General features: G+C 41.7%; 1 protein-coding gene across 1 annotated transcript; it reads left to right on the top strand.

The window, feature by feature from the left end:
- Positions 1 to 4,784: 4,784 nt before the first annotated feature.
- On the top strand, positions 4,785 to 93,499 carry MRPL3 (mitochondrial ribosomal protein L3). Its single transcript, XM_030206464.1, has 10 exons — positions 4,785 to 4,994; positions 5,282 to 5,463; positions 10,036 to 10,127; positions 23,764 to 23,862; positions 40,873 to 40,972; positions 42,199 to 42,259; positions 52,624 to 52,732; positions 64,594 to 64,671; positions 71,972 to 72,049; positions 92,607 to 93,499. Exons 1-10 carry the CDS (start codon positions 4,903 to 4,905, stop codon positions 92,754 to 92,756), a joined length of 1,041 nt encoding a protein of 346 aa, XP_030062324.1. The 5' UTR covers positions 4,785 to 4,902; the 3' UTR covers positions 92,757 to 93,499.
- The last annotated feature ends 32,918 nt before the right edge of the window (positions 93,500 to 126,417 follow it).

The following is a 126,417-nucleotide window of genomic DNA, read 5'->3' as shown; positions in this document are numbered from 1 at the left end:
ATTATATAGCAGGGGATAGGTGTGGATAGGGAAGATGCAGATGTGGGCAACAGGTTCAGGGAGAGACAAACACAATTGACAGGACTCAATATGTGGGGTTCAAATGGTTCACACTGGGGCAGAGACAGCAAGCAAACCATACTCCTTCTCTCCACTCTTCCTTACTCAGCAAAAATACAGGTGAGTCACAAAAAATAGGTCACAGCTCACTTGTTCATTTTTGTATCAGATCTAGGGATGGATGTTCTCATTTTCAGCCCTGGACGTCGGCGCACTATATGTTATCGCATTCAGATGTCCAGATATACGCTCCCAGAGTGCCCATTATAGGAATGCCTATTTTGGGATGCCTAGCTCACTTGTTCTGTGTTGGTATTGAAAAATCAGTATTTGGACATTCCAAGCACATGGACATCCATTTTGGCATTTTGAGACGTCCACATACTTTGAAAATAAGTGGCATGATGCTATCAAATAACAGCAATAAACCTAACTGTAAAACCTGCATGATTACAATACAGGCACACAGTTTCATTAACGATGGTGATGTCAAGCCCTATATATTAAGACGGCACACGTGTCAGACCATGAACGTTGTGTACTTAGTCAGATGTCCCTGAAACAAGATCTACATTGGGAAAACAAGCAGGTCCCTGCACAACAGAATGCTTGAACACTGCTCATGCATTTCTACCTGATGTTTCGGGGCCCCATTGGTACAGCACTGTGTACTACATGTACATGAATTTAAGGATTTACATTGCATGGTCATTGATCATATTCAACCTGTCCGTCGTGGAAGTGATATTGATAAAAAATTGCTGCAATGGGAAGCCTTCTGGATACACCGTTTGAACTCTTTAGAACCCAGGGGTCTGAATACCCAGTTGCAGTGGGGCTGTTACATGTGAGGTCCATTAATGTTGCCGCCTTTTTTTCGTCAGTTCCTGCAGCCCACCTTAATTTCTTCTATAAGAACTGCTAGAAGATGCTGCCGCCATTATTGTTGATGGCAGGGCTACCAGTGAAGTCACGTAGAATAAGTGAGGAGGCGCTATGAGTTTTGGATCGAGGGGTTCTTGCACTTTGAAGTTTGGATTAATTGGTGTTTTTGTTTTACAGGCTAGCTGCAACCTTGATCCCTTGACAAAGCAATTGGCGAAACAGGAACCTTTCGGGGTCCAGACAATTTGCAGACTACTCAGATAAGTGACTGGTCTTGCCTGCTTTAACAAAATGTCTATATGAAATGATATAACAGAAAATTATAATGAAAAATTTCAACAAAAAATAACATTAGGTGGATGGGGGTTCTGTCTATGATTATACCTGTCATATAAAGGACATACATAGATATTGAGTCCAGGGGGCTTTATCAGACTTTCTCCTTACACCATATGGCTGTGTGATTGAACCACTTGTTAAACTTTGGGTTTAAAGTGCACCGTTGGTGTTTCAGAAATTATAGTCACATTAGGTTGTATCAAACAACAGCACAGCACAGAATTGCTAAAATACCGGAATGCCACCAAAACAAACCAGGAGCCGGGCAGACAGGAGAATCGGAAGGTCGCCTGCCTGTGCTCCTGTTGTCCTAACCCCGTTCTAAAAAAAATAAAATCGCACCAAAGGTGCAAAACGACCGCTAGGCCCGCCGAAGATCCGCCATAACCTCTCCGGTGGTCCAGGGGAAGAGCCCGGGGGTCTAAAGAAGCAGGTAAGGCACTGGGAGCGTGTAAAAGAGCCGCACAAGGCAGTAACATTGCTTACCAGATATGCAATGGAAGCAGACCCCAACCACCACACTGTCAAGGCAGGAAAAGAATATCACAAAAAATGGGGGAAAAAATAGATAAGCCAGAGTCAAATATTTACTCTTCCACTAACACAAGACTCCAACATATTTCTATATATCAAAATGCTTTTATTGCATCGTCTGTGCCTTTAAACAGCACTCGACATCATTAAACTAATCAACCAATCACTCGTCCACATTCATTCACCAATCACCCTCTGTACCTTATAATTGAAATACAACTTAAATCATATAATACAGTAAAAAACACACTTGGCAATATCATTTACATACAGAAAAAATCAGTGTGAATTATATGTGTCCAGTTAACCAACATTAAGCCATTTCATATGAACTACTATTGAATTCACAACCGTGGTTTTGAGATGGACTTGATGTGAAACACAGCTCACCCAGTTATCCTGTGGCGTTCATAATAACCAACTTATAGGTACTGGGTGAGTACCTATAAGTTGGTTATTATGAACGCCACAGGATAACGTGGTGGCGCATTTATGGAGCAGCGTTGTGGTTGAATATTAATTATACACCATCAAGCTAATGGTTCAGTGGCTCCGAGCAGCGTTGTGGTTGAATATTAATTATACACCATCAAGCTAATGGTTCAGTGGCTCCATTAGCAGTTTGAACAAGACGGGACAAGCACCAAGACGCTGCTTCAAACGGTTTGCACAACATTTGGTTGGGAATTCAATAGTGGTCCATATGATATGGCTTAATGTTGGTTAACTGGACACATATAATTCACACGGATTTTTTCTGTATGTAAATGATATTGCCAAGTGTGTTTTTTGCTGTATTATATGATTTAAGTTGTATTTCAATTATAAGGTACAGAGGGTGATTGGTGAATGAATGTGGAAGAGTGATTGGTTGATTGGCTTCTGATCAGGTACCGCATACAGTTCAAGCTTCTCCTACTAACCTACAAATGCACTCGATCTGCAGCCCCTCCTTATCTCTCTACCCTCATCTCCCCTTACGTTCCTACCCGTAACCTCCACTCTCAAGACAAATCCCTCCTCTCTGTACCCTTCTCCACCACCGCCAACTCCAGGCTCCGCCCTTTCTGCCTCGCCTCACCCATGCTTGGAATAAACTCCCTGAGCCCATACACCAGGCCCCCTCCCTGCCCATCTTCAAATCCTTGCTCAAAGTCCACCTCTTCAATGTCGCCTTCGGCACCTAACCACTACACCTCCATTCAGGAAATCTTGACTGCCCCAACTTGACATTTCGTCCTTTAGATTGTAAGCTCCTTCGAGCAGGGACTGTCCTTCTTTGTTAACTGTACAGCGCTACGTAACCCTAGTAGCGTTCTAGAAATGTTTAGTAGTAAGAGTGATTGGTTGATTAGTTTAATGATGTCGAGTGCTGTTTAAAGGCACAGACGATGCAATAAAAGCATTTTGATATATAGAAATATGTTGGAGTCTTGTGTTAGTAGAAAAGGCAGGAAAAATCGCTAGTGCCTGCATTCAAAGTTTCCAGGCACTCGGCCATTTAGTTCTCTCTATCTCCACCTGCTGGTAGAGGGACATAACCCACTCGTCTACTGATTGATCTGTGAGAGCTATGGATGGAATGAGGACTACATTTATGGATTTTTGTAACATTCAAACTTCTCCCAGAACAAGCCCCCTCACGACCTATGCAACCAGCGGCATCAACACATGCAAATAGTGGCATTGTAAAATGGCAGTTTACATATATAAATGCCACTATTTGCATGTATAGATGCTGGTAACCATTCTAATACCTGTAATTTCTACAATATTGATTTTTCCTATTATGCTAATTTGTGGTTTGGCCTATTTTGAATTTTCCATTGTTCTCCATTATTATTTTTGGTTGTTGTAAACAAATAAAACTTTCCTAGACTTCTTGTGGTAATAATATTATAATTTTGTACACCGCTATGATGGTATGCCTTTAGCAGTATATCAAGCATATAGTACCTTGACTTTGAGTTTAGGAAAAGCATCCTGTCTTGTGGAATGTCAATTTTTTTGAATTGAGAATGAGAAAATTGTGAATAAGCTGGCAGAAATGCGAGTGCTGTTGCCTCATTTTGGAAGATGGTGGCACGGCAGGCAGGGGCATGTGGGCATCACTTTAACCTTCTAATGTTTAGATGTGGGGGAGGGTTCACTTAGACCATTAGAGGGTATTTTTGTGGGGTTGGAGGGGGGATACCGAAAAGACCTTGACTCCCTATATACCAAGCAAGCCAGAAGCTTTGTACTTTAGATCAATAGATTCTGTCATACACCCTGTTCCAGTGCGTTTTTTCTAGCAAAAAAGGTGCCCGTACTCAAATGCCAGGCCACCCTTCAGGGGTGGAGTGATCACTGAGGGACCCACCCCACAATGGCCAGACCCCCTGCAACCAGTCACAGAATCTATGACAAGGCAGAATTAGTGTGTAGAGCCTGAGCTCTTTCAATAAAACTTGGGGACCATGGGTCAATTTTAGTAGACTATGAATGGAAAAGGTGCCGGTAGAGTACCCCCTCAAAAAAAGCCCTGCCCTGTTCTAACATTAACACACTGCCTGCTGCACGCTGCTTGTGTTACCCTGGGATGCTTTTCGGCCAGCAACTACTTTCACAACCTTTATACGCAGCACCCTAGCACAGGAAAACAAACAACGAGAAACACCCCTAAATATGCTTTTACGTCACTTTTTAGCGATCGAGCACCGCCAAGGAGTTTCCTAGTGACAGCGTTCTTTGGTTACCAAGGCTACAGTTACGATTACGGAGGAGGGGGGGGCAGTCCTATAGCTCTACTCCTAGTGATGAACGCATAGACGCCAGCAAAAGCCCCCCAGACCCGTAGGCTCCAATAGAAGGGGAAACCTCAAGAGAGAAGGGTGACGTCACGTGACTAGCCTAGACAAACGCGTGCTAACTGCTAAGAGCTCAGAGTGACCGGAAATTGAACGGGGAAGAGGTTTGTACGGGACCGGAAGTGGAGCGGGAGCTCGGGGAGTTGAATTTGTGAGGGACCGAAAATTGAACTGGTCTGGAGGTGCTTTTTCTCCATTGTAGAGGCACCTCTTAGTTGGGTGTTGGGAGAAGAAAATGATGGTACTGGAGTATGGGAAGTTGTTCTCGACAGTCGCGCTGGGGCTCCGGGTCCTAGGGAGAAAGCCTGCTGTTGGTGCTGCGAGCAGGTGGGTGCGGAAGCTGTAACTAGCGCACGCGGGATGGTCTTAGTGAGTCTCTGCTCCGGCATTGTTGCAAATGGATAAATAAATGAATGAATGCTGTTCTCGGAGCGTTTTGATTTGTGTAGCCTTTTCGCCTTTATTGTTCCTGCTTGTGTGTATTGTTGGCCGACGTTGGTGTGACATTTCTAGTATTAGTGGGTGGGTGACTCAGTACAATGTTGTGGTTTTCACATTGTATTACTTCTGGACAGTGTGAGTTACTGTTATTTTTTTCTTCTGTTTTTATTTAGTAGGGTATCCTGCCTCTGCATAGTCAGAAGTATGCAGAGCCATACTTGGTGGGATGAGCATCTATCTGAAGAAAACAAACAGTTTTTAAAACAGTTGACAGCAGATGAATACAGAGCACAGATAGCAAGTAAATTGTGTCCGCTGAAAGATGAGCCCTGGCCTCGATATCCATGGGAGCCAGGTAAACTGCAAAAGTATTTTTCTTTCCTTTCATCCCTTGAATCCTGAATAATTCAGATGTAAAAGATATGGAGTTGTGTAGGTTACATTACAAGATTCTAGCTAAAATGGGAAAAGGAATTGTCCTTGACAGAACCTGAAAATCTAAGCATTGAACTGTCTTGTTTCTTATGCATGAATGTAATAGGTTTCCTAGAGAATATTACTATTATTCCCCTTGAATTATAAGATTAGCCATAGACCAATGGTTAATATAGCCCAGTATCCTGCTTCCAACAGTGGCCAATCCAGGTCACAAGTACCTGGGAGAAACCCAAATAGTAGCAACATTCCATGCTACTAATCCCAGGGGCAAGCAGTGGCTTCCCTCATGTCTTTCTCAATAGCAGACTGAAATTTTCCTCCAGGAACTTGTCCAAACCTTTTTTTAAACCCAGATATGCAAACCACACATCCTCCGGCAATGAGTTCCAGAGCTTAACTATTCTTTGAGTGAAAAAATATTTTCTTCTATTTATTTTAAAAGTATTTTCATGCAATTTTATTGATTGTGCTCTGGTCTTTGTACTTTTTGAAAGCATGAAAATGTTACCTGTTCTACACCACTCAGGATTTTGTAGACCCCAATCATATCCCCCCTCTCCTTGAGACGACTGAGTCAGTGGCCTTGGCTTGCATTCTTAATGGGCAGCTGGTCTTTGAAATCCTTAAGGCTCATTCCAATAGAGGGATGTCAATATCCTGGGCAGAGGTGCACATGGTTTCAGCATTGGAGATCTCTAGGGTTGATACTTGGGCTTCTTTTCATTCTTTCACAAAGTGTTACTGGTTGGATATTTAGGCCAGAGAGGATGTTGCCTTTGAAAGAGTTCTCAGGGGTTCGGCTTTGAAGTTTAATTTTTTTTCTTTTTCTTCATGCTGGCCCAACCAGCAGCAGTGAGGAGGGGTGGATTGATGTTCCCATAGTAGTAGAGGGAAGGATGGAGAAATGTATACCTACATATCCTCAACCTGGCTTCTGGATCCCAGTTCTGCAACTGCATTTCTAGTTCCCACCTTCGATGGATGGAAAAACAAAAAAAATAAGAACCTTTTTGTTCATAATGCTTAAAAATAAATAATAAAAGCTGCTCCCAAAGGGTTCCTTTTACTAAAGCGCACTAAATGATAGACACCCATAGGAATATGATGGGTGTCTTATGTAGTGAAGGACAAATCTGAGAAACAACTGGCACAAAAAAAGCAAACATGCCTAAAAAAAAAAAAAAAGCTAACAGAGAAGTGGTAAAAAAAAAAAACTCAGAACACATTATCCCTAAAATATTCCCAAAAATAAAAAAATTTGGAGGGAACAATAAAATTATCTGTTTGTTTTAGACCATTTGCCATACCATTCTTCTAAAACAAATATCAAAGCAGTGCACATAATAGTAATAGATAACTGAAACATTAAACACCAGATAGCAACACAGTGACATAAAAAGATAAGCCACAAAATGGAGGGAGGTGTAGTAGAGTGATAGTATCAAATCAGAGAACTAATTGAATAGTAGGACACAACAGGAGTGTGTTCTCATAAAACAAAACTGTTAATACCCATTACAAACTTTATAACATAAACTTTAGAATGTAAACATAGCCATACTTGGTCAGACCAATGGTCCATCTAGCCCGGTATCCTTTTTCCAATATTGTCCAATCCAGATCACAACATAAGAACATAAGAGTAGCCATACTGGGTCAGACCAGTGGTCCATCTATCCCAGTATCCTGTTTTCCAAATAGTGGCCAAGCCAGGTCATAAGTACCTGGCAGAAACCCAAATTTCAACAAGAATCCATGCTATCAATCCCAAGGCAAGCATAAGCTTACCCATGTTCATCTCACAGCAGATTATGGACTTTTCCTCCTGGAACTTGTCCAAACCTATTTTTAAACCCAGATACACTAACAGCTGATACCACATCCTCTGGCAAGAGTTCCAGAGCTTAACTATTTGTTGAGTAAAAAAATATTTCCTCTCATATGTTTTAAAAGTATTTTCACGTAACTTTATTGAGCGTCCCCTAGTCTTTGTACTTTCTGAAAGAGTAAAAAATCGATTTACTTCTACTCATTCTAAACCACTCAGGATTTTGTATATCTCAATCATATCTCCCCCCAGCCGTCTCTTTTCCAAGCTGAAGAGCCCTAACCTCTCAATTGAGTACTCAAGGTGAGATCACACCGTGGAGCGATACAGAGGCATTATAGTATTCATGATCTTATTTACCATCTCTTTCCTAATAATTCCTAGCATCCTGTTTGCTTTTTTTGGCTGCTGCTGCACACTGGGCATAACATTTCAGCATATTGTCTACGAAGAAACCTAGATCTTTTTCTTGGGTGCTGATCCCCAAGGTGGACCCTAGCATCGTGTACTTATGATTTGGATTATTCTTCCCAATGTGCATCGCTTTGCATTTGTTCACATTAAATTTCATCTGCCAATTGGATGCCCAGTCTTCCAATTTCCTAAGGTCTTCCTGCAATTTACCTGACTGTTCTTCCCCCTTTCTCTCTCTAAGTTCCCCCCAATTGTACCTACCATACATGTACCTCATTCTACCACAATATCACTTTGTATTCATTCATACCATGTATTTGTTCAGACCGGAATCGGTTAACGCCGTTAACGGTTATATGTAAGCCACATTGAGCCTCAAAAAGGTGGGAAAATGTGGGATACAAATGTAACAAATAATAATAATAATAATTTTTCACAGTCTGCATGTGTTGTAACAACCTTGAATAGTTTTGTGTCATCTGCAAATTTAATCGCCTCACTTGTCATTCCAATTTCCATATCATTTATAAATATATTAAATAGCACCGTTCCCAGTACTGATCCCTGAGGCACTCCACTATTCGCCCTCCTCCATTGATAAAAATAGCTGTTTAACTCTACCCTCTGTTTTCTGTCAAATAACCAATTCCTAATTCACTACATAACGTTGCCTCTTGTCCTATGACTAATTTTCTCAGGAGTCTCTCATGAGGAACTTTGTCTAAAGCTTTCTGAAATTCTAGATACACTACATCAACTAGCTCACCTTTATCCACATTTATGCACTCATAAACATAGTAACATAGTAGATGACGGCAGAAAAAGACCTGCACGGTCCATCCAGTCTGCCCAACAAGACAACTCATATGTGCTACTTTGTGAAGCAGATTGGTGAGGCAAGATGTCCTTTGGCTGAATCCATGCTGACTCTGTTCCATTAAACCATGTTTCCATTATTTTACCTGGCACTTATGTCAGGCTTACCTGTCTGTAATTTCCTGGATCACCCCTGGAATCCTTTTTAAAAATCAGCATTACATTGGCTACCCTCTGACAGGTTACAGATCACTAACAGCAGATCAACAGTTTCATGTTTGAGTCAAGGTGATTTACTACTCTTTAGTTTGTCGATTTGGCTCAGTACATCTTCCAGGTTCAGCAAGATTTCTTTCAGTTCCTCTGCCTACCCCCCCCCCCCCCCCCCCCCCCCCCACCCTTGACAACCATTTCTGGAACAGGTAGATCTCTTACATATTCTTTCATAAAGACTGAAGCAAAGAATTCATTCACTGTGGCCTTGTCCTCCCTGAGTTTCCCTTTTGCTCCTTCGTGATCTAATGGTCCCAGGCATTCCTTTGCAGGCTCTCTGCTTCTTATGTACCTGAACAAGTTGTTGCTGTGAGTTTTTGCCTCTGCTGCAAGTTTCTTTTAGCCTTCTTTATCAATGCTTTGCATCTTACTCGCCAGTGCTTATTTTCTTCATTTGGGTCTTTTTTTTCCATTCTTTGAAGTATGTTCTTTTGGCTCTAATAACCTATTTCACTTTACCTTTTAACCATGCTGGCTTTCATTGTCTCTTTTTTCCACCTTTATAAATACGTGGAATGCATCTGGTCTGGGTTTCCAAGATGGTATTTTTAAGCAACATCCATGCTAAAGTCCTAACCTTTGCAGCTGATCCTTTTAGCTTCTTTTTAATAATTTTCCTCATTTTATCATAATTGCCCTTAAAACAAATTTGAGACTCAAGCATCTCAATTTATAAGATTAAAAGCTAAACGCAATTTGCCCCACCCCATATGCCACTAGTTTTAAAAGAAAAAAAACAGTGGAAAAACTCTTTTTTAACCATGAGGAAGAGAAAAAGGCAGTCCTACCACCACCGCTACACCTAAGAGGAAAAGGAATTCATTTTATAAACAAAGTTTCAGGAGTAACTGTAGCAGTTAAAAAAGCTGTTCAGAGTTAACCACCTCCTCTTGAGTGTAGACAGATATGACCAAGAAGACTTGTTCCTGACCTTTCTGTTCAAGATGAAGGAAGCACTGCTCTCAAAATTTAGTCACAAAAGTATTAAGGTAGTCCGATAAAATGGTATCACTTATGGCATGTTTAACTTTTATTCTAAGTATCTAAGTAAACTAACATAATTTCCATCTTACTTTTTTATTGTAAGGAATAAGGAGTTTGTGAAGGTTGCAGCTATGTTTTTAATATCCTGTTCTTTTTTCTTGGTTTTACTTGCAGGCTCTCGTAGAGTTGGCCTTATTGCAGTAAAATTGGGGATGATGCCATTATGGACCAAGACTGGTGATAAACATCCTGTCACTTTACTTAAAGTAAGAGAGACATTCCATGTAAACACTATGGGCCTATATGTGGCAGGGCAGTTGCAAATAGATAACCAAATGATTATTCATTCATCTTTGTGTCCCATATTCAGCCAGTTATGTGAATATTTATTTTGGCCCTGCTGTATATCACAGGTGAAAATGTCCGGGTAAATTTAACAGGCTGTCTTAGTCCTAGAATATCTCAAGCCAAGGTATCCATATAAAGTTATCCAAATAGTATTGACTATTGGAATGCTCTGGGACTACCCTTCATTTTTAAGTTGATAACGTTTGATGGGGCTTAGAGTTGTTACATGTTTGTGGCCCCAAATTACAAAAAAAAAAAGTGCAAGCTCCCATGGCAAGGGAGATAAGAGGTGGATAACTAGTCAAGCTTTGGAGAAGCCTAATGGTTAGTTCAGTGACCTGTGAACCAGGAGAACTGGGTTTGATTCCTTCTGCATCTCTTTGTGACCCCGGGCAAGTCGCAACCCTCCATTGCCCCAGATACACAAAACTTAGCCCACTAGGACAGAGAAAGTACCTGTATATACAGTGATGTAAAAAATTATTTAGCCCCTCCTGATTTCCCCTATTATTGCATACTAGTAAAAAAGGCCCGTTTCTGTTAGAAATGAAACGGGCGCTAGCAAGGTTTTCCTTGGAGTGTATGTTTCAGAAAGAGCGTGTGTGAGAGATGGAGCGTGTGTGTCAGAGAGAGAATGTGAGAGAGAGAGACAGAGTGTATGTGTTTGTTTGAGAGAGAGAGAGAGAGTGTGAGAGACAGTGTTTGTGTTTCTGTGTGACACTATGTGAGAGGGACAAAGACAGTGAGTGTGTGAGTGAGAGTGTATGTGGCAGACAGAGAATGAGTGACTGCGTGTGTGGTGTGAGGAACCCCCTCACCCCCTCCCTCTCGCCTGCCCCCTTGCAGCCAGGCATGTGCAGCGACCTTCCTCTCCCCGTGTTCCCCCTGCAGCCACCCATGTCCAGCATCCCCCTGCAGCCACCCATGCCCATCAACCCTCCTCTCCCCCTGCTGCGTCCTTCCTGTCTCCCCTGCAGCCACCCATGTGGTCTCAGGCCCCCCCCTCAGCATCCCTCCTGTCCCCCTGCAGGCACGCATGTGCAGCGTCCCTCCTCTCTCCCCTGTCCCCCCTGCAGCCAGCCATGTCCAGTGACCCTTCTGTCCCCCTGCCCCCCCTGCAGCTACCCATGTCCAGCGACCCTCCTCTCCTGTGCAGCCACCCATGTCTGAGGACGCTCCTCTCCTTTTTCCCTGTTCCTCCCCTGTGGCCAGCCATGTCCATTGACCCACCTGTCCCCCCTGATGACCACCAACCCTTCTGTCCCCCTGCCCACCCTGCAGTGTCCGTCCTGTATCCCCTGTCCCCCTTGCAAGCACCCATATGGTGTGTGGAGCCCCATCCCTATCTCCCTGTTCCCTGCCCCCCCTGCAGCCACCCATGTGCAGCGACCCTCCCCTCCCCTCCCCCTGCTTCCTTCCAGCCACCCATGTCCAGCGAGACCCCCCTTCCCCCCCCCCCAGCCGGCGCAGCACCCAAAGAAAGCCCCTTGTCGTCCCCCCCTTCGCGCATCACCCGACCCCCCCACCATGGCACATCACCAAGCCCCTCCCCCCTCATCAACCCCCTTGCCACCCGCAACCGCTAATACAAACTGTGTCCGGCGGCTGCTGCTGCTGCTATTCAGCAGCAGCAGCCCGTACATAAAGAAAACAAAAAAAAAATTCCTCCTAAAACGCACCTCCGTTGAGAAGCATCTCACATTGGCTGAAGTCTCAGCATGCGCTCCTCCTCTCCCCTCTGATGTCTCGGCGTTTCTCCGGGGTCTTCTGGCAGGGGCACTGACATTGAGGGGAGAGGAGGAGCGGCTGCAGAGACGTCAGCCAATGTGAGATGGTTCTCCACGGAGGTGCGTTTTAGGAGGTTGTTTTTTTGTTTGTTTGTTTTCTTTATGTACAGGCTGCTGAATAGAAGCAGCAGCAGCCGCCGGACAGAGTTTGTATTAGCGGTCGCGGGTGGCGAGACGGTCGATGGGGGGAGGGGCTTGGTGAAGCGGCGGGGGATGGGTTGGGTGATGCGGCGAGGAGGGAAGGGGGGTAGGGGCTTTCTGATGCTCTGTTGCACGGGTTGTTGTGGCGATGCGGCGGGGGGGGCACTTAGAGGTGCACCGTCAAGGCTGTTTGTGTGTGTGTGTTTTTTTGTGTGTGTGTGTGTTTCTGTGTGTGTGTTTGTGCGTGTTTGTGTGTGTGCGTTTGCGTTTCTGTGTTTGCGTTTCTGTGTGTGTGTTTGCGTTTGTGTTTGCGTTTGTGTGTGTTTGTTTGTGTTTCTGTGTTTGTATGTGTGTGTTTGTGTTTCTGTGTGTGTGAGTGTGTTTGTGTGTGTTTATGTGTGTGTGTGTGTGTTTGTGTTTCTGTGTGTGTGAGTGTGTTTGTGTGTGTTTATGTGTGTGTGTGTGTGTGCGTTTGTGTATGTGTTTATGTGTGTGTGTGCGTTTGTGTATGTGTTTGTGTGTGTGTTTGCATGTGTGTGTGTGTGCGTTTGTGTATGTGTTTGTGTGTGTGTTTGCATGTGTGTGTGTGTGTTTGTGTGTGCATTTGTTTGTGTGTTTGTGTGTGTGTTTATGTGTGTTTGCGTTTGTGTGTGTTTGCGTTTGTGTGTGTGTGTGTTTATGTGTGTGTGTTTGCGTTTGTGTGTGTGTTTGTGTGGGGGGGGTTGCGGGTGGCTTTTGTGGTCGTGTGGTTGGGGAGTTTGCCAGCAGTCTGTAGCGATTCCTAGGCAGGGGGAGGAGTACGGAAACACTCCCCCTGCCTGGGTCGTTGTTTGTTGGAGGGGGTTGCCAGTTGGTAGGGGTGCCTTTATGGATCCCTTTACTCTGTGTTCCGCCCTCGAGGGCGGGGCAGAGAGACATGGTGAGTTGGATGGCTTCACCACCATGAACTTACGAACTGTTTAGGGATTTTTCAGATGGCTTCAGCAGGTTGTCTTCAGAATGTTGAGGTAGCGTTTTATGTACAGATGGGGCGTGGCTGAGGGCGGGTCTATGAGTGAGGGTGACTGGTCCTAGCCTATGAAGACTACAGGATTTTTGTGCTTCTCTGCCTTGGAGTGAGCTTCAGAACGTTCAAGGTGGGATTTATTAATATAGATATGACACACTAAAAGTTTCTGATACGTAAGCAAAATGTAAAAAAAAAAAAAAAAATTGGACAAAGGAAGTCTGAGTAAAGCACATAAAACAGTTTTTAAATTATTAATTTATTTTCAGGAATAAAGGGGCCCTTTCACCAAGATGTGCTAAAGCGCTTTGTTAGTTTTGCCATTAGTGCATGCTAAGAATGCTTTATTTTTTTTTTGGGGGGGGGGGGGGGAGGGGACATGGATGTACTAATCAGCTAGCACGCTGACATTACTGCCATGCTAACTGGTTAACATGTCCATTCCATGGGAGCCTTAGTGCCTCCTAAATAAGAGGTGGTAATTACTTCTGTGGTAATTTTTTTTTTTAATGGGTGTACACTAATTCTAACATTAGTGCACGGCTAGAAAAAGACAAACAGTACAGTCTTGATTATCCAACCTTCATTAATCCGACCATCAGGCATATCTGACAGACTCCCTGGTGACATCATCGCATTGCTTTTAAGAAGCAACAGCTTCTCTTCCTATTTTACAGCTTCACACACTGCAAGGAAGCCATCTTTGAGCCTAGACTGTGCTTCTCTGCAAGGGAACCATGCTCTGCAGCTGATACTCTTTCATACACCCCTCATCTGAGTTAAGAAGCACATGGCTTCTCTTCCTGTGATTTGAGCCCATGCTTGTATTCATTAATTTTTGGATCTGGGAACCATTTTTTGATTCGAGACCCCAGAACTAACTAAAGACGTGCTGAAAAACTCTTAAATATAAGAGCAAGTCCGCCTCCTTTTTTTACCCTGTCTTGGATAATGAAGAATACCTAACCAAATGGGTAGATGTGGTGCAGTATTGGACTGTCAACCTCTGTGAGACATGTTTCTGAGATAAACAGAAAGCCCAGATCTGAAGATTCTAGCAGATCCCTGAGTAAGAGAGCCTTGTTCCCCACAGATCTGGCATTGATATAAACGGCGGGGACAGGAGTAAGTTGAGACTTGAGTTCCAAAGGGGAGAATTGTTTGGATAATTGCAAAAGGTAGCGATGTTTTTTAGGCCGTCGAGTGTTAACCATTTGGTTCTGGTCTGTAACCATAGCAGTGTTCTGACGGTATGTAATGGCATTGTCTAGCAAATATTTGACATTACAATTAGGGTGTTTCTTAGTACAGAGTTTTCTAGATGGTTTGTAGATTACAGGGATAGGATTAGGCAAGTTATCTGGTAGGTTGCTGCCCAATCTGCTCAAAAAGGCTAAGCAAATCCATGTGAGCCACTTCATGGTGATAGCTTTTGGAGCTAATATGTCAATTGGGTTTAGTGCTCTTTATCAGTCCTAATTGTGCGCTGTTAAAGGCTTCAGAACGGAATCCTTCTTGAAGGTAGATGCCACCGATAGTGAGGAAAGGTCATGGGTCTCAGGTACTCATAAGGTGGGGAGGTATGGTTGTGCCGATGTGGCAGGCTTCAAAATGATGCTATTACTCGCTATAATTAGATAGGGTTCCTCATTTAAGTTGCCGTTTTTCCATAGTCAGTCATGCAGCAGTCGGGCGAGAGGCCACATTGTAGCGCTGCTGTTATATAGAATTGTTAATTTCCTTTGTTTGCTGTTTGAAATATGGTTATAAGTACAGAGCTGAGCAGGACAGGTATTTGTAAGACAATGGAGAGAATTGACCTTAGGATCTCCTTGGGTTCCTCTAACAGGCTTCCATTGTCGGTTGTGCAGCTTTGAATGGACAGGCCACAGTTTAGTTCTCATGGTTACAAATCCAGATAATTCTTATTAAGGTTGCAGGATTGGAATTACTGCAGGCAGTGGAGAGGAGGAGGTGATGATCCCAGCAGTTCAGGTATTTGTAAGACAAAGTGGTGTCATTGACCTTAAGCGCACCTTGGAATGTAGCCAGGGGAAATGCTAATACAGTGCTATTTTCTTCAAAAAACTTGGGTCTTGATAATTACCCTTGTTGGTACAAAATGTTGAATCAATTTACTGTTTAACTCTTTTTCTAAATTTACTTAAACAGTCTCATTTAAGACAGAAATATTGTTTTTCTTGGTTGGGAATTCACTGCATGTAGACTTGTAGCGTTTCAGAGTATAACTAAAGATGGTTTGTCTTTCACATCACTGTTGAGGAACCTTAGTCCATTCTTTTTTTGCAGGGCTGCTTTAATTGACTCATTCTTAGGTTTTCATTCAGGTCTTTCCACAACATCTCTTAGGTTCAAGTTAGGCGATTGACAAACCAGTCCAAAACTTTAACTTTGTTTCTCCTCAGCCATTCAGATGTAGACTTGCTTTTGTGTTTTGGATCATTGTCATGCTGCATAACCCAGTTAAGCTTTAGCTTCAGCTCATGGGCAGACAACCAGACATTCTTAAATATTTTTTGGTACAGTGCAGAATTCATGTTTCTTTCAATAATGGCAAATTTTCCAGGTCCTGATCAGCAAAGCATCCCCACACCATAACACTACCAACACCACGTTTGACTGTCCGTATGATAGTCTTACTGTTTAATGCTGTGTTTGCTTTACACCAGACATGATGGAACCTGGGCTTTCCAAAGAGTTCCACTTTTGACTAATCTGTCCATTAAACATTATCCTAAAAAGCTTGGGGACATCAGGTGTGTGGCTACGGAGGCCTGCATGAACTGTGAACTAGAGAGATATTTGCAAATAGAAAGTGAACTGTGAACATTATTTCTTGAGAAAACCCTGGAGGGGAGAACGGGACCCTGTTAGACACTGGAAGGGGACGACACCTGTCTGCCTCAGGACTTTAGAGGACAAAAGACAATTTTATTCATGGGGAGTGAGAACTCACAGTAACTGTACAGGGGGAACTAAATAAAGACCTCTCAGCACTAAGCCTAAGGAAGTTGGAGAGTGATTTCTCCCTTTCCTTTGGTAAGGAGAGACAATTCCTTTCTGGAGACTGAGGTTAGATGCAAGAGGCAACCCTCGAGGAGAACGAAGAAGCAGAATTGAGGAGGATCGTGGACTGATTTCTGGTCAAAAAAAGTGGGAGCTAAATCAAGGAGGGTCATGGACTGATTCCTGATTGGAGAAGCAAGACTGGAGAACAGTCAGCAGTGACTTCCAGATGATTTTTCGCTGCGCCTGTTGACAGGCTGGGAAGATTCACCTCTCTTCAGGTCTTCTCCATTTGGTGATAATGGCTCTCACTGTAATTTGGTGGAGTGTCACATATCAGTCTGGAAAGAGTTACAGTCTCTGGGAAAAGAGGATTGGTCACCAGAACAAAAAAATGAGATTTTAATGATTTCTGTTACAGCAAACAGTTTGTAATACAACAGTCTAAACCACATCATTTTATGTGAAAAAAATAAAAAAGCTACAGAAGTTCAAACGTAACTTTTGGAGACTGCTTATGGACCCATGACATGAAAAATCATCTATTCTCAACATTTTGGATCCACTACTGTAGTCACCTTTTGCCAGACACAGTTACATATATTTCAACAATATATATATTTTTTTCATCTCTTCTGGAATTTCGTTTGATCATGGCATAGCGTTCTTGTCAAAACTTTATGCTTACTACTTCACACTCATGGTAAGGTTCAATACATAGTGAGGTTTAGAATCAACAAGGCTGACTGCAGTCAGTCCTGGGTGTGTTGAATCAGCTGAATCTAATTATGTATATAATAATTGGTAACTCTGCTTCCCTGGATGGCTGGGTTCGTAATGGCATGCTGACGTCAGCTCGCCTCCAGCATTCCCTTCCCTCTGTGTCCCGCCCTCGTGGAAAGACGAAATGATGTCAGAGGAGGGCGGGACACTGAGAGGGAAGGCAAGGGAAGGCTGGAGGCGACGCAAGCCCAGCCTGCCGCCGCTGTGACCTGAGGTAAGATGAATGGCTTAAATGCAGGGTGGCAGGAAAGACAGAGTCACTGGCCATGGAGGGGAGGGGAGGATCGCTGGGCATGGGAGGAGAAGGGAGGGCAGGGCAGAGGAGAATCGCTGGACATGGAGGGGAGGCCAGAATCGTGGGACACGGACGGGAGGGCAGGGCAGAGGAGAATCGCTGGACATGGAGGGGATGGAAGGGAAGAGAGGAGAAATCGCTTAGATGAGAGCCTTCTTAGGTCCCAGTTCATTTTTCACAAAACAAGCTTTGTTGCTTGTCAATTATATTTGGTCAGTTGATTAACTTACTAGGAACTCTCACAAATCAGCTCGTTCGTACTTAAATCTTCATTACCCAGTTTTTTGTGGCCTCAAGTACAAGACCACCTATGCATCCACCTTCTCCTATCTTAGCACTCAATTGTGGAATGGGCTGCCTCAATTGGTCAAACTTACTCCTGATCACCTGTCATTCAAGAAGCGCCTCAAGACCTTCCTTTTTGGTAGAGCATACGCTCCAAACCCGCCTGGAGGCATATTTTCAAAGCACTTAGACTTACAAAGTTACATAGGAACCTATGGAACTTTGTAAGTCCAAGTGCTTTGAAAATGAGCCCCCTGGTGTTTCTTCCTTCTGAATTACAACTGTCGTAGCGACATACTGATCACCGCTACTCTTTCCCCTTTTCTCACCTTGCTCTTTCCCTTTCTGTCTTACGATATTGATTGTTTGCAGAATTGTTGTATGTTTTTGTAGACTGTTGTACGCCACCTTGAGCCTGCCCATGGGTGGGAATATTGTGGGATATAAATGCTATAAATAAATAAAACTAATGCGACAGTTACTTTTTCACATGGGTGATACAGGTGTTGGAAACTTTGCCCTAAATAAATTACGGCATAATTTTGAAACTGTGTTATGTGTTTACTCAGGGTTCTCTTTGTCTAGTATTACATTTTGTTTAAAGGTTTAGAAACCAATCAATGGGACATATATACAATGATAGGGGAAGGGAGGGAGATACTTTATCATATCACTATAATAAGTACAGTACAAGTCCAAAAATCTGGACTGCTCGGGGATTAGGTCAGTCTGGACTTTTGGATTTTCTGGATTCTCAGGCAATATTGTGTCTCTCCTCTCCTTCCAGCGTCTCTTCCATCATAGGAGAGGGCCCAGGCGCCTGAGTCCAAAGGAGGGACCCAAGGCCCCCTGTGGCTATGCTTCCCCCTCCCTCCACACATACTCTGGCGCCCCCAGCTTGCGATCACTGTGATTCTTACCTGTTCAGAAGCCTTCTGTGCTGCAGCGCCCCTACTGATGCAACTTCCTGTTTTCAGAAGGACAGGTCAGGGGGGAAAGGCCCATTGCATTCCGGAGGCAGCCTGTAAGTAAAGCTACTGTTCGTACAGCAGCACAGATGACTTCTGAACAGGTGAGAGTGACAGTGAGAGCAAGTAGGTAGGACCGGGAACAGAGGGAGTGATGCAGGACTGTGAATGGTGTTGGTGGGATTGAGAATGTGTAGTCTGGCTTCTTGGGCGGTCCAGATACCACAAGTTTTTTGGGGTCCAGATTCTCTGATAGTGTGGATTTCTGACTTCTGGATTTTTGGACTTCTATTGTAAACTGCTTAGGTTGTATCACCTGAAGGCAATATATAAAATGTATGACATTTACCCATATCTGTTAACAGATCCACCTTAACTAGTAGTCTTACCCACTAAAACCTACAATACCCAACTGTACACCACTACAATAGCCCTTAGGGCTGCAGGTGTCACCTATAGGTGGGCACAGTAGGTTTTTGGTGAGTTTTATAGGACTCACATTTTCCACCAAAAGTATAACAGTGGGATATGGATCTGGGTCCCCTTCTGGTATAGTTCATGGCACCGACCACTAGGCTACTCCAGTGACCTGCTTGCTTCTCTGATAGGACTGGCCATAACATCTGAAGCTGTCATAGAGGCTGGTATGTACTGTTTCTTTCACATCTTTGGGGGGAGGGGGGATGTCAGTGACCACTGGGGGAGTAAGGAGGGTGTCATTCCTTTATTCCTTCAGTAGTCATCTGGTCATTTAAGGCACGTTTTTGTGGCATAGCCGTTATTAAAATAGGTCTAGTTCAAAACATCTTAGTTTTAGTCCTGAACATTTTTGTTTTGTTCCATTGTGGCAGAAAAATGCCCAAGTGCTAGGAATGCCCTAATGCCGCCCCCAACAAGACCCCCCTTGTGATTTGGACGCACTGCAGACGAACTGCTTAGATAAAAGTCTTCAAAATAGGTTTCAAAAATAGCAGTGTGAACGTTTTGGCAAGCAAAATGTCCAAATGCTGCTTTATGCCACTTTTTAAATGTTTTTCTCTTTCAAAAATGAGCCCCATTGTCACCCACTAAGCCAAGAGGTTTTAAATGTGTGTGTGGGGGGGGGGGGGGGGGGGGCTTAGTATTGGTATCTTGCTCTTAACAAGTTTTTTTCAAATTGAAATTAGGGGTTGTACTCAAGTTGAATGTTTATTAGTAGTCTAAAATTCTGTCTGGTTTACTCATTCTTGTTGTTTATTGTTCCCTAAAACTAGATGAAAAAATGTGTTTATTGATCACATTTATTTTTGATCTTTCACTGAGTTACAATAAGCTTTTAATTATGAGTGATTAAGATAAATAATGTGTAGGTTTTATTTTTGGAATCTTTAGAGGAGTTTGGTTTTAGTCAAATGGTTAATTCATCTCTCGTCAGGTAATATTTTAGATTTAATTTTTGAATCTCCTGCAATATGTTTGGGATGGGTCTCTCATCTGATATTTTGGTCTGTTCATTTTTTTTATTCATTTTTCTTTTAAGGTGGAGGCACCTTCAAAGAAATGTGAAAAGAGTGCTTTCACAAAAAATAAAGCTGCATAAACTTTTAGCTGCCACTCATCTACCCACTATTTTGGAGTTTGACTTGAAGGAAGGAGTCATTCAGTGGTTTGATTCTCAGGGCACAGTTACAGATGAGCTCTTTGAAACTACAGAAATCAAATGCCACTCAGTAATAAGAAGCAAGTGGTATCATTCAGGGACGCAAAGAGGGGCATAATCGAAAGGGGCGCCCAAGTTTTCCTGAGGACGTCCTGGCGAAGAGGCGGGGAAACCCATATTATCAAAACGAAAGATGGGTGTCCATGTTTCGTTTCGATAATATGGTCAGGGACGCCCAAATTTCAACTTTTAGGTCGACCTTAGAGATGGTCGTCCCCAGTTTTCAGTGATAATGGAAACCGAGGACGCCCATCTCAGAAACAACCAAATGCAAACCCTTTGGTCGTGGAAGGAGCCAGCATTCGTAGTGCACTGGTCTCCCTGACATGCCAGGACACCAACCAGGCACCCTAGGGGGCACTGCAGTGGACTTCACAAATTGCTCCCAGGTGCATAGCTCCCTTACCTTGGGTGCTGAGCCCCCCAAAACCCACTCCCCACAACTGTACAACATTTCCATAGCCCTAAGGGGTGAAGGGGGGCACCTACATGTGGGTACAGTGGGTTTTGAAGGGCTCACATTTACCACCACAAGTGTAACAGGTGGGGGGGGGGGGAGATGGGCCTGGGTCCGCCTGCCTGAAGTGCACTGCACCCTCTAAAACTGCTCCAGGGACCTGCATACTGCTGTCCAGGAGTTGGGTATGACATTTGAGGCTGGCAAAATATATATATATATATATATATATATATATATATATATATATATATATATATATATATATATATATATATATATATATATTTTTTTTTTTTTTTTAGGGTGGGAGGGGGTTAGTAACTACTGTGGGAGTAAGGGGAGGTAATACCCGATTCCCTCTGATGGTCATCTGGTCAGTTTGGGCACCTTTTTGAGGCTTGGTTGCAAGAAAAAATGGGCCAAGCCGCTCAAGTGCTCGTCAGGGACGCCCTTCTTTTTTCCATTATCGGCCGCGGACGCCCATGTGTTAAGCACGCCCCAGTCCCGCATTCGCTATGCTTCCGACATGCCCCTGGGAGCTTTTGTCGTCCCCGAAATGGACAGCAGTTGGGGACGCCCAAAATTGGCTTTCGGTTATGCCAATTTGGGCGACCCTGGGAGAAGGACACCCATTTCCCGATTTGTGTCGAAAGATGGGCACCTTTCTCTTTTGAAAATAAGCCTGCAAGTGTGCCAATTGGAACAAAAATGGCAAAAACATCTCTCAAGAAATTAAACAGATGCAAATTGAAGAGTAAATTTATTACTCAGGTGTTAAACTGTAAAAAAGCTTACATCAAAAAAAAAATTAAGAGGTTGATAATAATCCACATCATCTTTTTAAAATTAGGAACAATGTAATATCTTCTCCTTGTTCATTAGTTCAAATGTAGATTTGATTCCTTATGAGTTTTCAGAGTTCTTCTACAATAAAGTGGTCAATTTAGTAGTACATAATTCTTCAACTAATAACATGTGTTTTGATGTTAGATTGAACTGGAATTCTAATTTAGAAACATCAAGTGAGGCCTGATCACAGTTTGTTAGTCACAGATAGTTCTAGCTAAATATTTTCAGAGCTTGCGTTCTTCTGCAGTGGTTTTGGATTCTGTTCCCATCTCTGTTTTGTCACCATGCAAAGAATTGTTTTTTTTTGGCATTGATGGCATATTTGATCATTCTTTCTCTAAAAACTGGTGTTGTTCCAGACAAGGTACAAGAGGCTGTTATTCCTATTCTAAAAAAAGGAAAAAGTCAAAAACGGGTATTCAAGTTTTCATCCTATGTCAAACTTACCAGTGCTGACCAAGTGTTAGAAAAAGCAGAGCAGCTGAATGATTTTGAGGAGAAAAGGAAGATTCTAAACAAGAACCAATAAGGTTATGTATGACATAACAGCATTGAATCCCCTTTGTTGTCTGTAGTGGATGATATTTTAGTCATGGGGGATCAGGGTTATGACACTTTGGATTCAAGTGCAACATGTTGACACTGTTTCTCATTCTAAATGAGTCAATTTGCTGTACAAAACGGGAATTCATTTTACAGTTTTACAATGATTTCAGTCTTATTTTCTTAATCAGGCACAGATTGTACGATGGAATGATGGGTTGCCTTCTTCAAGGGAACTGGTTGAGAGGAGTACCGCAGTGTTTACTCCTCTCCCCCATTTTTTTCAAGCTATATCTCTCTCCACTTTCCAAGCTTCTTGAAAGTCGGGCGATGACTGATTTGAATTGCAATTTAGATTTGTTGTGTAAATGGTTGATTGATCATGATTTGGTTCTAAATGCTGAGAAATCTTCAGCAATGTGGCTATCTTGTAAGTCAAATAGACGCCATATTGAAAATGCCCTTCCTTGTGAGTCTGTGTGCTTTGAAAATGAGCACTTTGGGATTCAAGTATGATGGCTCCTTGAAATTTGGCAAACAAATTGGCTCTGTTGTCAAATCATGTTATTTTCATCTTAGATTGATATAACAAACTTTTTTTGAATAGATCTAATTTGATTAAGATAACCTTTGCGTTTGTAGCAAGTAGACTCTATTATTGTAATTCAAGTACTTACCAAAACCAGTCAGGAACAACTTAAACTAGTTCAAAATACTGCAGCACGTTTGAGTAATATGGAAAATATGGAGTAAAATGGAAAAAGATTGGATCCTATTACTCTCATTTTGAGAGATTTGCACTAGCTACCCATTTCAGCCAGGATCACATTTGAATTGCTTCAAGCCTTTCTCGCTGGGGGTACCTAAATATCTTTCAGATAAGCTGATTGAAATATACATGGTTAGAAGGTCACTGGTTCAGCACATACATTTATTTTACATTCCGTTAATTTTCTGTTTTTAGGTGGTTTCTGTGTGTTTTCTAATCATGCAATATGGTTAAATTAAGTACAACTATAAGCATACAAGACAACATAAAAGGACAACATAAAAAACACACAAATGGAGGGGAATGGGTTGCAAAATGTTGCCAGCCTGTGGCCCATGTGAAAGAAGATCAAAGGGATCGGTGGGGGGGGGGGGGGGGGAACCAACTAGCTCCAAACAATGAGAGAATTTAGTGACTAGAAATACAACATTCAAAGAGCCAAAGTCTTGACCCCTGTCTTAAATATTTAAAGGAGACATGCAATCCACTGTAAATTAAAATATGGAAATTGCCGTTAACATATTTTATGTAAGATCAATGCATGTAAATATTTCAGGATCATTCATAGTGATCCTGAAAACTGAACCAGCTTATGGACCTTTTGATATCAGTTGGTCAGCCATCATGTCCTCCCCATATCTGCCAGTCTGTTTTGACGTCTTTTTCTCTTCTGCTATAACTTCGACCCACAATCTGCAGCACAGTCCATCCAAAATGAGATTTCAAATAGAATTTGTTACAGGTCAGGGCCAGCTTTATGATTGCCAAAAAAAAACCCCCACAAGATTTTTGAGAATTGATAAGCACTTTATTCTTTCCATAACGACACACTTCCTAAGGTACATCTAGATTGTAATTACAATTTAAATAGATAAAATAAGGCTTTGTACACTCAAGGACTATTTTAAGTGATTTGACTTTTTTTCTTTTTTTTTTTGTAAGGTACAAAGCTGTCATGTCATCAAGTATAAACCAAAGGAGGATTATAATGGAAAAACAGCCGCTCTTGTTGTGGGAGGAAGAAATGTGTCACCTTTCCATGTAAGTGCCTATTTTTATGCTAGTTATGTATTCTAAACAAATGACATACAAGATAACTCACTGAAAGGCATTTTATGTGAGATATTTGCAGGGTTGAACTGGATAAGAAATGGTCAGGGTTACTGTTTTCAGTTAACTGTTCAGTTCTGCAACTGCATATTTATGGGCAGAATGGATGACTGCTGCAACTTTCTAGAAGTAAATGGTAAAAGAAATGTATCCTGTGGCAAAGTTCCTTAAATCCAAAACTTTAAATACGGTGCACATGGTGTACACTTAGATGATGATGTTCAGCAATTGTTTGATATAAGAGCCACCATTGTTTTTGTATCCCTTTCTGTTAGAAGTCTATGACTGTGGGTATGAGGTATGCCATGACACTAGACCTGGTTAATTTATATCTGTTGTAAAGTTCTGTAATATTCTAAAATATGTTCAACCATGTAGGAGGACAGTTTTTGAAGTTTAATAATATAATAGCGTGTTCATTGTCATTTTCCTCCTGAGGAGGATGCAGTGCAAAATGGTTACAAGTATGGTCATATCTTGAGTCATTAAAAGGCACTGGCGAGATGAGTAATTGCTTGGTGCGTATGTGCATCTTGTTAGGAAGCAGCCTGTCAGTGCCTGCGTCATTGGCCAGTAGCGTGCAACTATTATCACAGTGTGCCCTGCTATAACCAGCCATAACTTGTGACGGGACTGGTCACAGCATTGCCTAGCTACACTATCATATGATGTGAAGGAGAACAACTAGAGTCAGAATTTCAGGGCGGGCACTTTCTACCACCAACTTCTTCCATGTAATCAGAACATTCTTAAAGTGTCTGTAAGGGTTATCAAGATCCTGCTTATATTTCAGATTTATGCTCTCCTGACGGCAAATAATTTTCTATGGGGATTCCTTTTGAATCTTCTGTCCTTCTACAAGAAGTGCCTCCTCTTTATGAAGATATATCTTACCTGATGCTTGTTTAATGCATGTCACTTGAAGTTCCAACAAAAAGTGACATGCCTTCTAAAAGTCATAGATGCTCCAAAGGCCACAGCTTCATATGGAGCAAACTCTAGTGACTGCTCAGCTTGCTTCTTAAAAGTTGGATTTAAAATTTAAGGTCCAACCGACTCTTGGATTAACAAAGTACAGCTTTCATATAATTCTGTGGCAGGTGAAGTGGCTATAAAAGAAGAAAGCCAAAGAAATGCAGAGATTTTTCCAGTACACCACCTGGAAATGATCCCAGATTGTTTGACCATGTGTGAAAGTTAGTTTTCCATAGAGCCGTGTTAATATGTTATGTTATGTTATTTTACAGCATGTCTTATAGCCCGCCTCCACCTATTCAGTTCAGGGCGGATCACAACAAAAAAGAGACCAGACCCAATATGTCTGGGAAATACAGAAACCAAGAATTTCCAAAATAACCATTAAACATCTTCTCCAAAAACACATAATCTTATATCTAAAGAGACTGCAATCCTTTCTGCAAGAAGAAAAACATTTTCAAATTTTTTCTAAACAGATAAAATTGACAATATCGCAAAGAGAAAGGTAGGGAATGTCAAATATCTATTTGGTATTGAAGTGATAAAGAGAAGTGTTTAACTGATTTTAATTTTGTAACTGTCGGAAATTGCAAAAGGAATTGATTTCGAGAACTAGCTCTGTGTAGCAATACCACTAAATCTTATTATATATATAGGAGCATCAGCATATATAATTTTAAACACCGTTACACTCATCTTAAACTGAATACGGGCTATAATCAGTGGCCAATATAGTTTTAAATAATAATTTCTCACTGAATCATATCTAGACAGACCAGATATCGATGTAACTGCCATATTTCGAATTACTTGTAGGTGGTCTAGTAAAGTTTTAGAACATCCAATCAAATAATAATCAAATCTAGATATAATACAAGTGATTGGACAAACAGAGAGATGTGTACAGAAAAATATTGTTTGATAGCTCTTAGTTTTTTAAGAGTAAAATAGATTTTCTTCAACATAGAAGACACATAATGTTGCACTGTTAATTGGTTATCCAATTCCATACCAAATTTTTTTGACTGCAGATCTAAGGAAAACATGTTCCCATCTATTGAAAAATGTGATCAATGTCTCGTATCATACTTGGATCCTATCCAAAAAAAAAAAAATGTTTTTTTCCGTATTTAATTTCAAGCGATGGCTAGCAATCCATGTAGCTATTAATCTCATACATTATTATTATTACATTTGTACCTCACATTATCCCACCTTTTTGCAGGCTCAATGTGGCTTACAGAGTAAGGTTATGATAAAGTCAGTACATGATTTAAATTCAGTTGATCATAAGTTGAGGTAAAAGAGGGTTTAGATGGGCAGATGTTGGGTGGGTTGTGTGAGAAGTGTTTTAGGTGTGCTTGGGTGGTTTGGGGGATGATTTGTATCGTTGAATACGTGATAAAGTTTCAATCCAAGACACACAATATGGTAAGAATATGGTTATATCATCAGCATTAATGAAGTGAATAAATTTAGATGGCTTATCAGTTGTACAGGATACAGTACCTGCATACTGTTCACCAGTTATTTTCCTACTGACAGTTTTTTCCTATTTTTTTTATTTTTTATAGTTTTTTGTTTTTTGGCATTATTTCCTTTCATGTAATAGTCACATGGATTATGAATATTTTGATAAAAATAAAATGAAATAAAAAAATCATACATACTGAGAGGTGACACACTATTTGGCTAGAAGGTTAAAGAGACTCTGGATATTTTTAAGGATCATTGTACCACTTAACAGCATCTCTTTATTGTAACATCAGAATTTGCACACAAACAAGCACAACCCAGTATAGAAGAGGCTTCTCATTTAGGGGGAAAAAGTGTTCTATCCTCGTTCCAGAAAACTGCTACAGGATCAGTGGCAGCCTTACACGAGGCCTTGCCAAAGATAGAGAAGGCAACCAAAACATCTTGCTGTGTTGAACTCAAGCAGCCTTCAAGTTTCAAGTCTATTTGGGTCTTGATATACTGCTCAAGAGCAAACGTTTAGAGCAGTTTACAATTGATAAATACTAATATTACAATGTAGAAAGGAATTACAAACATTTGACAGGAAAGAAATAGCCAAGTATAGGTGGCATTGAGTTATAAGATTATTAGGAAACAAAAAATAAATATTAATTTGTTTGCTATATTAGAACTCAGGTTCACAAGCTTATTTCAAATGTTTGAAGCAGAGGATGAAGCAAACGTTCAAGGAAATGATGCCAGAAGACATTGTGGTTGCCTTCAGGAGTAAGATGAAAAGAGGGCCAAGGATACAAAGTACAAGTCAAAAGGCTGAACTGCTCAGGGACTGGGTTGGTCCAGATTTTAAAATTCAGATTTAAGAAAGAATAAGAGATGAATAGGAAAATTGTGTTGATTTATTCATTAACAAATGCAGAATGCTTCATTTATTAAAATAGTTATATTTACAGGAAAAACACACAAAAAAACTTAAATATTATGTTTCATTGAATTGGACACATAGTAACATAGTAAATGACAGCAGAAAAAGACCTGCATGGTCCATCCAGTCTGCCCAACAAGATAAACTCATATTTGCTACTTTTTGTGTATACTTTACCTTGATTTGTACCTGTCCTTTTCAGGGCACAGACCGTGTAAGTCTGCCCAGCACTGTCCCCGCTTCCCACCACCGGCTCTGGCACCCAATCTCGGCTAAGCTCCTTAGGATCCATTCCTTCTGAACAGGATTCCTTTATGTTTATCCCACGCGTGTTTGAATTCTGTTACCGTTTTCATTTCCACCACCTCCTGCGGGAGGGCATTCCAAGCATCCACTACTCTCTCCGTGAAAAAATACTTCCTGACATTTTTCTTGAGTCTGCTGATGGAAAATTACAGGAAAGACCACATTCACTTATTTTCTTTTTTTCTTCTTTTATATTTAAAAATAAGGAGGAAAAGACCTCATAAAGACCACTATCAATGATACTGAGGCTCAAGTTAGAATATAGCCACTTAGCATTGTGCTCAGTCAAAATTTAATCATAGGACAAAAACCTCCAAATAGTTTGATATTGTCAAAAAAACATTCAAATCTTTAATTCCCATCAAACTGAACTGTCAAACTAGCGAACATGTAATCCATCCAAAAATAGAAGAAAAAAAACTTAGGATGCTGATTTGTGTCTTGTAAAGAGTTGACAGTCTTCAAACTGTAATATCAATCATGTACATCATAACTAGTAATACAGCATTGTAAATCCTTCGTGGAGGTTGGCTGAGATCTCTTTTTTTTGTTGTTGTTGTTATAGTGACTTAATCATTGAATTGGACCACATTAGGAGAGGGGGACTAAGAACAAAAACCAAAGGAAGATGTACTGTAAAAGAAAAAAAGGAAACAAAGGAAATTGTGTCTGTTCCCCATTCAGTGTCTCTTTCTCTCCCCCCCCCCCCCCCCCCAATTCACATCTCTCTCTCTTCCCCATTCACCGTCTATCTCTCTCTCTTCTCCATTCAGCGTCTCTCTCGCCCCATTCAGTGTCTCCTCTCTCTCTCCCCCATCCACTGTCTCTTCCCCATTCAGCATCTCTCTCTCTCTCTCCCATTCAGTGTCCTCAGCCTGCGGTGCGGCCTCCGACACCGATGCCACATGTGGTACTGGTTTCGACTGCCATTTATGGATTTATGCGCATTGTGGTCCCTAAAGTGTAACATTTTAAGAGGCCCTCCTTGATTAAGTAGATAGTGAATTTTAGGTTTAATAATTTTCCATACTTTTGAATGTTTATACATAAAATGCAACATTACATACAAACATTTTTATTATTATTAAACTAATAATAATAATAAGGCCCCTTGTAATATAGGGCCCTAAGATGAAGCCTGGCTAGCTTAATATGTAAATCCAGCCCTGGCTCTCAGCTCTGGGAGAGTTGTTCTGTCCTTGGTACCAGGCACTGATGTGACCCATTTTGTGTGCCCGATTTTTATACTATTGTCTACAAAGAACACTTGCTACAGTAAGCAGTTTTGTACCGTGGAATGAAAATTTGGCTTTTAGTATCAATATTGCATATTAAACCTTTTTCTCTTCTTGGGTATTTGTTTTCCAGTGTGAGTATATAGTTCAGTCATTTTTTCTTTAATTAAAAAAGAGAGGTAATTAATAGTAAACATTTAAGTTTTAAATAATAAAGAAAAAAAACATTATTTTGTACCTTTAAAATGCAGTCATTAGAGGACAATATTGTTGGAAGATCACTTTTTCACCTGGATGGTTACTTTTTTTTCCCATTATATCTTTACAAATCTCTTATCTGTTTCGTATGCATACTCCTTATAATGTGATTCATTTCAGAATTCAAAGGGAAAATGGCCTTACAGATTGTCCAGAACAGTTCATCCTTAAGTGCAGAGAAACGTTCAGGTTGAAGGTAATTGTAGAGAATTTTAAGAAAGTGACCTCCTAATAGATGGGATTATTCAAGTGTGACACTGCTGTCAGTCCTTTAAATTGCTTTTTGGGTGTATTCGTTTGGGGAAAGAAAAAAAAGATGCCGGTTATACTGCCTTTGTTTTCAGCTGAACACGTATGCTTCAATCTGGTTGAGTCTCTTTCACTGCTTCATTGATTCACTTCTCTTTGTTTTAAATTGGTACCATACCATGCTGCCCTAGCCAAAATGTTCTGTATGGTTCAGCCTATGATATAATTGTAAATGTTTGCAGTGGATTGTGTACGTTATACGTATTTCAGTTCTGGAAGGACTGTGAGGATGGAAGTGGTTCAGGAAAGAACTGTATTTAGAGCAAGACAGTGATAGGAGCCTGAACCAGTGTGAGTACTTTTGTTTCGCCTTAAGGTGTTTCAGAGCTCTTTCAGGACTTGATTTACCAAAACAGATTTTGGAGTGTAAGAGGGCATTGGGTAGTAGATGGGAAGGTACAGGTAGTCATTCCTGGGAGCTTTTCAGGGTGGTTTGCATCTTTCCCAGAAGCTTAGGGCAAAATTAAGGAGGAAGATATGTCTCAGTTGGTGAGTTGGGAGTTTGTGGAATTTTTTCAGCAAACAATGTGATGGCATAGCAAAATGTTTTCAAGATAAGAAGGAACATGGAGGGGTAGGGTAGTTGGGAGCAGGATTGAATAATTGTTCAAGGTATTTAAACGTGTTAATGCAGTATGGATCAAATAGCTGCGATCAATTACTTGTGTGTAGGACCTGATGCCACCTGGTTTAATGAAGAAAGGAAATCCCTGGGTTCAGAAGTAGGTAGGCAGCCATTGTGAATGGATCGCTGGGTGTGAGTGTGATTCCACTTACTTTAAAAGGGACTGCACTATAATAATTTTCAAAGGGTGATGCCAAGGATGTTTCTGAAGTTCATAATTTTTTGCTATATTATTGGCAAGCAGGATATTATTCTCAATGATGGGTGATGTGATATGGGCAGAGTCCACATTCGGCAAGCTGTCCCCAGTGTTCTTTCCACAAGTATTTGGAAGTGTTCTACTATGTATGTGCACATCTTCTCACCCGCCATCACCACACAAGACCAGCTTGGTCCTGTTTTTGTTGCAGAGCAGTATGAATGTGTTTCACATTTCATCTCCACAGCTTGCATCTTAGCGTGTTCCTTATTGCAGTTTGCGGTGCTTATTTGTTGCATGTGTGTGTGTGTCTCATGTGGGCCAGTGTTCCCTCCCCCTTTTTCTTTTGTTTAGTCAGGTTTTTCGGCACTTCCACATTTTTTTTTGTTTTCCACAGCCCACTAGGCCCCCTTAGGCACCCTGTCCTTTTCCACCATCAAGCTGTTTGATTTTGTTTCAGCTATTTTTCCTACCATGTCCCAGAAAACTCTCAGTGGTTTTAAGAAGTGCACCCGGTGCAGCACAACTGTGTCCCTAACAGACACCCATAATTGGTGCCTGCAGTTACTTGGGGCCCATTCATAATCCCTCTTGTAAACTCTGTTCACATATGTTAAGAAGAGGTATTAGGAGTGTAGAAAAGCAGCCTGAACACATTTTTGGCACCAAGCAGCTTTAGAGGCATCAGTCTGTATGGCTTCAGGCGTTGCATCGGACACAGGACCCATGGACATCAAGAGGGCCTCCATTTCCTCTACATTGAGCGTCAGTAGTAGCCGCCGGGATCGCATCCTCAAATTCTCTTCCCAAGGATGAGGAAGGATTTGTCATCGTCCTCATTGACACCAAGGGGCTTGTAGTGCTAACACAATCACCTCACCTCAGGTAGAGGGCAGGTAATGAGAGAACGTACACTAAGAATAAAATATGAAAAAGGTAGCTACTCCAAGTCCTTACAGCCCAAAATACACATTGAAAAAATAAAACACAAGGTTCAGATATTATTTTAAAATTGTAAAAGCTAAATTATTATTCTTGCCAGCAGAAGAAATAGTATAAACGAGAAATAATGCACTTAAGCTGCATTACCCAAACTGATGGTGAAGCAATGAGTACTTATGTACCTGTCAAGACAAGGTAAAGATAACGCACGTTTTATACCCTCTGTCCTTATTAGGACCCCTAACTCCCCAGCACTATAAGAAGGGACAGTTACAACCTGACTGATGGTGCAGGGCTCTCCACTCCCATTCCCAGTTCCAACTTTTCTTGCTGGTTTTCCACACAGAAGCGTTTTATCTAGGTGATTAAAAGACAAAATATGTACAAATGTAAAATGAATCCACATTTAAAAATGCTGTGCATATAGCTATTAAAAATTGTATAGCGGCAATAATTTGAAAATGTAAACCTACAAAACTCCTTCCCTCCTCTACCCTCTCATAAATAAATTTAACAAGCTTGTTAAAAAGGTATTTAATTTAAATTTGTAATTTAATTTATTAAGGGCCCTGTTTACTGAGACACACTAGAGTGGCCCATATATGGGAGTCTTTAGAATTTAGCGTACGCTAAAGATGCTAGTGTACCCTTAGCTCTGCTTAGTAAACAGGGCCCTAAGTTTCTGTTCCATTGTACCCACAGAGATCTAGACAGATTACAAATTGATAGGTACATAATCACAATATGGTATTGCTTGTAAACATACCAGATTCTGTGATCTAACTTGTTAAGAATACTTTATAATTTAAAAAAGTAGTTTTAAGAGCTGTACTTTTTAACTTTTACTTGAGTAGTTTTTTGGATAAGACTTTCTACTTTTACTTCACAATGCATGGATCAGGAGAGGGACCTCAGATAGTATTTGAGAATTCAAGGCTGCGAAACAATGTGGCAAGGCGATGCCTATAGCCAAAAGGATGCTGAGCTGTGTAGAGAGAGGAATCAGCAGCACAAAAAGGGAGGTGTTAATGCCCTTGTACAAGTCATTGGTGAAACTCCTCTTGATATTGTGTTCAGTTCTGGAGGCTGCGTACATTCTAGTAGTGCTATAGAAATAAGTAGTAGTATCTTGCACCAAGAGACATGAGAAGAGACTTGAAGACCTGAATATGTTCACCCTAGAGGGAAGAAAGGATAGAAGAGATATACATTGTAAACCACCAGGGCTGCTCGTGTGCGCTGAGGCTCTCTAGAGGCTCCTATCCAGGCTCTCTGCCCGGCTTCCAGGCACTTTGCTTCTGAGCAGTTGGTAAGGACGTGTGCTCTTTCTGCCTCCCACCTGGCCTCACTGACCCAGGCTCCTAAGCAGGACTCCAGCAAGCCACTTGCAAGCACCAACCTCAAGATCCTGGGCTCCCTTCTCACTCAGGGTGACTGCTCGGCCATGCCTTCCTCCTACTGGAAATCCTTTCCAGTTATGTCCTGTGTGCCTCGGTCCCTCCTCTGTTTCACAGCCGGTGACCCACGGCACCTCTCCTGGGACTCTCACTCGGATTCTCCAGACTTCACAAATATGCAAATTAGGCAGTCAACACATGCAAATTCAATTTATTAGTACCTGGATTCAGTCTTGTGGGGAATATCATCTTTCCCGTTAGCATTCGCTCGCCAATACACTGAGCCTTTTTACTTTGGAAGACCGGGGTCTCGGTGTAAAACAGCCACCACCCCTGGATAGGACCGTCTTCACTCTCATTAACCTTACGGTCCTATACTCCACCCCACGGCTGTTAGTTCATTCTAAATAAGTTACAAGTCCATTAACAACATGGCCTGGTTCACAAGTCCATCCACCACATGGCCTGGTAAGTACCTTCACTTTTAGGGTCTCCTCGCTCTCTCTTCCCTCTTCCAGGTACTCCTCCTCCAGCAGGCTTCCCAAGCACCAGGTTCCCCTCTCTTCTCTTAGCTCCTCAGGAGGTACTGTTTATATAGGGCTGCGACTAGCTAACCACACCCCTTCTGGGCCCCTCCTCCCACTTCTGGAAGAGTCCAGAGCCTTCTGGGTGCCCTTCTCTTAACAGGGAACCTCTGCTGTAGATACTCCCTGGTCCCCATGCTCAGGCCTTAGCTGGAGCTCCCTCTGCTGGCCCCTTCAGGTCATTACCCGGATGTCCCAATTGGAGCTCCCCCTAGGGACCATATCATGGCATTTTCCCTATTTCTTGTAGGAGAGCGCCCCCTAGCGGCCTCCTCAGAGTAGGTCAGTCACTGTGTTTATCACAACATACATTTAAATATTTAAATGATATCAGTGTACAAATAAATCTTTTTCAGCAATAGAGAAACAGTACAATTAGAGGACATAAATTGAGGTTGCAGGGTGGTAGGAGTAAAGTGAGGAAATACTTTTTCATGGAGAGGGAGGTGGCTGTCTGGAATGCCCTCCCAGTGGAGGTGGTGGAGACAGAAACAGTGATGGAATTCAAAAATGTGTGGTATAGACGCACAGAATCCTTAAATAGACGGAGGGTAGTATCAGAACAAAACTTAACACATCAATAGCTATAAGTTCATTTATGATGGGTAGGAGCAGTGCTTAGATGTTAGCTGCGGCAGTGGGGAAGTGAGGCCAATGCCAGATAGACTTCTGTGGTCTGTGTCTCATATATGGCAAAGACAGATCAGGATGGGCTGGAGTTGATTTTGACAGCAACTCCGGTAGTTAAGAAGTAGGGCCAGTACAGGACAAACCTTTTACAATCTGAGCCCTGAAAATGGAAAGGACAGATGAGGATCAAATATGTATATCTTATACCACATGCATATCATATGTTATGGGTGCTGTATGTCTCAGTGGGGGAGGAGAAACTTAGCAAAATAGAATTTAGCGAATGAAATGTTGTAATAATACTATTGGATTGTTTGTTCAGTATTTATTTATTATCTCATTTGTACCCCACAGTTTCCCAACAGTGTCAGTGAATTTGTCTGTTGGGCAGACTGTATGGACCATATAGGACTTTTCTGCCACCATTTGCTATGTTACTATGTAGCATGCCAGTCAGCCCACCACCTCCGCAACATAGTCAGCCTCCTTCCCCACAGCAGCAGCTCCTTAGAGCAACTGATTGTAATCTTCTTATCTGTGGCTGCTCTGGGTGCAGGAACTGTCTTCACTTACCCTCCTGTTTACTAAGCCATGTGGCAATGCCAACACATAATGAATGGGCTGTGTCGGCATTAGCGCATGGCAGCCATAAGCGCGGCTTAGTAAACAGGGGGGTAAATGGCTGAAAGCTGCAGAGAAGTGGAGTTCTCAAGTTGGCACTTGGATCTCATGTTGCACGATATTGTCATGAGAGTTTCCTCACTGTATGACTCAACCTCGAATAGAGCAGTGCCTTGCAAAGAGAGAGATTCTACTCATGTGGCAGTAATTACTGTTATTTAAAAAAAACTGTTAAAAAAGAAAGAAAGAAAGGAGCATGAAAATATCAGGTGCTAGATGAAAATTATTAGTAGCCATGGTGACATGGCACCTGGGATTTTCTGAGCTCTGGCTTACACAGTGATAATATCTGCATGGGAATGCTTTAGAAGGAAGCCCTTCAGTTTCATTATAAAAGTCATCTAAAGTATGAAAAAAATCCTCCCCCCACTCCCCCCCCCCAAAAAAAAAAACAAAAAACGCTTGAGTCATCCAAAAGCCTTTGGAGCAAAGTGCTCTGGAATGATTAAATGAAAATTGAACTGTTTGGCCATAGCCACACTAGAGAATGAAAGGTGAAGTATTTGAATTAAAAAAAAAAAAAATTCCAAAAAGCCGGGGATAAACTATTCACAACCAGAGCACTCAATGCATTACTCTCTTATATACTGTGCTCCAGACATATATTTATATATCAGAATCACTTTATTATAACAAATCCCTATCAGCATACATATCCATCACTAATTACTGAGTCAGTTCAATCCCCCATGAATATTATATATCACAGATTGTTAATGTCCCACAGTTGTGAGGAAATTAAAATTTAGAAATGGTTAGACATTTCAGGAAGTTAACAATCTGAAACATACCTCAAAATACTTACAACAAAATATGGTGCTCCATCCTAGCCAAACAAGTTTCTGGTAAAAGCATACTACTGACACTAGTTGCTCTCACAAGTAAAGTGGATGAATGGTTAGATAAGAGTAAGGTGGCACGCAGTCTCTGTAGGTCTTTCAGTGACATTTGGCTAAGTTGATCGTAAATCACTTCTTACTGGTCTGATTAGATTTGGGAATGAGAAGTACAGTAGTTTTTTTGTTTTATATCTTTTATTAATTGCGGCTTTATTCAGAGGTCGTTTATTTATGGTTTATATTCTCTATGCTGCATGTTATAGAGTACCCCAGGGCTCAGTCCTGCCCCCCATCTTATTTAGGTTCTTATTTTCAAAGCACATAGACTTATAAAGTTGCATAGATAACTGTGTGCTTTGAAGCCATTTTGAGATTGGAGCCAGCATGGGCAGAAGCAACTGGGGATTTCTCTTGCTGACTATACCACTAGACCACCACCGATTGTAAGGTAGGCCTGGGGGGCCTACATGGGGTGACCAGGCTATAGCAAAGCGCTGATTCGGGGAAGTAATGGCCAGTTTTGGTTTCAGCTGAAACTGAGCTGCAACGGTCACAGATTTGGTTTTGGACAAAACTGAAAAAATGTTTTTAGTTGCCCTCTTCCCCGCAGTATTTGAGGAATGAATCCTCTTTTTCTAAATTTAAGATGGGTCTTAAGATATACTATTTTTACTTGGCCTTTTCAGACTGAGTGCAAGGGATTCCTGGGTGACTGGCCTTTGAGAGCTGGGCCATGTTCGAGACTTTTAGCTTTTTTTCTGTTATCGTTTTTTTAATAGTTGATTTTATTTGACAAGTACTTTAATCTTTCAGTTAAGGGTGGTACAGAAAGATGTAAATAAACATAAACAAATGTGAAGGTTTTGCAATAGCCTTTACAGTCCCCAGACTTAAAATAACATGAAAAGTTTGTTATGAGAACTCAGACATGCAGTAAAGGGACCTAAGAATATTTGATCAATAAGAGTTTTGCAAGGAAAAGTAGGGAAAAATTCCAAGACCAAGGATAGAGAGACTTGTAGTTGACTACAGAAAATGTTTGGAATCTCTTATTTCTGCTAGAATAGCTGTTACAAAATGCTGACTAAAAGGATATCCAAACTTTTGCATCTGCCACATTCACTATTTTCTTATTTTGAGTATAAAAAAGGGAAAAATAAAAAAGGCAAATAGTATTTATGCATTAAAATTTTCAGAAATGTGCTATGTTTAACTTTGTATCTTGTAAAAGTTGTGTCAGCTTCTGTTCATTTATGGATTCATTGGTACATACAGTTTGACCAGGAGTGACTAACATTTTCACCCAATTGTAGCTGTTTTTCTACTCACTCATATTTTTTCTCTAAAATCTTGTCCAACTTACTTTTAAATTGATTTTAATGTTGTAGCCATAACTTCTTTTGTAGGTCCATGAGAACTTCTAGCAACAGGAAGGCTGGTGTCAGAGTATCTAGTTTGAAAAATGTCAATGAAAAAATGAGAGATCTAGTTTAAGAAGCCAGTGTTCACAGTCTAGTTATAGGTGAAAGTTGGAGTGAATGGCTGCAACCTGATTTGAAAGCATAGTATGTCAGAGAAGCTGTAAATTTTGCCTCAGGATCTGTCAAGACATCTTTATCTCACTATATAAATTATTTACTCAGTAATAGTGTGTGAGACTTTCCAAATCTTAGAGCCTGGGGGTGTTCATTTTGCTCTTGGCAGCTGAAATTAGTCGAGTGCTTGATGACCAGCACAGTAGCTGTTAAATCAAAATGAAGTTAGAGAGAGCAGTGACAAAGGGAAAAAATAGAGTTTGACAAAATTTTCAGTTATTGGAATGCAGAGTGTGTGCTGTATTTTAGTCCATATGCTGTGTAATCCTATTGTATCAAGAAGAGGATGCAGCGCAGAAAATTTTGACCAATCTATTTCCATTATTCCAGATATATTCATAGATCTGTGAGAAATTGGTTATTTATATCTCATTTTTAAGAATGGTAGATGAAAATAAGTGGAAGCATGCTTTGGCAAGATTATTTTTCTTAAAAATCCATCTGCTTAAATGCTTAATGTTAGGCCACAGAATATGCCACTGATCAGAACTAGAAAGTCACCTAAAACAAATTGCTTAATGCCAGCTTCCAGCTGGAAAATCCACGATCACTGGGTTCCTGAGGTAAAAAGCCACGGCAAGCATTGACAGCCAGCTTTAGAAGCAATATCTGTTTTTGGCCTTAGCCTCACCACATCCCCGCCTGGGCATGGATGTGGAGGGTCAAGACTCCCCCTTTTTACAGTCCTTGATTTCTCCTTGACTTCTTTCTGATTATATTTCTGTTTATTTCATTTGATATACTGCCTTTCTTAGCATGTTATTAAAGTGGTTGGACTTGCTTCCTACTTGAAATATTGGAAAGAGCTTCTGTTGCATTTTCTCCAGTATGATTCAAACTAACCGGGCTAAATTTCTGCTGCACTCTTCTTCTTGGCTGTAGACTTTTCCACAAATTATCTAGGCACACAGGATACCCCGGATACTGGAAGAGAGGAGAAGTGAGGATAGTGCTTTGGAGGAGGCAAAGGAGCAGGAAAGAGCAAAAAAGAAGCAATAAGACCTAAACTTGAAAATAGACCAAAAATAAAGGATAAAATTAAAATCCAGTGAGTCAAAATTTAAGAAGAGAAAGAAGAAAAAATATCTTGTTCCTGAAACTTCTTGCTATCTCCTTTCTAAATATTTTTCTACCCCTGCCAGTGATGCCCTCCTTATAATCGTAGGAATATATATTTATGTGCACGTTGGATAAGCGCATGCTCTGTTTAACTGCATGCCGTACTTCGGTCCTGTTTTTGCCACCATCAATTTCTATGGGGACTAATTTTGGTTTAGCGCACCACTGATAAGTGCAGGATTCGCTTATATGCATGGTTCAAGACCGCTTCTCTGCAGGAAAGACTCCGCGTAAGCGCGCACATGGAATATGGAAGCCGATTGGCGTGTGACAATCAACGAGATTTCAAATTTACTGCCTCTTTAACTGCCACAGGCAGAATAAGCAAAAGAATGTTGTTAGGGTGTACACCGGGGTCGTCGTCGCGGCAGAACTGTAAGACTTTAACACTGGCGGAACAAATAGAAGTTCTTAAAAAATTAGAAAACAAACGAAGTCAAGCATCTATTACAAAAGAATATGGTGTCAATCCCAGTCAAATTTCACGTGTCTTGAAGCAGAAAGATCAGCTTCTGGAAGACTGACAAAACAATACAAATCCACAACGGAAACGAAAACGGGCGGGAAAAGCTGAGGAGGTAGAAGATGCTCTTCTTCGGTGGTTTTTTTGGGTCAGGAGCAGACAGTTTCCTGTCAGTGGCCCACTGCTTATGGAGAAAGCTAACCAGCTAGCTGAAAGTCTTGGACTAACTGAATTCAAAGCCACTGTGGGATGGTTGGAAATATGGAAGGAGAGGAACAGCATAAAATTCAAGAAACAGCATGGTGAGAAACAAGATGCTGATGACTTTGGTGCTGAAAATTGGGTTTTAGTTCTTCCTACCATCTTGAACAAGTTTGCACCTCGTGACATTTTCAGTGCTGATGAAAACGGTCTCTACTGGCGAGCGATTCCTGATGGAACACTTGCATTCAAACATGCCGAAACTACTGGAGGTAAAACATCGAAGGACCGACTGACAATCCTCCTTTGCTGCAATATGGATGGGAGTGAGAAGTTGGAACCCCTCATCATTGGAAAGAGCAAACAGCCCCGTTGCTTCAAGAAAGTTAAGTGACTTCCTGTGTCATACCAGGCTAACGCAAATTCATGGCTGACTGGGGAAATTTGGAAGCATTGGCTAAAGAAGTTAGACACTAGAATGCGGGCACAAAAGCGTCAGATTTTGTTGCTTTGTGATAATTGTGCTGCACAAAGGGATCATAGTAACATAGTAGATGACGACAGAAAAAGACCTGCATGGTCCATCCAGTCTGCCCAACAAGACAACTCATATGTGCTACTTTTTATGTATACCCTACTTTGATTTGTACCTGTGCTCTTCAGGGCACAGACCGTATAAGTCTGGCCAGCACCAGCCCCGCCTCCCAACCACCGGCTCTGGCACAGACCGTATAAGTCTGCCCAGCACTATCCCTGCCTCCCACCACCGGCTCTGGCACAGACCGTATAAGTCTGCCCAGCACTATCAGGCTATCTAACTTCAAGGTGGTCTTCCTGCCACCAAACACTACCTCTCTGATCCAACCTATGGATCAGGGCATAATAGCCAATTTCAAACAACATTATCAGGCTCTTGTGCTAGGTCGTCTGATGAGCGTTATGGATGACCAGACTGGCAAGGATAAATATGCTGTTGAACTGGCTCGTAATCTATCACTGTTGGATTCCCTACATATGCAGAAAGAAGCCTGGAATCATGTTACACAGGCAACCATTGTGAACTGCTACAAGCGGGCAAGCTTTAAGGATGTGGAGGGGACGAAACAGATGCAGCTGTTGAAAACGTGTCAGATGACGAGGTTATTGACATCCCAGCCGGTGTTACTGAAGAGGAGTTCCATCGCTACGTAGCTGTTGATTACGGTCTACAAACAGCTGAAGACAGCATTGATGTCGAGATGTGCACCTACACGCAGGCAACAACGGCTGATGATGGAACAGATAAAGAAATGAGCAGCGAGGCACATGCTGACGACATTCAACAGCCTCCTCCTGTCACCTTTGCAAGAGCGCTGGAGAGTCTCAACACCGTGTGGGCCTATCTGGAGGCCACTGGATGTCAGTGCTATGACAGTTTTTACCTTCTGGCAGACGTAGTCTGTGGAACTCACAGACCCAAGAGTGTACAGTGGACTATAACTGATTACTTCAAGTAAGCCTAATGTCAGTTAACTGAGACTGTATACTGTATGTATAATAATAAACAGTGCTGTACATATGTTTATCAGATGTCAAGCTTCTTTGGGTCACAACGGTTAAGTGCACGCTCTGGGTAACTGCATGCATTTCTTTGGTCCCAGATCCTTGCACTTAAGCGGATTGCACTATATTTGTATATGTTTATTTTCTCCTGAGAAGCAATCCTTTGTTCAAAAGTTATTTGCATCTTAGTACAAACTCTTGTGGACTTGTAATTTGTAAACACTGTAATGGGTAAGGCTTAGAAATTGGTGGTTTTTAAAATCTATTTTCTCCTTGTTTTCCCGTCCTCATCCCATTCTGCTCATGGAATATGCACATCATAAAAAGCATCAATTAAAAAACATGTTGTTTGACCTCCATTTTGTGTATCTGTTTGTACATGTATAAGTAGTAAAATCATAAACTTGTATTTGTCTTGTAAGCCAAATAGCCTATATGTATCATTGGATCCAAATTCATCACTTCCTTACATAGGAACATCTCAACCAGACTTTGTATGCAAACATGCAGTATATCCTTTAGTAGAAGTAACGTGTGGATTTGTTTAACTGGCATTATTGATAGTAAGTGTTGGTAAAGCAGTTAACACCAATCCTCTATCTGGGATCCTTTTTTAAAATGCTTTTCTCTCTTCCAGAGGCCAGAGGCTAGGATGGAATTTTACCAAGAAGCTGGAGTGCCTCCAAAGCAGAAAATTTCTGTATTTACTGTGTCAGATAATGCCATTCTTAAACCAGGTAATCAGCTCAAATGAGGGATCTTTTATGCAAATAATTCATCTTAACCTTTTCATACCATGTAAGAAGATATGTGCATTGCAGTTCAGGTTCAAAAATACTCTTAATACCTCTCCTATTTCCTTTAGTTTATCATTTTGCCTTAAAAAATACTATATATACTTGCATACAGGTCCTAATTTAGGCTATAGCATCAGCAGCATATGTTATCCTTCAAGGACAGGAGTAGTTAATCAGCGGTGGAAATCTTACTTTCCGGTGGCCATCAAGCCCCCAGTCTGCTGCCAGAGGCTTCCACAAATAAATGGGTCTTCAGTGCATTTTTAAATTTAGATAGTCTTCAAGGCGAATTGTGGAAAGTAGTGCATTCCACAGTGCAGCAGGGATGGTACAGTAGAAAGCAGAGTCCATTGTTGAATCCACTCTACCTTAGTGAACTGATGGTGTATACAGATGAAGGTATGATAATACAGTAATTGTGGTAGGACATAGGGAACATCTAGTTTTGATTGGTTGCTGTTTAGAGTTTTCTTTTCTTTATAGGCAGTTTATCTTTTGTGCCTATTTTCTTTTCAGACCTTCCCCAGTGTATCTCCTGTGTGAACATGTGGAGAATTTAGAACCCCTCATCCCACCATTGGAGTAATCTTTAGGTGGGAGGGGGGTTGTTGTCCACATAAGTTCTGTTACAGAAAATAGTGAGGTCATTAGGGTTGCAAAGTGCTCTGTATAGGGCAGGAGCTCACAAGCATTCTCATTGTCTCCATCTGTTGGTAAAGAGGTATAACCCATTTGTTTCTAACTGGTCCAGTAGGACTCAAGGAAAGAAAATTAGCAAGTAAGAAAATATTTCCTTATACAATTATCTCCTTACTGTATAATGGGAAAAATACCTTTGAAACACAGATATTTATAGGGCTTGCATGGGCAAATAAATCTTAAATATTTTTTTTCATACAATGATATGTTAAAAGTCAGTTCTAGCTTAGAGAAATAACCAGCAGTTTACTACTTGTACAGAAAAAGTGAGTTACCAAGTGACATGGTCTGCATGTTTCAGAAATGAGCGCTTTATTACGGTCTGGGGATTAACTGGTTTCTTTTCAGATAGTGTCATTCAGTAACAGCAAAACTGGGAGCCAGAATAGACCTCTGGGTGCCTTGTGTTGTTTGTGGTTAGATAATTGCCTCAGCATTTACTTTATTTTTTTCTCTCTCTCTGCAAGGTACTCCTCTGTATGCTGCCCATTTTCGTCCAGGACAGTATGTGGATGTCACCGCAAAAACGTAGGTTTATTTTTTTTTTCTATTTTATTGAAATTTGTTTGCCTGGTACCTTAAACATTTTTCTTACTTTGTTTTTTTTGTTTTAATAATAAAGTGCTCATTTGATGTGGAATTGATTTACAGAGCAGACCAAGTCAGTTCGCCAGTTGGTCAAGCAGCAGAAGTGTGTTGAAAGTAGAGAGTTGCACAGGGACAGAAATCCATCCCGTTCCCACCGGAATTTAACCGGTCCCCACCTGTCCCCGTGGGGAATTTAGCCCTTCCCAGCGGGAATCTAAGCCGTCCCCACTCATCCCCACCACAAGTAGTCTCCATCCCAGCCCCCGGCCCACCCAGCCTCTGCTGCACCGCAGTTACCCTGCTCCCCCCTCCCTAAGAAAGAGATCTGTATGAAATATTTATTTTTATTATTTAGGCTTATGAAATCCACTTGTCCTCTGCAACATGCTCAAAACAGAGCATGTTGCAGGGGACATGTGTAATCCATTTGTACAAAAGAGATGAGGTGAAGATGTGATTCCATGTGCCCTAATGAAAGGAGAGTTTAATTTTACTGCCAATCTTAATAACACCAGGCTTCCCAAGGCAGATTACAACAGTTAAGATGAAACCATCAGTAAACAGGATATCCTCATTGAAATTTGGCCATTTATTACTGTATTGTACAGAACAGTGTAGAAAAATGAGCACACAACTTCAATTCAAATTCGGTTCAAATCAATTCTTGTATACTGCTAATATCCCCTTTCCAGGGTTCAGTGCGGTTTACAATCTAGGTGAGACAAAAGCAGATAGTGTTAATGTGAGGTATGAAAAAATGAGATATCAGTGATGTAATGTATGAGATCAAAAATATTATAAGAAAGGATAGTGGAGGTAGAAGTCTTAATGGATTATTAGGAAACAGTCTTGAAGAATCAAGCAAGACCTCTAGTGCTCTGGTTTCAGACTCAACTGTAAAACTTTGACCACTGAACAAAGATATTGATGAGGGGACCTCAACTCCCTGATTTCGGAACCATAGGACCTTGTTTTTTTGTGCATTCAATTCCAGCTTATTGGTCAGGGCCCAGGTGCTGACAGCAGCAGTCATGCCATTCTCTATCGACTGAGTTGGGTCTTTGTTTGATGCCTTTATTAGTGCTGTTTCTACTAGCACAATTGGTTTCTGTCCCTCTGGAAAATATCCAAATGGATCTCCACATTTTTGAACAACAATGTGATTCCGAAAAACACCATCAGCCTCTCTATTTCAAATACACTGCCTCCTCTGTTACTTCTGAGGACATTTTATATATTATTTATATTGCCCTCACAGTGACCAAAGAAAGACAATTCCACCCATCTAAAATTAACCTTTGTAGCGCAACCATGCCCTGTGGAGGCTAAAAGTATGATTTATTTGTTTATAAAACTGGATTCATAAGCTAGTTTCCCTAAGACTAAGAACCTTCATAACACAGAAATGATTCCCCTATACCAATAAATCAAAGTCAATATCTTGCTGCAAGTCTCACTTGTATTTGATTTAGAGGTGTAATAAAGCACACATTACAGGAAAAAAAAAAAAAGCAACATGCAAGTGATAACTACTGGGTAGTGTTATCCTATACTAATAGTCATATCATTCTAAAGTTAAGCATTTCTTAATTTATTAAACTTACAGCATATTATAATATAAGATGCAACAGTTTTTTCCCAGAAGCAAATGAAATGGAAGAGTTTGAATACACAAGCACTGTCAGAAAGAAAATGACTCCAGTGATTTGTCGATAGAAATCACAAGATTTGATATGATTCAACTAATTGTAATCAATGCATCAAACAGAAGAAACCTTTAAAGCAGTAATGGACCACAAGATTAGAAGCAGTCAGAACGATGCATGCTTCTGGCATAGCAGCTGAAGGAGCCAGACAAAACATGGGGATAATGATTGTCTACCTGTCTTTCACTCTTAGGCTAGAAGCAAAATTGCTTACATGTAACAGGAGTTCTCTGAAGGCAACAGATCACCAGTTATACATGTGGGTCCATGTCTTAACAGTTCAGCATAGAGTAGCAGTTGGTGCCTAGTTGCAGGAGAATTCAGGTCACCGGTTCTAGGTCTGTCATTTTTAGTTGCCTTCTTTCCTCCTCCACCCCCTTCTGTCTCGGCCTGTCACCAACCAGTGGCTATTCCTGTTTTCAAGCCATCTATGGCCCTCTCACTTTACTCTCCAGACCACTGTAGAGGAGTAGCCTAGTGGTTAGTTTAGTGGACTTTGATCCTGGGGAACTGAGTTCAATTCCCACTGCAGCTCCTTGTGACTCTGGGCAAGCCACTTAACCCTCCATTGCCCCTGGTACAAAATAAGTACCTGAATGTATGTAAACCACTTTGAATGTAGTTGCAAAAACCTCAGAAAGGCGGTATATCAAGTCCCATTTCCCTTTACCCACCTGGCTGTCTGGCATCCTGGCTTCTGAGGTACACAGTGCACCTTACCCCTTGTCTCCTGCAGTGTGGGATGTGGAGGCATACATCGTGTGGTCACATGGGAATTATAGTCCTCATCTGCCACTTATGCCATTTTTTTTTTACTCTTTTACTTTTGATTATGAGCCCCAATTTGCCACTTCTCCTCTCTTTCTTCCTACCCTTTCTTTCTTGATCAGATTATAACCTGGTAAACTATATCCCAGTTAAAGTTCTCTATGAATAATGTCTCTATGACTGCCACTAAATCCAAATCAACTTCTTCCATCACAGCCTTTAGATCCAGAACCTTATTTCCCATACTATAGGCATTAGTATATACTCCTTTCTAGATGTTGCCCCTTTTTTCCATCTGTTTAGAGGTATTTCATGCTTCGCTTATCTGAGCGTTTATACTTACCTGAAGACTTTGATTAGCCAGCCCCAATGATTCTGGTTTAAAGCCCTGTTCAGTAGGTTAGCCAGTCTGCTGCTGAAGACACTTCTTCCCTTCTTTGAAAGATGGACACTCTGTCTACTCAGCAGTACTTGGAAAAGCATACCATGGTCCAGTAATCTGAAATGTTCTCGCCGACACCATCCGCACAGCTATGCCTTCATCTCCAGGATTTGGAGCTTCTCTGCCTTGCCTTTACCTCATCAAAAAGGTGTTGTGAAAAGCATACTATAGGGAAATAAAATACAAAATACAACTATAATTCCCATATAGAAAAAGTCAAAATATTTTAAAAGGTTTGAACATGTGCTCATATGTTCTCAAAGGGACTATCATAGTTTCGTCCACAAGCATCTTATCATTGCACATTTCTTTATACTTTATTTGCCACCGCATATTTTGTGCTTTATAATTGAAGCGTAAAATACTTCGTTTTGAAATGTAGTCTTTTGGGTCCCGACATGGACCACGTTTCACAAAATTGCTGTTTCAAGGAACCCAACTGTTCATTTCAATACTGGACATCCCTGAAAACATAAAAGAATCACTAAACGATATAATACTTATAAACAAACTGCTATGACTAAATAAAAAGTAATTAGTAAAGAATAAGTAAAACAGATTGGGACTAACTTACTTGACCCTTAAATGCTAACTGAAAAAAGACGTCTTGAGAAACTGGAAATTAGGACAGCTCCTTTTAAAACTGAAGATGTCACCATTTATTTATTTATTCATGACATTTATACCCCACATTAGCCTGAAATAGACTCAAGTTCAATGTGGCTTACAAACAAACAATAAAGTGAATAAACAATGATAATGTACAGAATATAACACAAATTATAATAAGTTCAAGAAGCAAATTAATACATGTGCAGAAAGTAACCAGGGATTTGGACTGAACCAGGGATTTAGACTATCTCAATGATAAACAAATAATTAAGGGTGGATAGGTGAGAGTATAATTAGGCAGGACTAGAAGGGAAACGAGATTAAGAAAAGTGTGTGGGTAAAATTCAAATAGAGTTCTTTGTATTCTGAAAGGCCAGACTGAAGAAATGTGTTTTTAGAAGACTTCTAAAAGTTAGGTAATCATCTGTAAACTTGATTGATTTAGGTAGAAAATTCCAAATTTTGGTGCCTTGGTAGGAGAAAATAACAGAGTGAATTGTTTTATATATCACATTCTTACAGATAAGGAAATGGAAGACAAGATATTCTCTAGATGATGAAACAGCATTACAAGGGGGTAATTCAATAAGATTATTCATATATGTTAGGGCTTGACCAAACAGAATTTGGTGAATGAAAAAGCATAATTTGAAAGATATTCTATCTCTTATTGGTAACCAGTGTAGCTCATATAAAAGGAGTGGCTTTGGCGAAGTGAGATCTACATATAAGACGAGCAGCAGTATTTGTTTGTAATTTTTTTGAGAAGACCACCTTTAAGTCCATCATAGATGGAATTGCAATAGTCAAATTTGGTGAGGACAAGGGATTGAACCAAAGTATGAAAGACAAATTTAGAGAAAAATGACCTCAATCTCTTTAACTTCCAAAATGAGAGAAAGACACTCAAGGTCAACTTAGAGACTTGGTTTTCAAGGATGAGGAAACGATCTATTGTGACTCCCAAGATTTTCATTGATGACTCAAGGGAATAGGTTTTGTTCTTAATAGTAAAGTTTATAGGATGGTGAGGATTAGTTATAATTAGAAACTTAGTTTTATCCGTATTAAGTTTTAGTTTGAAATTAGAAGCCCGTGATTCCATAGGTTTTATCCCTAGACTAATCATGTGTATTATGCTGATATGTATGTCAAAATACCATTTTTTTCTAAAAGATGACCAAGAGGTATCATCATAATTTTAAACAAGATGGGGGAAAGAGGGGAACCCTGAGGGACCCTACAGCTAGGAGACCAAGTGGAAGAAAGTATACCTGATTGTTTGACTTGATATGACCTAGATCTTAAGAAGCCAGAAAACCATTTCAGGACAACTCTACAGATTCCATAATAGTCAAGAATATTTAAAAGAATATTATGGTCAACAATATCAAAGGCACTGGATAGATCAAATTGAAGTATCAATATTTTTTTTGGCAAAACTTAATTCTCTCCTAAAGTTAGCTAAGAGGGTGTTAAGCACAGTTTCTGTACTGTAAGAGGGCCTAAAACCAGATTGTGAACTAAGCAAAATGGCATGAAGCTGGAGATGCTCGATAAGTTGGCACATGATAAGTTCTTCCATTACTTTAACAAGAAGAGGAATTGAAGCTACTGGTCTATAGTTGGAAACTAAACTTAGGCTAGTTTGGGTATTTTTAGGTATAGGAGTCAAAATAATATTGCCATTGTCAGAGGAAAAGAAACCTTGAGACAATTTCAAAGTAAGATTCAAGTGCAAATGATGTAAGAATAAATCAGGAGCTGATTTGAGGAGATAAGCAGTAGTAATTCTGGTAGTGACTAAGGAAATACAAGGAAGACTGCTAACACAACCCCCACCAACATGCTTCTGTCACGAAATGCTTAGCACCCACTTGGAGTTAACTACTACTACTTTTAATCATTTCTATAGTGCTACTAGATGTATGCAGCGCTGTACACATTATATGCAAGTACTTTCTCTGTCCCTATAGGTCTCACAAGCTAAGTTTTGTACCTGAGGCAATGGAGGGTTATGTGAGTTGCCCAAGGTCACAAGGAACTGCAGTGGGAATTGAATCCAGGTTGCCAGGATCAAAGTCCACTACACTAACCATTAGGCCACTCCTCTGTCAAATAAGCAGCAATGGGAATTGAACCCAGCCCCCCTGAATCTCAGGCCACTGCACTAAACATTAGGCTACTCCTCCACTCCTAATCCTGCAACCATCTGGAGGGTCTCTCTCTAGCACTGCTCAGGCCCGCCTGCACCTTGTCATATGCTCTACACTAGCACCCTCTTCCCACCGACTGGGTCCCGCATGCCTCTGGGCGAGTCTTCCACTCTCAAGTTATTCCTCAGTGATTTTTAAGGACACTGGGGCTACACTCTCAGGGTTCAGTTCCTAGAACGTAACCACAGACCGAAAACACAAACCACCAGGATTCTTATTCCAGGACACAGAGCTAATAAACTAATGGGTTTATTATCAGACAAATAGAACAGTGAATGGTACAAAACAGGTGGAAAAACAACTAGCAATAACAGGTAACTGAATAAGGATCAATATTAAAGCTATCTAAACACTTTGTTACTACCTGGGTAGCACATTGGGAGTTTCAGGAAAATAACTGCTCATAGGTCTTGAACAAAGCCTCAGGGCAAATATGCTTACCCTCTGCACTCCCTAGCCAAAACTGGGGAAAATCCAGTACCTCCTGACTGGATTGTTAACTCCAGGGCTAATCAGAGCCCAGAGCATTAACTTTTGAAAGAATCTGGCCAATAGTAGGGAAGGATACTGTTTCCTCAGGGCTTAAAATAAAAAGAAAGTCTTCTCTGCAACAGCTTTAAAACACAGAACAAACACCACCTGCTGGCCAAACAAGAGAAATACCCTGCATGAAAATATTATTACAATTCACAGGTTTGAAAACCCCCGTTTCACCATACCTCCCCTCTTTAAGAGAGAGCCCGGACTGTGGCCTCTTCAGTCCGCTGGTCGGTTCTTGACAGTCCATTGTCAGGGCAGTCCTGGTTCTTTCTTCCTGGAGAGTCCATCAGCATTGCCATGTTCACTGCCTTTCCAGTTCTGTATGATGAAGTTGTACATCTGCAGGGACAGGCTCCACAGGAGTAGCTTCCCATTCTCTCCCAAGACTCTCTTAAGCCAGACCAATAGTTTGTGATCTGTGAAGACTGTAAAATTTCGCCCATACAGATATGGTTGCAATTTCTTAAGGGCCCAAACTAAGGCCAAACATTCTTACTCAGTAGTGGCATATGTTACCTCTCGGTCAAGGAGCTTGTGACTCAGGTTCACCATGGGGTGCTCCTCCCCTCTGCTGTTCACTTGACTGAGTACATCCCAATGCCATATGTCAAGACATCGGTCTGTACCAAAAATCTTTGTTGGTAATCTGGCGCAACAAGTACTGGGGTTGTAGTTAATGCAGGCTTTAATGCTTGGAAGTCCACGTCACACTCTGGCGACCAGACAATGATTCAGGGCAGTCTCTTTTTAGTCAAGTCAGTCAGGGACTTGGCTATAGTGCCATAGTGAGGCACAAACTTTCTGTAATACCCTTCCATCCCAAGGAAGGCCAGTTCTTGCTTTTGGTTTGGTGAGTGGGCCAAGTCTGTATAGCTTCCACCTTAGCTGGCTCAGGCTTTAGCTGTCCACCTCCCACTCTGTTCCCTAATATTGCACTTCTGCCATCCCCGCCTGACATTTGCAGGGTTTGATGGTCAGGCAGGCCTCCCTGATCCAGTCTAACACCCCGCTTAAATAGATCAGGTGGTCATCCCAAGTCTGACTGTACACAGCAATGTCATCAAGATAAGCCCTAGCATGTTCCTGGAGTCCATCTAACAGATGATTCACAAATCACTGGTATGTACCAGGGATATTTTTCATTCCAAAAGGCATCACAGTAAATTCATAAAGGCCAGATGGAGTAATGATAGCTGATCACTGCTGAGCAGCATCTGTAAGGGGAATCTGCCAGTACCCTTGACTAAGGTCCATTGTGGTCAGGTACTGGACCCCAGCTAAGTGGTCTAGCAACTCATCCATCTGGGGCATCGAATAGGTATCAGATACAGTACATTCACCCCTTCCCCCACCTGCCCCCATTTTCATCCCCCGAGTTCCAGTAGCAACACCAGTCCCACCTGCCCTCCCTCTTCTCCCACAGCATTCTCCTTTTTGTTCCTGCTGCCTTTCGTTTAAATCTTTTATTTTACCTCAAGTCATGGTCGCGGCAGTGAAAGCAGCAGACTCGCCTCCGGCCTTTCTTTCCCTCTGTGTCCCGCCCGCGCGGAAACAGGAAATTACATCAGAAGAGGGCAGAACATAGAGGGAAGGGGGAAGGCTGGAGGCGAGCCTGCGACTTTCACTGCCGCTGCTGCGACTTGAGGTAAAATAAAAGATTTAAACGCAGGGCGACAGGAAGAAAAGGAGGGCTGTTGGAAAGCTGAGAGCGGGTAGGTGAGGACTGAGAGCTGCTTGCAGCTGGGGCTGGAACTGTGAGCTGCCCGGCGGCGGTAAGCATGGCTTGTAGTGCCCTCCAGAGGTCGGGGGCCCCCCTGCCATGCTTACCGCGCTTACCAGGTTGCACCGGCCCTGGTTGGTTAAAGCTTACCAGGCCTCTGACCAGCAAAGGTGAAAGAAAATACCCCTACATCTCTCGAGAGACTTCCTTCAGCTTCCTTAGCCCTTCTTGAAAAATGAGCTTGCGGAGCTGTTGTTAGTAATATGTAATTTATCCTTAAAATCGAGCGTGGTACCAGAAGATTGGAGGGTGGCCAATGTAACGCCGATTTTTAAAAAGGTTCCAGACTAGATCCGGGAAATTATAGACCAGTGAGCCTGATGTCGGTGCCAGGCAAAATGGTAGAGACTATTATAAAGAACAAAATTACAGAGCATATTCAAAAGCATGGATTAATGAGACAAAGCCAACATGGATTTAGTGAAGGGAAATCTTGCCTCACCAATCTATTACATTTCTTTGAAGGGGTGAACAAACATGTGCATAAAGGTGAGCTGGTTGATATTGTATATCTGGATTTTCAAAAGGCGTTTGACAGAGTACCTCATGAAAGACTCCAGAGGAAATTGGAGAGTCATGGGATAGGTGGTAGTGACCTATTGTGGATTATAAACTGGTTAAAAGATAGAAAACAGAGAGTTGATGGTAGAGAACTCGCGGTTAATATTGTGAACCTTGTTGTGGAATACTTGGCCGTAGTCTAGGGAGAAAGTGGAGGCACTTTGATAAGTGTTGCAGAGATGGTGAGGGTTGGAATCAACAGTTTGTCAAGTGAATGTATTTGTCTTGATTAGCCAGTGCAAGAGCAGACTGGAAGGAGGTCAGCAAGAATTTGAAATGTATGAAGTCAGCATGGACGTGGAATTTTAGCCAAAGGCTCTCAGCAGAGCAGGCACAGGAACATAGGTAGCAGATTCTGGAGGTGGTATGCCTTACAGACAGGGAATGGGAGGAGCGAGAGTGTCCAGAGGACAGATTAGCATTATAGGAAGAGACAGCCTCATTGACGGATAACATAGTGGATGAGAAGAGATGAAAACAGTAGCAGAGAAAGTGCAAGGGTCAATGGCCTGAAGATTCCTAAATGTGTTGGTGGAGATTGGATGAGACTGGAGGGTGAAAGGTGTGAAAGTTATCAGATGATGGGCAGAAAGGGAAGAAATTAGAAAGTGGGCATTTGGAGAAGAACACGGCAGTCGCCATGCTGGTGAGTAGTGGAGCATAACTGGAGATTGAATGAGAAAGTTAAAGCAAGAAACTTAGAGGCATTAGAGTCAAAGAAGTCATTACATGAATGTTAAAGTCCCCACGAGAAATGGAAGGGCGAAGATGGTTCAAGAAAGAAGGAATGCCAGAAGTCAATGTCAGGGAGAAAGGAAGAGAGGGTCAATAAGTGACTGACCCAGAGAGTCAATAAGTGACCCAGAGAGATACGGGAGTTAATAGGCAGATGTAGTGGACTTCAGAAGAAGAAAAGCAGTGAGACTGAGGTGGAAGAAGAGGTTGAAATTTACTAGAAAGTGAGAATAGCAGCCTAACTACCATCACTGTGGCCAATCAGGCAAGCTGTATGGGAGAAAAGATAACTTCCATGATGTGCAGGAAAGCTTGCTGGTGTGTCTTTCCGAGGAGAGAATCACTTTGGAAATAAGGTAAGGTGGCAGCTTTGCTCATTGAAGACCACTGAGAAATATTGGAATAATTCTTCCCATCCACCTTGAGCAGCTTCCTTCCAAAATATATGTCAATGGGGGGTGGAACAACTGTCAACACATTTAACAATACAAAAGTGTTTTCAAGCAGTAGGTTATAAGACGGCAACTGTGTCTGAGATACTGTTTTGTAAGTTTCACAATGTATAATGCCAAAGCACTGTTTCATGGCGTTCCTCAATGCACTTTCCTGACTCAATAATGGGATGCCTTTGCCCTCAAAATATCTCATTAATTTTTTTCTATCTAAATCCTAGTTTAAGAAACAGTGAGAAATCAGTACTCAGGCTTAATTGTGATCTTATTTAGAGGTGGAGGAGTGCTAACAAGAACTGGTAATTTTAATAGTAAACTTGTCAGGTGGCCCTATGATGACTAAAATGCTTTGAGGTTCCAGTTCACCCAGAAATGTAGAGAATGAGTCGCTTAGCTCCTGTGTTTAATGAGATACAAGGATAATTTAGGGGTAAGGGGATGGATGGTTAATTATACAGTACCTGGCTAAAATTGGCTTTATTTTCCTTCTAGAATTGGTAAAGGTTTTCAAGGAGTTATGAAAAAATGGGGATTTAAAGGTCAGCCTGCCTCACATGGACAGACTAAAACCCACAGGAGACCTGGAGCAGTGTCTACTGCAGTAAGTAATATAAAATCTTAGCACGTTAATTATGATTTCCTTTTGCCCTGCTTTTTAACCGCCTTCTTTTTGTTGCGATCTTTGTTTATGTAATTGACTTTCTGATAGGACCTACCATACTTTTATGGAGTAAGAAATCATAAAGGGGTCAATATTTAAAGCGATTTAAGTGGCTCTTGGCTGCTTAAGTCACCTGTGTAGGGTTATCTGCTGATATTGAGCAGCACTTATTTGAATTTTGGGGTTGGTGATAAGAGAACTGTTTTAGACAAAAAATGGGACAATACCACTACATTTGAAACAAATGAAATTTTACCATCCAAAGTGGCTCAATCAATTAACAGTTGCTATTCAATTTTTTTTATTCAACTTTTTTTTTTTTTTAAATATAAAAATGAGGAGGAAAAAAGCCTCTGTATTCCCGTTTCAGTACATACTTGTGTCTGTTAAACCGGGATGGAATCTTCATAGGCTAAAAAAACCTCCTTGTACCTTTAATCAACAAAACACATCAAACACATCACTTTTGACGAACACTTATCTTTGGTGCCGTCCTTGCAGTTGCAATTTAGCTTCACTCTGATATGCCCGACGGGGTCCCGTTTCGCCGTACAGGCTTTCTCAAGGCAAACATCTCATGCTGCGATGTGAATCTGCTTGCTAAGCCCTGCCGTGCTCATTATCATTATTATTCTGATAACGGCAGGGCTTAGCAAGCAGATTCACATCGCAGCATGAGATGTTTGCCTTGAGAAAGCCTGTACGGCGAAACGGGACCCCGTCGGGCATATCAGAGTGAAGCTAAATTGCAACTGCAAGGACGGCACCAAAGATAAGTGTTTGTGAAAAGTGATGTGTTTGATGTGTTTTGTTGATTAAAGGTACAAGGAGGTTTTTTTAGCCTATGAAGATTCCATCCCGGTTTAACAGACACAAGTATGTACTGAAACGAGAATACAGAGGCTTTTTTCCTCCTCATTTTTATATATATATAAAAAAAAAAAAAAAGTTGAATAGCAACTGTTAATTGGTTGAGCCACTTTGGATGATAAGAGAACTGTTAACATGTTCAAGTTCTCAAAAGTGCTTTCATCCAACTTTAGTTCTCATTTCCTCCAATTTGTCTTGGATGCATTGGATGTGGTTAGTACTTGTGCCCTTTCTTTCTGGAATTCAGCACTTGCACCAAGGTAACAGCCACTGATGACATTCTAGATAAAATTGGTAGGGCAGTTCCTGAAATGGAAGAAGTCTGGTCACAATAACTCAGAGCATAAATCCTTTGAATATCGAGCCCGTGTTTTTTATCAAATGGGTGTGGAATTAAGTTTCTCATTGTAACACATAACTGGAGCTTGTAATTTTAGGTGCCCCTCTCCCACTCCCAGACTTGAATCTGACTTCTTGAAATTTCATATGTTAAGAGAGCTATTTAGGGCAGCTTTTGATTTAGCTGATTATTTGTTTTTAGAAGTTGCACTTGGGCATATTAAAAAAAAAAAACAAAAACAATGTGGGTATTCACACACTGAAAACACATCTGATCCCTTCCAACCAACCACTTTGTGCCACTGTTAGAATGGAATTAACTGAGAACAGTGCTTTAAAGAAATAAACGCCAATGGACTTACCTTCCCTCTGTTGCTTAAAAAGCAAAACATGGGGGCAAATCTATAACGTGGCACCTGGAAGTGGGCCCCATCAAATTGACAGTCACCTGTGTGCACTAGGCACTATTCTGTAAGGTAACACCTAAGCGCCATAGCGCCCAACTGCTAGGGGGGCATACACATGGGTGGGCCATGGGCATGTCTCCCAGTTAAGTGCATAGCTTTTAGCATACTGCAAACTATGCACATCACTTGGCGCAAGAGAGCACACCTAAGCATGGGTGTGTCAGTGCTAATCTTAAACTAATATTCTGTAATGGAATCTTGGCGCTGAGCACACAGCATTGGGGTGCCTGAACTGAGGCACCAGTTTTATAGGATTGCCCTTTATGTGTTTATTGGATAAGTAGTGGAAAGGCCCCACTTACATTAGCCTTTCACTCCTCCTCCCCCTTTCCACTCTTAGATTTTTCACTTTATTTTCATACCTTTTCTGAGCTAACAGTTGCACAGATGTATTTTATCCCTCTGGGAAAGGTTGAGAAGTGAGCAGTCCTAATGAGGCTAAAAAGGGGAATTGAGACATCCCTGCCCTAGTTCCATGAGCCTTGGGTTGCACCTTAGGCAGATGAGAGCATCCCCTCTTTCTTCCTTACCAGGGTTACAGATACTTTCCCTCCCCCACATTTATTTCATCATATCACCCTTCCTTTGTTTTGAACTCCTTATTTTTATTTCCTCACTCTTTCCTTTCAGAGAGCCTGATTGCATGCTTCAAGCCCCAGAATCAGGGTGTGATTTCCCCCCCCCCCCCCCCCCCCCCAAAAGGGTGCAGAAATGTTGAACATTTAGTTCAAATGATTGTTCTGGTCTACCGAGGTAGTGTTGCCTCAGCATATTAGTTTTACAGGTGCAGGGGCAGCCTGTGGTGGTTCTTCCCCTAGTTCCAGTCCTTAAAATAAATTAGTCCAGCAAAAAGGTACTCAGCAATGGCACCTGCACTAAAAAAAATACTGATATTTTATAGTCTTACAGAAGTCCTAATTAGCTGGAAAATAAGCACAGTTACAATGGATAAACACCTATGAATAGAAGCCCTAAATTAGCAGAATCTCACATATCTCTGCCAAAGACATTATCTCAACAAAAGAAGCATTAACATAAATGTATTTTTTGGTGCGCATTCACTTTTTAATTTACTTTTAACTGATATAAAAATAAATACAACTACAGATGCTTTTTTTTTTTTTTTTTTTTAGAAATGATGAGAGTTCAAGTTGAACTCACAATTAAAGAAAATTCTGCCAGTTCAGTATTTGAGAAGAGAGTATGAGATTTCTCATATTCTGATATCTCAATATATAAAAAAACATACGCAGATTGTGGCAATCATTCTGTACCTTACAATTTTAAATTTAGACACTTTCAAACTGAACTCTCATGACCTAGGACTACAAAATAAAAAGTAAAGAAATCGCACTGTGGCCAATTCTAGAATATATATTGAGATCTTCCAAAGAAATAGTCCTACCACTGTTCCCTATTGTTAAAAATGATATATATTTGGGAAATATCTGAAAAATTGGTGTTTGTTCTTTTGGTGTGTGGAAGAAAAAGGAGACCTGGCCTGCTCTCTTCATCTGTAATTTCTTCTTTTCTGATGTGTCTCTATAAGGAACCCTCGATATTGTTCTTTCACTTTAAATTATAATTGAAGGGCTTTTTTCCGCCCTCTGAGAAGTGAGACTATGATGAAGTAATAAAAATGTGATGGAATTTGTTTAATTCAGTTTTGTGAAGATTTGATTGCAGGTGTCTAGGGGAATCTTTGAATTGTTTGGTTCACTGGATTCTGTTTTTGGTTTATGATTGCTAAATAATATAAAAACCCTTTAGGTATTTGCCTTTCTTTTCACTATCTCTTTGAAATATGATAGTTATCTCCTAAAAATTAGTAATCTGTCAAAAGAATATGTACTATGCATAGATTTCCCTTTAGTTTGCATGTCCTAGCTGAAATGAAAAGTTGAAAATATTGTGCATATGATGAATACTCTTCCCATCACACATGCAAAAAAAAGATATTTTGAACAATATTGACAAGTTAAAACAACATTCAGTATCAGATGGAATCTGTAGTGGTTCTCTAATGCTTCATTGCCCTAGGAGAAATCCCAATATGCCTCAAACAGCAACCTAACTTAAAAGGCATAGTACATTGGACCCTATCGTATTTTGTCTGTGTGGAAAAAATAATAATTTACTAAATCATAACCTTAGGGCTCTTTTTACTAAGATTCGCTAGTGATTATTCTTAGCATTTAGTGCACACTAATTGTTAGCGCAACTTAGCAAAAGAAGCCCTTAGTCTTTTTACTAAGAAAGATAAAGTGGAGATTTTGTGAAGGTTTTGTGGATTACTCCTATGTTAAATATCCTGAACTCTCTCCACCTATCCTGGGCTCTGTTGTCTGTTCTGTAGTCGTTTCCTTCAGAAAAGTACCCCCTTACCACACACTTTCTTCACAACAGCTGTATTTTATACATAAAAAAAATGCAAAAGTTTATAGAAGTTCATTTGTTTCTAAATCTTGTGTTATAGAAAAGATATGTACATTCCTTTTTTCATACGGTAAAACTTATAGTGTAATTTACAGCTAGTACTCCTTTAATTGACACTTGACAACCTATTAGCAAGCCTTTTGTGTAACTTCCCCATTTCACTGTATTTGTGCAAAATAATATTAAAATACTGGCCAGAAGTCACACAGAAAAGTCTTTATGTCCTTATATAGTAAGATAAAGGTATTCTCTCCTAGGTTGTGAAGTTTCCAAACATGGCTGTGGAGTCGGTACACCAAACCTTCGATTCAGACTCCTCTATTTTTCTGTTGTTTGACCCTAACTTCAACTCTTAACTATGTAAAGTAAATCTAAGAGAAATTTGATTAATTATGTACAAAATAAAGATTAATAGTTTACAAAATATATTTATTTGAAGTTTGAGCAAAGAACCTGAACAAAAAAAAGTGTAAAATGATGAATTTATCATATATTATAATATTGTAAGTTTTTATTTTGACTCCACCCAATATTGCTTATGACTCCCGACTCCACAGCCCTGGCTCCCAACATGATTGCACCATTGTAGAGCTATGCAACATCCTTTCCTTCAAGCACAGTAGAGTTGATATAGTATATGCAACTGGCAAGACTACTAAATCTACCATATGTTTATTTTGTCTTTCTGTACCATCCTGCTAGACCAGACCAGATAAGTGGGTTATTCTCCTCAAACAGCAGATGGAAGCAGAGAACACTGACTTTCATTGACTTCATCACAAGTATAAGGAGTGATACAACCCTGGAACTTATGTATTCTCTGCCTTCCACAGATAATTGCAGCTTGGGACTGGTACAGCAGGATTTCTCTGGTGTGGCCTGGGTCCCTGTGATACAGAATATTTTCTGTGACACTGAGGTCTAGCTCCAGTGCCCCGGTGCTAGGGATCGGTCTACAGTCCTTAATCCTAATCAAATCCAGAGGAACCCCTTATCTAAGACTGCAGATCTCAATCCTGATGGACTGTGTTGGCTATGGCAGGGAGGTCCCATGGGTGATGAATAGGAGCCCTTAGGGATCCCTCTGTTTACTGCCTCATCCTGTTTATGGCAGCCTGCTGTGTTCTGTCTGGGTCTTTAATTTGGTTTTGTTTCAGTCTTGATAAAGTAAAAAATAAAAAGGGTTTTCTGTAAGTGGACTGCAGCAGTTTGCAGTCAGGGAGTGCTCTCAGGGAAATCCTTGACAGCAGAAAGGTGAGATCATTGCTGGAGCAGTGAGTACCAGGTGTAGAGGGAAGCAGAGGAAGAGTGCATGGTGCCTCATCATGGTGGGTGGGCTGTAATTCTTTTTAAATCTCCTTCCCCATGTAGGATTGTGGTGTGGCTGACAGAAGAAGTATGTGTTATCATCCCCAGAAAGAGCAGAAGAGCCCATGGTCTCTGTGGTGCTCCCATAGGTTGGATCAGTGACCATTTTACATAAACATAAGTGTTACCATACTGCGACAGATCAAAGGTCCATCAAGTTATACTGTTTCCAGCAGTGGCCAATCCAGGTCACAAGTACCTGACAAGATCCCAGAACAGTAAAACAGATTTTATGCTGCTTATCCTAGAAATAAACAGTGGATTTTCTGAAGTGAATCTTAATAATGGCTTATGGACTTCTAGGAAATTATCCAAACCTTTTTTAAACCCTGCTAAGCTAACTGCTGTCACCACATTCTCTGGCAACAAATTCCAGAGTTTAATTACACATTGAGTGAAGAAATATTTTTAGCTTCATTGTGTGCCCCCTAGTCCTAGCATTTTTGGAAAGATTAAGCAAAGCGATTCACTCCACTCAGTATTTTATAGACCTCTATAATATCTTCCCTCAGCCATCTGTTCTCCAAGCTGAAGGGCTCTAGTAACTTTAGCCTTTCCTCATAGGGAAGTCGTCCCATCCCTTTTATCATTTTTGTCGCCTTTCTCTGTACCTTTTCTAAACTATATCTTTTTAGAGATGCGATGACCAGAATTGCACACAGTATTTGAGGTGCACCATGGAGCGATACAAAGGCATTATAACATTCTCATTTTTGTTTTCCATTCCTTTCCTAATAATACCTAACATTCTATTTGCTTTCTTAGTCCTCGCTGCATACAATGCAGAGGGTTTCAGCGTATCATCAACGATGACACCTAGATCCTTTCCCTGGGTGGTGATTCCTATTGTGGAACCTTGTATCATGTAGCTATAGTTTGGGTTCCTCTTTCCCACATGCTTTGCTTTGTGCTTGTTCACATTAATCGTCATCTGCCATTTGGATGCCCAGTTTCCCAATCTCGTAAGGTCCTCTAGCAATTTTTCACAATCCTCTTGCGACTTAACAATTTTGAATAACTTTGTGTCATCAGCAAATTTAATTACCTCACTAGATCAGTTATAAATATGTTAAAAAGCAGCGGTGCCAGCACAGACCCCTGGGGAACCCCAATATCTACCCTTCTCCATTGAGAATACTGACCATTTAACCCTACTCTGTTTTGTAACTTTTAATCAGTTTTTAATCCACAGTAGGACATTACCTCATATCCCTTGATTCTGATTTCCTCAGGAGTCTTTCATGAGGTACTTTGTCAAATGCCTTTTGAAAAATCCAGGTACACAGTATCAATTGGCTCACCTTTTTCCACATGTTTATTCACTTCTTCAAAGAAATGTAGTAGATTGGTGAGGTTAAGCTTTAGCAGACGCAGCAACTGCCATGGAGTCATCTGCCATCTTGCCAAGATTTTAAAGGGAACAGTTTTATAAATGGCCTGGCTCTCCTCCCTTGTCTGTTACTTATGTACTGATGGCACATCTTAGTAAGCTATCCTGGAGGGGCAAGCTCCTTGGGGGAAGTCCTCAAGTTATAGATTAAGGATCTGAGGAGCCAGGACTTTCCAAAGATCATGTGTCTCCCCTCTGTGAGAGGAGCAGTGGATTTGTGTCAGGTTGAAGAAGGGAGGCTCATCAGGTTGATTGACCAGCCTGCCTCTTCTGTGTCAGAGTTATTGGCAGTTTCAAGATGATCCAGCCCTTTAGGGTTTCCATAGCTTCTGAGGCAGAGCTGGTCCTGTCTCATGAGGAGGTAGGGAAGCCCAGTAAGATGTGAGGGACTGTCCTGGATTGCAAAAGGTGGAAGTTCAGTTCCATCAACTATGCTGTAGGACAGTTTGTTGAGAGAACACCTGACAGCTTATTGACCTAAGCTTCAGTGCCTTGAGGTGGTTCCATTGTGGGTCGGAGCCTAGGAGATCTTGTAGTCTGAGGTAGGAGCAGTTAGTGAGATGTGTTTTCCTCCTTCTGGATCTTGCCAGAAGTATATATCTTTAGACCATTCTGTGGATTCACCAGGAGGTTTCTACTTCAGCGTACTTGGCAAACATTATCAAATCATGGCTCTTCCATTCACACTGTGGGGGGCAGTAGCCTGCCTGTGAAAGGAAAAAATTAGAGTTCTTCTTCATTCAGATTACTGCCTGTTGGACTCCAGTCTGGAAGCTGGGACCTGGGCAATCTCTGATAGGGTACCCCAAGGATGAGAGAGCCTGCACTGGAAGTCAGGTGCAAATAGCCTGAGTCCTTACCAATCCATTGGGTATTTTTTTTTTGGGGGGGGGGTCCTGTTCAATACTGAAACAGGCTAAGGAGACTGGATAATTAGGTTACCCTTTGAGCTTCATGCCTTTGGTTCTAGCTCAGCTTCGTAGACTTTGAACTTCTACAGCTCTTCCATCCCATGATAGTGTGTCTCTGGAGGTGGTCCACTGGCCCCAGTTGCAATGATGTAATATTTGGTGGTACTATCTGGCACCTGTAATGGGGGCACTATCAGGGTGGCAGTCACTTCTCCCCAGCAAGGGACATAGGCTCAGAACCCCTCAGCTGGGTGGGGTATGTCCAAATACCAGTCATACAGGCTAAGGATGGGGTCCACTCCCAGAGTCAAGTAGCACTGAAGCAATGCCTGTTGCTTACAACCTGCTGACTTAGGGCTACGAGTTAAGACCATTTAGTTAGCATCAAATGGTCTCTCTCCTGCTTGTGATGGGAGTGACTGTCCAGGTGCTGCCTGATACAGCCACTCCTGTAGCTTATGTTAGCAAGCTGGGAGAGTCACCTGAATAGTAGTGGTAGTATTGGAGATCAATTGGTGCCACTAGTGGGTGGAGCACCAATCTCATGAGAGGGAAAGTGCGGGTTACAAATGTAACAAAAAAAAGAATCTCATTATTGTGTTATTGGCCTCCTTAGCTGGCATGGAGAAATGGCAGGCAGAATTCCTTAATCAAACTATCTAGTATCCTAGGGAATAGGATCAGAGTTCCTGCGCATTGCAGAGGGTTGTGGAGCACTGGGGCTATTCAGTAGTCATATTGTTGGTAACGTAGCATGATGCCAAGGCCACAAGAGTATGAGTCACAGGAGAGATTCCGGCGCAGTGCTCATCTTTGTACAAATTCAGCTGTGGCATGAAGTAGTTTCACTGTACATTTTCTCATGGCCGTTCTTCTGCTGTTTTGTGCAGGGGAGTGAATTTTTCTACTCCTGCTCATTTGGGTGTCTGTGCTAAGGTCACAGTCCATGTTATATTATCCAGGTTAGGTTCTAGAGGTAGCCCCTCTGCCATTCTATAATGGATCCAGGTTATCTATGCCAAGGCCCTATCATGTAGAGGGAGCTGTTCCTTCTTTTTTTGTCTCATGGCCTGGCTCTTAAAAGGGTGAGGTTTATGTGCACAGGTTTTCAGCACCTTTGGATGTCATACGGTAAAGGTGTGCTAGGTGGTGGTCCTCCTGCTCAGGTGCAGAGCCACAGAAAAGTTGCTTGGGACTAGCCACAGTGTCTGTCTTTTGCTTGTATGTCAGGCGGCAGTTCCTTTAATATAGTCATTGCTAGGATGACCTGAACCTCAATTCTGTCATAGTGCAAGTGGTATTGCTAACCTATTACAGAGCCTAGGCAACAACTATATTGCTGGCTGTACATGCGGAGATATCACCTTTTTTGTTGTTACAGGGGTTAGTCAGTTTTGTTTCACCTCTGTCCAACTGTTGGTGTGGGGTCCTATTTGCTTGGTGGGCCCAAACACGGAGCCTCTAAGTTAATCTTCTTGGATGTTTTTTGTCCCTAAGTGGTTTCTAGGTAGCTTCAGCTTGATTAAGAGCATTGTGGAGATGCCAGCCTCTCGTGTAGGGACCCTTTTTCTTGGACAGTTCCGTCCTTGGCCTAAGGTCACTTTGCTCTTCTTATTAGTCAAGTGTTTGTCTCCTGGCTTTTACCATGAGAAGCACATGGATCTTATTATGGCTGTTCATGTTGTGGTTGCTCATGGGTTCTACTCAAGTATCTAGGAGGATCAGATTCCTTTCAAGGTCAGCTCAGTGTTTGTTTAGTTTTGCATTCTGTTCAATGGGTCAGTGGCGTAGCAAGGGCGGTGGGGGCGGTCCGCTCCGGGTGTCAACTCAAGGGGGGTGCTCCCAAAGTCCTCTTCTTCCTGTCAGCTCCCTACTTCCTTTACAAAGAAATCTCAGAAGCCGAGGCGCAGCGCCTCGCGTCTGCATGTAAAAGAAGTGTGGATCGTCTCTTCGGGCCTTCCCTCACTCTGTCTGTCCCACCCTTGCGGAAATAGGAAGTTGCGTCAGAGGGCGGGACAGACAGAGTGAGGGAAGGCCCGAAGAGACAATCCACACTTCTTTTACATGCAGACACGAGGCGCTGCCCCTCGGCTTCCGAGATTTCTTTGTAAAAGTAGTAGGGTGCGGGAGCTGGCAGGAAGAAGAGGAGTTTGGAGGGAGCTGAGGGTAGGCACTGGGTCTGGGGGGGGGGGGGGAGACTCAGATGGAAGAAGGGGCATGGAGCCTCCCAACAGTTAAAATGCACTCCGGGGGGGGGGGGGTCATCGTTCTGCACCCGGGGGGGGGGGGTGCAACGGCGAACCGCTCCGGGTGGCAGCCACCCTTGCTACGCCACTGCAATGGGTCATGTAGGGATGGAGCAGGATTCAAACCTATGATATCAAGGTGGCCGTGGATTAATGTGTTGATTGACTTGGGGAAAGAATTTCATCCTGGAACTCACTCTGAAAGAGTGCGGGCAAGATCTTGGGTGGAGTCCAAAGCAGTTGAGTTTGAGTCTGCTTCTAGGGCACCAGCATAATTGTTGCAGCACTACAGCCTAAGCATTACAAATTGGATGTTCAGGTTGGGGAGGATGGTGCCCTTTAGATAGGTGGATCTTAAGGGGCCTTGTTTTCCTGCTGCATGAGGCTGTAGGACTTTGGTATGTCCCACTTATCTGGACTGGCCTAAGAATGTGAAATTTGTTCTTGCCTGCTAATTTCCTTTCCTCTATTCCTGATAGACGAGTACAGGACCCACCTAAGAAGACTAAGATTTTGTAGGGTTTTTTTCACTCTGTGTCTCTCAGCAGTTGAATTTTTACCCTTGATGTTAATCCTTGTAATCCAGTTTATTTATTTGCTGCATTTGTACCCCACATTTTCCCACCAATTTGCAGGCTCAATGTGGCTTACACTATGTTGCAAAAGGTATAATCATAAACAGAGTATGATCTAATTTAACATATTACTGTGTAAGAAATTAGGTAGATAGGTCAGTAGAATTATTTACATAACACAAAATAAAACAGGTAAGATATAATGACCAATAGTGATAATGTGATTAACATAATCAAATTAGAAGAGATCAATATTAGTTGGTTTAGATATAGAATGGAAGCAAGTCATTAAGGAGGATTTTATTGTAAGTCTCTTCGAACAGGTGCGTCTTCAATAACTTCCGGAAGGTTGTCAAGTCATGCGTTGTTTTTATAGCATTAGGTAGTTTATTCCATGATTTTGTGCAGAGGTATGTGAAGGTAAATACGTGTAGTGATTTGTATTTGAGTTAAATTCTGAGTGTTAGTTTACATTTTTTAATCTATTTTTTCAGTTCTGCTTTGTCAGTAGTATACTGGCAAGTTCCAGAGCTGCACCACTTCTTATGCTGGTGATGATGTCACTGAGTTTGTGCTCTCTGCCTCTATCTCCTGGTTGGGGAGCATAACTCACTCTCTGGACCGGTCTAGTAGGAAACAAGGAAAGGAAATTAGCAAGGTGAAGGGAGACACCAGAGAGACACTGGAAGGGGAAATGAGATGCTGCATTGGGAGGAATGATGCTGGAAAGGGAAGGGAGACAGAGAGAGACACTGCATGGGGAAGGGAGATGCAGAGAGATGCTGGAAGAGGAGGAAAGATGCTGGCAGGTGAAGGGAAATGTGGAGCAATGCAAAAATGTGAATTTTGAAATTACTGCCTGAGAATCCAGAAAATCCAAAAATCAGGACTGACCTGATCCCCAAGCAGTTTGGATTTTTGGACTACTGTATGCATTGTTGGCCCCTACATATATCTAGGAAATAGAAGTGTATTCAGATGAGCTTATACAGGTTGGTATCCCCCAACTGTCTTTCAGGTGTAAATGATTTAATAGAGTTGGAGGAAACATTTCATCTAAATTTTCCTTCTTGCAAAAGCTTGTTTGCATCTGGAGGAGAGTTAGTGAGAATGACAGAAGAAAAATCATTTTTTCCAGTTGGGTTTTGCAGATCCTGTGTGTAGCTATTTTGCATTTGATTCTCTCTGTTTTTATTTAGGGTCTTGGTAGAATATTGCCAGGATCAAAGTTGCCTGGGAGGATGGGTAATATCTATAGAACAACCTATGGACTAAAGGTAAGCTTGTTTTAATATTGTGACTAAGATTCCACAAATGCATAAAACTGACTAAAATGCACCAGTATTTGAAAGTCACAAAGAAAACATACAGGGGGTGATTTCCAAAGCCATTTCCAAAAATAAAATTGCAGAAGTGGTCTTTGTGAAAATGACCCACCATGTATGAGTGCATTTGTAGGTCTGCTTTTACCTACAATATGAATAAAGCATTCCTGGCAATTATGCTGAGAGAGGAGTTCAAACTATGCACCTAGTTTAAATATTTAAGAGCATGCATCCATTTTCCCTCCCAGAAAAACTACCTAAAGAAAATAGGTGTAAATGTGTACAGATACTTTTCTTTGGACAGCTTTCAAAGTGAAAGGGTACATGTACTTTGTTTGGAAATTGTTGCAAAGTCCTTGAGTAAACAGTACCCATGGACACACAGATATTCAGCCAGTCTTAAAATTACCCACACGGGTAATTTTATAAAGCTTTTCTATGTTTTACATGTGAAAAAAGGGCTTTTATAAAATTGTGTGACTTAGTACACCAAGACTCGACAAATCCCAGGCACGAGATTGCCATGGTACCTAGAAATTGCACCCTGGCACCTGGGATTTCTTTCTTCCAATTTATTTATTTTATGCTACCAAAGAAGAATATATTTCCTACATCCCCACAGTGGTTCAACTCACTGTAAGCTTCAGCCATATGGTGCTAAAATTTCGGGTGGTTTTAAGGAACTTGAAAATTTTTTTTTTTTTTTTTTTTTTTTGCATTTGTACCCCGCGCTTTCCCACTCATGGCAGGCTAAATGCAGCTTACATATACAGGTACTTATTTGTACTTGGGGCAATGGAGGGTTAAGTGACTTGCCTGAATTTCCTGCACTACACAGCTCAAACTTACAGTGAAATATGTGGCAGACTCCAAACGAGAGACTGGGCAAAGGCTGGAAAAGTTTATATGAAAAAGAGAGAGGGAGGGAGACTAGATGAAGGCTGGGTAGGGGTATATGACAGAAGAAAGAGAGAAATTGGGTGATGACTGGGGAATATATATGAGAGAGAGTGAGAAACAGAGTGAAGGCATACAAGAGAGAGAGAGAAAGTGGAAACTGGGTGAGAGGTGGTATATGAGAGGGAGAGAGAGAGAAAGAGAGGTGGGGACCTATGCGTGATGACAACATGATTCCAGAAGGGAGACTGCTAATCCCGAAGTCCCCACTCTTCTACCCTACCCAGCCCCTGAAACTTAATTTACAATCCCACTCAGTTATGAATTCCCACTTACATACCTAGTCAATCTTAGTCTAACTTCTTCTGGTCTCCCAACCAATCTTAAACATTCTTCCTCGGTTAGTTCTTCTCTCCAACATCCCCATATTGCCAATACCTGGCCTCCTGCCACTGTGTCCCCTTCCAAAGCAGCCACATATCTAGTACTTCCTCAGTTCTCATTAACCTTGCTTTTCTTCATCTTTACCCTAGCATCCATCCTTATCCCCCCCTTCTCAACCTTCCCCTTCTTCTCCTCCTTCACAATATCTGTTCTCTTCTCCCTTCTCACTCCCCCAGTATCTGTCCCTTTCTCCCATCCTGACCCCTCCACCAGTATATTGCCCCTCTCAGTCCTAGCCCTCCTTCCTTCTGTATCAGGGTCGGCTCTCTTCCAGTTCCAACTCCCCAGTTCCAGCATCAACCTATTTCCGATCCCATCGCCACAGGCCCACCATCATTCATCATTGTAGTCCCAGCCTCATCCCCCTCGGTTAACTCCCCTCCGCAGCCTCAGTATCTGTCCCTTCTCAGTCCCAGTCATCCCCCTCAGGCCTCAGCATCAGCCCATTTCCAGTTCCAGCCCCAGGCTCAGCATGAGCCCAGCTCCAGCCCTTACTCTCAGCATCAGTCCCATCCATCCTCCCTCTCTCTCCCCCATCCTCCACCAGATCAATGCATTACACAGCAGCAGGAGCTGTTCCTTCGCTCCCTGCTGTTGTGACACAAGATAGGGGGTTGTGCTACTGCTTTATGACATGTTAATGCTGATAGTCTTTCCCAGGACTGCTGAGAGATAGAGCCAGGCCCGGGACAGGACCCCCCCCCCCCCCCCCCCACACACACACACACACACTCGTGCCCCCACCCCACTTATGCTGCTGCCCCCACCCCAGCAGCTGCTGCCCCTCTCCCCCTTACCTTCCTGTGTTTTCTCTTCTCCCTCGGTCTGTCATTCTCACTGCTCCTGTGTGCCGGGACCTGGGTTATCACATTAACACAATCACCTGGGTCCTGACACACAGGAGCAGGAGAGAGACAGACCCTGACACTGGGGAATCTTGCCCCACCCTTAGCCCCCTGTCGGCTGTCCTGGTCTTTCCCCTCTTATAATGAAAGGATAAGACACACATATTTAGTGCTATATTGTTAGGGGAGTACATAGTTTGTTTGGTATATTACATTCTCCCTTTGAGATTTTTCATTTGTGCAATTAATGCTGCTCCCTGTGGCACTACAGCATCCTTAAAAGGCAGAGGCAGGAAGTGCTTAGTTTTGCCTTTTGAAAATGCTATGATATCAGCAGTAGCTTCAGAACTCAGCAACTGGAATCAAAGGTGCAGCGCCTGTCATTTAGGCAGGCTTTTAGCACTCTTAAGCACAGCCACCCCAAGCTCATTTTTAAGTTTCCTTTGTTTTCAGGTGTGGCTGCCTGGTTTAGGCTGCAACCCCAACCTCAAGTTAAACGCTACCCTTTTTTCAAAGTTCAAGATTAAGGAGTTTAATTTAGCTGAGATTCTATTTTCGATGGCACAGAAAACCCCCAGTGGCATTAAAAGCTGCACCCAGTGTAGATGGTGATTTATGCTACGGACCTACACAATTGATGCATCGGGCGCCTTGGGCCAGATCATGACCCCTCTGATTGTAATCTCTGTTTAAAAATGCAGGTGAGAACACAGCGGGTGCGACTGGCTCAAATGGGGCAACGTTTTGGCTCCTCAAAGGCCAGTAGATCAACATTGACCTCTATGGCTATTCTGACCTCGGCATACATTAGTGGTGTACTGGCATCAAGTGGGTCTCCAACTGCCATGATACCAGGCACTGGTAGCAAGCTCCAGGAATGGTCAGCATAGAACCTGACAGCTAGGACGCGTATGGATTCGGCAGTGTCCTCATCGGCACTGGGGGATTCAGGCTGTATGCATCGGGGGAAGTCCAAGAAGCCTAAGCATCGGAATTCCTTGATGCACGGTGCTAGGAGCATCGGATACCCGAGAAGCAGTGGGAGGAGTGCTCCCCCTCCTTACAGGAGGTGCTGGTGCACAAGTCATCGAGCAGCCCAGTCTCCGCCACCAGTTCGGCACCATCTTTTAAGACTGCCTCTGCCCCGCCTCCCATGCCAGTGCTGATGCCCACCTTTAATGACAGGTTCCTCAACATGCTCTAAGAGGAACTGGTGCAGTTGCTGCAGGGTGCTCCCACTTTGGCATCAATGACACTTGCGTCACCAGTGGAACAGCCCCGGGTCCTCTCTGAGGTTACGTCGATGCCCAGATCTTTGAAGCCAGCGCCTCACAGGATGTCAACGTCAGGCCTTCTAACATCAGGGGAGGATGCTACCCTGGAGTCTGAAGGTAGGGCTGCACCTCGAGGACCTTCACAGAGTGGACATCGCTCCACCAGGCCGAGGTTAGTACAGACTCATTCACCTGCATCTGAGCATGGGAAGAATCTGATTGGAACTGCTCATGGGAGTCAGATGAGGATCCACATTACTTCGTCAGCTGGGTCGTCAATTTTGCCAAGCGCCATCTGGTACCCTCGCAGATGCTGGAATTTCTCGTGGTTCACTTCAGTATGATCCAGGGCCAGGTGTTCTTGCCAGCCTCTTGGGTGGAGAAACTGCAGGGGAAGATTCGGTCCCTTTTCAGGATTCCATTCCACCATGCACGTAGGATTACGTGCAGGTTCTGGGGTCCAAGACAGCAGCCATGGACATAGTGCCCTGGGCGACAGGACACATGTGCCCCCTACAGCACCCCTTCTGCGTTGCTGGTCGCTGGTGTTGCAGGATTATCAGGTTAGGCTCTGTTGGACCCTTCAGGTCCGACTCAGTATGCGGTGGTGGCTTCAGCAAGTCAGTTTGCAGGGATGAATGCCCTTGGCATCTCCGCAGTGGGTTTTAGTGGTGGGTTGGGGAGCCCATTACCTGCAGTGCAGTGCCATTGGTCCGCAACAGAGGCAGAATGACCCATCAACCTCTTGTAGCTTTGAGCAGTTGCTCAGGTGTTGGCGTTTCAGAGTCTGGTTTAGGGCAAGCTGGTCCAGGTTTTCTCTGACAACAAAACAGCGATCACGTTTTTCAGTCATCAGGGGGACACGCATAGTGTTGATCTAGTGGTGAAGGCACGCCTTCTCTGTGCGTGGGCAGAGCATCACATGCAATTTCTGTCTGCGGCTCACATTGCGGGGAGCCTCAAACAGACTTTCTCAGTCGGACGTTGCTGGACCCGTTGGAATGGGAGCTGTCCTCAACAGTGTTCCGCTCCAGCTCCGAATGGTGGGGTATGATGTCGATGGATCTGATGGCGGCTCGGGCCAGTGCCAAGGTGTCACTGTTTTTCAGCAGAGGCCGAGAAGCCAAATCTGAGGGTCTGGAAGCGCTGCTTCAATCCTAGTCAGCAGAAGATTTTCTCTACGTCTCCCTACCATGACCTTTCCTAGGGAGGGTCCTGGGTCAGATTCTACAGCATCGTGGTTTGATGATTCTGGTGGCTCCTGTCTGGTCCAGGTGTCCGTGGAACGTGGATCTCATCCAGCTGCTCATGAATGACCCGTTCCCGCTGCTGCTAGTTCCCAATCTGCTCTGTCAGGGTCCAGTGCCCATGGAAGAGCCCTCCTACTTTCGTCTTATGGCCTGGCTCTTGAGCGGTCATGCATGAGGATGAAAAGCTATGCAGAAGGGGTGATCACCACCCTCCTGCAGGCCTGCAAATGCTCTATGACTTTGGCGTACACATGGGTTTGGTGGACATTCGAGTCATGGTGCTCCCAGCAGAGAGTCTCTGCGATGACTCCTTCCTTGCAGAGGATCCTGACATTTTGGCAGAAGTTGCTGCAGAAAGGTCTGGCATTTAATTTGCTTCAGGTGAAGGTGGCAGCTCTAGCTTGTTACCGAGGCTGAGAATGGTCTTCGCTGGCCACCCATCCAAATGTTGTGTAGTTGTTGAAGGGAGTTAGTCCTCTCAAATCTCCTCTGCGGCCTCTCTGTCTGGACTGGCACTTTAATTTCGTTCTCCGTTCTCTGCAGAGGGCCCCTTTTGAGCCTTTGCTGACAGCATCCTTGAAGGATCTGATGCTGAATGCGGTGTTTCTAGGAGCTGTGGCCTCGGGGTGGCGGGAATTGGAGTTGCTAGACTTGTCTTTTTGGGATCCTTTTCTCCAGTTTTCGGACTCAGGGGTTACAATCCATCTGGATCCATCCTTTTGTCAAAGGTGGTCTCAGCTTTTCATCTTAATCAACCTCTGTTTCTCCCATCTTTCGTGGTGGAGGATTATCCGTGGGACTTTGCGGCCCTATCACTCTTGAATGTCCAGTGTGTGCTGCTTTGCTGTCTGCACATGACAAGTGACTTTCGCAGGTCGGATCATCTCTTTGTCCTGATGGTGGGACCCCGGAAGGGTCTGACAGCTTCCAAGGCAAACCTAGCGCGCTGGATTAAGAACGCAATTGTTTCAGCATATGTGCTGGTGGGTCGCAAGGCCCCAGGGAGGGGGGTTGCAAACACATTTTACGAGTGCTGTGGTGACTACCTGGATGGGAGGCAAGGGTTTTTTCCCTGGAGGGCATCAGGCGGCCACGTGGGCCTTTCTGCATTCTTTCTCTAAGCATTATTGTTTGGATGTGGCTGCGCGCTGGGAGTTTTGGTTTGACACGGCGGTATTTTCTGCAGGGTCGTCAGAAAAACCCTTTAGGGACTACTTTGCTACATCCTAATAGTTGCTAGATTCATCTGCTGCTGACGCTAAGGAAGGTAAAATTATGTCTTGCCTGATAATTTTCTTTCATTTAGTCACAGCAGATGAATCCAGAATCCCTTCCTCTCTACTATCTAAGGTGCTAGCATTTTCAATTGGTTGTTTTCTTGTTCTACATGTGATGATAACATAGCAATCACATCAAATGAAAAACAAAATCACATTTAAAAAAAAAAAGGCTGCACACCCAGCAGACAGTTCCTTGAGATCTGAGCATAAATGATGTGACTGGAACAGAGGCCCATCCCAGGTAGTACTGAGGCGAGTTAGGGCTGCTTTTGGTAGCTGACATGCTGACTTTTGGGAGAAGCTATCTGACCTATATCACTGTGTTTAAAGTCAGTGATCTCTATCTCCAGCTGCTGGTAGATGAACACACTAGTTGCTGGATTCATCTACTGTGACTAAGGGAAAGAAAAATATCAGGTAAGATATAATTTTACCATAAGCAGAAGCTTTGGAGTCACTGAGCATATCAACCAATTAGACAGTTATTTGCTGTTTTATTCCATGCCCTTCTGTTCTTCTGCTTCATGTTTTATATTGTGTTTTTTTGGTAAGTATATTGTAGCGAGACTGTTTCACTGCACAAGTCTGATAGCTTTATAATGTTATAAATTTAAATAAATAGTTATAAAGGAGTCATATGTAAACACTAATTTACTTTCGATGGTTATGCCTTTAAAGTAATTGTTTTGAGCTTTTTCTACATGTAAAGCCTGTTTTACATGTGAAAGAGAACTTTTATAAAATTGTACAATTGTATGCACATGTAAAAAGTAGACACAGGAAAAAAGAAATTGCACTTCATTTTACATGATCTGCATGTAGGCATTCCAGGAGGCATAGTTTTGTCCAGTGGCATAGCTGTGGGGGTGGGAGCCTGGACCTAGTGCGCCAACCCTCATCCCCGCCACCAAAAAAAAAAATTGATGCACTATCTGCTGGTTTGGCAGGCAGAAGTTTTCCTCCAGCTGATGCTTGTTTTCCTGAGCTGTTGTGCTACCTGCCCTGCCCCCTCCCCCCCACCACACACACATGCTTGGTTGTAGTGAAATTGAGCAAGCACGAGGGAGGCTCCCTCCCCTTCTGTGTATTTGTGAAAACTGAGCATGCGCAGGGGGTGGGCTTATTTTGCATTTGTAGAATAGGCTTAAAATAGGTGCCTGTTTGAGCTTCTCCCTCATTGGTACCCTATTATAAAGTTAACTTCGTATATCATGATTTATTGTTCTGTTTTTATATTATATCTTGTTCTTTCATTGTTTTAGGTATGGAGAGTGAATACAAAGTACAACATCATTTATGTAAATGGTTGTGTTCCAGGACACACCAATTGTTTAGTGAAGGTAAGGTAATTTTTATTGTTCTTGCTTCTGTCATATTTACATTTGGAAGATAGAATACTAGCAGCAAATATGATAGATAATCTGATCTGTTTTTATTTTCTAAAATTATTATGATTGATTAGTCATACAACCAACAATCCAACTAAGAGTAGACAATAATGCAACTACAACTTCATCCTAACTTCTGTACATCAAAAAGAGATTTTCAAGAACTGTCATTCAAACTGAGCTAGAGCTTCATTAAATGATCTGTATGTCTCAAAATCTCTTACATGTCATAGGTTCTGACTACCCACTGTCTATTTTGTTTGGGAATTTCCAGTACATATAAAAATGGTACTTATTCTGTTGAAGATGTTACATGCCCCTGTCCCTATTAACATCAAGCTACAATGCAACTCTAAATCAGGAGAACTGGCCTCTTCATATCCTCTTTGAAGGCCATCATTTTGTAGACCTTGCTCAACAAAGAGTTGAAGAGGCTGATTCTTGTTCAGGACAGGACATATACCAGCTTCAGTAGGGTAGGTACTAATTTATATGTATTGGAAATTTAAAAAAAAAAAAAAACAATCAGAACCTATGGTTTCTACTGTAGAGAAGGATATGTATATTAAGGCAACCTTGCCTCCTTTCTTTTTAGTTTTATTGATGTGTGTTATTTTATATCCTGGCAGGCATAAGTCAAGCAGTTCCGGGTCATCTCGCATTTGCAGCCAAGTTTCTGTTATGAATAGTGTACCTAATTACTCGGTTTCAATCTAGTCTCTAATTATGGTTGACTTGTTAACCGCTCATCTCGCATTTATATAACCTATAGGAATGGGCACATATGTATCAGTGTTGTTGTTGGTGTACTTAACAGTCTGTAAATGTCTGTACGTTCTATCTTTTTTGATGTTGTGGTCATTGCGATTGTTATTTGTGCATATCTTTTTGGTATTGGTTAGAGTGTTGATCTCTGGTTTGTTTTGGTTTTTATAGTTTGGTCTTTCCAGTTGGTATGGGGGGTTTCATCTTGCTGTAATAAGTATTTTGTTCTATTCATTGATTGAGGCGGCTTTTAACCCCGTTATCTGTAGTATTATCATGCAGTAGAAAAACTGTGATCTAATATTGGCCATAATGGGATATGTTGTGGGACTTGTGGTAGAGTGGTGGTAATTAGGAGTTAATTGCCAGAGCCACCAGTGGTCTACCCAGGTTGCTTAGTAAACTTTACTTTATTCTACAGTTTTTCCCTGATGCACAATGGTGTAAATTCTGTATTAGAAAGATTGAGACAGAACAGGCAACAAAAAACTTGACAGGAATCCGATCTATCATATCTATGGGGCTCCGTAGTCAATCGGAGCTGGACACAGAGACCATGAAAAAGAGTGTTTGCCTCCCTGTTAATAGGTAGGGTTTCTCTTTCAGGCTGCCGTTCTTCTGTAGATGTGCAGCTGTGAAGGGAGTTTAGAACGGGCTACAGGCCACAGTGTTGCTCTCATGTTCATGGATTTGACAATTTCCTTAGTTTGCTATTTGAAGGAAGGTTACAAATTCAGACAGTTCTCTTTTTCAAGTTGCTGGTTTGGAATTACTTCAAGCTTTGGAGAGGGGAGGGGGAGGCAAGCTGAACAGGATAGGTATTTGTAAGACAAAGGAAAGTGATTGAAAGTAATTGACCTTAAGATCGGAATGCAGCTATGAAAAAATCTACCGCAGTGCTTGTTTTAAATCTACACAAAACTTGTACCTCATTGTTATTAGGTAGGTTCCTCTTTTAAGCTGCCATTCTTCCTTAGTCGTGCAGCAGTGAAGAGAGAGTTTAGAGTGGGCGACAGGCCACTGTGTAACTCTCATTTTCATAGATGCGTCAATTTCCTTTGTTTGCTGTTTGAAGGAAGGTTACAAATGCGCAGTTCTCTTTTTCAAGTTGCCAGTTTGGAATTACTGCAGGCAATGGAGAGGAGAGGCGGGAGGTGAGCTGAGTAGGACAGGTATTTGTGAGACAAAGGAGAGTGATTGACCTTAAGCACTTCTTGGAATGCATCTATGAGAAAAGCTTCTGCAATGCTTGTTTTAAATCTCCACAAAACTTAAATCTTGATAGTTACTGTTATATAAAGTTACTTTACTTTATTGTTTAGCTCTTTTTGTAAATGCACTTAAACGGCCTTATTTAAGTCAGAAACATTGCTTTCCTTGAGACTGTTGTATCTTCTTCCCCAGATTACTAGGTTGTTTGAAGATCTTTGATTTATTTGACCAGAGCAGATTTTTGTATTAAAGTAGGTGAGGTTTCAGAACTTTCTATCTATTCAGTATAACAAAAAGCCAGTTTGTCTTTGGCAGCAATTAACAGGGGAGTATTAATTTCACATACAGTGCTCGATGAGGGTCTGACTCTCTTTGAAGTAGGAATGTTGCGATTCTCTGATAGATATGTAGTCATTCAGTAGAACTGCTTATTCTATTTATATTTTGTATTTTTATGTCTTGAAATAAGGTAAAATAGTTTTAAAGTTCATTATCTGATATCTAACAGGCACTTCTGTTCACTAGAGACATTGATTTAAAGACTATATTTCACTTCTGTGAGATTATGTGGAAGTTTGAGGGGAGCTTCAGCAGGATATCAGAAATTTAGAGATAATACCTTCAGCTTTCTCCTCTCTCCTCCCCACTTCTGTCATCTGACCCCTCTCTCCCCACTTCCATCCAGCATTTACCCACTTTCTCCTCTGTGTCCCCTATCTTAACCTGTCCTGCATTTCCGTTCTGAGTCATTATCCCTTTTCCTGTAATCAGCATCCCCCTACCCCTGTGATCAACAATGTCCCTGTGTGTCCCATTTTCCTTTCTGTCCAGCACTGCTCTTATTTGTCCCTGCCCCTATGCCCCCACAATGCCCAATATCTCTTTTCTGTCTCCCTGTCCCCCTCTCTTTTCTCTTCCTCCCACACCCCACATCCCCTACCCTGCGGCTAGTATCTCTTTCCTTCTCTCTTCTTTCTTCCTTCCTTCCCCCAGCCCACTGTATCTCCCTCTTGTGTACTGTGTCTTTTCTCCTCTCTCCTTCTTGGGTCCAGTGTCTTCCCCTCCCTTTCCTCTCCTCCATTCGAGTCTCTGTCTCTCTCCCTTCTACTCCCCCCGCTGATCAGCATCTATCCCTATTCCTCTCCTTCTAATTCCTGGGTCCAGCACCTCTTCCTGTCTGTCCTTCCTGATCCAATAGTCCAGCACTTCCATCTCTCAATCCCTGGATCTAGCACCTATCTTTCCCCCTCCATCTGGCAGGTCCAGTATCCGTCCCTGTTCTTTGCTTCTCACCCCCTTTCCTGGTTCCAGTGTTCCTCCCCTTTCTTTTCACCCTCTCTTGGTTCCAGCGTCTTTCCCCTTTCCTTACCCTTTTTCCTGGTTCCAGAATCCCTCTGTTGCCAGGATTTTGTGTTTGTTTATTGTTTTCTGCCTCTATTCACATTTCTTTCTTACTATCCAGTCTTTAATTTCCCTTTTTTTGGCTGTGTCTGACTACAGCTTGCTTCTCTCTCTCCTCTCCACTTCCATCATCTGCCCCCTCTCCTCCCCACTTCATGCAGCATTTCCCCTCTCTCTCCTCCCGTCTTCCATCATCTACCCTCTTGGTTACAGTGTCTTTTCCCCTATCTCCCTCCTAGGTCCAGTGTCTTCCCCCCATTCTTCCAGTCTCTTTTTCTCACAGCCTCTCCCTCCCTTTGCTCCCCCCTCCCCCATTGGTCCATCATCTATTCCTGTACCTCTCCCTCTTACTCCTGGGTCCAGCACCTCTTCCTGTCTGTCAGTTCCTCTCCCCACCCCCAGATCCAATAGACCAGCACCTTCATCTCTCTGTCCCTGGATCCAGCACCTATCTTTCCCCCTCCAACTGACAGGTCCAGCATCTGTCCCCTTTCCTCCGCCCCCCCCCCCCCTTCCTAGTTCCAGCATCCCTCCCCGTTCTCTTTTCACCCTGTTCCAGCATCTATCCTCTCTCCCTCTCCCTTTCCCGGTTCCAGCGTCTGTCCCTCTCCCTCCTTCCCCACAGTCCCTTTGAATTTTTTCCTTTGCCAGCAGTAGCGGTACTGCATTAATTAAATTGGCCTGCCTGTCTTGGGGCTTCGGGCCTTCCATATGACACGTCCTGCCATCTCGGAAGCAGGAAGTTGTGTTGCTAAGGGCTGGAAGCGTCATATGGAAGGCCCTGAGGCAGGCTGATTTAATTGATGCAGTGGCACTGCCGGCGGATGGAGGGACTGTGTGGAGGGATGGAGCGGGACAGACATTGTAACCGGGAAGGCGCAGGTGGCGGGGGGAAGGAAAGTGAAGAGACACTGAAACCAGGATAGAGGGGGGAAAGAGAGATGATGGACCCAGGGAGAGTGATACAGAAAGAAGGAGATGGGAGGATGAGCGTGCAAGAAAAAATGGTACCAGTGCACTGTACCTGCACATACCAGCATAAAAAAAGCACTGAATTTCCTATATAGGTTTTGAGTGTCTTTTTGCAGGGTTCTGTGTCTGCCCTGTTTGAAAATTTAAAATGCTCAGGACTAGTGGTCTCACATCAACTTGATTAGTGCTTTCTTGCAAATCTCAATGTGAACAAAATTCAAATGTTCCTAGAATTAGCAATGACTAGCAGAGTTCTTGCTGGCTGAAGAAAGGATATGTGGAATCGGGACCAGTAGTGAAGATGAAAAGAATAATGGTGGTATGACCTACCACATTTGGCAAAGAGCATCCTACTGGTTACACAACAGAAAGGGAGGCACTGCCTGAAGATGGTCAGTTTCTTTGTACATGTGTCCAGTGGTAGCTGGTCTTATCAGAAAGAACCAAGGCAACAAGTACAGCATTTAAGAGTAGCTGACAGGGGTGTACCAAGAAGTCCATTAGGGGGGAGGGGGGCGAAGGTGGACTGAGGGGGCCAGGTATTCTCTTCACCTCCCCCCCCCCCCCCCCACACCATCACATTACATCATATTAAAGTACACCTTTGCTGTATGGGATTCCAAGTCACGCAGGTTTCCTGTTCGAGTTCCACCTTTGCTGCCAGAGCAGCGCTAAAGTCAGCGGCACACTTCAGCCGCCAATGTTTGCATTGCTGCGCATGCTTGGTTCAGTCTCTAAACTGAGCATGTGCAAGAGAGCCAGTATTAGCGGCCAAAGCGCGCCTGCTGACAAGTGCTGCACAGGCGGGCAACCAATATAGCAAGATTCAAAAGAGATTTAGATGTGTTCTTGAGGGTTGAGGAGGGGAATTCATAAAAAATGATTAGGTAGACTTGGAAAATGCCATCTCATATCCTAGAAATGCACTATAAGACAGTGATCTGCGTTTTGGGATCTTTTGGGTATATGTGACTTGGACTTCAGCTAGCCGCTTTTATAGACAGGATCCTAGGCTCAATGGACATTGGTCTGACTCAGCATGGCAAATTTTATGATCTTATGTATGAAATAGTTTTCTAGTGGAGGTGGTAGAAACCAAAAAAGTACCACAATTGAAGATGATTAAATATTGAAGATCATTATTTGCACAGAAGCAGTTACAAAAAGTGAAATGGGTAGATTTTAATCTATCTTTATATTCTATGTTTCTATGACTACAGTGCTATTCAAATGGTTATTTTATCTGTTGGGTGCCATGCTTGCATTCTATGTTTGTAATAATACAGGAAAGAGCAAAGATCTAAGAAATTAAGCACACTGCTTTATTGGTTTAATCTGTTGCGTGTTGTAAAATTGTTCTGCATCCAGATGGATAATTAAGGGTTTTGTTATATATAATTAAGGAGCATCATTTAAAATAACAAAGCTTTCTCTTTGTTTCTGACTGTTCAGTTTATGAAGTAGTAGTTATTTGTTGTCTTGGGCAAGGAATATGTGGCAGATATTTTTGAAGCAGTGATTAGACCAGAAGTCATATATTTGGCAGGGGAAGGTCTGTTCAGAGTAAAGATTATATGTCTCACTTTTTTATGGTAATCTCAGTTCTTTCTAACAGGTTCTATCCCTATGTATCTCTATCTATCCCTTGCTGCTTTTTTTTTTTTTTTAATTTATATATATACATCATTACATGAAATTTATGAAGAATTGTTAAAGTGGGCATTATGTAATCAGTGTAGCATCATAAATACAGTAATGCTCTGATAATTTATATTATTATACAAAGTTAGCTATTAGCAGCCAAACTGAAATTAAATCCAGAATTAACATATATAATTCAACATTTAGACAATTAATTAGTAACGTCATATCAAATTCAGTAGTTCCAATTCTCTGTCTGTGGTAAGGCTTAGAATACTGCTGACGATAGTGGAAAGTTGGAGAAGGCTTGAGAAAGACCAGGGACACAGGGTAATCATCAGTAATGAAACACTATTGTTGTTATATACAAGATCTGACTTGGCACTGTGTTTCGGCACTAAGTGTCTGCCTTAGGGGTCAAAAATTGTTGTTGTATCAAAGATAATGTTTGCATCAAACACTTAGGGATTCATCTTTGTGAATGTGTGACTGCATCTCAATTCTGCAAATATCAAAGTGAACAAAATTCAAATAGCAGAGTTCCTTCTGGCTGAAGAGAGGATATGTGGAGTCAGGACCAGTATTGAAGATGAAAATAATAATGGTGGTGTGACCTACCACAGTTGGCAGAGAGCATCCTACTGGTTACACAACAGATAGGCACTGCCTGAAGGTGGCCAGTTTCTGTTTACATGTGTCCTGGGGTAGCTGGTCTTAGCAGAAAGAACCAAGATAACAAGTACAGCTTTTAAAAGTAGCAGACAGGGGTGTACCAAGAAGCCTATTTTGGGGTGGAGGTGGGTGAAGGTGGACTGAGGGGGCCTGGCATTATCTCCACCTCCCCCTCCCCCCACCACCACCATATTAAAGTATACCTTTGCTGGCTGGGATATCAAGTACCTGCAGCCAAAGAGGTTTCCTGTTCAGAGTTCCACCTATGCTGCCAGAGCAGCGCTAAAGTCAATGGTGTGTTTCAGCCACCAATGTTTACACTGCTGCGCATACTCGGTTCAGTCTCTAAACTGAGCATGTGCAAGAGAGCCAGCATCAGCGGCCAAAGTGCGCCTGCTGATAAGTGCTGCACAGGGGGACGTGCGCATGAGACCTCTTTGGCTAGCAGGGTTGGCATCTCCGCCAACCATTAAAGCAGAGCCCCCCCACCTAGCTGGGAGGGATTTCAGAAACGGAGATATAAAGATGGGAAGATTTAGGGGAAATGATAGCATGAAAGAGGAGCTCATCTTCATGATAATAAATCAGTTCTTCTAAGATATACTCAGTCATACTGTAAGAAGTCAGAGTTGAATGAGTTTAGCCCCCCCTTCCCAAATCCCTGGGAAGGATAATCAATAGAAGTGTGCACGGGCTAAATGTTCAGGGGGTGTGCTTCTCCCTGGATTTACTCTTTTACACTTTAAATCTTATCTGTTCTATTATCACAGGTAGAGATATACTCTGAATCAATTTGTAAAAGAAATTTCCTCTAAAAACTTTTATTTTAGACACCAATCAGACAAAGCCAATTACATTGCAGTTTCATAAAACATGTATTCTGTAACAATCAATTGGGTCTCTTCCTTCCTGTGAGGGGAAATAAACCAAAACTAAAGCAAGTCGCTGGTGAGATTTACTAAAGTTCCCACCCCCCTCTTTCTTTAGCCTTATTTTATACCCTACTTTTTTTCACTTCAACCCCCCCTCTTTATTTAGCCTTATTTTTATACCCTTCTTTTTTTTCACTTCAAACTATATATGCGCAAAACTCATCATCTGCTGACCCCCTCCCATCTTCCTAGTTTCTGCTGAGTCTGCAGTTAATTACATACGTCCTTTTCTTGTTTGTTTACTTTCTCAGTTCCATTCCTTCAGTACTACTACTACTTATAATTTCTATAGCGCTACCAGACATGCGCAGCGCTATGCACTTGAAAATGAAGAGATAGTCCCTTCTCGACAGATCTTACAATCTAATTAGGACAAACAGCACAAATAAGGGATAAGGGAATTACTAAGGTGGTCATGATAAAACATGGGTACTGAACAAGTGAGTGGGATTAGGAGTTAAAAGTTGCATTAAAAAGGTGGGCTTTTAACCTAGATTCGAAGACGGCCAGAGATGGAGCTTGACGTACCAGCTCAGGAAGGCTATTCCAGACATTTGGTCCAGCAAGATAAAAGGAACAGAGTCTGGAGTTAGCAGTGGAGGAGAAGGGTGCAGATAAGAGAGATTTACCCTATGAACGGAGTTCCCGGGAACGAGTGTAGGGAGAGGTAAGAGTGGAGAGGTACTGAGGAGCTGACTGCACTTGTAAGTCAATAAGAGGAGTTTGAACCGTATGCGGAAATGGATATGGAGCCTATGAAGTGACTTGAGGAGAGGGCTAATTGGAGCATAGAGACACTGGCGGAATATAAGTCGTACAGCAGAATTTTAAACAGATTGAAAGGGAAAGAGATGGCTTAGTGGGATACCTGTGAGAAGCAAGTTGCAATAGTCTGAGTGAGAGGTGATAAGAGTATGGATAAGTGTTCTGGTAGTGTGCTCATAAAGGAAAGGATGAATTTTGGTGATATTATAGAGAAGAAACGACAAGTTTTAGCAGTCTTTTGAATATGTGCAGAGGAGAGAGAGGAGTCGAAGATAACCCCAAGGTTACGAGCTGATGAGACAGGGAGGATGAGAGTGTTATCTCCACAGAGATGGAGAATGGGGAAAGAGGAGAGGTAGGTTTAGGGGGAAATATAAGAAGCTCAGTTGTGATCATGTTTAGTTTCAGATGGCGGTGAGACATCCAGGCAGCAATGTCAGACAGGCAGGCTGATACTTTGGCCTATATTCCTGCTGAAATTTCTGGTATGGAGAGGTAGATCTGGGAGTCATCGGCATAAAGGTGATACTGAAAACCCTGGGATGAGTCAAAACACCAAGGGAAGAAGTATAGATGGAGAAAAGAAAAGGTCCCAAGACAGAGCCCTGAGGTACATCAACTGAAAGTGGGATAGAAGTGGAGAAGGATCCACCAGAGTATACATTAAAAGTATGATGGGAGAGATAAGAAGAAAACCACGAAAGAACAGAGCCCTGAAATCCAAGTGAGGACAGCGTACCAAAGACTAAGCGGTGATCATCAGTTTCAAAAGCAGAAGGTAGATCGAGAAGGATGAGGATAAAATAGAGACCTTTGGATATGTCTAGGAATAGGTCATTGGAGACTTTAGCAATCACTGTTTCTGTTGATTGAAGAGGGCAAGAGCCAGATTGAAGTAGATCAAGAATAGCTTGAGATGAAAGAAAGTCAAGACAATGGCGGTGAATGGCACATTCAAGTATCTTGGATAGAAAGGGAGGAGGGAGATAGGGTGATAGTTGGAAGGACAGGGTCCAGTGAAGGTTTTTTTGAGGAGTGGTGTAACTATGGCATTTTGAAAGCATCAAAATGCCATAGTTACATCACAGTCACAGTGGAAAGTGAAAGATTGAGGATATGACAGATCAAAGGGATGACAGTAGGACAGATAGTGCTAAGTAGATGGGTGGGAATAGGATTAGAGGAATAAGTAGTTTGTTTTGAGGAGGAAAGAAAATGTAAGGTTTCCTCTTCAGTGATTTCAGAAAAGGAGGCAGGGGTTGAAGTAGGGTTGAGAGAATGGACTAAGGGAAGGAGAAGTGGAGGTGACTTGGTTGAGAATTCAAGGTTAATCTTGTGAACCTTATCATGAAAGTACTCAGCCAGAGTCTGGGGAGAAAGTGAAGGGGGAGTTAGAAGGAGTGAGTTCAGTGTGGCAAAGAGACATTGAGGGTTTGAGCCAAGAGAATTTGTCAACTGGATGTAGTAGTCCTGTTTGGCAAGTGAAAGAGCAGACTGGAAGGAGGTCAGCAAGAATTTGAAATGTATGAAGTCAGCATGGGCACAGGATTTCAGCCAAAGGCGTTCGGCAGATGTGGTAAAGGCGGTTAGCTTAGTGGAGTTTAAAAAAGGTTTGGACAGCTTCCTAAAGGAAAAGTCCATAGACCATTATTAAATGGACTTGGGGAAAATCCACTATTTCTGGGATAAGCAGTATAGAATGTTTTGTACTTTTTTGGGATCTTGCCAGGTATTTGTGACCTGGAGTTGGAAACAGGATGCTGGGCTTGATGAACCTTTGGTCTTTCTCAGTATGGCAATGCTTATGTACAGAATGGGCACAGGAATGTAGGTTATGGATTCTAGAGGTCAGCCAAGGCTGGGGTTTGGTCCACCTTGTAGAACGGGGAATGGGAGGAGCAAGACTATCCAGAGCAGAGGAGAAAGTAGTATTATAGGACAAGACAGCTTCATTGACAGACTTGGATAACATAGTGGTTGAGAAGAGATTTGAAACACTGGAGGACTGAGTAGAAGGGTCAATAGCCTGAAGATTCATAAATGTATTGGTGGAGATTGGACAGGACTGGAGGGGAGGGTGTTTAAGTGTGGAAGTTATCAGATTATGGTCAGAGAGGGGAAGAGCTGAGGTGCAGAAACTGAAGAGTGAGCAGTTGGAGAAGAAGATAAGATCATGACAGTGGCCATTCTGGTGAGTGAGGGTAGTGGAGCACAGTTAAAGATTGAAAAGAGGATGTTAAAGTGAGGAACTGAGAAGCATGAGAGTCAGAGGGATCATTAGCATGGGATGTTAAAATCCCCAAGAATGAGGGAAGGAGATGAAGGTTCAAGAAAGAAGGAAAGCCAGGAGTCAAAGTCATTGAGAAAGGAAGAAAGGGACTTATCAAGGGGGTCAATAAATGACTGCTACTCAGAGAGGCAGAGGAGTGAATAGGCGGATGAAGTGGACTTCGAAGGAAGAAAAGCAGTGAGCCTGAGGTGGAGGAAGAGATTGAAATCTATAGGAGGGTAAAGTAGTAGCACAACACCACCTCCACAGCCAACCAGACAAGGAGTATGGGATAAAAGGTAACTTTTCATGACACAGGGCCGCAGCTGAAGCAGAGTCTTCAGGGCAAAACCAAGTCTCAGGGCAAGCAGATGGAGAGTACAAGAGATAAAGAGGTCATGGATGTATGAAAGTTTGTTGCAGACAGAGTTGGACATTCCATAGAGCACATGCAAAAGACAGGGAAGAAGGGGGAGGAGATGAACGGAAATTAGATTGCTAATGTGGAGGATCAGACTTGGGATTAATATCCTCAGCGGAGTGCAGGAGAAAAGGAGCAAGAGAGTATGGAGAAGAGTAGGAGAGGCATGACAACAGCAGCGAAGGCAAGATGTACTCATATAGAATGGAGATGGTTGAATGGAAGGAAGGAAATGTTGAAGGTTGAGAGCTGAGAAGGGAGAAGACAAAAAGGAGGGTGAGATGATGAAAGCAGAAGGGAGCAATGTGTTCCTGCGGAGAAAGAGATCGGGAAGGAACAGTATGAAGAAGAGAAACTGGAAGGCAGCTGGTGGGAGCACTGGGCACCTGGAGCGAAGGCCCAGAGCAGATCAGAAATGTTCTTCCTATCTTTGGGCAGCATTTTGCCCCTAGAATCTGTCACGCCCATCTTCACCCTTCTGATATTCTGCTGATGGCTTCACTTTTATCAGTTTTCCCTGGCAGGCTGCTATTATTATCACATCTCCCAATGAAACAGCCAGGCTCTGCTTCAGTCAGGGGTTACTGAGCACAGACTCCATTTTTCATAACAAGCAGCTATATTTTTTTATTTTTACATTTGTACCCCGCGCTTTCCCACTCATGGCAGGCTCAATGCGGCGGGCAATGGAGGGTTAAGTGACTTGCCCAGAGTCACAAGGAGCTGCCTGTGCCAGGAATCGAACTCAGTTCCCCAGGACCAAAGTCCACCACCCTAACCACTAGGCCACTCCTCCACACAGAGATTTCTACATTTCCCTCTTTGAAGAATCCCAACCATCTACTGGTATGGGATTCTTCACACAGCAGCAGAAGGGACATGTATCTCATTGCTGGGTTCTTCAGCAGCAGATAAGAGGAAAGAAACCGAGGAGTAAACATTAGGCTAGATTATCCACAAAGGGGGGGCATCACCAACCAATAAACCTATACATTCTTTAACAGGATCATGAGATGGAGCAGCAGAGTACTGATAAACCATAATAGTAGTAGTATGAACTAACACACGTTTACAAAAAGCTAAAATACAAGAACACACATAATACATCCAGTTACAGCAATAATACAAATAGAAAAAGAAACATGAGTAAACCCTTTACCATAGATCCCAAATTATCCCACCAGTCCATAAAACCCATGAACCAATATCGCAAGGATTGAGCGTACTTAACATAGATCAGATCAACCATCTTTTAAACAGCATCTACAGCTATTTGAGTAGTTTGGAACAGTAAAGAACATACTGTGCAATCCTCAGAAGCATTTACATGTCTCTTAAGCATGTGGTACCAGTAGTTAGGGTATAGTGATTGTATGGATCAGCAAATCTAATATCAGCTGCCAAAAAGGACAAAGCTCAGGGAATCCTATGGGAAATAGCAGGGCAGAGGACTATGATGAAGATAAAACACAAAACAAGTAAAACTTAAACATTTCGTTAACCCAAAATCAAAGCAATGGGATCAAGAGCCAATAGACATCCAGAATCTATCATCAACTGAAATAAATTGCAAAACACCAGGAACAAGTCCGTTACAGTAGGTCACAGGAAAAAAAGGGGGGGTTGTAATGAGATAACAAGTATCAAAACTAACATCCAAGACCAATCAACAAAACTGCAATAATCATAAAATGTCTCAAGAACAGAATAGTGAGGGCACACAGTCAAACTGTTCAGCAGACATCAGGAGAGATGAGTAGCTGGCCAAATGTCTGCCTGATGCAAGACGGTCTGAGAATCTTATAGTTGAACAGCAGTGGGAATAACCACTTTTATAGTATGTGGTCCAGTATACACAATAGACTTCCATGTCTTATGGGTAAAATTCTTCATGTAGACCAGGTATCCAGGCTGGTAGCGACAAGTGTGCAGCAATGACAAGTCTGACTCTGGCGGGTGTAGATTAAGAAATAAGAGGCGTCATCAGTATTCTGAGAAACAGGTAGAGAGAAGGTGAATAAAGATGTAATCCGGGTAAGGTAATCTTAAAGAGAGGCATACTTTGGAGAGAGAGATCACAGTCCTGTACTGTGTGTGGAAAAAAAAAGTTACAATCTACTATAATAAAAAGCACCTCCAACATTCTGAAGCTGACTCCGTGGCAGTGAAGGGTTTGTAGGGTTTGTGCTGCCTGTAACGCTGTATCCATCTCCTGTCCTGACGTTAGCGTGCTTCCTGATTCGTCACAAGCAGCACTGACCTACCACACGATAGCAGCACAAGGCACACCAACATACCCTTAGTCCGCACCCAACGTTGCCGGCATCAACACTGCCGGTACTGCCGCCGCTACCACCCTCTGCAAGCCACTCACCGCCTCCCTGACAACCCCCCTCCCAGACACACGATGCCCTCCCCCCTGGGTCTGCAGCCAATGTCGCCTTCGCTCACCCCTCCACCCCCCCCCCCCCGAGGACGCCACCGCTCCACCCTCCACCCCCCTCAGGTCGCCGCCGCTCCCCCCCCTTCCGTCCGCCAACGGGCCGGGCCTCCTGCATTGAAATCACAGTCTCACCACCATGAAAGTAGCACTGCAGGCAGCAGAACGCCTCCCTTCGACCCTCCTTCCCTCCTTGCGTCCCGCCCTCGCGGAAGTTGCGTCAGACGAGGGCGGGACACAGGGAGGGGAAGGAGGCCCGAAGGGAGGCGTTCTGCTGCCTGCAGCACTACTTCCACGGAGGTGACTGCGATTTTAATGCAGAGGGCAGACGGTCGACGACGGAGGGCGGGTGGGACTGCGGCGCAGGGCCCCCCTGCCCCCCCTCTTGGCAGCTATGTCTCCACCCCCTCCCAGTTCAGTGGGGGGGGTGAGGGGGTCCTGAGACCAGAGGGGAGGGTGGAGAGGGGAGGGGTCCAGAGACCTGGGGAGGGGGTCCTGAGACCAGAGGGGGAAGGGGGTACTGAGACCAGAGAGGGAAGGGGGGAGGTATCTCTGTCACACACACACACACACTCTCTCACATGCACACACACACACACTCTCTCTCTCTTTCAATCAGTGTCTTTCTCTCACTCTCTCACACTGTCTCTCACATTCACTCTCTATGTGTCACACAGTCACTCTCAAACACACTCTCGGTCTCACAGAGAGTCTGTGTATCGCACACATACTCTCTCACACTCTGTCTCACACACACTCTCTCTCACACACACTGTATCTGTGTGAAGCACACTCTCACACTCACTGTGGGTCACATACGCACTCGCACACACATTCTCACACACACTCTCACACAGACACACTCGCACCGACACTCACACTCTCTTACACTCTCACACTCTGTCACACACACTCTCTCACACAGTCACTCTCTCAAACCTTGTTAGCGCCCATTTCATTTGTGTCAGAAACGGGCCTTTTTTTTTTACTTGTATTCATATATTTAATGTACTAAAACGTTAATAAGAGACAAAACTCAATAGGGAATTCAGAAGAGATACCTTTTTATGTTTTGCACAGAACTAATATTTCATTCAGGAGAGAGACCTATCTTTATGTACTGATTGTACTACCAAATAAATTAAAAAATCAGAAGCTGTAGCTGGTAGGTCATATAAAGAGAAACATATTTTTTCATGGTTTTTGAGTATATACTCGTATGCATGACATTTTCCATCTTTGCTTGTCTAATCATTGCCTAGTACTTCCTTAGTCTAACAGGGTAGAGGTCAAGTGAATCACTAGTCTTGCTTCCTCCAAAGTCTTTTGGCTCTCCTTAAATTTTGCTTCTGTAACTGTGACCCTGAATGATTTCAAAGATTTTTTTGTGTGTGTGTGCAAGAAGGGAAAAGATTGCAAAAGGAGCAATCTTACCAAAGGTATGTGTAAACGCAGAGCTCCAAAGAGGTCTACAACTGATAATGTATGGAAGTTATCAGGGAATCAACAAACAGAAGAGACGGCTGTAGAATCAAACATCTGCAAATTGCAATGACTGACGGGGTGCACATCAACAGGCTTACATCTTCTGGAAGCTGCAAAGTCATACTTAATTTTTAAAAAAAATGGTCCATCCAAGGAAGGTCCCCAGTAACTGATTTATCATCGGAATACAAAAAATGTTGGGAAAGAAAAACCAAGTCAACAATATGACTAGCCACATGCTTAGGAACATTTACCAGCTGGGAGTATTCTAAAGAACAGCCCATATTTGTTTTCTAACCAAAGATGGGTCATCAAAATGATTATTAAAATCTGCCAGGATGCAAATGTTAGAATGTTGAGAGGTCACATCAATAATTAACTGAGTAACAGACTCCCATTAGCCAATCAATAAAGTTGGAGGGCAATACAAAAACAACAGGAAATGGGTCATCAGCAAGTACGCCTGGCATAGAAGAGCCTCTTCATAAGTAGATTCCAAATGATGCTTTTTCACAGAAATGGAGGAATCGGACAACAGGGCAACTCTGCTCTCTCCCCTGTACTTGCAGCAGTGTGCATTAAAAGAAAAACATGGAGGACAGCATGGTGCCAAATACACATCTTCCCTCCTCTTTCATGAAATATAATAATTAAAAAAACTTTTATCATATACCAAATCATAAAACAAAACATGCTAATTTAAGGCTTGAGCATTAAGCAAAGCTATGTTCAAATAATTTGGCTTTACCAAAACCAACAAAAATCAGGGATATACATGGGACCGACAGTCAATTAAACATCAACTGGGTATGTCATTCTCCTTTTACACAATTGAAACAACTGTCTTCCCGAAACCACTGGGATTACAGTAGCAGACATGGCACAAAAAAAACAAAACATTAAAAGCAGGAGGGCCAAGCCCAACAAAAACAAACGATTAAGTAACATGCTTATCCAGCAGAGCAGTGTAAAAGAAGCTCTTGCTACCCCAAGGAGCGCCCTGTGAGCAATGACCTGCTCCTTTAGTACACTCCTTGAGTGTACTTGGCACAGATACTGGACTGCACTGAAGATACTGGACAGCAGGCTACAAGCAATATTCAATCAGGTTCAGAGCATGCACACAGTGTAAAGCATCAAACGCTACCAAAGCATTCTAATTTAAACATTTAGATGTGCCCGGTATACATGGGTGGAGCATTGGAGGGCATGTAGGTGAATCATCGGTGGGGGGGGGGGGGGGGGGGCAGCAGAGGCACAAATACTGGGCATCAGGCTCCAGGATACTTGGGTAGACTGTTGGGGGGTACAGGCACAGAAAATAGCAGGCTGCAAACAAGGAACATAGCAACATTCTATCAGCTACACAGCATCCCACGTACATAAACCCCCTACCTGTTCTTATATTCACTACACACAAACACCCACATCTCCCCCAGACTCCACAACAAATTATCTTATACCCCTGAACATGCAGATATGTATCCACCTCTATTCCCCATACACCCTTACTTCTACCCACATCGTACACATGCACAACCCCAACGCAGAAAAGACCCAATGCCTAATACTAACCTCCCAACACAACAAAAAAGAATACACCGCCATCAATACACCAACTCTAAACCTTCCTATCTCAGAAACCCTAAAAATTCTTGGAGTCACCATTGATCGACACCTAACACTAGAGAACCACGTGAGAAACACAACCAAGAAGATGTTCCACTCAATGTGGAAACTAAAAAGAATAAGACCTTTCTTCCCAAGGAGTGTTTTCCGTAACTTGGTACAATCATTGGTGCTTAGTCATCTTGACTATTGCAACGCACTATATGCCGGCTGCAAAGAACAAATAATCAAGAAACTTCAGACAGCCCAGAACACTGGAGCTAGACTCATATTTGGCAAACCTAAATTTGAAAGTGTCAAGCCCTTACGAGAAAAATTACACTGGCTTCCACTTAAGGAACGCATCACGTTCAAAATATGTTCACTAGTTCACAAAATTATCCATGGAGACGCACCAGCTTACATGTCTGACCTAATAGACTTACCATCTAGGAATGCCAGAAGATCATCCCGCACATTCCTTGATCTGCACTTCCCCAGCTGTAAAGGAATGAAATACAAACTAATGCACGCGTCAAACTTCACCTACTTGAGCACACAGTTATGGAACGCACTGCCGCGCAACTTGAAATCGACCTACGAAAGAACGAACTTCCGCATACTACTGAAGACCCATCTCTTTGAAAGAGCATACCAAAAAGACCAACCCAAGTGAACATACACTACACAACTCGCCTACTTAATCTCAGAACTCTTTCTTAAAATCTGCTTGTATACTACTACTTTGTTTTTATCATCATACTAACCAAGATCATGCAATACTAAATGTTTATGATACTAACACTTTTCTACTACTCATGATCTATTGTAAGCCACTTTGAGCCTGCAAAGAGGTGGGATACAAATGCAACAAATAAAAAAATAAATATATACCACTTAAACCTTTCCTTTCTCTCAGAAATCCTCTGTGCTTCTCCCATGCTTTCTTGAATTTGCATGCCCTCCTTTTATCCATTCCCTCCACTGGGCAGCTGTTGCATGCATCCACAACCCTTTCTGTAGAAAAGTAGATTACTTCTGTCTCCCTCCTTTCACTCTCATTCTATGATCCCTCATTCCAGAGTTTCTCTTTAGTTGAAAGTTGCCTGCCTCCTGTGAACTTTTCAGATCAGAGCTATTTAAATGTCTCTATCATATATCCCCTACCCCTTTTTCTTCCCAAGTATGCATATTTAGCTCTTTAAGTTCCTCTCCATATGCTTAATGACAAAAAACACTGACCGTTGTAGTAGCTACCTTCCAGATCAAACTCGTCTAGTTTATATCCCTTTGAAAAATTTGTGGTGTATAAAATTTAACATAGCAATCCAAAATAGGTCTCACCAGAGACTTATACAGAGGCAGTGTTGCCTCTTTTTGATCAGTGGAAATTTCAATCACGTCTACAAAACTCTAACATGAAAGTAATGTTTATTATTGCTGTGCCACTGTATCTTGTCATCCATTTGACTCTTACAGCCCTCAAGCTAAATTATGGATGAAATAGCAATAACTGATGACACATGGTGAAAAAGGTACATTTTTTTCTGAACTTCAGCAGCTCATTTTGACACACCATGCTGCAGTGAAGGTTTTAAGATCCCCTAAACTTAGACTCTGGGATGATGTAGAGGAAGTGGAGGAGTAGCGTAATGGTAGTGCAGTGGGCTGAGAACTTGGGGAACTGGGCAAGTCACTTAACCCTCCATTACCCCAGGTACAAAAACTTAGGTTATGAGCCCACGTGGGAGAGGGAAAGTACCTGCATATAATAAATGTAAACCATGTTGATTGTACCACTGAAAGGAGGTATTGAATCCCAACCCAATGTACCTACCCTTACCCTATTAGTTCTGTAGTGGCAGTTAACAAATATAATTCCCGTCATAGAATACTAGTGTAAGTCCGTAGTTATACACACCTAACTTTAGGCATGAGCACCTGTGGCTGATTAATGGCTATTGTAAATTCTCATACCTAACTCTAGGCAGTTAGGCACCTAGCTTTTGGTATTCTATAACCTGTACACATAAGCATTAAGCGCGCCCTTGCTCCTCCCAGGTCCATATCACCTAGCAGTTGCATACTGTGGCTTTTGCGCATGCAATTTGCAGAATCCTGACTAAGGGCAGTTATGCATCTAACTGTTAGTGCCAGTTAATACCAATTATAGCTAATAATCGAAGGGCTTATTTCCCAAATCCCCCAAGTCTAAATGCAACTAATATGGACTACGCAGGTTTTGGAAATAAGCCCTTCAATTGTTCCATTAATGCATTTAGCAGCTAACTATTATATTAAGTTATGTACACCACTGACAGTATTCTATAACTTGAGCATGCAACTTTGCATGCTAAGTGTAAAATAGCAAGTGCATGCAAGTTTATAGAATTAGGGGGTTAATGATTTATATTTTAGCAGATGCCATATATGGTTTTTAATAAAGGTTATAATACATCTATATATTGTTCTTATATTTGCAAATTCAATAAAATTATGTGACCCCCCCCCCCCAAAAAAAAAAAAATTTTTTCGTAGCCCACACCCGTTACATTATCACTCACACACACATACTCAGAGCCCCATCTTCCTTCAACTACCCCCCTTCACACAAATTATCCAATACCCAAACCCTTCTATACCCCTTCACATGTACATACAGCCACATACCCCCATCTCATCTTACACCTCCATTCAATTGTCTTTCTCCATATGCACTGCACACACATAACAGACCTTTTAACCACATACCAAATACACCCCCATGTAAACTCACAAAACTACTACTACTACTATTTAGCATTTATATAGCGCTACAAAGCGTACGCAGCGCTGCACAAACATAAGAAAGACAGTCCCTGCTCAAAGAGCTTACAATCTAATAGACAACATACTCTTTCCATAAATCTATCCAGCTGCCCCTTACTTCTTACACCTGCACCCACATACATATTCCTACACTCACAAGACCACACTCTCCCTTAGATATTTCTTTTACAGATATATTTTGAAAGCATTTCCAAATCCATACCTCTGCATGTTTTTGCTTACTTGTTCCCATATATCCAATTGGATTTACACAGTATACAAACTATATTTCAGAGACAGAGGGACATGTTCTAACAATAGTTCTTTTACCACTAGTTGTTACGTTTCATTAAAACTGTTCAAAAATAGAATGGCCACAGTGCTGTGATGAGAATAACAGCATGTGCCCTCTCCAGTCATACTGAAAAAAATCTGTGCATCTCTGTATGGCCTGAATTTTCTGAATTTAAGTTCAATGTATAAATAGTAGCACAGTCCACCCTGGTTTGAATGGCAAACTAATTGCTATAGTAATTAGGAATAGAGTTGCAAAAAAGGTAATTTTAATGCTGCCCTCTAAAGTTTAAAATAAATAACAGCTCATCAGAATTAGGTCTCTATCAAAATAATTAAAAGTCAGATTGAGCAAGGAATCTGTTATGCCACATCAATATCGTGAAGAAGAACACAAGCTGACTTTTAAAAATAAAGCCTAAAGACGTGAATAAAAAAAGGAAATTTAAGTACTGGCTTTTCAGAGGTTCACATATTAGGTACTGAGCAGTTGCAGCCTTGTCATATTTGATTGAACAAGTGTAATTTTTATGTGGTACACTTCGTTTATGCTAAGCAGTGGGGCAAATGGCTGTATAAATAGTACTTCTTTTCACAGCAGGCAAAAGTAAATGTGTGCCTAAGCTGATAGTCCATTAATGACACTAACATTTGCTTGATACACTCTCTCAATTAAAGAAAGAATGATATTAGCATAACTGGACTGCCGCTTTCTTTATGGAAAGGGTGAGGTCCTTGGGTTTGCATGCATTACTGTCAGTGAATTACCAGTTGATTTATTAACACTATTGTCTGTCTTCCTCTGTTTCCCTTTTCTTTTCTAGGTCAAAGACTCCAAGCTGTTAGCTTATCGAGAGCAAAATAAAAACCTTCCATTCCCCACTTTTTTTGCTGACGGAGATGAAGAGCTTCCGGAAAACCTGTATGATGATCAGATATTCCAGTTCAGTGAGCCCTCTGTCACATACTCTTAGCACTGTTGGCCTCTTTGTACATGTGGGAGTTTAACAATGTTTCTAGTCATTTGGAGGAGCTGTTTGGTCTTAACCAGGAATTATTCTTCTTCACTAAGTGACATCTCCACATTTTTCTTTGGCTTTTAATGTTGACCCAGCAATTCCTCTTTCTTTTTGGACTTCCAGCACAATTGGAACTAGCCCTACCCCCCCCCCCTCCCCCCACACACACATATGATAACTGTGTGTATTTCCTCTCTTTTTAATCTTTACTCACCCAACTCAAGAGTTTCTGAAGATTCCTTGGCCCAAAACTATCAAACCTGCAGCCCTTTGTGTCTCTGAGGTCCAGAACAAGTACAAACTGCTTGGATACCCTTTTCCTGGGGATTATGAACACTGCACCTACATAAAGATCCAAAATTCAACTTGAAAGTCAAATCTGAGTCTCCTGCATGATAATCTAGAGCACTAGCTGCTATATAATATAGCAAGCTTTATTCTAGTATTACATAGAAATGTATAGGAATAGGAGGCCATTGAAAAAAGCAGATTATAGGGTGTATTGAGAAGTGTATATACCAATCACTGCCATATGCCTGTAAAGAATACATTTTTGATGAGATCCTTTAACCTTTCTTCAGGTTTGGAAACTTATTTAATCATTATTTTGAAATTGTGTTGAATCCCATTGAGGGGCATAATCGAACGTGAACGCCCATTTGTAAAAACGTCCATCTCCGAGAACGGGTCCGTGAAGGGGCGGGCCGAATCGTATTTTCGAAAAAGATGGACGTTTATCTTTAGTTTAGAAAATACGGTTTGTGCCGGACAAATGCATAGGATTTGGGCGTTTGTTGAGCTAGGCGTTTTCGTTTTTCAGCGATAATCGAAACCAAAGCGCCCCAGCTCAAAAACGAACAAATCCAAGGCATTTGGTCGTGGGAGGGGCCAGCATTGGTAGTGTACTGGTCCCCCTGAGATGTCTCTATGCCAGCCTCAAATATCATTCCAAGCTCCATGACAGCAGTATGCAGGTCCCCCGAGCAAATTTAGTTTAGTTGGTGCTGCCCGGACCCATGCAGAGAGCAAAAATCGGAAGAAAAAAAAAAAACATGCAAGTGCAGTTGGGGACGTCCAAATTAAAAAATAGTGAAAGGGAGATTCAAACCAGCCACCTTCTGATTCCCAGGCCAGTGCTCTAATGTCAGCTAAACGAGCTGTGATTGGCTGACAGAAACTTGGAGGGACTTAATGGAAAGGGAAGGACATCTAAACAACTGATTCATGTGGTGCAGTGCTTAGAGCACTAGCCTGGGAACCAGAAGGTGGCTGGTTCAAATCTCCTTTTTTACTAATTTTTAATTTGGACATCCCCAACTGCAATTGCATGTTTTTTTTTCCTTCCGATTTTTGCTCTCTGCATGGGTCCGGGCAGCACCAACTAAACTAAATTTGCTTGGGGGACCTGCATGCTGCTGTCATGGAGCTAGGGATGATATTTGAGGCTGGCATAGAGGCTGGAAAAAAAGTGTTTAAAGTTCGGGTTTTTTTGGTGGGAGGGGGTTAGTGACCACTGGGGGAGTCAGGGGAGGTCATCCCCGATTCCCTCCGTTGGTCATCTGGTCATTTAGGGCACTTTTTTGGGACCTGTTCGTGAAAAAACAGGGTCCAGAAAAAGTGTCCTAAATTCTGGCTAAAAACGCCTTTATTTTTTCGATTATCAGCCGAGTGCGCCCATCTCTCCTCAGTCGATAACCACGCCCCAGTCCCGCCTTCACCATGCCTCCAACACGCCCCCGTCAACTTTATGCGTTCCCGCGACGGAGTGCAGTTGGAAACGCCCAAAATTGGCTTTCGATTATACCGATTTGGGCACCCACAAGAGAAAGATGTCCATCTCCCGATTTAGGTCGGAATTTGGGTGTTTTTCTCTTTCGAAAATAAGCTGGATTGTGAGTTTATTATTAGATTTACATCATATTAGTCATAAGATGAGACCTTACAATGAATCAAAGTACAAATGTGATAAACCTTGTCCTGGGTTACTAGGCTGTACTGGTTGAAAGGAAGAAATTAAAATGTATGTATTAAGAAAGTCTAATGTTATCCTTTGAGTTGAATATAAAATAAGGTGGCCTTCTGATGACTTGTAACAAAATACAAAACAATTTGATGGCATGACGACATTAAATACAGGAAAGATTTGTGTAATGATCTCTCATAAAACTGCTATTGCTAGCTTACTGTGCAGGAATAGAGGATGACGACTATCAGTTTTCTGTAGATAAATGTACTTTTTATCAGTTTTCCTTCTAAGAGCAGTAAACCCAACAGGGAGCTTTCTGCCATGACATTCAGGCCAGCAAACTAATCTTCAGTGGTAAACTCTCCAGAAAGCATCCCTGTGAAAATCTGGGTTGTTGCTCAAGCAGTAGACATAAATGACAACATTATCTGCACTTATGTTGAAGCAAGTGGGAAGAGCTTGTGGATTTCAAATAGAAATCTCTGTATCTATAACCCCAATCCTGCCCCTTCCACCTTCCCAGCACTGTCCACTTTTGGCCTGGCTATACTGTCTTCCAGTGTGGACACCTTCAGTTAGGTTCCTCTTTTACATGTGTAAATATAAGTATATATTTTAACCATTCACCATACTGGGAAAGAATCACCTGTAAGTTTTATAGAACAGTTTTATAGGCTGTGTGAAGATGGATTCACATGGAAGAGATCGAAAGGAGAATGGATTGGATTTATTAGTTTATGTACCACTTTGTACAAAGTGTTAAAGTGGTGTACCAAAAAAAAATATCAATAACAAAATAATATAACAATGCAACCTACTATACAAAAGCATAGAATCTAAAAATAACAAAAATTAAATAAAACATTGCTGGAACAGCCAAGTTTTTAAAAGCTTTTGAAAACTAAAATAAAAGGAAGCATTTTGCAATTCAGCTGTCAAGAGTTCCAAAGCAGAGGACCTACATATGAAAATGCACTTCCTTGTTGCTGAAAGCTTGATTATATTCTGACCAGGTAACTGAAGACAATTTATTTCAAAATGAACGCAATGTCCTTTTCAAAATATACTTTGTCAATTTATTAGCAAGGTACACAGGAAGATTCAAATGGAAACATTTAAACCATAAACACAGTGTTTTGAAAGTAATTGTAGCATCTGTTGGGAACCAATATAACTGATAAAGAACAGATGTGATATGATCATTCCTTTTTGCTCCCAGTTATCTTAGCCACTGTATTTTGCACCTGCTGCAAACGATGCAGGCTGGTCTTGCTCAAGCCATTAGAAAGGGAGTTGCAGTAATCCAGCCTGATAGTAATGAATGCATAAACTATCCACCAAATTACATTTAGTCAGAACTGGTTTTAGTTGATGTCTCACACAAAGATAGTAAAAATATGATCTTACAGTTTTATCATTTTGTAAATCCCAGTTAATCTCTGGCTTTCATTCGCTTCTTTAAAACTAAGGATCTTCTGTTTATCTCAGACATTTTTGAATTAAGTAAGTAACCTTTGCTGCCTCCACTAGTACAACTGAGAGGCCATTTCATTCATCCATCACCGTCTATGAAAAAAATATTTTGACTATTACTTCTAAATCTTCCTCTTTGAGCTTCATTTCATGAAAATGTGCCCTGCATAGTTTGGACTGCAAGAGACCTGTCACTTTCTACCCAGGACAGATAAAAAAGCCCATATAAAATTTGCCCAACCTTTTGTTTCATTTGATCCCAACAGGCCAAAGATTGCTGTGGCCAAACAGACACTTTCTATTAGCAGAGCAGATTGGACAACAGGTTGCATCTCCCTTTTTATCTACCTAGGATGGTCTAACACTGAAAGGACATGTTAACATCTCTCTTTAGGAGTTCCTGTAATACCATGAAAAATACCAGTTGCCCAGCTGTTAGCCTGACCTTTGCTGATGCTCCTAAGAGGAAAATGATGAACAAGATTTAAGAATGTCTTTTCCTTTAGAGCTCTTTCTGCTTTCATGATGTGGTGACTGAGTAATTCATTTTTCCACTGTGAGGTTCTGAATGGATCAGAGCTTGAAGATTAAAATGTTCTGGCTATGTCTGGGATTTTTGTTTAATTTTGGTACTGGCAGTCAGTTCATGTAAGCAGGGATGCAGTAGCCAGTTAAATTTAACTGAGAAGCATATATGTCTAATTTAAACTATTTTGGCTGAAACAAGAACCCTGTGCAGTGTTCTCAGGATCTTTTTAATGGTCATAAACAAACATGAGAATGTGGTCTAGCAGGTGAGGGAAACCAGATAGGTTTGAAAGAAGACCAGATGATCCCGAGTAAGATAACTGGCTGAAGGCTTGTAAATCTTTGTTAAACACAAGTGTATAAAAATAGCTGTTTCAGTCCACTATGCTGGAGTGATAGATACAGATAGCATATGTATGCTCTATCCTCCCATGAGAAAATATTAAATTGTATCAGTACTTGGTAAGTAAATAAATTGCTTTTCTCATAAATGGCAGCCTTGGTCTTTTATCTCTACAAATTGTGGGCAACTGGTATATGAAGATTTGTAGAGGTGGTAAAAAGACCTAAACATTTATGTAGGATTAATTCAATTTCTAGGGAGAATACTGCCTGTGAAGGAAATGAATGTGTTGCTAATCTTTTTCTACTCAATAAATCCCTGCATCTGTCTGTATTTTACAGATTCATATTACATGTAAATATTCTATTGTGTATAGTATGACTTGATTTTGAAATCACAAGGCCTCGAGCAGTCTGAAATTGTTATACCAGTGCAGTCATCAGAGAAAAGATGTTTCTCATTCACAGAAGGGTTCTAAATCAATCCTGCTAGCGGATCACTTCACTGTACTACCCAGTCTGTTTTACCTGAACGATTAGCACTGTTAAAATCCCTATATATGGACTTCCCCATACCAGAGGCTACATCCACCTTTGGGTTTCCAGGAATGATACCATAGGATAAGTGGGAACATTGTCCTTCATGTTTTTTCTGCAAAAGATTTTGCATAATATGAAGCCATTTCTTGCAGTTGCATACTTAAGAATCCCAACACAGGTGTTCGCCCATGTGAGACAGTTTTCTGAATTTCCCACCTTTGCAACTTGAAGCAAGAAACTGTTGAAAAATATCAGAAATCAATTTTATCTAATACCAGCTGATGGAGAGGGTATCTTTCCAATACATTATAACATGGGCAATTGCTCATAAACTCAGCTGACAAAGAAATAGGACACTACCACTCTGAATAAATTACTCAAGGCTAAGTTTAGCTTTAAAGAGATACTGAGTCAAAGAGTGAGGGGTGACAGTTTTGTCCAACGTGCATCATATTATAAATGTTCAAACAGGGCTGGGAAAGTGTTAGCAGCATATCTGAAAGGGAAAAATAAAATAGGAAGCGTATAGTAGTCATCAAGAACAACATGGCAAAATTACTAACTCACAGAAAGACAACACTGAACAATTTATACACTTTGTAAGGTGCTACGTACTTCTGAGAGTCAATGCAATACAACCAAGAGGGAGAGTTTTCTCCATGGCACACAGGTACTCACTCACCCTAGAGGAAACCAGGGAAGCACTAGCTGCAGGGATTACAGAGGAAGAAATTTATAAGGCCCGGTTTACTTTTAGTGACTTCATCTTGATTTGAGTATTCTAACTCAGCTAACCTTATTATAGTTGAAGTTTGAAAAAATTGAACAAAACCTTTATACTAAGGACCGATTAGAAGGTGGGTGCAGTAAGTGGCATTGCTGAGGTACGTGGTATATTTAAACTATATGGGATTAGCAAAGACTTCCTGAAAGACTGCTGCAGTTGCATCTTAGTATCTATTTTATAACATTATCCCCTATCAAGATACTGGTGGAGCAGTTAGGAGTTACTTGGTTAGCAGCAATATTCAGTCCACTAACCAGGTAACGATAAATTTAGGACAGAAAAAGAACTGTCCTACCTTTATCTGGTTAACTATCCAGGTACCAGTCTGAATATAACCAGTAACCAGATAAGTGGCGTTGGCCAGCCTATATTCAGAACCAGACGGAATCCGGATACCTGGATACCAGCACTGAATATCCAGGTATAAAAATACACACATGGTAGCCAGTGTTTACAAAAATGCTGACTACTGCAGGATTCCCTAATTATTTTGGAATTGGGAGGAAGTTGTTAATTTGAACAGCTTCTTTGAGAAACTATTTGTTTAAATAAACTTACAACAATAACCTTGGAGAAGTTCTCTCAAAATGTACTAACAAGGGTGGCACATTAATGAACAATGTGATTCATCCATCATAGCCAAGTTATTATCTCATTCTACATTTAGTTCTTGACAGTTCCAGAGCATGCAATTGTGAGTTTCCTGGTGTGCAGTAATGGGATGTGCAGCCTGTGGAATAGACTTCTGAACATTTCAGCATGGATGGGGAGAAACATTCCTACATTTTTGGTACTCATAAAAGTTGCCTTTACATAAAATTAGCCAAGGGTTTGAAAGCTGTGTTTCAGTGCAAAAAAAAAAAAAAAAGTGTAAAATATGCATTCGGGGCACAAAAAGCCATTAACCATCTATCAATTAGATTGAAAACTGACAGCTGTTGAACGGGAAAGAGACTTATGTGTAATCATCTTAGATGACCTGAAGGCTGAAAGATAGTGTAATAAAGCAGCATGGAAAGCTAGCATTATGCATACTTAGAAGCGTACAAAATGACAGCAAAAAATAAAGCACTTGAACCATCCAGTCTGACTATTTGTACCTGTCTACGGTGTTGTCAAAGAATCTACTCAATCTATAGTCATCTTCCTCCCCCTGTCACTTAATGGTTTTTCTTTTTTTTTTTGGGGGGGGGGGGGGGGGGGAGGTGACTAAAAAAAATGTTTGCGTTCGCTATGGTTGTTCTATTCCTTTTTCAACTTTGTATTAGATGTTTTTTTTCCTCTTCACACCTGGTTTCCTGAACTTACCTTGTAAATCTTGAAATTTCAACTTTAAAAAATACTTGATTTCCATCACTGAGTTCTCTGCTTCTACATGAGCAAACTTTAGGTTGATGCATGATCTGGTGTAGTAATGAATTCGGAGCCCTTAAGAGGCGCAGTTTAGAGAAGTCCATGATAAATAAAGCTGCAATGAAATGTTCTATTTTATCACAGTTTAGTAACTACTGGTTTCTGTGTGTTCTTCAAAAGTATGATATTATACACCTTGGACTTTGGAGGGGAACAAATACTAAATAAGAGTGGAGAAAGCACCAGGGAAAATAAACAACTTTCAGACATATATCCTTTGACCCAAATATGTCCCTAAAAGAAGGATTACTGTATTTGCTTTGTGTTACAAAATAAAAAACAACAAAAATATATACATATATTCATTTTTATCTTTTTCATTTGCCATGTATTGAAATGATAACTTTTGTGTGCAGCATTTTAGTGAACCTTTTTTTTTTGGAAGTAAAATCATATTTTCTGATATACAACATGCTCAAGAGAAGTACATGAATGCATAAATATTTTTTTGGGGGGGAGGTGGGACAGTCTGTTGAGTATAGTGGGGGCTATGATTTTACATAAAATAATCTTAAAAATTAGTTCACTTTGGAGAAGAATAAAAATATAGTGGTCAATATCCAAAATGATTTAACTGGCCGCTGACCAGTTGAATCGCTTATTAGAGGTTATCTGCTCATTTCTTGCAGGGTCATCTTGGTGTATCCAGTTGATTTACCTCTCTTCCAGCCATAAAAGGTTCCGCCTACTCCACGGATTCAACTTTTAACCTGCAGTTCTTTCTACCAACGTATCTACAGTCCATTTTAGTCTCTTAACCTTTCCCTACTATCTACTTTTCCTGTATGTTCTATCTAATTTGATTGTAACCATATCACCTCTGATTTGGAAATAGCCATTCGGTGCATTGTAAGCCACTTTGAGCCTGCAAACTGTGGGGAAAACGTGGGGTATAAATGTGCAAATAAATAAAAGTTTTCAAGGGCACTTACGGCTCCTTTTACCAAGCTACAGCAAAAAGGGGGCCTGTGCTGGTGTTGGCACATATTTTTGATGTGTGCCGAGGCCCCCTTTTATTGAAGTGGGTAAAAGGTAGGTCTTTCTTTTTTTAAAGAAATGGTTGTGTGGCAAGTGAAGCACTTGTGCGGCCATTTCGAGGGACAGCCCTTACCATCACCCATTTAGGTGGCAGTAAAGGCTTTCGCACTAACCCGGCAGTAACCGGGCAGCACATGACACTGCCCGATTACCACCAGATACACACTGGTGCTACAAAAACAAATATGTTTTTGTACCGCCAGATATGATGGCGCACTGGGGGTGGTAACTACCGCCTGGCTGCTGCGGTAGCCTTGCAGTAGTTCCGTTTTAGCAAGCAGTAAGCCCACATTGGGCGTACCGCCGCTTTGTAAAAGGGGCCCTTATTACCACTGAAAATTAGCGGTTAGCGCCTAAGTGAAAGCTAGCTATTTTGGGGGTATTCCAGAGGCGGAGTCAGTAATGGCCCAATAAGGGCCAGATTCTATATAAGGTGCCTAAAAAATCCACACGGTAAATATTTCCTCCTAAGTGTATTCTATAAGTGGCATCTAGATTTAGGCACTTTATATAGAATATGCTTAGTTGATATCCCAGCACCTAAATCTATGTACTGGGATTTATGCCATATTTTCATCAGTGTAAATGGATGTGCGTAGATTTAAGCACTGAAATATTAACTAAGCATATTCTATAATCGGTGCCTAAATCTAGGCGGCACTTATTTCAGCCAATTTTTTAGGCGCCATATATCTTTCCCCTCTACCCATGAGGTAAAAATGGCAATAGCGTGCAGGAATAACCCACATAAGGACACACTTTTTACTGCAGTTTAGTAAAATGGTCCCTTTATGGGGCAACCTGTGGCCGCTTAAGTTCTGCATATCTACTTGTTAGCCTGCACTGCATAAACTGGATATTCAATTCCAAAGCCCGGACATGGCCGACATTGAATATCTGGGAATAATTGTGCTGACAGCAACATGCTCACGACCGCCGGCTAAAATTTGACTTTGTGTCATCAACATATTTAATTACCTCACTAGTTATTCCCATTTCTAGATCATTTATAAATATGTTAAAGCAGTAGTCCCAACACAAGACTCCTGGGGGACCTACTAGTCTTGCATTGAAAATAAGGACCATTTAATCCCACTCTCTATTTTCTATCTTTTAACCAATTCTTAATCCACAATAGGGTATTACCTCCTATCCCATGATTTTCTAATTCCTCAGGTGTCTTTCATGAAGTACTTCATCAAATGCCTTTTGAAAGTCCAGATACACCACATCGAGAACTCACCTTTATCCACGTTTATTTTCCCCTTCAAAGAAATGTAGCAGATTGGTGAGGCAAGATTTCCCTTAACTAAATCAATATTGGCTTTGTCTCATTGATCTATGTTTATGTATATGTTCTGTAATTTTGTTCTTTATAATCGTCTCTACCATTTTGTCTGGCACCAATGCAAGGCTTATCGATCTATCATTTCCCTTTTTAAAAATTGGTGTTACATTGGCCACTCTCCAATCTTCCGGTACCATGCTGGATTTTAAAGATAAATTACATATTACTAACAATAGCTCTGTAAGTTAATTTTTCAATTCTTTCAGCACTCTGATGATCTGGTCCAGGTGATCTGCTACTCTTCAATTTGTCAAATTGCCCCATTACATCTTCCAGCTTTACAGAGATTTGTTTCAGTTTCTCTGACTCATCAGAATTGAATACCACTTCTGGCACTGGTATGTCTCTCACATCTTTCTTAGTGAAAACTGAAGCAAAGAATTCATCCCCCCCCCCCCCCCCCCCCCCCCGTTTACTAAGCTGTGCGGCAATGCCGAAAGCCATTCAAAGCAAATAGGCTGAGTCAGCATTAGTGCATGGCAATTGCTAGTGCAGTTTAGTAAACAGGGGTTTATCTCTCCACAATGGCCTTGTCTTCTCTGAATGCCCCTTTTACCCCTCAATTATCTAGCAGTGCAATGTTTACCGGCTTCTTCTAATAAACCTAACAAAGGGCCCTGTTTACTAAGGTGCACTAGTGTTTTTAATGTACCTACAATTAGTGTGCGCTAACTATATAGGCACCTATAGGAATATTATAGGTGTGTCCATGGGTTAATGCACATTAAAAATGCTAACACGCCTATAATGCAGCTTAGTAAACAAGGCCCAAAGTTTTTACTATGTGTTTTTGCGTCCAACGCAATCTTCTTTTCTAAGTGGGAAAGGGAAATGGGACTTGATATACTGCCTTTCTGAGGTTTTTGCAATTACTTTCAAAGCAGTTTACATATATTCAGGTACTTATTTTGGAGGGTTAAGTGACTTGCCCAGAGTCACAAGGAGCTGCAGTGGGAATTGAACTCAGTTCCCCAGGATCAAAGTCCACTGCACTAACCACTAGGCTACTCCTCCACTAGGAACATTCCACGTAGAAGCCTGCCCTTGCAGATCAGCTATGCGGCCGCGCAGGCTTCTGTTTCTGTGAGTCTGACGTCCTGTAGGACGTCAGACTCACAGAAGCAGAAGCCTGCGCGGCCGCATAGCTGATCTGCAAGGGCAGGCTTCTACATGGAATGTTCCTAGGGGAATAGCAACATTCCATGTAGAATCTCAAATAGTAGGAACAGAATCTCAATAGTAGCAACATTCCATCTAGAATCTCCAATAGTAGCAACATTCTGTGTAGAATCTCAAATAGGGAAAGGGAAATGGGACTTGATATACCGCCTTTCTGAGGTTTTTGCAACTACATTCAAAGCGGTTTACATATATTCAGGTACTTATTTTGTACCAGGGGCAATGGAGGGTTAAGTGATTTGCCCAGAGTCACAAGGAGCTGCAGTGGGAATTGAACTCAGTTCCCCAGGATCAAAGTCTACTGCACTAACCACTAGCCTATTCCTCCACTCCTTTTTGCCTTCCTTATCAGTGCTTTGCATTTGACATTCCATTCCTCATTTGTTTATTTTAAAAATGTATACCTCGCCTACATCCTAGGCGGTTTCCAAATATACATATACAATAAAAATAAATAACATTTACATCACATAAACACCTTCACAATTAGCAGTACTGCTCCTTCATCTGCAAATCCAGTCAAATTAGTCTAATCATTTTAAAAAAATGCTGTGATGAAGTGTTGTCTTCAATACCTTTTTTAACTGTAACACATTAACACACAAACCTATCTGACCTGGAAGTGCATTTCACAGCAAAACACCTGCCATTGAAAATGCAGATGCTCTGGTATCAGCATATGTGCTGTAGCCACTGCATCAGATGATAACCATATAGTATTCTCTGATCTTAATGTTCTTTTCGGATGGTACACCTGTATAACATTCTTAAAATACAATGATGCAGGAGAATACACAGCCTGATATATCAATGATAACACTTCAATTTGAACCCTGTAAATCACTGGCAACCAGTGAAGTTGTTTTAAAACTGGAGATATATGGACAGTTCCTGGAACTCCAGCAACCAATCCAGCTGCTGCATTCTGAACAATCTGCAATGCCTTGCTCCTGGAACTTGATATTCCGAGATACAAGGCATTGCAATAATCCAATTTATGCAGAGCCATATTCTGCACCACACTCCAAACATAAGACATTGGCAACATAGCTCTCAATGTATGCAAAAGATGGAGCTGTAAAAAAGAAGATTGAAATACCTCAACAACTTGATCCTTCATGGTAAGCTTAGAATCAAGCACTACACCTAACAGTTGTATCTCTTCTTGAACTGGAAGTTGTACATCATTAACACAGATAAAATCTAGCCGTACATCTTACATAGACCTCCCAATATTCATAACTTCTGTCTTACACAAATGTTAAAAAAGCCCATTTTCAGACATCCATTCACCAACCTGTTTCCTATTATTTTCAGTCAGACCCTTTTTCCATTTTTTGAAGGATTTTCTAATAGCTTCCCTCATCTCACTTTTTAACCATGAGGGCTATCGTTTGGCCTTCTTTCCTCCTTTTTTAATACATGGAATATATCTGCTCCTTTTTTAGTACACAGAATATATCTGGTCTGGTCTCCCAGGATGACTTTTTTTTAATAGCATCCACGCCTGATGTAAATGTTTGACCTTTGCATCTGCTTCTCTAATTTTTTTTGTTTTGGTTTTTGCTTTACCATTCTCATTTTATAGTTTCCTTTTTGAACGTTAAATGCTAACATATTGGATTTCCAGTGTGTACTTACTCCTACATAAGCACACAACTGTGGAACGGACTCCCTAAAGCTGTGAAAACAATCCATGACCACCTGAACATCAGGAAATCACTAAAAACCAACCTCTTCAAAAAGGCCTACCCCAATGATCCAACATAACCCCTTCACCCAGCAACACAGCATGACCAATGATCGTACCGGACAATATACAATCTTCATTACCTTCGACCCTCTACAACTACCTCATTCAATCACTATATAACCATGTATTTGTTATCAACCGAACTGGCGAACGCCTTGACGGTACTATGTAATGCACATTGAGCCTGCAAATAGGTGGGAAAATGTGGGGTACAAATATAATAAATAAATAAATTATCAGTTATCAAGTAGCCCTCAGTCCAGAAGAGGTGCTGTGAGAAGACTTCCAGAGAGGGAGAGATCTTCATTGGTAAGAATTTGCAGGGAAATTGTTTTTAAACTTGGGAAAGGTAGACTCACAAAGTGCCGGTAGGGTTACCACGTGGGTAGCGTTTGCAGAATCAGTATTACAGTGGGGCGTCCTCAGACATCCCACGATATTTCTGAGATCAGCGCACGCCATGTCCTGTGCATGAGCCCTTACTACCTACTAATTAGTGGCCTCAGTGCATGGGAAAGCCCCGTGCTACTGATAGCGCAGGCCGCTTTCTAGCGCGGCTTAGTAAAAGGGCTCCATAGTAAATAGCCAAGACTTTAAAGGTTTTCTGAATTTTAAATAACTTGATTCACATCTGATCTTGTTAGGTAAGGAGTTCTAAAAGACTGGAGTAGCAATATTAAATAAATTTTTACATAAAGAGGCCAAATGGTTGCAGGGTTGTTGTTTTTTTGTTTTTGTTTTGGGGGGTTTTCATTTTGTTTGTATATATTTTTGTTTTGTTTCATTTTCTTCTTATAATTTTTTTTTTCAGGGCAAACTTGTTAATTAAGAGGTAGATTTGGCTGTTGTCACTACACAGAAAACAAACAAAAAAATCCATTCATGGCAAGCCACCCCAACCCCCCACACCACCCAATCACAGCCTGAACCCCTGAGATGACAACCTGCAACCCCTCACCCTGCTCTGTCCCAACCCTCTTTGATTCTCCTAGAACCAGTGTATCACCTCTTCCCTGCCAGTGAGGCAGCTGATTACGCCTCCCCCAACACTTACTGCCGGTATCATTTTTGGTATAGTGTTGAGAGAGAACAAAAAAGCACAAAAAGACATTCTGCTATAGGACAATGGAGAATGTTTTATTAGAAAGACCCAAAATGGGCCATGTTTTGGCGACAATTCGCCTACATTAGGGATCTGGCAAAATACAAAGGAATATAAATAAACATTACAGCCCACCCAAAGGAACATAAATAGTACATATAAATACATTCCTAACATATATAATATATATAGATGCATTCTTTTAAATGTATAATACAAATAAATGCATTCCTAGCATATATATATTGAGTCATAACATACCCAGTAGTCCCCATAATGATGTAAAATACATTAAATAACCATAAAAGAATAATTCAAGGATTAATAATAAATAATAAAAGATACTTCATAATAACAACTCTGTCATCTAAAAAACAGAAAAGAGAAGACATATATGTAAAAAAACATATACAACAAGCCACCATGAGATAGAGCTGCCTAGATTACCACAAGGATTCTTTGCAAATCAATGCAGATGTGCAACTAGTAAGGCTAAGTTTAAAAGATAAAATAAAAAAATGAATAAATTGATGTTATTAATTAACCTAATAAAATATGAAACAAATCAAACTGCAAAAAGTAATGTCTAAGGAGAACAGTAGTGAGACTCATAGAAAGTACCGAGTTAATCATACTGATCACAACACGTTATATTAAAAAATATAACAAAAGTGATATTAAATATGAATGATTAAATATGACTCTACCTTCTCCCGAGACTAAAGAATACAGTCAGTGCAAGCAGTGTAATTTAGAAAAATAGCGATATACCATCAATACACTTTCAGTGAAACATGTGAGAATCCGTCTTAATGATCAAAACGTGTGATACTGAAAAACTGTTTAAAGGCAAACATGAATCCTCCAGGTCAAGTGATTAGAAAAACGTGATAATAAAAAGATATGATTATATGTGTTGCATGTAAATGCGAAAGTACCTACATTACGTTGAGGCAGGAGTGATCCCTCTTCTTGCCCAGCCTCATCGCACTGAAGCTGCGATAGCTGTAGGGCCTGGACTGGAATACCAGTAGCTAGAGTTGTGGAAATAGGAAACACTAAAACAAAGACAGGTGTAACCTGGACTGGATTATCAGGAGTTGGAGTTTTGGAACCATGAAGCTTTGGAACACAGATTAAAGCCATAGACTTAGGAATCTGTGGAGCACGTGAAAGCACTCCAACCCTGAGGTCATGGCAGTTACATAGTCTTTCAGATTGCACAGACGTGGGCTGTTCTCAGGGGCGGCTCAGTTACCACAAACTCGACAATTATAAGAACTCCCACAAATATTCACAAACATTGATATAAGTAAAAATGATGTGGTGATAGTCAATCTCTCTAATCATCAAGCTATCACAGCATGAGATCTCTGTACTATCAATGTGGATATGCATGTCATTTTTAGCCTGAAATGACAGGGAAAAATGCCAGGTTTCTTCCCATGTTCTTATGTTAATGGTGTGCTCTCTTTCTGAACAGTGTTCACTACTAACGACGTTGCCCCTGAAACAAAAAAGTTTGAACAAAATAAAATGAAAAATGCTGAAAATGACACTGAAAACTAAACAAAATAAAGGATTTTTTTCCCTTGCAACCCTTACCAAAATGCCTTACATTTTGCCCTTCCACCAAATGATTTATTTTATTTTTGTTACATTTGTACCCTGCGCATTCCCACTCATGGCAGGCTCAATGCGGCTTACATATTGAACTTCAGCTCTACCTTGACCTGAAGAAATTCTTAAAACTATATTGAAAGGTATATTTTCACAAAAGAAAGGAATCTTCCACTGCAGTGGATTAAAACATCAAAACAATGAACAACTGCTTCACCCCTCCAGATGAGCATAATCATAAACTAGATAACTACATAGAAAGCTTTTGACACAGGGTGAAAACATAGCTTTCCAATAAACAGAAGACATTTTATACAATCTTTCTCCACTACAGAGAGCTGCAATTAAAGATCTACAGAACAGTGTAACATCATCATCAAACCAACAGACCAAGGAGGGGCTGTAGTGATCATGGACACAGAGAAATAGGCAACTCTCAGACACTACATATTACAAGAAACACACAATCTACAAACTACTGAAAAATGCTGTCAGTACATCTCCAAAGCGGCTACAGTCTCAGCTGGAACAACTGATGAGAAGCTGCCCATCTTCTACATGTTGCCTAAAATCTGCGAACCCTGGCAGACCAATTATATCTGGTATTGGCACATCCACAGAGAAAATATCTGGACTGAAAAAAGGATCCTCAAGCCCTTAGTTAAAAATGCAAACAGCTTCTTACAAAATGCTACAGATTTTATGAAAAAAATTAAAGAACATTGAGCGGCTACTGTATGACACCCTGCTTGTCATGGAAGTGGAATCACTGTACAGCAACATCCCCCATGCAGATGGCATATATCAGCATGTTATACTTTCTTAAAGACAACTTCACTGGACCATGCGTCCTCATCAAAAACTGTTGCAAAACTCAATTCATCCTAACCCACAACTACTTCAGATTTATAATGGTATCTATTTACAGATTATGGGAACCACTGTGGGCACCTGAATAGCACCACAATATGCCAGCCTTTTTATATCAGAAGACATTCCTAAATAGTTACCACAACAAACCTTTCAGATATTACTACTGGTACATAGATGATATATTCATAATCAGGATTAAAAGAAAAGAGAACCGTAAACATTTCTACAACTCCTTCATTGCATTCCATCCTACAATCAAACTCAAAATGGATACTCCATGGAAAGTATCAACTATAGTCTCAGTCTGCAATGGTCAGGTATATAGAGGAAACCAACTGACAAATGCAAAAACCTTCATAACTCCAGCTTCCATCTTTCACACTAAAATAATAATAATAATAATAATAATCATTATATACAGCCAAGTTACAAGATACCACCACTGCATTTACTCTGATCCACAAGACAGGAATAAACACCTTAAAGCTGAAACAGAATCCTTTAAAGGATAATCAACCCAACATCATGTCCAGGAGAGTTGCATTCTCACCCAAAACACATAGGGAAAACCTAAGGAAAGGAAAATCATGGAACGTGTACCACTTCTAGTAACATGTGATCTAGAACTAGAAAACCTAAGGAAAATTAAGATCTAAGCCCTATTTCTGGAGGATAATTGATAAAAAAATATTTTCTGCCCCCCCACTCCATACTAACTTTCTGCAAACCACCTAACCTGAAACAAAAATGTATAACAAGTAAACTTCAAACAGAGTCCTAAATAGAAGAAAATGGCAGAATACCCTACAAATCAACCACCTTAGTGGAGGAACGAAAACACTATGAGTGGGTGAATAGAGTCAAAGAAGTAGTGTAGCCAACAAGACACTTTCAATTGCTTTAGGAGTCTTATTTCAGAAGTATCTGTGTTTTCACATATACAATAAGATTCCTGAGAAAGGCACTTTTGCCAAAACATGGTCCCGTGTCAAGTCTTTCTATGAATAAATATTATGTTTGACATTCTTTATCTCCCTCGTAATTTGGAAGTGTCTTGTTGGCTACACTACTCCTTTGACTTAGAAAACCTTGAAAGATACTGATAAAAAATTATGCTAGTGCATATCATAGGACCCTACAGCTACCCGTATAGAAAATACATTCCAGAATAAAAGACTTGCATTCATGCTTCTCCCTGAATGTAGTATATATGTGTACAGATTCTGCCTATTAGAAACAGCAAAGCAGTGATCTCTATTGCCTCTACCAGTTTCAGGTGTGTGAACTTTTGATTTAGACAGCTCTCACAGCTCCCAGAACAAGGCCTGACACTGTTGCCAGAGTGAAAGTCATAGAAGGAGACATTCTTTTGGAGGAGAAACAGTGTGAGTGTAAATACAAAGCTCATGGCAGTGACTTTCAGGTGCATTTTTGAAAAAGAAGAACATCCATCTTTCAACATAAATCAGAAGATGGACATCCATCTCCCAGAGACATCCAAATCAGTATAATCGAAACCCGATTTTGGACGTCTCCAACGGCAGTCCATCACAAGGATGTCCAAATTTCAAGGAGACATGTCGGAGGTGTAGTGAAGGTGGGACTTGGGCGTGCCTAACACTTGGACGTCTTTGACCCATAATCAAAAAAAGCAAGGACATCCAAGACAAACACTTGGATGTTTTCACCCGGACATGTTTTTTTTAATGAATAAGGCACCAAAAAGTGCACAAAATGACCAGATGACCACGGAGGGAATCGGGGATGACCTCCCGTTACTCCCCTAGTGGTCACTAACCCCCTCCCACCCTCAAAAAACATATTTAAAAATATTTCTTGCCAGCCTGTATGCCAGCCTCAGATGTCATACTCAGGTCCATGATAGCGCATGAAGGTCCCAGGAGCAGTTTCAGTGGATACTGCAGTGCACTTCAGACAGGCGGACCCAGGCCCATACCCCCCCACCTGTTACATTTGTGGAGGAAACAGCAAGCTCTCCAAAACCCACCACAAACCCACTGTACCCACATCTAGGTGCCCCCCCTTCACCCATAAGGGCTATAGTAGTGGTGTACAGTTGTGGGTAGTGGGTTTTGGGGGGCTCAGCACACAAGGTAAGGGAGCTATGTTCCTGGGAGCATTTTATGAAGTCCACTGCAGTGCCTCCTAGGGTGCCCGGTTGGTGTCCTGGCATGTCAGGGGGACCAGTGCACTAGAAATGCTGGCTCCTCCCACGTCCAAATGGTTTGCATTTGGACGTTTTTGGTTTCGAAAATCGCTGAAAGTCAAAGATGTCCAAATCCAAGGACGTCCAAATCTAGGGACATCCAAATTTAAGGACGTTCTTGGATTTGGACGTTTTTGACGGTATTTTTGAAATGGAAGATGGACGTCCATCTTGTTTTGAAAATACGGTTTTCCACGCCCCCAGATTTGGACGTTTTGCAAGGACGTCCAAATCCATAGACGTTTCCTTCAAAAATGCCCCTCTTTGTCTTTGACTCTTCGCTCCTCTGGCCACTGCACCAAGAAATATAGAAAAATGAAGACAGATAAAGACTATATGATCTATCCAGTCTACCTATTCATGCCATCTACTATCCCTTTATCTCCCTTAGACATCCTATGTACTTGTCCCATCCTGTGTACTTGTCTCAAGCTTGCTTGAATTTAGATACAGTCTTTGTCTCCACCACCTCCACTGGGAGGCCATTCCACAAATTCACCACCCTTTCCATGAAGAAGTATTTCCTCGAGTTATTCCTAAGTCTGTCCCCTTTCACCTTCATCCTATGCCCCTTCATTCCTGAGCTTCCTTTTAATTGAAAAGACTCCCTTCCTATGTATTTATACCACAGAGGTATTTAAACATCTCTTCTGCCTTTCTTCCAAAGTATATGTATTGAAATCTTTAAGTCTGTTCCCATATACTTTATATCAAAGATCACTAACCATTTTAGTAGCCACCCTCTGGACCAACTCCATCCTGTTTATATCTATTTGGTTTCCAGATTTGAACACAATATTCTAAAAGAGGTCTCATCAGAGTTTTATACAGAGGCATCATCACCTCCTTTTTCCTGCTGACCATTCCTCTCCATACATAATCAGCATCCTTCTAGCTTTTGCTGTCACCTTCTCTAGCTGTTTGACCACTTTAAAGTCATCACATATGATCACCCTCAAGTCACATTCCTATTTCATGCAAAGAAGTACTTCACTCCCTAAACTGTACCACTTCCTCAGGTTTTTGAAGCCCAAATGCATGACCCTACATTTTTTAGAATTAAATCTTAGTTGCCAAAGGGGGAGCTTATGACTGACTAACACAGCTAGTTAGGCGGTGAGACAGGGAGTGAGAGGTAATAACTGCAATGGGGATCAGACCACCAACACTATAGAGAGAGAAGTAATGGAGAAACATTTGTTCAAGAGAAACACCATGATAGAGGTTCCAAGTAGCTGAGATCCCATTGAGGAAGGGACCATTTACCAGGTCTTTGTGCCCGCAAAGAGCTCCACTTCCTGAGAATGCAAAGAATATTTACTACCAATCGACTTCTCAAGAGTGTTCAGCAGTAAAGAACTTCCTGCAAAGGACCTCTACCAAGGCAGAGGGTTCAAACAGAGACTTTTCCATCTTGCCTATAGTGGCCAGTACCTCTTTCCATCCTGAATTTGGTGCTCCAGATGCCTGGTTCTCACAAGGCTGGAACCCAATTACACTAGAATTCCTTCTACTCCTAGAAGCCTCCTCAAGGCTCCTCAAGGGAATGGGACTTGATATACCACCTTTCTGTGGTTTTGGCAACTACATTCAAAGTGGTTTACATAGCATACACAGGTACTGGAGCAATGGAGGGTTAAGTGACTTGCCCAGAGTCACAAGGAGCTGCAGTGGGGATCAAACCCAGTTCCCCAGGATCAAAGTCTGCTGCACTAACCACTAGGCTACTCCTCCAGAGACACCAGCAACAGTAGGAACACTTCCAGGAGCCAAATTACACACCAGAGCTGTTCCCCTGAGCAACATCAGAGCTAAGATGCCATCTGACAGAGCTCCAGTTGCACATGCTGTTGCTTCAGCTCCTCATCTGGGTAGCAGAGGAGTACTATGAATCTCCAGGCTGAAGGAGAAATCCCCTCCCCCAGGAAGTGCAGGCTCTTCACTGGAGTGTGCCTTATCCATGGTAGCCTCCAACGTGGATATCATAAAATAATTGTGTATCTGCTGATGAGGGAGAGCACTGGCACCCTCCTCAGTGGGAAAGATATGTGCCTTGCTCTTCCGCTTCCCCATTGGGTTCAGTACCTCGAGCAACAAAATTCTTTTATTAAAAAGAATGTGTGTTACAAACTGAAAAAGCACCTGAAATTCATGAAAAAGGCCCAAAATCTGTAAACAACTCAATTTTTTTTTTTTACTTGTGCACATCCCAAATGACAAGCAAAGCAAAAACAGGAACATGTTCTGCTGGCAAACTTTCACTTATAAAAGTGAATGGGCACAGTTTAATGAAAGAAATTTAAAAAATAGCGGTATGGAGAAAGACTGGACTCAATTGAAAGAACATTCCAATCTAGCAGAGCAGACCCATATAATACAGGAGCAGCTCACAACACTACACATGTAGATATGAAGGTCAATTCTATAACTGGGCACCCAATGCTAGGTGCAAAGTATGTGTATCCCATAGAATAATAGCACTTACATGCATCAGAGGGGCAACAGGGATACACAGCAGCAAGCGGGAGCCCCAGTTACTCCACATCCTGCCCAAACAGAGAGGGAGAAGAGAAGTCCTCTGGTCAACCATCTGCACGAACACTCCCAAAGATAGCAGGTTATCCAACTAAACAGGCTAATCCAGATTGCTGGTTTTCCAAGTTAACCAGCTATTCCACAACACAACAGGGAAGGCATAGGAGCAAACTCCACCCACACCGGAACTGATGTCAGATGTGGCGGGGATACAGCTGCCGCACCTAACAGCAAGCAGCCGTTCAGCATGCCGCCTAAGGTTCAAGCCAAAGGTGTGTACCTTAGCACGTGCCTTTTTGTACAGCGACTGGTGCAGAGACGAAGAACAGCCAGCAGCACAAGAAAAGTAAGTCCCACTAGGATACAAGAATTCCCTGATAGAATCTAATCTCTCTATGCTCCAAAATGGACGGATTGTGGTTGTATATGTTGTTAATAGCCAGCATAGTCAATACAACCACGGGAGGGCAGAGCGGGTTAGAGAAATGGCTCCCAAATTATTACAGCAGAACTGTGAGAGAGGATGTTAGACTTAAATTTCTAAGTTTTCCATCACCCAACTTGGACAAATACAATAGTTCAATAGAGGTTAAGATATCAAATAAAGATACAAGAGGACCAACATTACAAAAAGGACATGAGGGAAACAAATAAACAGAAAAATGCACTAAAATACGTAAAAATAGATAAGCAACTGATTGGCGAGGTCTTGCCAGTCCCCTGCTACTACTTCAATGCAAGATCCTTGGTCAGCAAGGCCACAGTAGGACTGGATAGAACGTGAACACCCAGATTGGTGTTTGTGACAGAAACATGGTTACAATCAAGAAAGGATCCAGTCCTATGAGACCTCTTACAAGGAGGATATAAAATCACACATGTATTTTGTGCATCCAAAAGAGGTGGCAATGATATATAAAAGATTTTTTAACATTCAGATTGAGGTGAATTATCCGTCAACCTGCTTAAAATTATTATCATGCAAGATCAGAGACGCTTCACTACTAGGTAGCTTACAATGTAGTGTATGCTACTGCCCTCCAGGGAAGTGGAAAGAAGCCAAAGGAGAATACTATGAAGCGGACAGTCAAAAAGGAGTGTGGTTATGGGTGGATAAATGGGCGTTTTGTGGGCGTTCCGAAATTTACGCGCATAGCTATAGAATATGGCCCACTGCGTATAAATCTATGTGCTGGGATTTACGCCATGTTTTCGATGATATAAATGGATGTATGTAGATTTAGGTGCTGAAATACCAACTAAGCGTATTCTATTATTGCCGATTATAGAATACGCTTAGTCGGTACTGATTTCAGCACCGATTTTTTAAGGCACCATATATAGAATCTTCCCCATAGTGACTACCTCATCACAAGGGTAAGACTTACCAGTGATTCCCAACCTTGATTCTGTTGTGACATACCCATGCATGACACATTGAATTCTACAACCTGCACCTGAAGAAAACAAAAGCCTTTTTATTTATTTATTGTTAAAAATGATGTAAAGGAAACATAAAATATTCTTTTAACAGAATTTGTTCTTCATTAGAAGTTGTTATTGTTCTTAACTCTGTGGTTCCAAAAGAGTTAGCGTAGCAATGCTCTTTATTCCCATCTGTTTTATTCATTCTTATTGAGAATAATGAGGGTAAGTAAGCAAGCGAAGCTTTCAGCAACTTTAAGTACTAATATCTCCTCTGGAATGAAATAGCAATTAGAAAGCAATAACGTTCTTTAATGATTGTATTTGGTTTAAAGGTCAACCAAATTATTTTCCCTATTGACTACAAAACCCTGTGCAAGCGTTGAGAACTCACAAATCAGCATTATTAAGCTTGTGACTCAGGAGCTAGCAAGAAGTCTACACACAAGCGCCCTTGTTAAAATTGGATTGTTTGAGAACTGAGCTACAACAGGAAATGGGGTGGGCCAGGTACGATATGAATTGGATCCTGCAAGACATGGCGTATGACTTGGCCTTCTCAAAACAGTTACGATAATATGGTGCCAACATCACTCAACTTTTGTAATGAAAAAATACCTCTTTAAATAATTTTGGGGAACCATCTGAAGTGGTTTCAATGAAGCAAGCAAACCAACAGCTTGGTACCAGTATTTTACATAATTTGTTTTATATGCAATGTCCATTACTCATCAATTGCCAGCTTCTTATGTGCAAAATTATAACATCATGCTTTCTTCTATTAAATTATTCCCAATTAGTTAAGTACTTAGGTTTTTAACATTCAGCTTTGCAGCTTTCAGTCTGCCAGTCCAATCGCCAATATGCCCAATGTTTCCATTCCTGCATCAGGGTAGTGGTTCACTGCATAAAGCCATAAAAAATGTATTACAAATGATTTCAGCAACAAAACGTTCTTTAAAAATCAAATCAACATGCATACTGTTAATTATCTTGTAACATTCCTCTTCATAAATACAGCGACAGTGCCTAATTTGCTCAAATGTATTCTACTAACACATGACCCATATATGTCATGAGAACAGCTAAAAAACCCAAACTGAATCATTCAATGTATGGACCACCAGTCAATTTCAAGATTAAATCCATGAGGTTACACAGAATTAAATTGATAATCCAACAATGCTCTCTAGTATACTGGCTGCATTATGTAAAAAAAAAATACGAAGATATTTTAGCTGCCCATCCCACTGTATGCTGCTGTGCAGAAAATCTGGGTTCAAGACTCAAGCCCAGCTTGTACCCCCTAGACCACCCTCTACTCAAAATGCTGCAGTCACAGCCCTTAGGAGATGCAGCCTTAGTCACTGCACAGGGCTGATGCCTTAATGCCAGACTCAGGGCACACCCATATTGGTTTCCACAGGGGAATGTGGTCTGTAGACTCAAAGGACTGCAAAAACAATGTCCCTGTCCATAATATGGGCTTACAAAAATTAGAGGTAAAACTTTAAGCACCTACAGATGAACACTCTGCTCTCCCCTCCCATATAGCCCAGCAGAAGCCAAATTGGATTGAACTGGAAGCCCAAAGGAGTAAAAATTAATTGCTGGGCTAACAAAACACACAGTTGCAGTCAGTGCTTTTTTATATAGGAAAAAAAGGTACCGGCACTCATTATGGCCGGGGTCACCATCTATGGCTCTGCCACACCCCTTATACCAGCCATGGCGCATATAAACAGTATCATTGAAAATACTATACTAGTATAGGAAAAAAAATAATTTGTGATTTTTTTTTCATTATAAATAATTTCTGTAAGCTGTTACAGTTCCAGTATACCCATCTCTGTCAGTATGCATCTCCTTCCTCTTTCTTTCTTCCCTCCCCTCCATCCATATGCATCTCCTTCCGCTCTCTTCCCCTCTCATCCATCCATGTCCAGCATTTCTCCTCTCCCCCTCCATCCATGTCCAGCATTTCTCCTCTCTCCTCTCCCCCATCCATGTTCATCTCACTTCCTCTCTCTTCCTTCTCCTCCATCCATGTCCAGCAATTCAACTCTCTCCCTTTCCCTCTATCCATGTCCAGAATTTCTCCTCTCTCCCCTAAATCTATGTGCATCTCCTCCTCTGTATTCCCTCACCTCCATCTATGTCCAGCATTTCTCCTTGCTTCCCTGCCCTCCACTCAATACATGTTCAGCATTTCTCCTCTTTCCCCTTCCCTCCATCCATGTGCATCTCTTTCCTGTCTTCCTTCTTCTTCATCCATGCCCAGCATTTCTCCTGCCCTCCCCTCCATCTATCCATGCCCAGCAACTCTCCACTCTCCCCTGCCCTCCCCTCCCATCCATGTCTAGCGATTCTCCTCTGCCCTTCTCTCACATCCATGTCCAGCGATTCTCCTTTGCCCCTATCCTCCCCTCCCATCCATGTCCAGTGACTCGCCCCAGCCTCCACCTTTTCAGGCACTGCGACTTCAGGTAAATAAAAGATTTAAACGCAGTGCGGCAGGAAGGAAAGGAGGGCTATCGGGAAGATGAGGGAGGGCAGGTGAGCCGGCCCTGGGGAAAAAAGGTGCCGGTACTGTACCGGCACATACCAGCACAAAAAAAGCACTGGTTGCAGTGCTACATTAATGCTCTGAGAAAAATTGTGAGTTTTAAAATAATGTTTCCCTACCACTTCTCCCCTTTCTCTGGAGGAACTGCAGGATTTCCCATGTGCTGTCTTTCTGAAGATAGTTGGTAGACGATGAAAGAAAGAGATGGCGTATGAATAAAAGAACTACTTTCTCAACTGAAGTGTGGCACACTGTGCAGAGACTGTAGCTTTCAATGACAGCAGAGTCCAGATGGAAAGAAAAGTTCAATAACATTTGGCAGTGGGTCTTCTAGACTCTTCTGACTGCTGAAGTGATGGACTGGATGACAAAGATGGCTATATACTACTGTCCTACATCCCCCTCCCCCCATGCACTGATACACATAGGTAGCTCTTTGCCATGAAAGATCTGTTTCTTTAAAAATCAATAGCTCAGCGATGCCTCGTTCCAGCAACACAAGTAATACAGAAAACTTCGGAAAAATACAGTGACTCCTTTGTGAGCATTAGCACAGAGCTAATGAAGGAATTCTCTTCTTTCACAGCTGACTGGTGGATTGTATGACAAGCTTTCAAGCGTCTCCTCTTTACAGTTCAGTGGTACTGTTCAGTTCCCCCCCAAGCTGTCTGTCTCTTCACTAGAAAAGACAAGAAAACAAAAAGTCAGCCACCTTGCAACCTTAGCATCAAGTTGGATGTGAAATGTGCTGTGCAGTGATCTTCTCCTTCGTACCATACTTCAGAGCTGGTATTTTGTCAACCTGCTGTATAATTCATTCTAAAAAAAGGAGCCAAAGCTTCACAAGAGCAATCCAATTAGTTTTATTGTCAATTTTCTTCCTATTTTAACTTTCATTTAAAAACATTTAAATGTAAATCGAGTGAAGAGGTACAGATGGCTGAGACCAAATTCTGAACAGAAATGTTCTGTTGGACAGTGAAAAAAATTGGTGCATTCTTCTTGTCACTCAGAAACAAAGCTGTGAACTTTATTTCCTGTTGACAGTTGTCTCATTTCATGGTAAGCATCTTATATAGTTCCAGTCAGTACTACATCCAGTTCTGCTTCACAGAAACTATAGTGCGTGTCTATCCTGTTTGACAGAGCAGACATTCATACTTTGTATTTATATTGTACCTTCCATCCAAGTCTTCCACACAGTTTAATGCTACAGTTACACCTAGTCACCTGTAAGATAGAAACTTTGGCTACCAACTTAGGGCCTAATGCATGTGATACTGCAAAACAGAGAAGCCAAAGGTATAAAATCTATTGTTTCACAGCAGATTAAGCTAAAGCACTAGAACACAACCAAATTCGGATAGAGGCACTGGGACAGCAAGATGTGAGTTTGCAAGTTTCAAGTGTCCCCATAGACTGTAACCTTCATCAGTCTATGAAAATAAATGAACTATATTATGAAAAGATATGAATGTAGTATAGAAAAAAGGCCTCTTTTATCAAGTCGCGCTAGCAGCTCCTGTGTGGTAATGCCAACAACGCCTATTGAGATGGGAACAGCCATATGGCCTTGATTTTCTTTTAAGATTCAATCCCCCTCCCCCAACACACACACAACCGAGGAGGCCATGAGAGAAAAGAACCAAGAATGCCTGTCAGGCTATTGCTTCTGCTACTATTGGGTGAGTTGGCTTCTTCGTCCCATTGTTGTTTATTGTACATTCTTTGCTGGCCCTACTGTGGCTGCCTCTGCCACTGGTGACCATATGGCAGGAAGGGGAAAGTGAGTGATGAAAAAGAGGGAGGGAATGGCAATGAGTAAGCTGTAGGAGGTTACAGGAGGAGTGAGTAAGTAAGGAGATCAAAGGGATTATAAGGTCGGTGTGAAAGAATCAGAGAGGTCGATGCTCTAAACTAGCACCAGTGTTAGAAAGGGGTAAGCACCTGATTTGCACGCATGTTATTGTGTGCAAAATACTCAAAGGGCTTGATTGCGAGTGTTCATGTGTGCATTACACATCGCCACAAATTGTATTGAAATGCATTTAATGAATGCTAATGAGGTCCGTTAGCATTCTTCCCAATGCACAAATGAAAGTGCTGTAATGAACAGAAAGAAATGATGGCCCATAACACTGAAAACTTACCGCCAGCTCAGGGGCAGCGTAGAAGGTTTTCAGGAGAAGATTTCTGGTCAGTTTTTCACGTTGCGCTGTGGTTTATATGTCTTCTTTTGCACGCAGAAAGAAGCCCATGCAAGTTTGAGTGCTGCTAATGAGAACCAAGCTCGTGTGTGAGTCCAAGCAAACCTGAAAGTGAAAGCAAATATCGGTGCCTGTTTTTCTGTGCTTAAATATGAGCCCTTCAAAAAAATAAAGTGCAAAAAATGTTTTAAAGGCTCATATTTAAAAGTGCAAAAGAACACTTCTTGGTTTGTCTGGGCATGCACACAAGAGCCACACTTACCGTAAACCCTTTGTGCTCATGTGCCAGGCATGGTCTTTCCCTTGCTTTCAGTTTCTGAGCACCAATTAATCGCACATATCATTTGCATAAGATTTCTTTTGAGCATCGCTTCACTATATTTTCTATTCCATTTTGCATTATGGGCTTTGCGTTATGCTTTTTTGTGCTGGGCTTTGAGCATCAGCTCCAGAATGAGTTGCAGGATATGAGTAAGATAAAAGGACAGGGTTGGGGAAATGAGGGCAGAGGACTGAAGAAAGTGCAGTGGGAGGATGGAGAGACAAGATATTGTATGAAGAGAGCATGAAGTACTGATGAGGAAGCAAAGAGCAGACTGTGCTTTTAATGGGGAAATCATTAAGGGAGGGTTATCAATGAAGGACCAGAATCACCAACACAAAGAGGAGTGGGATAGAGAGGGGAGAAAGGGCCCCATTTTGTCTGCCCTCCTCCTCTTCCTTACCCCAGTAATCCTTCTGCCCTGTGCTCTACTAGTACTCAACCCTCAGCCATTCTTCATCCACCACTGCTCACTGAGGATGAACAGATGGAAGAGTGTGCTCACATATATGTATGTGGGAGAAATAATATCTGAGATACTGAAAGTTCGGATTGGCCCTTGGCCTGTGCCCTCCCCTTGATCCACAGTTCCACTTCATTATTGTCTATAAGTCCTGATTAAATCTGCATTCTCGCTAAGTTTTCTGACTGCCTTATTTTCTTTTGTAAGATTGTACTTATTTTAGAGGTGGGCAACGATTAAACATTTTAATCACAATTAATTGCCTGGTTATAATTTTTTTTCATATATTTTTATTGAGTACCACAGCATCCATACACAAATGAACATTAAACATTATTACTTTTATACCTTTTGAAAACCTATAACCCGTGGTCCTCAAAATAACATTAAACATAGTGAAAATTATACTGTAAGAACTCCAAAACTGCATGGTTATAATTTTTAATCATGTGATTAATAACGCTTAATCGTGGCATGCATTTTGGGCACATGCTTTTCCAATTTTCTTTTTAGGTTGACCCAAACATCCTTTTGAACAGATGTTCAGCGTGACATTATCCTTCACAACGTGCTATTCAATTAGGGGTTGGCAATGATGAAAAATTTTAAGCAAAATTAATCATAGAATTAAAACTATTAATCACATGTACCTGTGGGCAGGATGCTCGGTATTAGTAAATTCCTACTGCATGGAAATTTTTTAAACCTGCTGAATATAATGAAAAGTTGCATGCACACACTTCCTTCCCACAGCACATTGTTCCCCCTCCCCTCCATATAAGTACCTACATTTCTCTTCTCCTACTGCATCCTTCTCCTGTACATGCACTCAAGTGTCTCCCCTACTGCTATTAAACCTATTATCCTTGACACAAAGACACCCATTTCTCTCCTCTCCTGCTGCTGACCTCCCTCCCCCCCCCCCCCCCCCCCCCCCACAGCACCCAGGTCCAGCATCCCCCCTTCCGCAGTTATCTTAACATTTATCTGGCTCTTCATAGGGTCTCTGCAGTGATTCCCACATGCTACTTGCAACTGATGCTGATACCTTCCCTCTGCTACGTTATGGCAAGGAAAAATACGATAGGCAGGGGAGAGAAAGCAATGCTGGACAATAGACAGGAGTTAAAAATTTAGATCATGATTAAAAAATGTAATCACTGTTAACATTTTTAAAAATGAATCACATTAATAGTGCACTAAATGGCCATCCCTAATTGATTTACAATTTTTATATACTATTTCACTATCCAAAAATTACCAAGGAGTCCTTTTACTAAACTGCACTAAGAATTGGGCTTAGCATGCCCTTACGTAGGCCTTGCGTGTGCTAACGTAGGCCTTTCCCCATTTCTAGCATGGCCTTCTAAAAAGTCTTTTTTTCAATGTTTTTCATTAATGGCTATTAGTATATTAGCATAACACTTGGCCATTTAAAAAAAATACCATGGGAGCACCTGCTGCCTCCTATTTAGGTGGCCTTAAGAGCTCTTGCATAATGGACATGTTAATCAGTTTGCGTGCAGATAATGTGGTTATTTCCAACATAGTTTGACCACTGATCAATCAGATATTCCTGAAACTGAATATCCTGGTAGAGATCCAAGGAGAATTTCCAGGGGGGGGGGAGGAGTTTCAGGTCTCTATTCTGCCCACTAGGAAGCCACTACTACCAGGCTAGTGCATGGTTTGAAATCACATAAGGTCCAATCTTCATGAAACTGCAAGAAAAGCACTTCTGAAGTCAATATATAATCAATATGTGCCTGGGTGGAGTGGGCTTGGGATAAGTGTGTAAAATCTTGTTCCTATGGATGCAGGAGCCTCCAGACATCCATCAGGTCCAAGGCCAAACTCAACATAGCTTATAAAATTAGGCAAATGTTGGAGCAGTCCATTCGTGGAGACCACTATTGATGTATTAACTCACAGTTCACAATAAGTGAGATGAGATCTTCCCAGTCATGCCACACAATGCATACTATTGCTCCATTCTCAAAACTGATGTTGCATATTTTGTACTACTACCTTGCCAAAAAGTGCATGTGCTAAATGCTTCCGTAACAGAATTTTGAAGTTCAGCTCCAAGCAATCAATCATCAATTCAGCGGTCATCTTAGTCTCAACGCAGCATCTCGTTTTGCCACACTGGTGTCTTCAGGAGACTAAAACTAAAGAATACAATTTATGTTTCCGGATAGTGAGCCCTTGGTTCATAGTAAAGGCCTACGACAGACTGAATCCTAATGGGACTGGACAAGGGTAAAAGTGGATTGGTTCAAGTAGGCCACCGGGTTCTGGAAGGCAGTCCCACAATAAGGCACAAGGGTTCAGAATCCACAGAAGCAGAAGAGGGAAGTGGCTGCAAGCAGACAGAAATAAAGCACAGAAGGCAGAAAGAGCCCCAGCCACACAAGAAGCTAAATGCTGGACCAGAACCCAGTCATACAGGAAGCAAGGCTACTATTGGAACCCGTTCACATAAGCAGCAAGACGCTGTGCTGGAACCCACACACACAGAAAGCAAGGTGTTTACATAGAGGGGCATAATTGAAAGTGGGTGCCCATCTCCATGGGCGGCCATGCGAATGGGCGGGACAAACCGTATTTTCGAAAAAAGATGGGCGCCCATCTTTTTTTCGATAATACGGGTTGTGCGGGGCAAATGCCTAGGATTTGGGCATTTTTGAGCTGGGCGCTATTGGTTTTCAGCGATAATGGAAACCAAAGGTGCCCACCTCAAAAACGAACAAATCCAAGGCATTTGGTCATGGGAGGGGCCAGGATTCGTAGTGCACTGGTCCCCCTCACATGCCAAGACACCAACCAGGCACCCTAGGGGGCACTTTTACAAATTAAAAAAACACATTGAAATAGCTGCCAGGTGCATAGCACCCTTCCCTTGTGTGCTGAGCCCCCAAAACCTACTGCCCACAAGTCTACACCATTACCATAGCCCTAAGGGGTGAAGGGGGGCACCTACATGTGGGTACAGTAGGTTTTGGGGGTTTTTGGAGGGCTCAACATTAACCACCACAAGTGAAACAGGTAGAGGGGTATGGGCCTGGGTCCACCTGCCTGAAGTCCACTGCACCCACTAACAACTGCTCCAGGGGCCTGCATACTGCTGTGATGGAGCTGGGTATGGCATTTGAGGCTGGCATAGAGGCTGGCAAAAAAAGTTGTTAAAGTTGTTTTTTTTGTGGGAGGGGGTTATTGACCACTGGGGGAGTCAGGGGTGGTCATCCCCGATTCCCTCCGGTGGTCATCTGGTCATTTAGGGCACTTTATTGGGATTTATTTGTGAAAAAAGGGTCCAAAAAAAGTGACCTAAATTCTCACTAAAAACGCCCATTTTTTTCGATTATCGGCCGAAGGAGCCCATCTCTGCTCGGCCGATAAACACGCTCCAGTCCTGCCTTCACCACGCCTCCGACACGCCCCCGTCAACTTTGTCCGTTTCCACAGTTGCAGTTGCAGTCGCCCAAAATCGGCTTTCAATTATACCGATTTGGGCGCCTTTGCGAGATGGGCGCCCATCTCCCGATTTGGGTCGAAATATGGGCGCCCATCACTTTCAAAAATAAGCTGGATAGTAACATACATAGCAAATGACGGCAGATAAAGACCTGTACGGTCCATCCAGTCTGCCCAACTAGATACATTATATTTATACCAGAGTTTGATTTCTCCTTGCCTTTCTCAGGGCACAAACTGTAGAAGTCTGCCCAGTACTGTTCTTGTACTAAGTTCTGAAGCTAGCGTCGAAGCCCCTTAAAATTTGGCAGGGAGATATAGCATCTTTAGATCATTTTCTTACATATCTTAACGACTGCAATCCCCATATTAAATTTACCTGGCAGATTGGGGGCTCCAGTTTTTAGACATCAGGATTACACATTCTGGAGGAGGTTTTGACACTCTGATATTTTGTAAAAGTACTGACAGAAATGCTATACTACATTATAGGAGTTTTCATCCATGAAAGTTAAGGGACAGTATGCCTGCAGGCCAGTTTCTCAGAATTAAGAGGCTCTGCTCTGCTTAGAGAGCGTTTGCTACACATGTTAGACAAATGGCATCTCATTTTCTCCCTAAGAAAGTTTTTCATAAAGCATATAAACGAGCTAGTAATGTGAATCGGCAGTAGTTATTAGACACCAGAATGCAGACAGCTGAGATATGTATTACCTGTGTCCTGTCATATTTTTCACAGGTACATCAAGTGCATCAGATTATCCTTAAGCATTGGAATATATTGTCTCTTTGTGGTTTTGATTTGTCATTGCAAGTAGTATACCATGTCATACTTTGTATTGTTGTTCGAATATTTTTACTGCTCTAATTGCCTCCTGCTCATGTTTGATCTATTCCTACTGTACACTGCCTTGAGTGAATTCCTTCAAAAAGGTGGTAAATAAATCCAAATAAATAAATAAATAATAACATTATACAGACGTTCAAATATTTGAAAGGTATTAATCCGCAAATGAAACTTTTCCGGAGACGGGAAGGCAGTAGAACCAGAGGAAAATGAATTGAGGTTGAAAGGGGGCAGACTCAGGACTATTGTCAGGAAGTATTTTTTCACAGAGAGGGTGGGTGGATATGTGGAATGCCCTCCCGCGGGAAGTGGTGGAGATGAAAACGGTAATGGAATTCAAACATGTGTGGGATAAACACAAAGGAATCCTGTTTAGAAGGAACGGTTCCATGGAATCTTAGCGGAGATTAGCGGAGATTGGATGGCGACGCAGGTAATTGGGAAACAAAACGGGAGCTGGACAGACTTCTACGATCTACGCCCTCATCGTGACTGATGAATAGATAGGGATGGGCTGGAGTGTAAATTTTAAGGAGCTAAAGGCAAGGACAAATCAAACTCGGGTAAACATATAAAATATCACATACCATTTAAATAAGTTTATCTTGTTGGGCAGACTGGATGGACTGTACAGGTCTTTATCTGCTGTCAATTACTATGTTACTATATGCTACTATGTTTTCCTGATATATCTAAATGGACTTAAACTCGTAGGAAGACATTCTTAACATATTGTAACTGGGAGGGTTCATAAAACACAGAAGTATTCTGATCCAGAAAAACTAACCATTTACAGAGAAATCTCAGTTGGAATCTTGCTCCCAGAGAAACCACATAAGGTTTAAGTTTCTCAGAGGGTAGAGGGATATCATTGTGAACCCCTCTGGCTTCTTGAGTCACTCAATTTAGATTATAGATCAGCGCTCTGCAATTATCAATGCTCTGCAATTTCTTTAGTTAGACTAACTTCCTGTGATCTATGGGATTGGATTTCCTCCTAGTATATGGTCTATTCTAGTTGGATTACATTTGTGTTTATGTTAATGATGTTAACTTGCTATGTTTACTTATAATCATGCTTGATGTGTTTCAAGACTTTCTGGATGTATATTTTGAAAGTAAATTTAAAAAATGAGTAGTGTGTAGTAAGATGTGGGCACAAATTCAAATTGGTGCCAATTAGCACCCAATTAGCTAATTAGCCAATTTAGTTGGGCACACATCTCGGATTGGCACCCAAATATCGGTGCCCAATTATGGGCACCATATATAGAATCCAGGTTATATGGATAATATCTGAGCAGTCAGACATAGTTTCAGCCACTATACTAATTGTATAATGGCTGGAAATACATGGACAAGGAAGATGTGTTTACCAGCCAGCCACCGATAAACACATAACTTCCTTCAAAATTTACTCTTAGGTTAATTACTTACTTTAGTTGTCTGGAAAAACATATCTGACAATGGTCCTTGAGGGCTGAATTTGACTATCTCTTTATTAGTGGGTTGTTGCAACAATGGATTATTTTTATTTATTTATTAGAAATGTGTGCCTTAGATAATATTGTGCTATTAAGAATTT

This window comes from Microcaecilia unicolor, chromosome 1, assembly GCF_901765095.1.
Source record: "Microcaecilia unicolor chromosome 1, aMicUni1.1, whole genome shotgun sequence".
Taxonomy (NCBI): domain Eukaryota; kingdom Metazoa; phylum Chordata; class Amphibia; order Gymnophiona; family Siphonopidae; genus Microcaecilia; species Microcaecilia unicolor.
This window is presented reverse-complemented; position numbering and strand designations above follow the sequence as displayed.

What these genes read in the sequence shown, in the direction of transcription:
- MRPL3 (XM_030206464.1), top strand. Translation starts at nt 4,903, where the DNA reads ATGATGGTACTGGAGTATGGGAAGTTGTTCTCGACAGTCGCGCTGGGG. An exon ending in GTGGATGTCACCGCAAAAAC is followed by an intron (nt 42,260 to 52,623) that starts GTAGGTTTATTT and finishes TTTTCCTTCTAG; the next exon opens with AATTGGTAAAGGTTTTCAAG. An exon ending in GAACAACCTATGGACTAAAG is followed by an intron (nt 64,672 to 71,971) that starts GTAAGCTTGTTT and finishes TCATTGTTTTAG; the next exon opens with GTATGGAGAGTGAATACAAA.